The sequence below is a fragment of the Thermobia domestica genome, chromosome 7, assembly GCF_964235325.1.
Source record: "Thermobia domestica chromosome 7, izTheDome1.hap1.1, whole genome shotgun sequence".
Lineage (NCBI taxonomy): Eukaryota > Metazoa > Arthropoda > Insecta > Zygentoma > Lepismatidae > Thermobia > Thermobia domestica.
The window spans coordinates 281,120,884-281,265,062 of record NC_137460.1 but is presented as its reverse complement, the minus strand read 5'-3'; the positions used below and the strand labels follow the sequence as shown (position 1 = coordinate 281,265,062).

At 34.4% G+C, this 144,179-nt stretch overlaps 1 protein-coding gene across 3 annotated transcripts; it reads left to right on the top strand.

Annotated features, from left to right (window-relative positions):
* Positions 1-41,594: 41,594 nt before the first annotated feature.
* On the top strand, positions 41,595-136,217 carry LOC145690968 (uncharacterized). 3 transcript variants are annotated; one of them, XR_014132309.1, is made up of 2 exons: positions 41,595-42,281; positions 132,537-136,217. XR_014132309.1 is itself a non-coding variant. In XM_081766437.1 (2 exons), exons 1-2 carry the CDS (start codon positions 41,917-41,919, stop codon positions 92,737-92,739), a joined length of 429 nt encoding a protein of 142 aa, XP_081622563.1. In that variant the 5' UTR covers positions 41,688-41,916; the 3' UTR covers positions 92,740-93,209. The 3 variants fall into 3 exon arrangements, 2 of the variants coding, with proteins under 2 accessions (XP_081622563.1, XP_081622564.1); XM_081766437.1 differs by lacking the exon at positions 132,537-136,217 and adding an exon at positions 92,676-93,209 and having other exon boundaries at positions 41,688-42,281; XM_081766438.1 differs by lacking the exon at positions 132,537-136,217 and adding an exon at positions 54,283-54,353 and having other exon boundaries at positions 41,688-42,281.
* Positions 136,218-144,179: the final 7,962 nt, after the last annotated feature.

Sequence of the window (144,179 nt, the reverse complement as noted above, 5' to 3'; positions counted from 1 at the left end):
TTAACGGCCGTTTGCTCATTCTTTAAACTTATTGTTTGAAGAGTAGAACAACAGGTGGCACTAGTATTGTACAAAGCTGCAAAGAACAAGTATATGGTATTATTTTCCACATGGCAGGAGAACGATGAGATTTGTGAAAGTACAGATGATGCATGCAAACCATCAATTACCTTCTACAACAAAAACAAATGTGGTGTAGATGTCAGTGACGTCATGTAAAAATAGTATAGCGTATCGAGTGTATCAAATAGCTGGCCACTAACAATGTTCTTCTTTGAATGGAATGTTGGTGGAATAAATTCGTTTGTTATTTGGAAAGCCAACAACATGGGAGATAATGAGTTCAAGAAGCCTGCAAGAAAAGACTTCTTGAAATCACTTGGTCGACAGCTTATACGCAAAGAAGAATAGCTGCAAACTATCCAATCGCAAGGTCAATAAAGGACCGGCTAGTTGAGATATTTCAACTTCAGCCAATTAGACAAGAACCTCAAGCAGCACCTGATCAGCGAGTCACAATAGACTTTGCTGTATCTGCCCTCGTAGAAAGAACAGGAAAACTACTGTTTTATGCATCAACGGCAACACTCCGAAATGCAAGGAACATAAGACCATCAAGCACAGACTGCACCGAGTGTGACCAAGGACTAGCTGCAAACGATAAGGAAGGAGAAGGTGACATGTAAATATACGTTCCAAATTTCACAGGACTAGTTTCATAACATCACTGTTCTAGTACATTAATGAGGTGTTTGTACATTTTTTTTATTTGTAATAATAAAACGTGTGTCAATATGACGGAGAAAATTTCCTATAGCCCAAATAGCTAATGCGGCAATTTGCTCACAGCGCGTGTTCTGGCGTTACTTTGTAAATCCAAGAATGCAGCAATATGCTAACGTGGCGTGTTCTCGTGTAGTAATAGAAAATTCAAAAACTGTGGAAACATAACAAAAATTTTCTCAAAATCTTTAGGTTAATCTTTTTTAGGTACTGAAAGTGTCTATAAAAAGCTAAGAAGCCAAAATTTCATAGAATAAATTTTTCACTCTCAATAAAAATGTAAAAATATTGAAATTAACTATCAAAACTTGCGTGAGCAAATTGCCGTCATGGCGTGTCCTCATGTTACAATTTGAGGGCGTGTACTGACGTGCTAATCAAATTGAACCCGGAGCACAAGAAAACGTCCATGCAGTGATTGAAAATACTGTGTATACTGTATATTTCTTTAGAGACCTCAATACAAGCACTTGTTTAAAAGCATGAAAATAAATTCTACTGTTCCGCAAAATTTGATCCGCCATATTGGATCCACTATTTTGAAGATTTCAGTTTTGATAAGAAGTACGTGATCAGTGAGGTCAAAAACAACAGCATGCCCATTTTTGTACACTCTGAAAGTGATTTTGAATTTTGGGCACGTTTTTAGCATTTCCTAGCACTGTGCGTTTTCGCAACACAAGGACAGCTCTTTAAAAACAGTATTGTACTGCGAAAATTAGTACGTCTGGTCACCCTATGCTAGTCAGACCAATTTCGTAACAGAGAATTTGGTGCAATAATTGAAATTCAAACAGTATAGACAATATACTCCAATTCGAGGTATAAATCAAGCAATATCTAATAGAAAGTCCTCTGTGACATTCATATGTTAACACATTTTCATTGAATATAAATTGTTCAGTTTTCCTTCATATTAGCGGTAGTAAAGTTGGGGTGAATGCCGTAGTAAAGTGGAGGTGAACATAGGTTTATAGAATTTTAACAACGGCAAAAAAAAAAAAAAAAAAAAAACGCAATTACAAACACATGGCGACCATGACAGGACAAAATAATCAATCTTCGGATGTAATTGTGCCCGAAGATACTACTAATTTACTTGGTAAACCCGACAGTATTTAGAACATATATTGTAGTGTTTGCGTATAGAATCCAGAGTTTGAGTCACGTAGTATATGTAGCAGACTAGTTAAATTTAATTTCCTTGGAAATTGTTCAAACTTGTGAAAAAGGAAAGAGAAAATAATAAGCAGGCTTTAAATAACATAAAGTAAATTTAATTACTATAGAAATATTACTAGTATAAGTTTTTCGTAAGACATTAAAATATAACATTTTTATCTTTGTTCGCAAAACTTTTCTCCCGTCAACTTCCAATATTACGCAGAGATGAATACACACCAATCAGCTGATCACAGCCGAACACACACCAATATAGACATAACCTTCTGTTTGCACCTTTATTTATACTTATGCTAAGAATATTGTGAGGAAATAATTATAGGATACGTGTTAAGATATGTTAAAATAATTTAATAAGTTTTGAGAAGTGTCAAAAAAGAGAAGGTTTTGTGCAATTGAAATAATGACACATTAGTTTCAGAAAGTTGTTTGTTTACACTTTGTTGTTGAAGTTAGGCGTTCGTATTTTTCACTTTTATATTGTGAATTACTTGTTTGTAACTTAAAGAAATATAGAGAGTAGAATTACATTAGAACAAATTCAAGCATTGTTAGAGAAACAGTCTGCTAAATTAGAGCAGAAACTAGAAAATAACAGTGAACCTTTAGAACATAAAATTGAAAGCAATAGAGAATGAGTAGATGAATTAATAGGTGATGCAAACAGTCAATAACAGAATCAGCAAATGAATGTAAACAGTGCATATTCAAATTAGCGAAAGAGTGGACGTAGAATTGAGTTGAATTAGAAAGTAGACTTGATGAGTACGAAAGTATTGTAGTACGATTACTGATTACTGAATTCAATGATACGATTACTGAAATACGTTTGGAATTAGCTAGATTAACCAAACGCGTTGTATCACTTAGCGAAGAATATAGTAAAAGTGTTGGGCAATTACAGGCATCCATACAAGCGGTAGAGATAGAGTGTAGGCAGACCACCGAGGCCCAACAGCGTGATATTGATACTTTGAAAGAGGAATTGCAAAAGGTAAAAGGCCAATTAGAGAAAATAGAAGGACACCAGGTACTCACAGACAGAAAATGCGAGATTGTTAGTTTTTGTATGAATAGACAGGAAAGTACCGTACGCGAATTAAACGGATATGTAAAGGAACTCAAGGAAAAGACAGGTGAGATAGGTGAAGAAGTACAAGGGCAACGGCAAATTCTAAAACTTAACAGTGAACGGTCAGATGGAACCGAACAAACCTTAGAAAGTTTCAGTGAACACCATAAAGCTACTGTTGAAATGATAATGGAGCATTTTGAGAAATTGCCCGCTGTTATCGTAAAATCCGAACATGATCAAGATATTACTCAGGAAATGCTATAGATTAGAGAGAGTAAATCGTGAATTATTAGTACGACAGGAACATATTGATAAATTGCGACAATTGGATATTGATACACGTACGTCAACACGTAATGAGAATCAGTTCGATCATGAGTACCACGGCTCACAATATCAAAGTGAAGGTTTCGAATCCGACGGCCTCTAGTGTGTTTATGAATATGTAATATTTGGCATAATTTGAATGAAATTAGTCGTAACATCCTCATATATATATATATATATATATATATATATATATATATATATATATATATATATATATATATATATATATATACAGTGTGCGAATTAGATAATCTATATTGGGGGGGATAAAATTAGACCAACAGGACAAAGTCTGAAGGTTCAAATTTCAAAATCAGACAATAAATGCCTTACCCCCATATATATATATGTGTGTGTGTGTGACATCTGTAATAAATAAGAGATTTATTAATTTAATAAATCTACCGACAATAACTATGCACACATATATTGTCTGACATACACACACCCCACTAAACCGTTCAGGATGTGTTTAAATGGTGTACTCCCTCCTGTGCCCGTAGCTCTCTAAGGTTTATTTAGTTAATAATTCGGCCCGAGCGATAACCATGATCACAAGCATATGTTAATTTTTCCACTCATATTGAAAGCTTCCCCTTTGCGTTATTACATACAGGTTGCGAAAAAAATCTACTTCAGTCTTTCGAAAACCACTAAAATTATCAGTTAAACCGGACATTTTTTTTAAAAAAAAAGAACATCTAGATATTAACTTATCAAATAAGAAATGTATTGTTAGTGGTCCTGATTTCTGACATCAAGGTCAAATCGAAGGCCAAATATTTAAAATCTTTGAATTCAAATTTGTGCTTCTACTTCCTAAAGCTGTGCTCATCACGACTTTTTTCTCCAAATATCGATTCCGTGATGGGGCACAGGATGTCAACACTTAAAATTATGTTACTGTTAGGTTGCAGATGAGTTGATTCACTATGGGCTACGTTATTCAAATAAAGTAAAACATTACATTGAAGTTTTTCAGATAACATTATTAGTGTGGACAGCAAACTGTACAATGAAAAGATGAAAAATGAAGTGTTAACTCGCTCCAGTTGAAATGCTTATACAGGCACGGACAATGACACGAAGAACCAGTAGTATTAACAAATGCTGAAACAAATCTTCAATTATGCGCTTATTCACCTAAAAATCACCTTCACTAACATGTCTGCTCACTAGGAGCGTATCCCCAGGGGTACGTTAACATATACTTACGAGAGAATACCTATATCGCAGATTTTGAGTACAGTTTCAACAGTTCATTTCCGTAAACTGTAAAAGGCAGTGATTACTATGCTAATTATCACAAATTAAATGCAACTCTTGAGTTGCATACACACAACCTACTAGGGAATGAAGACCATGTGCTAACAAAGCGTACACTGGAAATTGAAATAACATGTTATAACAAAAATTAAAATAAGATGGTGGAAGAAGGTATTTGTTTACTTCTTCTTGGCGAACCGCTAAAAACATTTATAAATTGATATGTAGCTTTCTTATACGCAATTAGTACATTCAAATTCACAAACGATGACGAACTGAAAGGTACGAAGGTACAGTTGCAAGTAACAACCGTAGTCATAATAATATAGTTCAACTAAACAACGTTGAAAATAGTGGGTAATTAGGTGGTAAGTAGAAATTACCAAAACTGAATAGTTTACATCGATCATTTCGAAATACAGCTAGAAGATTAAACTTACAAGAAATGACAAAATCAGTGAAATTTGGAGTTATACTGAGCATAGTTTGGGGGGGGGGAAGCGAGCATCCCCGGTGGGGATACTTCAGCTGACTTCTTTGGGAGGGATCAAAATGTGATTGAGGTGGAGAATCCCCCTTATCCCCCCCGGTAATTTGCACCCTGTATATATATATATATACCTTCTGCGTGTGAGTGCCCCCTCTAAATATACAGAGAAATGGGCGCCCTTGCGTAGTACTATATACCTAGGTACTTCCTAGAATTACAGAAGGTTATTCGCTTTATACCCACCCATTTTCGGTTCGGTGCTGCCACCTGGCGTATCATACTGGAATTATGGTCTCCTTACAAGGGCAGTATTTGTCTGACCTCGTATACTAGCAGATAAAGTTAAAGATGCTTTAATCATGGAATCTGGAAAGTCCTCAAAACTGTCCCTTCTCTTCTTTGAGACATTTGTTAGATATTTATGACCCCGTTACCTGAAAATAAACGATGCTACTTCCCTCTATTGTCCCTTTATTTTATCTTCCATTTATTGCTTTTTTTAAATGCAGAATTTTGTTCAGTTTATGAAAGGTTACGGAAGTACGGCAACATTGAAGAGAATGACATCGCACGTGCTGCTTAAAATCAGCCCTGGGTTGTGTGGTGACAAATGTGTAGTGTTTGGGGCAAGAGATCTCTAAGTTTGTCTCCAATAGTTACAGTAGGTGCGTGAGTGATGGTACCCACACAGCAATGAAATATTTTCAAAACGTTTCTAAAACGTACCATCATTTTCCTTCAGAAAATGTATCCTACTTCCCTTAAGGAAATATATTCCATATGTTGTTGAAAACATTTTCCAAATAATACTGAAAATATTTTCGCAATATACTTAAAAACGTTGTAGAAATATTTTATACGCCGTTAGAAAAGTTTTTCAAAGAATGTTTTCTGTACCATTTCCACACATTACTGAAAATGTATTTGAAACGTTTTATACAATGTTAACGGAATGGTTTTTAAAATGTTTCGCATGGAATATTTTAAAATCATTTGCCAATAACACTGAAAATCATTTGTCTAAAATAAAGAATTTTTTTCTAAATATTTTTACAATGTATTGGGTACTTAGTTGAAATGTTTTCTGAAGATTTCTAATCTATTTTTAACAAAAATTAATGTTCTGTAAAATAATAATTTTAAAATATTTTCCACTCATACCAAAAAATATTTTCTATACATGACAAAAAATATTTAGTGAATATTTTCTGTACATCACAGAAAATATTTAGAGAACATTTTCTGTGCATGACAGAAAATATTTAGAGAACATTTTCTGTGCATGACAGAAAATATTTAGAGAATATTTTCTGTACATGACAAAATATTTAGAAAACATTTTCTGTACATGACAAAATATTTAGAGAGTATTTTCTGTACAAGACAGAAAATATTTAGAGAATATTAGGTAGACATATAAAAAACATTTTCAAATTAGTTTCCTTGGTGTTTTGTAACAGTAGAAAATGTTTAGAAAATATTAAACTAGTTTCAGATATGAATTTGTGCTAAGAAAGAAAATATTTACGATTCATTTTTCAAATAGCAATTGATATGTTTTTGATTTGTTATTGTATGTAGTTTCAGAACGTACTTAAAATACTTTCTAACGAATTCTGGTTTTCACATAGAATATTTTAAATTCTTTCTGAATATTTTTTCGTCATTACCACGATAACACCTACAGTTTGAAATACATTTCTTTCTTCAGAACTGAAGGAAATGCATACTGAACAGTTTTCCAACTCTTGTGTGTTAAAATATCTGGATTTCATTTTTACGAATTGATGGGGTGGTAGAAGTCTGTGTATGAAGAAACCGGTTTAGAACACCCGGAAACTTCTATCATCACATAAATTTGTGGAAATAAATTCTAGTGTTCTAACTTATAGGTTGAACAAAGAAATGTATTTCAAACTGTAGATGTTATGGTGGTAATGAAGGAAAAATATTCAGAAAGAATTTAAAATATTTCTCTGCGAAAAGCAGAATATGTTAAAAAATATTTTAAATACGTTCTGAAACTACATACAATAACAAATCGAAAACATATCAATTTTTGAAAAATAAATCGTAAATATTTTCTTTGTTAGCACAAATTCGTCTGAAACAAGTTTAATATTTTCTTAACATTTGCTACTGCTACAAAACACCAAGAAAAGTAATTTGAAAATGTTTTTGTTATGTCTACTTTATATTCTCTGAATATTTTCTATCATGTACAGAAAATATTTTCTAAATATTTTGTCATGTATCCGGGATCCCTTAATATTACAAGGCGATACCACAGGGGGCACTGTGCAGTATAAATGGAGAAAAATAAATTATCTCGGACACACTACATTATATCAATGCCAATATTCATTGAAAAATGATATGGAGGAACAATAACAATCGGAACAAATCACATGCATTTTGTGAAAAGTATTCTTAATGGAACTCCTAAAAAAATACTATAGTACAGTTTCTTACAAAAGTATTAAAAATATACGAAACTTACAAACACGTGTATATAGTGAGTTTTTCTTATAAAGAATCACTGTAAAAGGTGATCATATCATCATGAAACCATTTTATTGCACCATCACTCTTAACACAAGGACGACAGTAGGGGTGGGATGGGGATTCTGCGCCACCTCATCATTTCCAATAACAATCTAGCACACCATCAATAATAATAGCACACTCCTAATAACAATAGCGCATCCCCTACCTCCAAATAACTTCTAAACTACCCCTAATAATTTCTACCGCACTCCCTATTTCCCAAATAACTTCTATCACCATATCAAATAACTTCTATCTTACTCATAATAACTTCTAATGCATTCTATCACTAAATCTATTTACAAAAAATCACTAAATCTGGTTACAAAAAAGTCACTAAATCTAGTTACAAAAAATCACTAAATTTGGTTATAACCGGTTTTGACTTCAGAAATCATTAAATTTGGTTACAAAAAATCACTAAATCTAGTTATAAAAATCACTAAATTTAGTAAAATAAAATTACAAAACACTTTTATGATTTTACCATAAAAGTTAACTAAATTCTACATAATTACATAATACTTACAAATTAGTATATTGATTGTTACAAGTTCGGATACTGATAATGGAATCTTCTGCTAACCTCGTTCTCTATAGGAAACAATGACTTCTTAAACTCTGTCCACTGATCATAATTCAAACTGAATAGACAGCCGTTAATATCAAAAACTACTTGAACTTCGGTCTGCACATTTTTCACAATTACATTGAAATTATTAGTAAGTATAAATTTCTTTTGAGGATCCATTCTATTCACTCCATTTTTTACTTCTGACGACATATTTTTGATCATTTTTATTATTCTTAGGATTCACATACAGAACTCAACAGTTGGATAATTATCTTTTAAACCAGTATATTTGATTTTTATTCCATCTTTACCGATCTCATCAATCATTTTATCTGTTAAGTGTTTTGTAAATCTAGGTGGAAGAAATACCTTAAACTCCTCACACTCAACCAAAATGCTCTTTCCAAACTTAGTTTTAATCTTTTCCATTTTCACAATCTTATATTCTGTATTTAATTCTAATTCTCTTAATCCAATAACCTGTTTTTGTTCAAGACTTCCAAGTTTATTTAAAAGTTCAATATGACTCGCCATCGTATTTATTATATTAAATTTTTTAAAAATCAGTTTCTAATAGCCTCGAATTTCGTTAAGCATGTCATTGATTCTGTTAACAATATCTCTTATATTTTCATCTGTTAATTCACCATTCATGAGCTTAATTACATTAAGCTCATCTTTAAACAGCCGAATTCGATTCACCATATTTTTATAATATTCTTTCTTTGAAGCTATATTAAACCGTGTTGGTAGACCAGTGATAACAGCAGAAGCCGAAGCAAATGCAGTTGTAATAATTGAATACACTGTAACAGGAATAAATACATTGATGAACCCTGTAGAAGCTGATAATAGAATTGATAACGTAATAAGAGTAATATAAACACATTTTATTCTCTTGAACTTCCTTTTGTTTTTCATTAATAACTTCTCAAGATTTAATATAGTATCTTCAATTAACACAATTAAATTCTCACGTGGAGTGTTATCTGGAATAGTCATTTTATTAAATAAGTTTTTATGATAATATCATAAAAACACTTACAAACCAAACTAATCTAATAAACATATAATTGGTTTATATCTTCTCAATTATTTTTTCTTTCTCAACATCATACTCTAAATTTTTCTTACCAATCATAACAACATAGCAAATTGTTTTATCTGGTACATCGCTTTCAAAATTAACAGTCAGTTTCAAATTAGTTCTATCACTTACAGTTACTGATTTATGCTTGCTTGTGTTAATTACGAACATCGGCCTATTTTCTAAAAATTCCTTAGGATAATAAAACATCTCAGTATTTCCAATTGTAGCTCGCTTATATACCGTATACATTTCATAAACTTTCAAATACTTATGTTTTGCAAAATCTAAGTTTAAAGATTCTAATGGGAAAGATTCATTTCTAGAATTACGAAAATGGATATTCTGAACTTTACAATGATCAAAATAGCTTGAATCTCTTTCTTGATTATCATTTCTATCAGTTTGGAAAAAGGCAATTACAAAATTAGGCATATGAAATTCACTTGAGTTAAATTGTGTGGTTAAATCGAATTCTAAATATTTACCACTAACTGATTTCTGTAAACATTGATACGTGTTGAATGAAATAGGAATCTTACCTTCTTTTAACATATTAGATCTTAACAAGGTGGCATAGTTAGGTTCATAATTAACAATAGGCATTCTTAACTCCATATTTGTAATCTTAAGTTTACCTGGTTGTGGTTGATCATTCTCAAATGTTCCATCCTGCTTTTTTGTTTTCCAAATAGCAAATGCATTATCATCAGAACCACTTCTTTTAAATGTATATTTCAAACCTCCTTTCCACATAATATCTTTAAAATCTGAACAAAATCCTGGCAAAAGTCTGAGCAAAAACACTATTTCTTCATCTGTTCTTGCCCACGTAATTCCTTCCCATCCACATTCATCATAGTGATTTGCCTCTGGTTTTGAAATCGTACATGTGTTTACAGCTGTTGAAGTTAAACCAGGATAATCAATAATATCCAATATCTGTCCATGCTTACTAATTTGAATTTGAGAAAACAAATGTGGGAAGAAATTATTAATAAGTCTAATATTTTGACCAGTAGTATATTCCCCATCACCATCTCTACCTCTAATTTCAAAAGTTACATAAATATCAGCATAATAAGGATGTATAAAGCCATCACCCACGTCAATATAAAATTCAATAGACCTGTTTGGCTTATTTAAATTCTCGATTGTTTTTTGATTAGGTTTAAAGGATTGTAATTCATATGATTCTATCTTATCCATATTTATTATAGAAATATTTATAATCGTTTTATGAATTAAGCTCATAAATTAAACCCATAAAACTTAAATATAACTTCTCCAAATATCCTTATTCTTATTCACCTGACTAATAATTTCTGAAAAACTATACCCATCTGTAAACATTTTTAACACTGTAATGCATAAATGTCCACAAATTACCTCGTTAAAATGTTGTATACGGCTGCTATTGTACTCTATATTATGACCAAGATATTTTATGAGTGTTTTTGGTGGATTACCTCCAAATGAATCAAACACATACTTTCTATTTCCTTTGTTCCAATAACAAATCCAATGCGTTCCTATATTTTTAGACGTATCAAAATTAACAATACCACACTTATTCTTCCTTGGTTGTTTAGGTAATTCATCACTCATAAATACACCTCTAAAGTTTCTTAAGTTTTTTAAGAATTTGTATTAGATCTAAATTACTTAAAGGTTTAATTTCTTCTTTTTCTTTACTGTTTTGGAGTTTACGTTTTTTGAAAGCTTACCACCTTGTTTTTCTTCCATTGCTAAGTTATGTCGCTTTTGTTCTTCTAATTCCATTTTATTCTTTTTTGCATCATCTACAGTCTTAGCAATAGCAGCCGCACCTCCAGCAACAGAACCTAGAGCACCTGTTAAAGCTAATATCGTTGGAATAGTAAATATAAAACCACCATAATGAACTTTATTATCATTTGCCATCATTTCTTTGTTTATTTTCTTAAGTTGTGGTATAGAAAGAGATAGAGACATACATTGTCCTTTACTTAGTTTTGCCTCCTTTTGTTTGAGTTGTTTGTTAGTTAAAATGTGATCTATATTTAATTGTTTAAGTTCCTGATTAGGAATCGTAAATGTAAAACCTTTTAACTGCATATTTATTATATAAATTAAAAGCTTTTTATGAAAAAATTCCTAAAAAAGTACATATAAACCTAAATCTAAAAAATACTCATAAACCTAAATCTAAAAAATACTTATAAACCAAATCTTACTTTCATTACTTATAAACCTAAACCAAATCTTACTTTTGTATTCATCATTAAAGCAGTTCCAAGAGCAGGTAGTTTTTCAGTTATTAAATTAGCATCTTTAGCAAAAACTCTTTCCCAAGCTTTATTTTCTAATTCCTTATCTGCAATGTGTCTTGATTCTGTATCTTTATTATCCCTATAGTATATATCATGTTCTTTACAAGGCTCATCTAATTTGTTAATACCTTCATCACCTCTTTCTAATCTTTCTTGAAGATTTGTACCCGGACCACAATATTGAAATCCTGGAATATGCAACTCAAATGGAAGTTTATTAATCAAATCATTTACTAATCCTTTTCCATACTTTTCACTATTCCAAAATTTTGGTGGCAGCGTATTCAATATCTTTATCAAATAACCTATACCTTTTGGATCATTAGGTATAAATTGTGCAAGTTTAGAATTAATCATATCCATAATACCTACTTTCTCATTATAAAAGTTATCATTTCCAGATTTTTCTTCCCCATCAATAACAATCAAGCGATCAATCAGTTTTCTCACATCATCCATCCATACGTATTCTTTTGATAATTCGTTATATACCTTTATTCCTTCTCCAGATTTTGGTGTCTTTTTTGAAGGTGTTGTTGGTTTTATATATTCATCCCAAATAGGTTTGATAATCTCTTTATATTTTTTACCATTACTAGATTTTTGTTTTCTTGTACTTGGATCATTATTATGAAATGCAACACTAGAATCAATTACTATTTGTTTATATTTTTCTAGATCATCATCATTATAATTTGTTGGATTATGTTTTGTCAATAATTCCCATAAACCTTCTGTTCCTGTATAATGTCGATTATTAATAACTAAATCATCACCATGAATTTTAACTTCCGCATTTCCTATCATATGTTTAATTTTCCCATCTTCATCATATGGTTGTATTCCAAAACTTTTATCATCTCTAGTTGCATAATATCTTGAGGCAATATTACCAAAATGAGTTGTTGCTAAAGATTCTATTCCTTCTACTTTATATTTAATTTGTTTTTTCATGTGTTTTTTTCTTCTGTTATAGGCGTATCACTTTCATTTATAGAACTATCATACATAGGTGGTGTTTCTAATAAGCTTGAATCCACTCTAGCACTTTTATGTACAACTGGAACTAACTCTTGAATTATATTTTTATTTTCTTCTTCTACTTTTGATATATCTTGCCCTAAATCTTTAATTGCATCAATAACATGCTGATCTTGTTCTTTAAATTTCTCATACTTACTTCGATTACTTTGTTTAATTTCCTTAAATCTTTTAATAAGTTCTTCTTTTAACTTAATATACTTCTTAGCTTTATTAACATCCATTTATTATATAAAGAAAAAAAAATAAAAACATAACATAACATAACATAACATAACATAACATATACGTTCACCTGCATTCATATACGTTTAGTTTACACTTTTAGAAATTCTTTAATTTTATTTCTATATTTACCATTATTCACCTTCCTAGTCATATCTATTGTTAAGAAACCATGTTCTTCACTCCAACACTTGCTACATAATAATTGTAATTTTTCAAACGACATATCAGATGCAACAAATTCATCATATATATGTTTTAAATTTACATTGTCCTGTCTAAATATACAAAGAAAGTTTAAGTTGTCCCTAATTAATTGTTTTGGCACTTTAGAATATGTTTGTCCAAGATAGAAACAGTTCAAACCCTTATGACGACCTCGAGTAAAATATTCTCTAACGTGGTTTTGTTCTTCTAAAATGAAATCATCAAATACTACCACAGAATAGTCCTCACATTCATCTAATGGAATAATCTCTTCATTGTTTCCTTTTATTATTGCTATTGTGTCTTTAATATTATGTTCTATATCTCGAAAAAGTTGTATTAAGTGTTGGTATTTAGGTTGATTTAAACTTTTAGAATATATATACACATTTGCATATTTTAACCATTTAGGTGCTAACAAAAAATTATCAATCATTAACGTCGTTTTACCACAACCACTAGGCCCAACTATTAAACATCTTATATCATCAGGTAACAACTCTCCATTTTTCTTACTCTTCGCCGTTTCTTCTGTTAATCTTACTTTAATATCCCAATTATCCATATTAGTTATTTATTATATAATAAATGAAGGTATTTAATTTAAATGGTTATTCATCTGTATTAAACATGTCATTGCATTACCCATTTGAAAACGATTTAGAAGTAGCTGTTGCAGGATTTTACACAACATACTTAACTCCAAACATTACAGAAAAAATAATAAATTAACGTTTTGCACTTAAGAACCTGAAGTTACAAGACAAGCCTTAGGTCAACCTGGTCAATATAGTTTAAAAGAATTAGAAGAATATATTAAATCAAACCTTCCATTCTACACTGATGAATTCAAAGATACTTTTGAAATTACGGAAGACAGGAAGAGAAATAGAGTTAAAATATTTAGTGAGGTTTGTGATATAACCTTAGATACCATTAATACTGTATTAGGTTTTAGTGATAAAAACTTGGCTAATAACAGAACATATTGGAGATAAACCACCAAGGTTTCATCCGTTTGATACTATAAATATTCACTGTGATTTAGCAGAAGGTATGATTTTAAAACACAATGATACAACACACAACGAAACAGACTTAATTGCAACATTTAGAACAAATGCAGAGTTTAGAGAACAAATTATATATGAACCTAATGAAAAGATATTTTTCCCAATACATCACAATAAATTTAATAATTTCAAAGTTTCAATTAAAGATGAGAATGGTGATTTGATTGATTTTGGTGGAGCTCGTATAACTGTTCTCCTTGCTGTTAAATAACTCAAATTATTATATAATAAATATGGATATTTTTGGTAATACTAAAAGGAGGACTACAAACCTCAATCATGTAAATGAAGTTTTTACATCAAATATAACATGGGTTGATTTCAAAAACAAAAGACTTGTTAATGTAGATGATGCAATTGACCAACTTTACAACAGCTAGATTTAATAAATAGTAATGTTAATAGTAAATTGGAAGGTGATAAAAACAAATTTGAAGATGTATTAAAAACATTACAAGACACATATATAAAGAAAGATGATTTTCAAAAGATTAGGATGGATACTACTAAATTGATTATGCAGAAAGAAACTATACCACTAATATGTCGATTGAGAGTTAAAAATGTTAAGGAACCAATCTTTAGAATATTTAATCTCTCTAATGGTTACAAACTTCTATATAATGGGAAAATAATGCACATGGAATTAAATTTGGATAAATACTTTCTAGAGATATATTTAGGTGATACTTTGATTGAAAATTTACCTGTAAACATTAAAAAGGATGATATAATTATGTTTCAAGCAAATAAGAATTCAGCTATGGAAGAAGGGCAACCATTGCAAGTTATTATGTATATAGAAAGAGAACTTTCATAAAACCATTTGCTATATTCAATCTATATAATAACATTCTAATTCAATCTATATAACAACATTCTAAATTGAATTATACAGATGAATTATAAATTGTTATATAGATTGAATTATTGTTCGAATTATAGATTAAGTTATAGAATGTTATATTGATTAAATTATATAGATGAACAGTGTTTGAATTGTAGAAGTTATTATATAGATTGATTATAGATTGAAGTTCATGATCAATTATAGTATTAATCAACAACAGCATTAATTATAGTATTAATCATCAAATACCGACACCTGTTAATTATAGTATTAATCATCAAATATCAACACCCGTTAATTATAGTATTAATCATCAAATATCGACAACAGCATCAAACAAACATATGCTTAAATTATAGTTTGAATTAGGCTAATCTTTAGAATTATATTGTTAGTTGAATTATAGTCTGAATTAGGTTGATCTTTAGAATGATGTTAGTTGATATAGTGTTTCAATTATAGATTGAGGTTAATAATTTTCCATATAATAAATAATGATGATGTATTGTGTTAAGTGTAAGAAATCAAGAGATACAAAAATAGATAACATTAGAGTAGAACAAACAAAGAATGGAAGATATGTTAAGAAAGATAAATGTGTTGTATGTGGTACTAATAAATCCCAATTCATTAAAAACCCCGATTGACTATATGAAGGTGAAGGTATTAGAGAAGACATTATAGAAGAAATTCATAAACCATCTAGAAAAAATTATCCTAGGTTAAGTGTTATTGTTAAAGGTATAGATTTATGGCAAGCAGATCATGTGGAAATGGATAGTGGTGTGTTAAAAGGTGTTTCAAAATTAAATAAAGGTTATAAGTATTTGCTAACGATTATAGATGTGTTTTCAAAATATGCATTTGCTGTTCCTGTTAAAGATAAGAGTGGTAAGAATGTTACAGAAGCATTTGAATCAGTGTTAAAAGTAAGAAAACCTAATAATTTACAAACTGATCAAGGTAAAGAGTTTTACAATAAAGAATTTGAAGATTTGATGGGAAAAAACAATATCAATCATTACTCAACATATAGTGGTAAAAAAGCTTCTGTTGTTGAAAGATTTAACAAAACACTTAAACAAAATATGTGGAAGTAATTTAGTGTTCAAGGTAATTATAAGTGGTTAAAAATATTGCAAGGTTTAGTTGAGGAATATAATAACAAAGTACATAGAACAATTGGTGTGAAACCTGTAGAAGTGAATAAGAAAAATGAGCATGTGATATTGAATAAAGTGTATAAGAAAGAATATAAACGTGTTAAACCTAAATACAAATTAGGTGATCATGTTCGTATAAGTAAAATTAAAGGATTGTTTGACAAAGGATATACACCTAATTGGTCAACAGAAGTGTTTGTTATTAATGAGGTTATACCATCTAATCCACCAACATATAAAATTAAAGATTTAAACAATGAAGAAGTTAAAGGAAGATTTTATGAACCAGAATTATTGAAAACTAAATATAAGGATGAGTATTTGGTTGAAAAAATATTAAGAAAGAAAGGTAATAAAGTGTTTGTTAAATGGTTAGGGTTTGATAATTCACATAATAGTTGGATAGATAAAGAAAATGTTGTAGTGTAAATTTAATGTGTTTAATTTTTATGAATATTTTCATACAAGGTAAAGTGTTTGTTAAATAATTAGGGTTTATTAAATGGTTAGGGTTTAATAATTTACATAATAATTAAATAATTAGGGTTTATTAAATGGTTAGGGTTTAATAATTTACATAATAATTAAATAATTAGGGTTTATTAAATGGTTAGGGTTTAATAATTTGCATAATTTAATATTATAAATGTTGCAGTGTAATTTAATGTGCTTAACTTTTATAAATATTTTCATAAAAGGTAATAAAGTGTTTATTAAATGGTTAGGGTTTAATAATTTGCATAATAATAAATAATTTGCATTAATAATTAAATAAATAATTTGCATAATAATTAAATAAATAATTTGCATTAATAATTAAATAAATAATTTGCATAATAATTAAATAAATAATTTGCATAATAATTAAATAATTAGAGTTTATTAAATGGTTAGGGTTTAATAATTTGCATAATAATTAAATAAATAAAAATAATATAATATTATAAATGTTGTAATGTAATTTAATTTGTTTAAACATGAAAAATATTATGAAAATGAATTAAAAAATCTGGTGAATATAAAAAACGATACAGTGTTTCTTCATATAAGGTGTTATTATATGGAAAAACACTGTATCATTTTTTTATGTCGACATTAACAGCTGTATTAGAAAAATAAGTTGCTAATGTTGGTATAAAAATATTACGAAAATGAATTAAAAAATTTAGTGAATATAAAATTACGATACAGTGTTTTTCCATATAAAATGAGTATGAATAATGTTAATTTTACTGGTGAGGAGATGAAGGAGATGTCAATTACAAAACTAAAACAAATATGTAAAGTCAAGAAAATCCGCGGCTATAGTTATTTAAATAAGAGTGAATTAATCAAAAAAATCGAACAATACCAAAATTAACCAGATGAATTGAAAGTTATATACACAATGAAAGTTGATGAACTAAAAAAACATTGTAAAAGGAAGGGGATAAAAGGTTATTCTAAATTAAGAAAGGCTGAACTTATTGACCGTATTATAAAATATGAAGATGAACAAAACAGATCACAAATTAGAAACATATTTCCATTTAAAGATGTTTTTGAAGAATCCAAACCACAACGAATACCAATTAAAGTAGAAACAAAGGAAACAGCAATACAGAAACGATTACAAACTATCACAATTGAAAACATAGGAGGATATAAAGACCCAGTGAAGTTTTTAAATATAAGTGGGAAAGTAGTTATTAACAAAATCAAGGAAGAATTAAAGCACTATCCATTAAAAGTCAACCTTCTATTCATTTGTGATTATATTAAAGATAAAGAAGTACAAGAACGCAATTTTAAAACTATGAATGAAAGAATATTACAATCAACTGACTTAGATGAATATATGACCAATGCTAAACAAAAACTATGTAGAGAGATGGAGGAATTTCAAGGAAGAGGTTCAAGATGGTCATTACATCAAATTAAATATTTAGAAATCAGATTAAATAAATATGTACCATTACGAGCTTCTTCCTATATTGACCTTCCTAAACCAATTAAAGATAAAAAAGCAGTGATTAATGTTCAAAATAAAGATAATAAATGTTTCTTATATCCTATTGCATGTTATTTAAAACCTATAGATCACCAATCACATCCTCAACGGCCTTCAAACTATACAGAAATTGTGGATGAATTACAAGAGAAATATTGTAAGGGTATTGAATTTCCTGTACAATTAAAAGATATAGTAAAGTTTGAAAAAATAAGTAACATATCCATTAACGTGTATACCTATGATGATGAATATAATATATACCCACTTCAAATCACAAAAAATAAGCAGGATAAACACATCAATTTACTATATGTAAAAGATGAAAATAATGATCACTTTTGTTGGATAAAGGATTTATCAAGATTAATAAGAAGTCAAGTAACAAAGCATAAGGAAAAATTATACTTTTGTGATAGGTGTTTAACAAGACATTTTAGAAATGAGATACAATTACAAGAACATGAACTATATTGTAAGGAGCATGAATCTGTTAGAATAGAACTTCCAAAACCATATGACAATCAAATACAGTTCCAAATTACAATAGATCATTTAGAGTACCATTTGCGATATATGCCGATTTTGAATGTTTATGTAAAATGGAAGTAGACCATAATTGTTCTAAAACTGTGAAGTATCAAAAGCATTTACCAATGAGTTTCTGTTATTATATTAAATACTCAAATGGTGTGTATAAACGTCCTGTTAGTTATATTGGTTTAGATGCTGCAAAGGTGTTTGTGGAGAAGTTAAAACAAGAAGCAATAGAAATAAAGGAAATATATAACAAAAAAGTTAAAATGAATGGTCTAACTAAAGATGAAGAAAATAGATATAATAATTCCAATAGTTGTCATATATGTGAGAGAAACTTGAATGATTTACCACCAGCAATTGAAAAACAAATAAATATGTTAAATAAGAAAATACAATTCGCTAAAAATAATGATGGCATGATTGAAAAGTTAGAAGAATGGAAACATGAATTAGGAAAATGTTTAAAGGATATAAATAAAAATAAGGCAAAAGTAAGAGATCATGATCATTTAACTGGGAAATTTAGAGGTGCAGCTCACAGTTATTGTAACTTAAGCTATCGAAATCCTAATTTTATTCCAGTATTTATTCACAACTTAAGTGGTTATGATACTCACCTGTTTGTTAAAGAACTTGCTTATGATAAGAATGAAATAAAACTAATTGCAAATAATGAGGAAAAATATATAACATACTCAAAATATGTGAAGGTTGATAAAAAGAATGGAATTAATTTACGATTTCTAGATTCATTTAGGTTTATGCCAAGGAGTTTAGCAGAACTAGCAAATAACCTTACAAAAGAACAATATAGAGAAACGTCAAAGTATTTCCCTAATGATTTATTAGATTTAGTAATTAAAAAAGGTGTGTACCCATATGATTATATTGACTCAATTGAAAGATTAGAAGAAACAAAACTGCCTTCAAAAGAAATGTTCTTTAATAAACTTACTAACACCCACATCAGTGATGAAGATTAAGAGCATGCGGAAAATGTTTGGAAGTTATTCAATATTAAAAATCTAGGTGAATATACAGAACTTTATAACAAGACAGATGTATTAATATTAGCTGATATATTTGAAAGTTTTAGAGATGTGTGTTTAAAAGCATATGGTTTAGATCCTGCTTGGTATTTCACTGCTCCTGGTTTATCGTGGGATTCAATGTTAAAGATGACTAAGATCAAACTAGAAATGTTAACTGACTATGACAAAATATTAATGATAGAAAAAGGTATAAGAGGTGGAATTTCACAATGTAGTAAAAGATATGTAGAAGCAAATAATAAGTATATGAAAAATTATAACAAAGACGAACCTTCAAAGTATTTAGCTTATCTAGATGCAAATAATTTATATGGATGGGCTATGAGTCAGTACATGCCTTACAAAGACTTTAAATGGGTTCAACCTTACATAAACATAATGAATGTTCCAGATGATTCAGAAACTGGCTACATATTAGAAGTTGATTTAGAATATCCAGAATACTTACATGATAAACATACAGATCTACCATTAGCTCCAGAAAATATGTGTCCACCAGGATCGAAACATTCAAAATTATTAACAACGCTTTACAATAAAGAAAGATATGTTATTCACTACAGAAACTTAAAACTATATATGTCACTTGGGATGATATTAAAGAAAATTCACAGAGTATTGGAGTTCAAGCAATCAAACTGGTTAAAGGAATATATTGATCTAAATACAAATATGAGAACAAAAGCTAAGAATGATTTCGAGAAAGATTTTTACAAGTTAATGAACAATAGCGTATTTGGTAAAACAATGGAAAACATTAGAAAGAGGCCATCTATTACCTTAGAATGTGATCCAATGAGGGTGGAAAAGTTAATAGCGAAACCGAACTTTGATTATAGAACAATATTTACTGAAGATTTGTGTGCGATACATATGAAAAAAGAAAAATTGACCTTCAACAAACCTATATATGTTGGTATGAGTGTGCTAGATTTGTCAAAACTATTAATGTATGACTTCCATTACAACATTATGAAACCTAAATATGATATTGATATAGGGTTATGTTATATGGATACTGATAGTTTTATATATGAAATTAATACAGATGATTTCTACAAAGACTTAAAAGAAATGGTTGATCTATTTGACACAAGTGAATATGGAAAGGATAATCAATATGGAATACCATTAGTAAACAAAAAAGTATTAGGAAAGATGAAGGATGAAAACAATGGTAAAATAATGACAGAATTTATTGGGTTAAGATCAAAGATGTATGCCTTTAAAGTTGAAAATAAAGAGAAGAAAAAAGCAAAAGGAATAACAAAATGTGTAGTATCAAAAGAGTTACAATTTGATGATTATAAGCAAACCCTATTCAATGATGTGAAAACATACAAAAATATAAATCTAATTCGAAGTTGTAAGCATGATGTATATACTATAGCTGTAAATAAGTTAGCATTAGATTCGAATGATGATAAAAGATATATACTAGAGGGTGGTATAAGTACATTAGCTTGGGGGCATTATAAGATATAGTTAAAATGTATTTATGTGTAGTTTAGTTTTAGGTCATATTTAATTAACTTTTATATATAGTTTAGTTTAGTTTTAGGTCATATTTAATTAACTTTTATGTATAGTTTAGTTTAGTTTTAGGTCATATTTAATTAACTTTTATGTATAGTTTAGTTTTAGGTAAAATTTAATTAACTTTTATGTATAGTTTAGTTTTAGGTAAAATTTAATTAACTTTTATGTATAGTTTAGTTTTAGGTAAAATTTAATTAACTTTTATGTATAGTTTAGTTTAGTTTTAGGTCATATTTAATTAACTTTTATGTATAGTTTAGTTTTAGGTAAAATTTAATTAACTTTTATGTATAGTTTAGTTTTAGGTAAAATTTAATTAACTTTTATGTATAGTTTAGTTTTAGGTAAAATTTAATTAACTTTTATGTATAGTTTAGTTTAGTTTTAGGTCATATTTAATTAACTTTTATGTGTGGTGTAGTTGATAGGTGTTAGTGAGTAATTATGTATAGTTTAGTTTTAGGTAAAATTTATATTTTTAAGTCATAAAAGTTGTTTTTGTAATTTTATCCTTAGACATAGGCAACCAGTAACGTGTTAGAAAAAAATTATAAGAAAATAGAAACCATTTACCGTTTGAATTATCAAAATCGGATAATATTTGATGAAGTTACAGCAAGTTCAAAATTTCGGGAATTTTTTACGGGTTTATTTTTGAGTTTTCGGGAAAATGTTATTCTTTAAAAAAGTCTTAAAATTTTATTCTAATTATGGTACTATTTTTATTTTTTCGATTTGTTGAAATGTTGTGGAGATATTGAAAAAGAGAAAAGTATCCTTTGGGTTGTGCAACCATTTATGCATTTTAAAAAAATTGGTTATGTTATTAGTATTCATTTACCGTTTGAATTTTTGAAATCGGTTAATTAGGAGCCGAGGAATTAATTAATAACGTTATTTGGGGGTAAAACTATCAGTGTTGCCAACTCATTTTTAACAATTATCATATTTATTAGTAGTGGGGTGAATTCATCCCTATATGTTTTAAAGCGATATCTTGAAAAATTAAAATCCTGGAACGTTCCGAAAAAAATATATTGGATTGGATACACTGCATGGTAAAACATTAGTTTCGTTGGCGGGTTTATTTAAACAGTTTCTCGTTCATGCTAGGTAAGTAACACGGAAAGTTTTTTAATTTGCATAGTTGAAGTTGTCCGTTCAAAAATTTTCTTGAGGAATAACCTTGAATCAAGAAATCGAAGACAGACACTCCGGCAAAGGTTTCATCTGGGTTAATGCTGGCGGAGTTGCTTATAAAAAGAAAGAAAATATGTTGTTACCTCTCTCAAGCAAACTGAATTGTAAATGTGTGTGTGTGGACAAACCTTCTGTGCTGTGTTGGGTTGTATAAATACAGGCGGCAAAATGCTAAATTCGTTATTTTTTATCCGATTTTGATAATTCAAACGGCATTTAAAAGAGTATGTATCAGAGTTTAAAACGCAATTGTTCATTCTTGTTAAATGTTGTTAGATTTAGTGATTTTTTGTTTTTGTAACTAGATTTAATGATTTTTTGTAACCAAATTTAGTGATTTTTTGAAGTCAAAACCGGTTATAATCAGATTTTGTAACTAGATTTAGTGATTTTTGAAGTCAAAACCGGTTATAACTAGATTTTGTAACTAGATTTAGTGACTTTTTTGTAACCAGATTTAGTGATTTTTTGTAACTAGATTTAGTGATAGAATGCATTAGAAGTTATTATGAGTAAGATAGAAGTTATTTGGTATGGTGATAGAAGTTATTTGGGAAATAGGGAGTGCGGTAGAAATTATTAGGGGTAGTTTAGAAGTTATTTGGAGGTAGGGGGATGCGCTATTGTTATTAGGAGTGCGCTATTATTATTGATGGTGTGCTAGATTGTTATTGGAAATGATGAGGTGGCGCAGAATCCCCATCCCACCCCTACTGACGACGTGGACCACTCAGATGTTCACAGTCGAGGTGTCTTAATTGTGCTCTTCGTTGTACGTTTTACACAACACTAAAACAGCTATTGTAGTGCGTAGAATAAATGACAGAGCACAAGAAAGACATCCCAGGTATCAACATGTAAGTGGTTCATGTCGTTCTTGTGTTAAAAGTCATGATGAAATAACTCGAGTATAAAGAAATCAGCTATACTAAGTTAAAGTACATAATTACAAAAGGAAAGAAACTGCAAGAATGGACTAAGATTTGAACCTGTAATTTCAACTTACCGTGTCGATGCATTAATCACTAGGCTACTCACTGTTTCCGAATAGTCATTCATTCTACCACTCCTGAAGTCAGTGCTCAAGCAACCAGACCGCATTGACTATACAGCAACTTGTGAAGTACTTGGGCAACCAGTGTCTATACTACAGAACCCCACTGGTGGTAAGATTTATACATGATAAATGGGGAAAATAACTTATTTTATATCATGTAAATATTTAATGCGATATACAATCGATTATTTCCTTGAGTTATCGTATATAATAGAGAAATTATCCTTAAAATGATCTAAATTCCACCATCCTACATTAATTATGATTACATTACAAACCGAAAGCCAAATAAAGGAATGAACCTTTAAAAGAGAATACATAAAATAAAATCCTGTAGATTTATTGAGAATAATTACAGTAATAATTACTTAATTTTACATTAAGTATACATTTGTAGTACACAATATATTTAATGTGAATGCATAAACAAAAAGTCTATATTAATTTAAGTCTACTAATTGCATACCGTACATTATAATAGTTTGAAAAGTATATACACCTCATCAGTGTATCAATTTTAACAAGTGTTATATAACATTTAAAAAAAGCACTTACTTTGTAAGAAAAGCTCGAACAGAGTTGCACCTTACAAACTCTTCCCCACACCCTAGTATTGTAGCTCAGAAGATGACTGTACCAATTACCCAAAACCAAGCAGCAGAATCATGCGTTTACTTACGTCTCCCCTCCCCTCAACACATACAAAATAAGTTAAACTATTTCTTGAAAAGTCCTCTGTCACCTTCATCTAAGAATATATTTAACGATACGAAGTAGGTATATTATACATTACTTTAGAATCTGAAGTGTGATTTAACTGCCATAAATTAAAACACAGCATAATATGCACGCAAATTAGCTTAAATGAGTACCATACACATCACACGAAGCGAGCTACGCCAATAAAAAAAATCAGTCAAATAAGAATTAATTAGATCTTCAGTCTAGATTTTTAAATTGATGTTAGGTTGACGCTATGAATTTTGGGCTTCCTACACTAAATGTCTCTATGCCAAACTCTCTCTATATAAAACGTTTTTCGCCGAATCTGCAAATTAAGCAAGCCGCGCGCTAATGATGGGAGGCTGATGATAGTTCATCACACAGGAAGACACTTTGAAATGCTAGGTGAGTCACAACACTTTCTTCCTTTTTCTGGGATTCATCCTTACTTACGGTCAAATTTGGTACCGTCTATGTAGTACCTGTGTGCGGCGTATCTTGAAATCATCTCGGTTGATAGCCTCCAAACACAGTGGACTCCTAAAATAAAGCAATTGTTGTAAAATTACTATTTGTAGCATGTGTGGCAAAATTTAAAAACGAAAGATATCTTACAAGGAAGGGTCACGCAATGGCTCCGCTGAGATTCGAACGAGACAATTATGTTTGCATTTGATATGTTATAACTAGATGAATCCCAAAGTTATACGTGCCACCGGGCGGAATATCGTGAGTTGCAACATATTTTGTAATGTAAGAACTACAAAAAATTACCTGGCAGAATAGTTTGAACCGAGTCATTTGTTCGGAAACGGTTGGGTAAGTGGAAAACTCGGATAATACGTATTCCATCATTTCCAAGTACACACTTTTTTCGGATAAAAAAGTTTGCCCCAGGGTCCCAGACGGGGTCCAACTCAAAATTTTCAAATGGCAAGGGGTGTTAAGTAGCACATCGTTTGAAAGCTGTTGTAAAATGAAAGAAAATGCAGCAAGTCTCGACTCTCCACGACAACCCTGTGCAAAATGGCGGAGGGTCAAAGTGTAAACAAAAACTTAATTGAAAAGTCCATGGTCACCCCTATAAATCTTAAACGGTAAGAGAAATGTGAAAACAGGAAAGGAAGTGTGGCACTATTTTCAAAGTAGAACAATTTAAGTGAAAACGTCTTGTCCCAGGTGGTGTCCAACTAAAAAGTTTCAAACGGTAAGAGAGGCAGAACATCGTTTGAAAGCTCTTGTTAAGTGAAAGAAGATGGAGGACATCTCGACTTTCTACGACAACCCTGTCCAAAATTGCGGCGGGTCAAAATGTAAATAAAAGCTTAATTGAAAATCTATGGCCACGTTGAATCCAAGATGGTTGCTTAAAACCTATATCGAAAGGATAAGCATACCAAACTGCTGAAGCTAGGGAAGCTAAATTTGGCATTAATGTTGATTAGTACAGTAGGTGACGAAAATATGAGAAATGTTTAAAAACGCGACATCTTGAGTTCAAAATGCCGCACTATGTATCGAACGCATGTCCAGCTCACACTAGTGTTGGAGAAGCGAAATGTGGTATTTGCGTTTATGGTTAACAGTAGGTATCCACAAAATATTAAAGAGTATAATCTGTAATCCAATATGGCTGTCAGCGTAAAAAATGAGTTCGTATATAAATATGTTATTTCTTGGAATACTGTGACCAAACCAAAGAAGTTTGACGCAGCTCGATGTACTAAAATGACTTACACATGATTTAGTACTACTCGCCAATCTTGTTTTTTTTTTGTTTTTTTTTTTTTTGTATATTTGGTATTGCTTGAAGTATTGCGATCAAACCAACGTATGCCATGCAAATATAACCATCACGAATACGTTGCAATAGAGCCCCAACCTACTGGTCCAGCAAGTCCTTTATGCATGAACTATGTATGACAAAATTAGAAAAAATACTCGAAGATATTCAACTTTTGTTTAGCAGTATGAGTAGGAAGTCAGAGTTGTGTGTTCATCGCATATTCGTTATATTCAAGTAAATGATGTCGAGAGAACCGTGACGAACGTGCATTAAGAACAAAACGTATGTGTTGTTACCGAATTAAAGAATAGTTGCAGTGAATCAAAATTCAATTCTTCCTTACTCTTCCTATTGTTTCTAAATACATAATAGAGAAAAATACGTACTGTTATGAATGACATAGATTTTAAGCGGCCATCTTGGATTCAAGGTGGCCATAGTTGTTTAATTAAGCTTTTGTTTACATTTTGACCCACCATAATTTTGGACAGTGTTGTCGTAAAAAGTCGAGACTTGCTCCATCTGCTTTTATTTAACAAGATCTTGCAAACGATGAGATACTTTACCCCTCTTGCCATTTGAAACTTTTTAGTTGGACCCCACCTGGGACCCTGGAACAAGAGGTTTTAACTTAAATTGTTGTACTTTGAAAATAATGCCACACTCCCTTTCCTATTTTCACATTTGTCTCACCGTTTAAGATTTATCGGGGTGACCATAGACTTTTCAATTACGTTTTTGTTTACACTTTGATCCTCCGCCATTTTACACAGGGTCGTCGTAGAGAGTCGAGACTTGCTGCATTTTCTTTCACTTTACAACAGCTTTCAAACGATGCGCTACTTAACACTCCTTCCATTTGAAAATTTTGAGTTGGACCCCGTCTGGGACCCTGGGGCAAACTTTTTTATCCGAAAAAAGTGTGTACTTGGAAATGATGGGATACGTATTGTACGAGTTTTCCACTTACAAAACCGTTTCCGAACAAATGACTCGGTTCAAACTATTCTGTCAGATAATTTTTTGTAGTTTTTACATTACAAAATATGTTGTAACTCACGATATTCCGCCCGGTGGCACGTATAACTTTGGGATTCATCTAGTTACAACATATCAAATGCAAACATAATTGTCTCGTTCGGATCTCAGCGGAGCCACTGCGTGACTCTTCCTTCTCAAAATCAAGGTTAAGTCAAACGAAGCGTTTTATGCGTTTTTTTTTTTAAATATATATATATATATATATATCATACCTCAGGCTATCCAAAACACTAAAACATTGTTTCCTATACTTTTGAAAGTTATATACTAAATATCTTAATAACTGTCACTCAAATTTGGTACGCTGAATAAAGTTATAGTGTAGATATAGAATTGAAACTATGATCCAAACTTAAAATAATGACATTACGGAACACAATAAACCTAACTTAGGATGAAAATGGAAACTGTAGATGCATGAGTATTACTGAACGAAGGAAGAAAAGTAACTCAGCTGGGTTACGAGTTTGACAGAGTTCATACACAGAAATCATTCGGTGGTTTATATTTCCAGCTTCGACTTAAGAGATAAAGAAGATAAACTCACTTTAAAAAGTTAAAAAGAAAAAAAACTTTTAAAAGATTTAATTTATTCTGAATTTTTGTTCAGTATTTGTAAATAAATAATGTAGAAAACCGACACAGAGCTTGCCCGCTGGACTCTGGCGCCCTAATCCCAACTCCGCTATTTGCATGCCTGCCATAAAATAATAGAGATATAAACTTTTTTTAAAGAGTGCAGATTTAACGATACTTACAGTATGGCGCTAAATTTGTCGTACAAAAGCAGAGGACTGTTTCCTAAGAGTAAAACAAACAAAAAAGTTCCAATAAACTTAGGGCGAAAAGCCCACCGTTCACGTGTTATAGGCTGCCGAAAACATGAAAAAAATAAATTCTAAAGGTCCACAGTTCCAAAACTATGGGACCTACCAAAGTCGGGTCAAGACTTCACTTAGGAACTAGTATGTGCTCTATCTAAAAATAAATGTTTTAGAATCCTAAGGAATCACCCCTCTGCTTTCGTACACCGAATTTAGCACCATACTGTATAAATTAATAAGGTAGAACTATATGTGGTCCTTCTCACTATGCTCACTTATATATATCTTAAAGTAGTGATAAATAACACCAGCCCTCTGCTCCTATGCCACCCTGTGATACCGGAGCAGGACGTTTGGACGCAAAGCCGTATATCTAAATAGGTTAATCTACTTAAACGGGTTATAATGCATTTCATAAATAGAAACCGGATGATTAAGTACTAAAAGCCTTAAAAATAGGTACTAATATCACTAAAACTAAAACTGAAAAAAGTTGCACAACCTAAAACTAAGAAGTTCGGAAAGGTTAAATTTGATGCAAATTTTCTTTAAAATGTCATCTTCAAAACTCTAAATTTTCGTTACGTTATAGTCCTATGGCAAACAGTCACTAAAAGTCTCAGTTGCAACAAATGCTTAATTTAGTTCTATTTTTGTATAATGCAGAAAAAATGGGTCTAATTATTTTGTTTTTAGAATGATATATCCTAATTTCAGGAAAATCGGAGACAATGACCTGCAGAACTTTTTTTTTTCAGCATGAATCTATATTGGGCTAAAATAAAATTTGCTGTAGGCATCCTACAACACCCCAAAGTAAACTTCTGTGAAGTTATCTTTACAATATCTCTAACGTAAAGGATATTCATAACTTCATAGCAATTCATAACACTGCATTACTGCTTATTAGTACGTATTTGCAACACAGATAATTGGAAAGGAAACAACAGTGAAACAAGAAGTAAACAGTGAAATCTAATATACCTATTGAATAATTTACTTTGTATTATGTTACAATTACCATGACGGAATTATGGGCCAAATCCAGCATTATTTTGCAATGTCAACAGTTTCAAAATTCTGCACGGCGAATTCTTCATCAGCTTGAATATATTTTCTTCTTTCAGTTTAGTTGATTTTAAGTTTAACGTCCCGTAAACAGCGAGGCTATACAAAACGTGAACCTACGGATTAACGTGGAATCCGAACCACGACGTGAGCTCTCGTCGGGAATTTTCTCCTTTTCTTGGGCGGATCGTCTTCTCGAAGCATTGCCTCGTGTCCTGCTTCTCTTTTTTCCTTCGAAATGCATCAATAAAGCGCCAAATCAACCAATGTCTTTCCTTTACGTTCGATATATTATAAAGAACAAAAGTTTGTTTATTTTGGGGTGTCATTGGCTGCCTACAGTAAATTTTATTTGACCCATTCTTCCTATTTAAATGTATAGTTAGTGCCTAATTCTATGAAAGTTTATTAATATCATAGTCTCAACTTTCTATTAATACAATAGTCTCAGCTATATGATTTAATGGGCATATCGACCCATAATAATAAAACATTCAATAAATACTCACTTTCTGAACTACAAAATACATAGCATAAAGAACACCATTTTCATTCCAAAACCAGCTCGTATTCATTTTTTCTGATCTCTTGGAACAGGTCAATACTTAATAAACATTTCTTATGTTTTGTACCACGTGTTTAATAATCTATTATAGAAAAAGAAAATGCAAAAAATTAAAATATGTACAGAATTTTACAAATTTTAACTCACATCTTTATAGTAACTAAAAATTAAAGAGAAACTTAAGTTGTTTATAACTTAAATTAGATGTCCTTATTAGATATCTGGTGCCTTCCATTTCAATTCAGGCAAAAAAATAAATAAAAAATAAAATTGTACCATCACCATCTCAGATATTGTTCAAACTTTTATTTATAGGAACTAGACATGTTTTAACTTTGGGACTTTTTTTTTTTTTTGGTCGGAAAAAAAATCCCGCCAAGTAATGGGCCATCAAGGATGGGGAGTACAATTCATGAATTGTATAAAACATGGAAAATGGTCAAATTCGGAGCTTCACAATTCAGCTATGGAGACATGTAGAGTTATAATTCTTGTTTTGGTATGTACATAGGGATATGAATAAACTATATTTTATTACAGTTTGGTTTGCGCATGTGTATCTTTTTGTACATAAATTAACAAATGAACGTAAGTTTATGTGAAAAGTCGAAGTTTGTGCTTTTTTTGAGCACTTCCGGTGGTAAGGGCCGTGGTAAGGGTCTCTGCGACGTATTGAGGAGAGGGGGGATAAGAATATGGCAACATGGCAAAACGAAAAACAGATTCACAGTATTAAACCTGCAGAAGAAAAATGAAAATGAAATGAAATCTTTGTTTTACGTCCCACAATTATGCCGGTTAGGCTAAAGGAGACGGTGATGATGACTAATGAATGAAATGGTGGAATGAAGAAAGTGGGAGGAAACGGGAGAACCCCTAGAAAACCCACGCACACGGTGTTTGTCCACCAGAAAGTTCACTTGGCGGTGGCTGGGATCGAACCCAGGACCCCAAGCACCAGAGGTGAACGCTCTACCACTGAGCCACCGCGGCCCCTAAACCTGCAGAAGAATTCGTGAGTATAGTGCAAGTACCAACTCCGGGTATTACTCTCGTCTTGTCGCCAAGAACCGAATTCGGCAATTAAACAAAAAAGTGGGAAAGTGTGCGGTATTTACCGAAGTCATCTTTCGCTTTTATTGCAGTAACGGGTCATCATGGACTAACTTCACGCTTTTCCCAAAATCGAGCTTCTGCAATTCAAAGTGTAGATTTAAGAAATCTGCAAAAATGAACTTTTGTTACATACAAATATGACCACCAGTGATGGATAGCAGAAATATTATCAATAAATCATAAATTACATGAAATTGAAGTGTTCTTTGTGTTTCCAGGAGGCGCGGTGGCTCAGTGGTAGAGCGTTCACCTCCGGTGCTTGGGGTCCTTGATTCGATCCCAGCTCGCGCCGTGTGGACTTCGTGGTGGACAAATACCGTGCTCGTGGGCTTTCTAGGGGTTCTCCAGTTTCCTCCCACTTTCTTCATTCCACCATTTCACTCATTTCTCATAATCACCGTCTCCTTTAGCCTAATCGGCATAAACGTGGGACGTAAAACTCCAATATTTCATTTCATTTTTTTTCTTTGTTTCCACATGGTTCTTCAACAGGGTACATGTTTCCAGAAGAGAATAAGAGAAGTGAATATATGTGTTTTGTGACTATCGACAACGTGCTACGAGTTGTGTGACTATCAACAACACCTATTGGAGCATCTGAAATGGTTGCATGCTATTAGCGAAGAAGACACTAAGCAAGCAAATAATTACTGCAGTGTGGAAAAAATCAGTGAAACTTTGTTTCCGAAAACCATTTTAAGTAAGTTTAAAATTTGTTTCTTAATCGTAATTTTCATCTGAGGTTACACCGGTTTAAGAAAACGGAGGAGGAGCAGGGGAGGCTCATCATATTATTTCAGAGAGCCTTTTTGATCAAAATAATAAAAAGGAGCCAGGAAAAACATGTATCCTTTATTTAACGAATGTGAACCACAAACATCATCAAATTGTTGCACATTCATTGTTTTCAGTGTTGCCAACGGTGATATTAAAGTTAATGAAACTTCGCTAACTTCAAGAGGCTGTAGTTCATTCATGAAGCATTGGTCGAGAATGCTATTTGGTGTGTTTATTATTCATGTAAAGTCGAACAATTTGACAACATTTCAGGATTTTAAATTTTGGTAATTTCGAAAAAGGTGATTTTTGAAAATTTGACGGTTTCTCGAATTTTTTGCGACAAAACGGTTGCACACAGAAGCAATACATTTTTTTTTTTCGAGAAGCGGGTAACTAGGTCTTACCAACCGTAAAATAGAATTTTGAAATTCGAACCGCAAGTGCTCGAAAAAAATCGCAAACTTCGACTTTTCAGATAAACTGACGTTCATTTGTTAACTTATGTACCAACAGATATACATGCGCAAACCAAACTATAATAAAATATATTTTATTTACATCCCTATGTACAGTCATGTCCAAAATGATTGTCGCATATCTATAACCGTCTCCTTGTAAGAATATAATTTGAGAATGATTTTGCAGGGTACTATTGATACTGATACTACATGTATAATCGGGAAATGTATAGTCGTAGTAAATTTCAGAGGAAAAGCATTACAAACACGAAAATTAGAATGAGTAAAACAAAATGTTGCTAAATGGACAAGAAAGTTTCATTGTTCTTATTTACTGCTCCTTTGACATGAAATTTGCCACATACATGTCTTTCCCGATTATACACATACTAACATTATAAGAAATACCGGAAGAATTCGTTATCAAATTATATTCCTAAAACAACATATTTATAGACATGCGACAATAATTTTGGTCACGAGTGTACATACCACAACAAGAATTATAACTGTTTCCATAGCTGAATGGTGAGGCTACGAAGTTTACGATTTTCCATGTCCTCTAAAATTCGTAAATTGTACTTCCCGTTTTGATGGCCCATTACTTGGCGGGAAAATCTTTTCCGACAACACAAAAAATACGGGTCATTGAAAAAACATGTCTAGTTGCTATAAAAAAAGTTTCAAAAATATCTGAGATGGTGATGGTACTTTTTTTTTTTTGGCTGATTTGAATTGGAAGGCATCAAACAATTATGTTATTTATATGTTGATTCAGTTGGCAATAGCAATCTACATGTAACTAGGCCTATATATCGGAACCTTACATCTAATATAATATTTATCATAGGTAGAAATACGTAATACGTAATGCATAGTACTCCGTAACGAAGGTATTATGAACTCAAGCCATTATGTAAAGTGATTATGCAGAACCACAGGAGTGAAGTAAAGCTATATTAGATGTAAGGCATAGTTGTATGGGATATAAATTTTTTGCACTACCCTCGGTTACGTGCATATCCACCGTCGCTGACATGCCCGCTCCATACGGAATGACAGTGTGAATATAAGTAATCACTGTCAGTGCACACTGCACAGCATATTGAAATGAATCTTGAGTAACAGTGAAAGCATTGTATGTGTTAGTGGGGTTAAGTTCCAAAGTTGGTCGTCCGTATCTAGTAAAATTTTGAAAATTTACCGGCAAGAAATAAATTTGCTTGTTCGTGTGCTTCATAATGTATAAGTAAAGCGAAAGTTGTGTTTATTTTCTTATATAAACGGTTTTAAGCATAGAACTATTTGGCAAGCGGAGGGAACTACTTGGCGCAAGGTTACTTCATGGTAGGATTATGGGAATGTAATGAGCACTTGTTTTTGAAAACATTGCTGGTGCTAATCAGGAAAAGCCATTAAAAGTAAGTAAAAGTCATGGCTTAAAAAACCTAAAAATAAATTGTAGAGAATGTGGTAAGCAAATAACTATAAAGAAACGTGGAGAAAGTTATATTGTTTACTGCAACGGTAAGTGACAGCAATTGAACAAGGCAGCAATTTTCTAGAACACAGGCCCCTCTTCCCATTTAGCTGTAATAAAAACAGAAAACAACATGCCCTGCGGGGCACTAACCCGTCTCCACTCGCTAACGGTCACTCGGCATTATTATGTGAATTAAATGTAAAACTTTGGTAAAGAAAGGAACCAATTATTACACTTTTAGCCAAAACCTAGGTGGACGACCAACTTCGGAATAACTGCCTGTTAGTGTGCTATTCCACTATCATCGTTTATGCGCATAACCCACGTCGGCTTGTGTATAGCCCGCTCCCCCCAGTTCTTTGTTACCGGAAGGTCCAGAAGGACGTAAAAAACACAAAATTTACAGGAGAAATGAATGATGCAAGTACTTAGACGTAACATAACGTAACCAAATCTAACCTAACCTAACATAAACTAACCTAAGCTAACCTGAACTAACCTAAACTTACCTAACATTATAGAAATAAGCGAAATTCTATCAATTTTTGGAAAATTATGCGGGACCGCTACACTAATTTAACATAAACTAACCGAACCTAACCTAAACTAAACTAACCTAAGCTAGCCTAAACTAACATAACCTACTCTAAACTAACCGAATGTGAACAGAAATTACCAAAATTGTAACATTTCTTTTAGAGAAAAGAGCTGGACCCCTTCTGCTAAACATAGGCCCTATTCCTACTACTACTACTACTTACATCGAGAACAGAACCCAACCAACCCGTACGGGGCTTCTAACCCGTTCCTACTGCTAGTACTACTACTACTATTGCTACTAACTACCACTACTGATACTACTGCTGCTGTTGCTGCTACTACTACTACTACCGCTACTACTACTATTACTACTAAAGCTTCCTTACCACAAGATTTACATCTTTATAACATACGATTCCGATTCATTATGAACTAATATGAATCGTTAGAATCACTATGATTCGTTAAAAATCACTGGGGGGAGCGGGCTATACTCAATCCCCCACGTCGCTGACGCGCCTGCTCCCAACGGACGCACCCTCGTCACTCGGGTTTTCGTGCTGCACTCCTGGCCTGTCTCAGTTAGATAGCACTTGTGCTTTTCAGTGGCCACCTAGCAAAAACTGGTTTGTGTTTTATGTATGAGTTAATTTACAACGCTCGCTCCAGCAGGTATACTCACTCAGAAAGGAGAAATTACACATTAATAATTTTATGAAAATGGATCAAAACTTACCTAACCTTAAGCTCTGCCGTGTCGTGACAAAACGCTGTAACTTTGGCGGAGAAGTTTTGCGAAAATGAGCCGTAAAGTTTTCAACCGAAAATGTGATCTGTATCGTGTAGAACCAGTGTAACTAGGCAATAATGATCAACCAATCAATTTTCACCAAATTTAATCACACATCATACATTTACGTAACATTACATCTACATGTAACCACGTGTTTCCAAAGTCAAGATACACAGGTTCTACACGATACAGATCACATTTTCTGATGAAAACTTTACGGCTCTTTTTCGCAAAACTGCTCCGCCAAAGTTAGAGCGTTTTGTCACGGCACGGCAGAGCTAACCCCTACCCTACCCTACTTATTTATATCTTACTGTACTTTACCTTACCCTACTCTACTATATTTTTTCAAAGGGCCCTACTTATCGATGCGCAGTTGGAGCGTGTCTTGTAGTGCTTTCGTGGTAACCGCTACTATTTTCACTTTAAAATAAATTAACTAAATAAAATTAGAGATTACAGAATCAATCTACTTTCTAAGAAACTTTTCTCCATGAGTAAAAGAAACCGTTTTTGCTATTTCAAACATATTTGTCAATAATTACGTATATTCCTAAAATCATCACTTGAGGAAAAAAAAGGAAATATAAATTGAATAAAAAGTTGGGGTTCATGTATTAATTAAATCTTCATATTTTAAACACAAAACAAAGAAAAATATACATAATTTCCACGCCAAGTTCCTTGCGTCGTCTGCTTTCACGCAAAACAAAATTTATTTCTCTCGTAGCGCTTAATTCCTCTCCAGCGTTGCCAGACTGACAGCTCGGAATTATTCCAAAACCTGATCGAAATTATGCTAGATTCGGTCAAATTATGCTAGACCCTCATAATTACTAATTCAGGAGTTTAAAAAAAAAACGAAGCTGAGATACGATAACGTAACTTAAAATATGCAGAGCGCAAGAATGCGTGGATAGAACTCAATACTTCACGCACCAAAGCTTTAACTCAACTAAACTAGTGCAGTCGTTGCCAGACTCAATGGCGTATATATCGTATAAATGAATGCAAAGTGTTTGTTTACATATTTTGGAAGAAAATTACTTCGCAGCATAAGCGGAGTTGGGAATTGTCTTCCTGGGGGCGGGGGGCAGATTTTTGGTCGGTCTCGGACCTTTAATTTCAGGAATAAAGATGGTAATGAAGTCAGAAATAAAGATGGTGAAGTTGCCAAAAAATTGAGGGGAGAATGGCTCCCATAGCTCCGCCCATGCCTCGCAGTTAAAGGATGAGAAAACCCTGGGTGGAGCCACAAAAAAAAAAAAGCCGTTTCTGATTTACTCCGGAAAATAAGACTGCCTGTATGGTTTACCGACTATATGAATCAATGGAAGAGGATGCATTTCTGCCGTTCTTTTTCTTCCCATGACCAACTTCTTTCTCATCTCCAGGTTTTACGGCTTTTTGATAAACTTGCTGAAATTATGCTAGATTTGGGCGGGATGCTAAAAGTAAGATGCTAGATGCTAAAGAATTACAAATTATGCTAGATCTAGCATCATTATGCTAGATCTGGCAACGCTACCTTTACAGACAACTCTCCTTCGCACGTATTCGGACGAACAATCCCAAGGTTGGGATCATTCGCATCTTTTCATCGGTTTTCGCAATTTGCTGGTCGGAACTATTCGAGGCCTCTCTAATTTATTTACACGTGCTGGGAAATTCGCATTCGCAATCGCATTCGAAGTAGCGTACATAGAGGCGCGGAGTGGCGTATTAATAGAGGCGCGGCTTAAAAGACGTCCACATGTCGTATCTCCGTTATATTTGTTACCATTATTTAACGTAACAAATGACGCCATATTTCTTCGCTTGACGTCTTTTGGAATTTAAGGACCAACATTTGACGTTGTAATGACATAAGTGTGCTACTTGAGCCGGGTTCGATTCCCAGCGGGAGCTCATTTAGTTCGGATTCCACGTTAATCAGTAGGTCCACGCCTCGCTGCTAAAAGGGACGATAAACTCAATATCAACTCAACAATATATATATATATATATATATATATATATATATATATATATATATATGTGTGTGTGTGTGTGTGTGTTTGTGAATTTGTTCGCGTTTGTATGGTTAGCACATACGCCTTGAGCACGGGAGACCATGGTTCGATTTCCGCTGGGAGCTCATGTAGTTGTTATACCACTTTAAACTGTAGACCCATGTCTCAAATGCGCACACATATAAAGGCTTTTCAGGCTATGCCTTTGGTACACTTATGTTCGTACTTGGGAGCCGTCGGAAATTTCGGAATACAGAGTCCCGTAGACCGAAAAGTAAGAAGCATGGGTACAGTAAAAAACTGCCATGGAAAAAGCTTTTTAGGCTATGTTAATCCTTCTATATAATGTACCTAGCTTGGCCGAGTTAGAATGGAGGAAATGCAATCACCTTCAATACTCTCTGATAGAAAATATTCTCCAGGTATTATTATCCTCCTCTCCTGCAGAATGAAAGCCCTGACGAAAACGCAATATCATTTACGTATCACCACAACCATATATTGTGTAATATAACAAACAGTGGCAGTTAGAATCCAGTGTTTTTTTTTTTCAGAAATCCTTCCGAGGGTTAGATTTCATCTCCCCCTCCCCCCAAGGACTAAAATAAATAAACATAGGGATTACTTGTTATTTTTGTACAAGGGATGCAATTAAAGTCCCAGTTCAGCACATTCACACTTAGACTTTGATCCTGGAAGAAAACCTGTTAGTATTGTCTCTTGGTTTCTCATGTGGTCTCACATACATAAAGTACAAGAGTGTAGAACTTCATATGACATCGTTAACGGAATTTTTCCTGAAATCAGGAATTGTTATACGGATAAAATTAAAGGATGGAACATGTTTAGAGGACTTACACGTGACATCCAACTATAGTTCTCAACAAATGTGTTACAGATGAAAATGTCTGTATTGACTCTATTTTGTGGTACTTACGTTTTATTTATTTACTTTCCTCAAATTCATTGGGAAGCAAGTAAAGACTGTACCTGTAAGCGTGATAAAACGTAAATGTACCGTATAATTAAGGATTTTTTTTTTTATTTCTTAAAATAAAAACTACAATTTTAGTCCATCTCATATCTGCTAAGGAGGTAGCGGACCAAACATAGAAACTGTTTATTAAAGGTCGTTAACAGCAGGGGTTTCATTCAGTCAGAGGGAAAAAAAAAGAATAATTGGAAGTTTCTATATTCGTTTCTATATTCAATATAAAAAGTTAAACAAGTTTCTTATGTTTGGTTGGCAGTAGAAAGTTGATAAGCCTAACGTGGTTGAAGCTATAAAGGTTTTTCTGAAACCTATCAAATTCATGAGTCTGAAAAAAGATAGCCTAAATCAGCATCCTCGTATATTACTAGCAGTGAGTTACCTAAAAATTACCAAATAAACTGAAGAAAATTAAATATGAACAGATAATGACGTACCATGACTTTATTTCAGAAAATATAAATAATTTGACTGATAAAACACATAAAAATGTTGAAGAAATATAAACATTTTTATTTTCATTGTATGTATGCGCTTCTTGCGTAAACGTTCAATATAATTATGAAAACTGTTCAATAAACAAACAAACAAAAAGCACCAATCACAATCATCGGTAAACGTCACATATGTAATCGTCTTTGTCAGCTCCAATACATTCAACATGTGCCCAGTCTGAACACATAAGACGCATAACTCACATTTCATCATTGTCTGAACAGAACATGCATGAAACATCATTTTCTGGTGAAGCAGTGTATTCAATGAGAATTTCAAGTGTTGAAAAGAGAGCTGAATTCTGAGATACTGAGCGTTTTTTCATCACATTTCCTTCGATCTCACAGCAGTTATGGCATCAGTCATATTTTCTTTTGGCCAATTGTGATTATAGTGCGTGGTTTTCTTTCCGTTTTCCTAATTAAGGCGGCTTCTTTTCGGCGCTGCAACAATGAAAAACTCCCTCAGAACTCGAGCAACTCTATTTCATTTTATATAGGACTATAGCCTACAAAGATTAGAAGCTATAGGGTCTACTAATGACATATATGCCATTAAAGAGGGTGCCGGTTTAGGACACCAAAAGGGGTGCCGGATTAGGATTTCAACACATGGCGGAAACAAACGTAATAGTCTCGCAATTAAAGTTTATAATGCATTACTAAACACGTATTTACTAACTTTGTAGTTCTTTAATTAGCTACTATAATGAAAATTTTGCCTACTCATACTCATTTATCGTGAAACTTCAGATTTCTCTGACACTACCAAAACTTGCAAGTCACTCAAATCACAATGCCTACTGATTCTCAGCCCTCAAACTGTGTAGGATTACTTTCTAATATCAGCGCCTTTTCTTAATCGGAGTAAGTAATGTGCCCAGCAAAACACTTGGCTGTTTACGCTTCAGAGAGACGCTAGAGACTGGGGCGCCGGATCAGGGATAGGGGGCTGATATTGGTAACTTTCCTCTCTCTCTGTCTGTCTCTCTCTCTCTCTCTCTCTCTCTCTGTATGTACGTATGCATGTATAATCTCCAACATATTTAAATTAGAAAAATGTTTCAGAAACATTTCCGGTAAAATTCATTTTAGGTATAACAAGGAATATGTACTTTTATTGTAACTGAATCATATATTATGAGAATAATGTAAAAGTATTTCTTTGATATATAATAAAATACTATTAGCTAAAAGCACAAACTATATTTCATAAACATGATAGTAAACAGTTTCTATTCATTTTTAATATCTGTTTTAACTTTTTTAATTAAACATTAGATAAAACATTCTGAAAATAATTCTAAAATACTGTATGAAAATATTTTATTTAACCCTAGGAAGTCCAAGGGAGGGGGCTTCTTGAACCCACTCGCTTGTATTTCTTGAAAAAACCCCGTCGTAAGTCTTGATTAAAATATTGAGAATTTTATTTGTTGTCTATTATTACTTCTTTGATAAATCCACATCATCAATGTGCGTTATTATTTAGTAACTGTAAATTAAAAATTATTTTTAAGTAGTGGGCTCATCGAACCCCCTCCTTGGACTTCCATGTGACATATTTTCTACAAGTATATTTCCTGAACTTAGATTTTTTCGTTTGTATTTAACAAGGATTGTGTTCTTATGTTGGGAAACAACATATCAGCCACGAGTAAGTTCTGAATGCTTATTCTATATTCATTTGTTGTTAGATGGCATTATGTGAATTATAGTATGTTATACTGGGGGTTCGAGGAGCCTCCTCTTGGACCTACTTGAGACAAAAAACATTCTTGGACTTCCTAGGGTTAAGTTACAGGAGAAGGTAACAAAAACATTTCCATACAAAATTAATAGGCGTTTTAAAAATATTTCTGGAAAATATTTCTCATATTACGAACGAATTTATTTTTAAAATATTCGAAACATTTTTAAAATTATATTTCATACGTTTTCTCGTAACAATAAAAAAGATTGCAAGTAACACGTTGGACAACATTTGTAAAATCTATGGAATATATTTCCTATTTTTTTATATCATGTATGTAAAACATTTTCAGTATTACTTTGAAAACATTTTCTCTCTCAACATTGAAAACATATTACATTACATTCAACACAATAGTAGAATTTGTGAAAATTTTCCTTAGATTATTTTCCTTGTAACGTTCTAAAAATATACTTATTGTACTTCATAAAATGTTTTCCAATCATTTTTAAAAAATATTTCCGGTAAATATTTGGGATATTTCTCAGATATAACAAGGAATATATTTTCTCCAGTAACGGAAGGGTATATTCTGAAAACATTGTAAAAATATTTCTATAATATATCAGAAAATGTTGTTCACTAAAAACACAAAATATTTTCTAAAACATAACAGAAAACATTTTCTATTCATTTTTAATATGTTTTCTTTTCCCTGTTTTAAAGTTTTATATTCAAAATTCGAAAAAATATTTTGGAAATAAGACTAAAATATTGTATGAAAATATTCCGTTTAAGTTATAACAGAATGTTACCAAAATACTTTTGTTAAAATCAAGTAAACCTTTTTAAATCATTTCTGAAAAATATTTCTTATATTACGAACGAATTTATTTTTTAAACATTCTAAACGTTTTAAAAATATATGTTCAATATGTTTTCTTGTAAAAATAGAAAATATTTCAAATAACCTATTAGAAAACATTTTTCAAATATATGGAATATATTTCCTTTCATTGTTTCCCATATCATATATTAAAAACATTTTTATTATCATTTCGAAAATATTTTCCTTCTCAACAGTGAAAACATATTAGATTACATCCAATAAAATATTTCTAATACATTTTGTGAATATTTTCCTAGATATACTTTCCGGCTAACATTCTCAAAATGTACTTTCGGTAATTTCTAAAATGTTTTCTAAACATTTTTGGGGAAATATTTTCCGGAAATATTCGGAATACATTAGGGAAACCAGCATGGAAATCTCCAGAGAAGGAAAATTTTTTGGAAACCAAGGAAAATATTTTCTTTTGGTTGAGAAAATATTCCTTGCTGTGTGGGTAGTGACTGTTATCAAATGGCACCGAAAATCAACGTCTTATTCCACGAGACGCTTACACATACACACAAAAGCCACGACCAGTTATTGTTCTCAAGTGGAAAAATTGTGTTAAAATATTAAATATTTCGCACTAACTATCTTAAGTCGCGGAAGAAGTCACAATCAAAAGTAGCACTTGAAGCAATAATAGGACGTATATTAAATAAAATTAGTATACGAAACGAGAGTTCGACAGTCAATCAAACCGCAATGGCATACAGAAATACAGGAATTGATATTCCCGTTAAAACGATAAAGATAGATGGATTCCTTCTGAAACACGAGAATCCCGGTATGTGAGAGTGAGCTACACTAGCGACAAAAGATCTCACTTGAACGAAATCTGAACTAAAACAGTATACATCCGGCTTCCATTTCACTTTCCTCCGCTTGCTACGAACAAACAATTGCCGAGAGAACGATCGTGGCTAAGGAAATAAGAAACTGCACAAGAAGATGATTTTAAATATAAAGTTGCTTTTGTGAACGTTCTTGTATATCATTTCATTAACACTGGCAACATAAAATATACGGGAAGTATAATAACAGTGTTAAATTCTTATTATATTTCAATTCACAATGGCTGGTGAGGCGTCTGTTAAGTTGGAATTGATGTGCAAAGAAGAAATTCCTTATGACTTACCTCAGGAAGATCCACTCGAAGGGAAAGGGTGGACATACGAACTGATGACTGACAAGAAAGAGTTAATATTATCCACAACGGAAGGAGAGGAAACAATGGACAAGGATACAGCTATGTGTTCTTTGGATGTGAATCTAAACGTTGATAGGATGAAATCAGAATTAACAGTAGAAGAAGATCCTGAATTTGAAAGGAATATAGAAACGCCTAGAAAAATAGTGGTTCAGGAGACTTGCGCGTCGTACTCTAATGACTCCCAACAATTAACAACAAGAAGTTTAAATTCATTTCCCCCAGAAAGGTAATGTCCAATTTTTCATATGCTAATTGGCTGAGATTGATAATACGGTTACATGCGTTCGGAAAGTTTGTTGGTTAAAAGCAATACTTCACGAAAAAAAAATTAGGTATGGGACATATCTCGAACGTAAGTTAGTAACCTACAATTTGGAAATTGCATGGCACAGATAGACAAGCGGTATACCAAATAAAAATAAGATCGATACGACTCATACAAATCTTATGTAGTTCAAATCTTGATATACTAATTATCTCTTTATTATTGATTACACACTTCTCACTAATGATTGCATATATTTAAAGTATGGGTGCTCGACAATATTGTTTTATTTATATAAAGACTTATGTAAAATAAGAAATCGTGAGAATGGTATTTATCCTAATATTTTCCAAATTTAAACGTGGAATGTTTTATATTGGAACAAAAACTATGGACGTTTGTGTTTTTACTTAGAATTTAGCTTAAATGTGTCTAGCCTCATTTTTCCGGAGGGCTTCTAAAGACATTAGTAAAATACAAGATAAAGAATATTTTAACCATCAATGGATGTTCAATAGGTAATAGTATACAACGGGTCCTCATTATCTCCTGTGGCGTAGTTTACTTCCAACTGTTGCACTACGTATAAAAATGATTTTATTACATTTAGAAGTAGTAACAGAACATGCAAGAAACCCAGATCATTTTGTATTCCCACTCCAACATGAAGTGTGAATACACCGTGATCTGCGTTTTTTATGTGTTCCGTTACCACTTCTACATCAAATAAAACCATTTTTATTCGTAGAGCAACAATAAGAAGCATCCACGTGCACGTGACATGCGATATGTGTTTCAAATGCCCCACATATACTCATACACTATGTACCATCATCATCATCATAGGTATTCTGCCTTTATTGGCAGGTCACTTGCCGCAGCTGAGAAGCTTCCATGCTCCACGGTCCTCCGCTAGCCTTTTCGTCTTCGCGTATGATCTTTCTGATTTAATATCATCCATTAATTGTAGAATACTATGTACAAGGTCACATTATTATTCCTCGCATACCATGTGAAAAAAAATCTATAAGTACACGGGGCATTTCAAGAATGCAATTAAAAAGTAAGAGAGGGATTAGAAAGCGAAAACGCGCACAGAATAAGGACTATATTATGTGTTAATCAAGAAATAGAAGCACTGTAAAAGTTAATGCCTAGAATGACCTACTAAGTAGTATAAAAGTACTTACCGCAGAAGTTATGACTTCTTTATAAAATGTTTAATACGCAGTCGACACAAAAAAACACTCCTTACTTAGAATACTTTCAAGCACCAAAAAAAAAAAAAAAAAAAAAGTCACGCACGTGGTTCGGCATCTACGCAGCAGCCATTTTCTCCTTCTTCCTGCTAATACCATTGTGCTCCCACGTACCTCCAGAAAACAACGTACAAGCTACGTCAATGTATGCAGAACCAAAACAAAAATTGCACCTCCACGTAGGCGGAACCTCTGGCTAGAACTACAGGACGTTATAGGGCCCGCAAGAAAATTCTCGAAAATGCAATTTACCAAAAGTGAAAGTAAACAACAGAAAAACAAACTTCGAGTTGTGTTCAGCTCACAAAAACCTCTACACAATGACCCCAAACCTCTACGGAATAAACCCTCAAACCCGTTCACAAAAACCGGTGACCAATCAGAGCAATCTAGACCTGCTACTACTACATACAACTCTCAAACGGTTGAAGAGAATTCGCCGTGGATCAAAATAAACACGGAGTACGATCACAAAGGTGAAATACATATGTTGCTTTCTATATTCGTATCACCACGAAAGTGAACAACACTCGATTTGTTACCCCATTTTTAAGTTCCTAGATGTTCAATGAATAATCTGTAAAAGACTGCACTTCGTGCGTCCTCGGGAAGTGACGAGGCGTGACATATACTATATCCATTCATTAATTGTAGAGGTCCGTACATCAAACCATTTCATAGCTGCACTCATTTCTTTCAAGGAAGTCGACTTTTTACATTCCCAGGAATCATTTCTAGAGTATGGTCCTAAATTTCTCAATATATAATCACTTTACGGGCTTAGTGAACGTACATGATATGTGAATTATTGTACAAACAAAGCTAACCAGCATGTGCTAGATGGCCGGTAAAAATAAGATTGCTATGCAGATTAGGGCATTACGCAGAATGTTGGTAAACGAGGATAGCGCAAAATTCTGTATTTAGGATAAACTTACATGTCTTACGTGTTGAATGTGTTATTGTACGTTCCTAAGTATTTTATAGGTATCATCCTGAAATGCTTTCTTTGCTTGTATATTTGTGTTGCAAATTAACATAATATATTAGGGACGTAATTCCTTAATTATATGAATTCCTTCCTTCCCAAACGTTTTTCTAGTTTTGTGTCATGATTTGCCACCTTGAATTTTGATATTTCATTTCGCTTACAGTGGTAACTAGCTACCGTAACACGGGGTTACTTTGCACATCGGGCATTACTTCCCACAAAGTATGAAAAGAGATTCAGTCATTTGTTAGTAAAACCATGAACTGTAAACAGATTGGTGGTAGTTCATATCTTTCTCACTGGGTGTCTCTGTACAGTCATATCGTACTCTGTTACTGCGGCGTTATATATTCTGTCTGCTTGTAAGTATGGAATGCGGTGAGCGATAAATTGAATTTTTGTTTCATGGCGACGATCGTGGCAACTATTCTACAACCAACTTTACAGAATAAATAACAGTTCTTTTCATTTTTAGTAGTTAAGTTTAAGAAATTTGGATTTGTGCTTTTTACATGTTAGAAATTTATAAGATCCATAACGAGGAACTACATAATTTATACGGTTTACCCAACATTGTTAGGGTCGTCAAGTCTAGGAGGCTTAGGTGGGCAGGTCATGTAGCTAGAATGGAAGAAAGTAGAAACGCTTTCAAAGTCTTGACTGGTAGACCCATAGGAAAACGACCATTAGGAAGACCTAGGCGCAGATGGGAGGATAATATTAAGATGGATCTCGCAGAGATAGGAATGCAAAGTAGGAACTGGATGCAATTAGCTAAGGATAGAAGTCAGTGGAGAGCTTTTGTGAACGCGGCACTGAACCTCCGGGTTCCATAGGCCATAGTGTGTGTGTGTGTGAGAAATTTATAAGAACATTCCTAGGTAATGACTACAAAGACAGTTTCAATTCGTTCTATTTCAAGAGCTTTCAAATTTGATTTTTTTTTTTTTTTTTTTGCGCTGCTCTGAGCCTATCGTACAAGTATGTACTTGACAACCAGCTATTCCTAGTAGAAGAGGCAAGTAGCTGGCTAATTTTTTTTTTTTTTTTTTTTTGTAAAGAAGAAGGAAGTATTAATGTCCGTACTGACAAACAATGAAATAAAATGTATTTTTAGCATTAAACTTGTTTGAAACTTCCTGATCAGAACAGCTTCTACTCTGCGGATGGTATAATTTGAGATCGTTTCATTTCTTTTAGACAAGTGAAATGAATTGAGATCTTATTTGAGAATATAAAGGAACGTAAGAATATCTCAGGTACAAAGCATGAAAAATTTCCCAACCATTCTATTTTTAACATCTTTCAAACTTGAACAGCTATTGACAGTTATTTTGCTTCTAACTGCAGTGAATGTAATTTGAGATAACGTCTTTCTTATTAGGTGAGTTAAATAAATTTTGTTACTCTGGTTTTAGATTTTAGATAGAGTGAGAATGGCCATAGATACAAGTCCCGCAGGATTTTGTGTTTTTTATTTAAGAACAGTTTTGGAATAGAAGATTAAGAATAGATTTATCAATACAAAATAACTATGAAAAATATCTCTTTTGACAAAATAGAATCTTAATATGTTTTAAAAATGTGCCCGACGTCGGTTTCTTCTTTTTGGGTTCCCTTTAAAGGGGGGTGGTCATTATGACTACAATTCGATTTCTAAGTAACGTTAATATCAATTTTTGTTATGGTTTATCAGATAATATTCTCGTTATAGTTTTGAAAAGGGTATTTTATAAACGACTTTTCGTTCTTCTATATAGAACTCCTGTAGAACTTCTATATAGATCATCATTATTATTTATATTCATTTCAGAGCGATGTTAAATGAAATTTCATTGTGGGTTAATGAGATGTGCTCATAAAATGCCAGCGAAGCGTTATTTATTTATTTAGAAATTAGCCTTTTTAGAGTCCAGATTAAGAATATCATAAATACGATATTATTAAGTACATCCCGCTTTTCGGACAAATTTTCTTAGTATGATAGAAAACTACATCGTATAAGCTGCATTTCATTCTTGAATGTAGGTTTACATTAGTAAAGCACGATGATGGTTGAGTCCAAGTTTTTATGAGACGAAGATTTAAACTGCTTTAAGAAAAAATATTTTCCACTTTATTATATTTCTTACACGGGGGAATATATTCTATAATCCAATTGAAAGTGCAGGAACGTGAGAGTACAACGAACCAAGACAGACGAAAAGGTTATGGAGCTAATGGTTTATAGTTTACTTGATTATCAGTTTTCTGATATATTTTGTGTTTCCACGAATTTTTCCTTTCTTTAATTTGCCCTTTTCTCAATTTTTAAAATTTTTTCACACCATTTTAGAGTGAATTCCACCAAGATGTGAGTTTTCTATCATTTTGTCAGTACTTGTGTGTATTGATAGCTTTTCCCATAGTTCATACTGCCCTTTTGGACAGGTCTATATTTTTGCTCTTGTAAACGCAAAGTTGTAAACGCTGAGCTATTCCATATAAAATCAGGAAGTTCACGAGTGAAGCCTTAAAAATTAAAGTTAGATTTTATGTTTCAAATTAAATTTAAGTTTGTTCGATTTGCACTTGCTGATCGCTCAAAGCTCATGGGATAGAGGCGTGGGTGTCGTTTTTAAGCTTGTGCATCACCCTTTACAAGAATTTCCATTAAGAAACCTGGATATCTTTAATTTGTACTATTGTTTTCTTTTAAGATTTTAGCGAGCATTCTCCGTTTTTTGTTGACTACTTACAGTCTTATCACGGACACTTGCGTAATGCCTTTTTCATCCTTGTAATTGTCTATTTCCTTTGTTTTTTTTTTTTTTTCGGATTAGTTATGACTCAGTAGGTTACGAAAATGCATTTTAAATATTGCATCGTCTCTGAAGTTTAAAGTCAATCTTTTTCTCCTTCGTTTTCTTTGGTTTTTTAACCCTTAAGAGGAAATATGTGTATGTCAGACGCCTATGGTTTTTCTTTGTATTACATTGGCAACACTGGGGCCGCGGTGGCTCAGTGGTAGAGCGTGCACCTCTGGTGCTTGGGGTCCCGTGTTCGATCCCAGCCCCGCCAAATGAACTTTGTGGTAAACAAACACCGCGTGCGTGGGTTTTCTCGGGGTTCTCCCGTTTCCTCCCACTTTCTTCATTCACCATTTTATTTATTATTCATCATCACCGTCTTCTTTAGCCTCATCGGCATAACCGTGGGACGTAAAACAAAGATATTTCATGTTTACATTGGCAACACTGATTCACTAAATGTATCGGTTTTCTTAGTACCTTCCCATTATTTAGTTGTATGTGTGTCACAGTAGTACATTGTTGGTGTTAATGTCTGAGTGAACATTTGTCCATGATTTTAGAAAACCTACGGTGTCTGAGAGCTACACATTTCCATTATCGTTTATATTTTTGCGTGATTATTGGACAGTTTTTCTGAAGAGAGTTTTTCTTTCAAAAATTTTTGTGGTTTACTTCATTTACCGTGAAATAGAAGCTATAGAGCTCTTGAAACATACTGTTTTGTTTGTATGAGGTTTTATGTATTTGCAAAATATAGACCTAGTACCTCGAGAAAGAAATTTAAGAATGAAACTGTAAGTACAGCAGATCCTTATTTCACGGGAAAAATTCCAAAAATGTTGAAAGTACAGAAGGACTTTATATTATTGTCTTCAGTAGATTCTGACTGAGACGCCTAATTTTTTCCTGAAAGTCAAGAATTACCTACTGACAGTGAGGGCGATACCAATTCTGATACAGTGCCAGGTGTAAGCTCAAGTAGTAACAGAAGTGTCAATGTGAGCAGCCCTAGTCAAGTTTCATGTGATAACGAAGGCCTTAGATACAGAGGTAAAAACAGGTTTATTTGGAATTGAAATGAACCACTAAGAAACCGAAGGATTCTTCATCAGAACATAGTCAGAGGGATGCCTGGTATAGTCACCATGTAAGAAATCTGGGGAAAAAAATCCTGTCTACCGTATGTGATGATGATATAATTCAGAAGATTTCAATATGAAGTTGGAAGAAAATCGAAACAAATTTGAAGTAAATTAGAGCAAAGTCAAACTACAGATCTATTGACTTATCTGAAAATAAAGCCCTTATTTCTTTCCTAATATTGTGTTCTATTTGTAAATCAGGATACGAAGATATGTATTCACCATTTTCAAGACACTTTTAGACGATCTCTATTTAAAGCTACCATGTTCGTTAAACATTTCCAAGCTCTTTTGGACAAATAGCACATTTGAACAAGGTAGCTGCATGTGGACAAATAGCATATTTTGCAGGGTAGTAATATGTAGAATTATACTAACTTAAAATTTGTCAGTTTTTAAATTTATGTACTATTTTTATTTAGATATTGAAATATTTTCCGAATTTATATTCCAATAAAACCGAATTAATATATGTAATTCTTGTTTATCATATTTTGCTCGAAGTACAAAATATAAAGTTTCATTATTCTACATTACACATACGTTTTTTAAAAAAGATATTGCTTTATACATGCCCGTGTCCCACAGACACGCACTTCCTGTAAGCGAACAAATATAACGTTCCCTGTTAAGGTTTAAGATATTTTTTGAATTTAAAAATTACTCTAATAGCATATATTTTACAAAAATGGAAATTTTAAAAGAGCTGGGAGTGAATCAAAAAACTACTCTCTCTTCTTTGTCTTCAGTTAAATATAATGTTACTATTTGGGTGAATCCTTCGCGATTAATTCTCATCAGTATTGTCTTAAAATCGATAGGATAAAGCGCGAGTAAAATGGAATTGAAACAAGAAGAAACTACTGGCAATCAACAGGGATATCATCTAAAAAGTTTGTCCTTGGCTTTCTTTTCATTCTTCCAAATATCTCTTTTCCATTTTGTCTATTGCCAAACAACATCTGGAATTACAAACATGTATTATAACGAACATTAACAAAACGGAAGTGATGTTCACTTGTTCCAGATTATTTCAAGGGAAGATAATTTTGTTTATAACAAGATTCCGTCTTCGTTTATAAAGATTTATAATTTGTGCTGAAGTAATGTATGATTTTTTCTTGCTTTCTTAGTTTTTTTCTTCTCCCGATATTCTTCACTATATATTGAGCTAAGTTCTGGAATTAATTTTTTATCTTACCATTTGATGTTATCCCATGTATCTGCATTAGCTTTTTCTAATATCAATAATGTTCTCGTTTCTACGAGGGTCACTATGAGAAGCTCTGAGGAGCGTAGACTTAAAATCATTAGTAAGGCGCACTGACTGTAACATAGGGACGTTATTTCATATGCGTATTTTTTATTAAACAGGCTTATCAACAGTTGTATATGCAATATTATTACAAACTATCCTCGCAGACCGTTTAAATACTCAAAATTTTAAATAAGTAAAATGCAGCGAAATGATAACTATTTTATCATAAGTTACTAGGTTTGGAAACACCTGCTCGACACACAGGTACCGTAGTGAGTCATTAAAATTGGCAGAAGGCCATTTTATAACTTTTTCGTTTGTATAGAAAAGTTTAATCAAATATTTCTGATTCAGGCCTACACATCCGGGATAACAATGCTACCAGCTTGAAATGTGCAAAATATAGCTAGAGGACCAAATCTTTAAACATGTACAAATTTTGCCCTGAAATCCAATCTAAACGTTGAATATAATACAACTCAAAGATATGGTAGTCACACAGATTGATTATTTGATCTCTGTGGGTTCAAACTTCAGTAAAACGATCATATGGGATTTCACTATATTTGACCCAAAAGCCGTTGCTTGTAGGAAGCGCAAACCGTTGGCCGCTAGGTTAGTCCGACGCTGATTTCTTCCGAAGTTTGGTCTACCATGCAGTAACATGTTTAATCACATTAGGTATTTAATCTAATAGTATAAGCATTACAGGAACCATGACCTGTAAACATTTTCGTCTTTCTTTGTTTAATTCCCTTTTCCCTTTCCTAATGTTAATAGTCGATATAATTTTTTCAATTTGTGCTCTCTTGGTTAATTTTTACTATGATATGCATTTTCTTTTGATGATTGCGTTTAGCTACATAATAGGAATTGTTCCAAATATTTCTTAAATGTTCACGTATTTCTCTTTAATCAATTTTTTATTACTTATCCTAGTCAGCTAGCCACTAACATTTATGGAGACTGGCGTTCTAAGAAATAGTAGCTCCTTCCTCTAGTTGAATTCTTTCAGTTTATGTCTGATAGCTGGACACCGAACATGGGAACACGCATGCCTCGAAATATGACATGCCAGTATATTTCTCCAATTGAAGCAAGAAAGAATGAATATTTCGCCATCACTTAGAGACGCACTAGATGGATTTGATAAAGTACATTCACGTTGGATTCTAAGAGATGAAAATTAATGCAAACAAAATGAATATAATAATATGCATCATGCTGAGAAAGCATGAACAGGACAACGAAATTTTAACTCTTAACATTAGAAAGTCTGCATTTCCCATCTTTTTGGTTTTTGTTTTTCTCTTTCCTTTAAGGAATAAACCGCTTTTAGTTGCAATAGCGAACATAATTTACAATGCTTAACTCCCTGAAAAAAAAACTGTAGTTCCAGGCTGCCATTCGAACGAAGATTAATTTGAATGAGTCTCACACGCTGTCTAATTGGGTGCACAATCTAAGGCGTATGCTCAAATCAGTCATAAACTCCACACTGCCATATAGTTGCCCCCGGTTCCATTTCAAATTTTAAGTTTATTTACGGTTTATAGATGTTTATGGGTTAACATCTAGCCTCAGAAAAAAAAACATTGTATTTGTAGATCAAAGTCAGACAAATTTAATCCACTATCTTCAGAAGTTACTGTTACGTCTGCATATATACGTATAGGATCAATCGAGGATTTCCATTGAGAAAAGCCAAAATATCTAAGCTAGAAGCACTTTGAATGTGGTATTGGCGCACAATGTTGCGTATATAATGGACCGAAAGAAAAAGAAATGAACGAGGACTAAGGGTTGCTAATGAAGGACAACAGATCATGAAAATAATAGGAAAAAGCAGAAACAGCATGCTTTGCCATCTTATTCGGCACTCCGATATGATCACCATGCTGATAACGGGAAATGCAATAGAAATACCAGGAAGAAGAATACCAAGGATACAATATATAGGCAGTTACGAAGAAGAGACGTTATCAAGTTTTTAAACTCATCTCCCAAGATAGAGAAGAGTTTCAAAATTTCCATGTTGCCCACCTATTATGGTTGGGGTGAACAAGATGGAATCGACGATTTAAAGAGTGATTTCCCTAATTTACTATATTCACACTAGTTCTCTAAGGATAATTAGAACGCTGATTTCGTAAATCTACGAAGCCAGTTGTACCTCTTGAAGGAGGTGTACTCACCAGTAATCCATGCGGGAATGACATTTTTAGCTTTGTTATGTAATGTTCGGGCAGCGTAAATAAAACTTCGAAAATAATATTCGCAACCTCCCGCATGAGGGAGTTAAGCATTGTAAATTATGTTCGCTATTGCAACTAAAAGCGTTACATTCCTTAAACGAAAGAGAAAAACCCAAAACAGAAAGATGGAGCAGGAGGGAAATGCAGACTGTCTATGCTTAAGAGTAAAAATGTCGTTGTTCTGCCCATGCTTTCTCTGTCTCAGCATGATGCATATTATTATATTCATTTTGTTTGCATTAATTTTCCTCTCTTAGAATTCAACGTGAATGCAATTTACCCAATCTATCTAGTGCGTCTCTAAGTGATGGCGAAATATTCATTCTTTCTTGCTCCAATTGGAGAAATATACTGGCATGTCATATTTCGAGGCATGCGTGTTGCCATGTACGATGTCCAGCTATCAGACATAAACTGAAAGGATTCAACTGGAGGAAGGAGCTACTATTTCTTAGAACGCCAGTCTCCTTAAATGTTAGTGGCTAGCTAACTAGTACAAGTAATAAAAAATTGGATTAAAGAGAAATAAGTGAGCGTTTAAGAAATATTTGGAACAATTTCTATTATGTAGCAAAACGCAATCATTAAAAAAAAATTCATATCATGGTAAAAAATAATTATAAAAGGACAGATTGGAATAATATATACCGACCATTAAAATTAGGAAAGGGAAAAGAGATTTAAACAAAGAAACGATGGAAATGTTTACAGGTCATGGTCCCTATAATTTTTATACTAGAAGATTAAATACCGAATATGATTAAAAATGTTACTGCATGGTAGACCAAACGCCGGAAGAAATCAGCGTCGGACTAACCTAGCGGCCAACGGTTTGCGCTTCCTACAAGCAACGGCTTTTGGGTCTAATATATGAAATGCCATATGATCGTTTTTTTCTGAAGTTTGAACCCACAGAGTTCAAATAATCAATCTGTGTGACTACTCTATCCTTGAATTGTATTATATTCAACTTTTCAATTTGGATTTCAGGGTAAAATTTGTACATGTTTAAATATTTGATCCTCTATCTATATTTTGTACATTTCAAGTTGGTAGCATTGTTATCCCGGATGTGTAGGCCTGAATCAGAAATATTCGATTTAATTTTTTTTTACAAACGTAAAAGTTATAAAATGGCCTTCTGGCAATTTTGATAACTCACTGCGCTACCTGTGATTCGAGCACGTGTTTTTCCAAACCTAGTAACTTATGGAATACCTATCATTTAGCTGCGTTTACTTATGGAGAAAGAAGTTAAGATTAATACTGTGTAGAACTTGTACCTATACTGTATGAATAATGTATAGAAGCTGTACCGTATAAGAGATGTAAAGAGTATTTACCAACCTTATCTTTTAAGATTTGTGTGTTTGTAGGATTGCTGAAGGCAATGGTTTCATGGTAAATTCAAGGTGAAAACATAATAGTGTCTGGAGAAAAGTAAGATCATTATGTCGTTTTATTACGTTTCTGGTTTTAAGTTTGTGCTGGCATGTGATGGTATTATTGCCACCTCGCATACAGTTTTGATATTTCGTGACTTTTCACGTCACACTCAGTTAAAATAAAAATTAATGGTTTAACAAATTGTTCATTACCATAAACAAGTAATAAAAATATCATTTAAATTACTTTGACGATTCTCATAGTGCTTGGATTCAAAATTCAAAATATGTATGTTGCATCCGTTAGTGCGCTCTAGTTCTGAAACAGTTGTTGACCACGAGGAATATACGTGGCATTTCTCACCAGGTGTTGACAATAAGGTAACACTGGTTAACAAAAAGAATGTCATTGTAATCCACAAGGAGCGTAGCAGATTGGGTCTCGCGGTAGCGGGAGGTTGTAGGTGTAGTAGGGAGTTGGAGAGGGGTAGGTGCCGAAGAAACCAGGAGGAGGCATGCGTTTTGCTGTGACCAAGTCATACCAAACCATAGAATGTAATCGTTCTATTGTAACGTTATAATTAAATTTAACGTATTTTTCGTCACATTAGTCCAGTTCGAATACTAAGATAAGTCACCACTATCAGGCACCCTTAATTTATAGGTATATTTGCAATAAGTAGTGGTTGCATAACTTTCAAATTAGACACATCACATTCACCACAACTACTTTTTATTCTGTAATCTCCGTTAATAAATACCAGTTGCCATAGCAAACCGAAACAAAAATTCTATTTTATTACTGTAAGCACAAATACAGATTATCTACCTAAAATCAACATATATTCTATATGTTTTTTCTTCTTCTTCTTAACAACAGATTGTGCATTTGTAAGTAGTACCCTTGCTCAAGATAGCTACAAGAAAAATGGAAGTAATTCACAATAATATAATATCGTTGCATGATCTGAATTGGCATGTCATGAAATCAAAGAATACAGAAGAGAAAAGTTTCAGACCGTGTGTTTTCACTGATGTCCTTAACAAAATCATTCAAAGTGTAACTAACCGGATTTCGAAACACGAAAACCTTTACCACGACTTTGTGTGTTTCGATCCAAGGCGGATTTCTGATTTAAAAGACGTACTACCCTCAAATGCAATGAAGAAAATCTGTGGCATAGATAAAGGGAAAACTATCGAAGAACAAATTTTATGCAGATATTTAGTCCAAGACATCGCAAGGAGATGTTGTGAGTGAATATGATATTGAATATATAAGTAGTGAGTATGAAGAGAAAGCATGTTGAAGCGATATTGAACCAGGGATGTAGGAAATCAAAGGAAACTTGCAAGTCCTGCCTTACTTGTGCGTTCAAAATTATATATGAATATCAAATGTATGCTTTATGTTATACACGCCTCTTTAAAATTATACAAGTTCCTCCTTCTCTCCCTCTTACACATGTAGAAAGGAAGTTGTAAATATGCTTTTCTTGAAACTCAATGTTATAAAATAAGGATTAAGAGCGAACCTCGGGAAAGACAACCTTCAGTCGCTTATGTTAATGCAGTATGAAAGGGATATACTAAACAAAGTGAATAAATTCTTTCAACAAAATGCAGAATTGAAAAGATTTCTGATATAAGGTAAGGATGTCCTTTCTTCTTGTCATGTAAACAGATCAAAGTAATAAAAGTTAAATGCTATATATATATATATATATGATGCACTGCCACTACATATATATATATATATATATATATATATATATATATATATATATAGTGACAGTGCATCAGTAGTAATTAAGCTGTCTGAAACCAAAGTGAACTATCATAACTCCATTTTCGAGCTGTCAACAAGTATGTGTAAAACTGGAAACCCAGGATGTCAAATACCAAAAAAAAGGTACATTGCCACATTTTTACATCACCTTTTCATGTGAGTTTATCCACCACTCTTTCCAAAAGTGATAATTTATCATAAATTATGAAAAACTACAAAGTTTAACCTGGTTGCTGATAGTTTGAAAATGCATTTAGTTCACTGTTTTCACTGTGTTCACTGTTTCAGACAGCTCAATTGAGGTCCCCATAATAAAAGGGATCCATGTTATACATGACGTTTACAATAAGTTTTATTTATAATCGGAAAACCACTCTGCGGATCCCAATATGCAAACTTTAAAATCCTCATCGCACTCCACTCGAGGGTATACCAATGAGTGAATTGTGTCGTGGTTATCCTCCCAGCTTATATACAGATGGTGATAAGAAAAATGGAAACACCTGTTGTTGGCATCACGTCAGATGTATGGGTTGGCAGTGATGTGGCACCTGCAGCGCCGGACCGCTGGTGGTGGTGTGTTAGGTCGGTCTCCATACTACTTCAGGCGCAGTGGAACAGCAGTGTCCAGTGGCTGCCGGAGCTCCTCTGTGGCTAAGCGGTTAGCTTTCGCGCCTTTGGCGTGGGAGACCCGGGTTCGATTCCCGGCGGGAGCTCATGTGGTTCGGATTCCACGTTAATCAGTAGGTCCACGTCTCATATAGCCTCGCTGCTGAACGGGACGTTAAACTCAAACACAACAACAAAAACAATCCAGTGGCTGCCTGAGACGGAGGTAGTGTAAATTGAGAGACCTATCAGATTTTGAAAGAAGACAAATTGTTGGTGCGCGGTTATGTGGAGTGAGTGTGACGGCAGTGGCTATTGTGTTAGGTGTGTCGCGTGGGACAGTGTCGAAGGTGATGACGGCCTACACAACACAGGGGAAAACAACATCGGGGAAGCGGGATAAAATCATGAGTGACAGGTCACGCCGGGTATTAAAGCGCATTGTCACCCAGAACCGTCGTGCCACTGCGGAGCAAGTGGCGGAAGAACTAAATCAGCAGCCCCCCCAACCTGATTCGACAATCACAGTCCGCCGCGAAATACATGACATGAACTTAAGGGGTCGTGTTACACGTGCCAAACCGCACATCAGGGACTAACGCTTTCACATGCCGCAATAGGTGCCGCGACCATGCAGCTCTGACCGTTGAGGACTGGAAACGTGTGATATGGTCGGTTGAGTCATCCTTCACCCTATTCCCAACCACGGGCCGTGTTTATGTGTGGAAAACACCCAAAGAAGCTTATGATCTGCAGTGTCTCCGCCCAACTCTGAAATATCTCGGCGGCTCGGTGATGCTGTGGGCCGCAATATCGTGGTTTTCATTTGGTCCTATGGTCAAACTTAGTGGACGAATCACTGCCAACGATTATGTCGCAATTTTGGAGATCACTTGCATCCTATGGTCCGGATGTTGTTCCCGGACAATGACGCCATCTTCCAGGATGATAATGCACCCACTCACACAGCTGGAGTTGTTGCAGAGTGGTTTGAGGAACATCGGGATGAAGTTCAACACCTCCCCTGGCCCGCAAAATCACCAGATCTCAACATAATTGAACATCTGTGGTCCGTGTTGGAAACACGACTCCGGCGACGATTTCCACCTCCATCCTCTTTCACAGAACTGGCCGATGCCCTGCTCGAGGAATGGTGTAAAATTCCACTTGCTAGCATTCACGACCTCTATGCCTCCATCCCACGTCGCATCAAGGCTGTTCTGAAGGCGAAAGGTGGCCCGACACAATATTAATCTGGTAAGTTGCAATTTCGTTCAGGTGTTTCCATTTTTCTGATCACCATCTGTATTTCACTGTGGAGTGTCAATTTTGTAGACAAATTTATCTACTTCAAAAGTCACTTCCCTTGCCCTCCAAGGTCTTCATCTTATGTTTGATGTAGATGTATTATTGAGTGTAACGGAATAAGATTATGTGGTTTTGAAACTTACAACTTTGAGCGTTTAAACGGTCTGCGAAGATAGTTTGTAATAATACTCCACATACAACTGTTGATCAGCAAGTTAAATAAGAAATACGCACATGTTATAACGTCCCTATTTTACATTCAGTGCGCCTTATTAATGATTTTAAGTCTACGCCCCTCACAGCTTCTCATTATGACCCTGGTAGAAATAAGAACACTATTGATATTAGAAAAATTCATAGGCCAGGCTAATCCAGAGGCATGGGATAACATCAAGTGGCAAATAGAAAATTAATTTGAGAACTTAGCTCAATATATAGTAAAGAATATCGCGAGAAGAAAGAACAACGAAAACAAGAGAAAAATCATACATTACTTTAGCACAAATTATAAATCTTTATAAACGAAGCCGAAAACTTGTTATAAACAAAATTAACTTCTCTGGAAATAACCTGAAACAGGTGAACATCACTTCCGTTTTCTTAATGTTCGTTATAATGCATGTTTGTAATTCCAGATATTGTTTAGCAATAGACCAAATAGAAAAGAGAAACAAACATAACAAAATGATATTCGGAAGAATGAAAAGAAAGCCAAGAACAAACTTTTAGATGATATCCCTGTTGATTGCCAACAGTTTCTTCTTGTTTCAATTCCATTTTACTCGCGCTTTATCCTATCGATTTTATGACAATACTGATGAGAATTAATCGCGAAGGATTCGCCCAAATAGTAACATCTTATTTAACTGAATACAAAGAAGAGAAAGTAGCTTTTTGATTCACTCCCTGCTCTTTTAGGATTTCCATTTTTATAAGGTATATGCTATTAGAGTAATTTTAAATTCAGAAAATATCTTAAAAAACAGAACGAAACGAAGGAGAAAGGGATAGAGTTTAAACTTCAGAGACGATGCAATTTTTAAAATGCATAATCGTAACCTACTGAGTTATAACTAACCAGAAAAGAGAGGCAACGAAAATAGAGAATTACAAGGAAGAAAAAGGCATGAGACAAGTGTCCTAGATAAGACTGTAAGTAGTCTACAAAAAACGGAGAATGCAGGCTATAATCTTAAAAGAAAACAATAGAACAAATTAAAGAAATCTAGGTTTGATAATGGAAATTGTTGTGAAGGGTGATTCATAAGCCTAGAGACGACACCCAAGCCTGTATTCTATGAGCTTTGAGTCATCAGCCAGTTCTACTCGAACAAACGTAAATTTCACTTGAAATGAAGATCTCACTTTAATTTTTAAGGCTTCACTCGTGAACTTCCTGATTTTGTATGGAATAAGTCCGCGTTTACAGCTTCAAATGCAAAAAAAAAAAAAAAGGACCTGTCCAAAAAGGTAGTATGAACTATGGGAAAAGCTATCAATACACACAAGTACTGACAAAATGATAGAAAACTCATACTTTGTTGGAATTCAATCGAAAATAGTGTCTTAAAAATTGAGAAAAGTGCAAATTAAAGAAAGGGAAAAATACGTGGAAACACAAAATATACCAGAAAACTGATACACAAGTAAACTATAAACCATTAGCTCCATAACCTTTTCGTCTGTCTTGGTTCGTTGTACTCTCACGTTCCTGCACTTTCGATCGGATCATAGAATATATTCCCCCGTGTAAGAAATATAATAAAAGTGGAATATAATTTTTCTTAAAGCAGTTTAAATCTTTGTCTCATAAAAACTAGGATTCAACCATCATCGTGCTCTACTATTGTAAACCTACATTCAAGAATGAAGTGCAGCTTAGACGGTGCAGTTTTCTATCCTACTAAGAAATTTTGTTCGAAAATCGGAATGTACTTAATAAATTCTTATTTATGATAATATTCTTAATGTGGACTTTACAAGGCTAATTTATAAATAAATAAATAACGCTTCGCTGGCATTTTATGAGTACATCTCTTTAACCCACCAAGAAATTTGACTTTACATCGCTCTGAAATAAACTTAATTAATAATGATGATCTCAGCCTACAGGAGTTCTATATAGAAGAACGAAAAGTCGCTTTTAAAATACCCTTTTTAAAAGTACAACGAGAACACTATCTGGTAAAATGCTGCTGCCCCATAACAGAAATTGAAACTAACGTTACTCAGAAATCGATTTGTAGTTATAATAACAACCCCCTTTAAAGGGAACCCAAAAGTAAGAAACCGACGTTGGGCACATTTTTTAAATATATTAAGATTCTATTTTATCAAAAGAGATACTTTACATAGTTATTTTGTATTGATAAATCTATTCTTAATCTTCTATCCTAAAGCTGTTCTTAAATAAAAAATACAAAATCCTGCGGGACTTGTATCTATGGCCATTCTCACTTATGTCTAAAATCTAAAAGCAGGGTAACAAAATTTATTTCACTCACCTAATAAGAAAGACGTGATCTCAAATTACATTCTCTCCAGCTAGAAGCAAAGTAACTGGCAATAGCTCTTAAAGTTCAAAACATGTTTCAAATAGAATGGTTGGGAAATTTTTCATGGTTTGTACCCGGGATATTCTTACATTCTTTTATATTCTCAAATAAGATCTCAATTCATTTCACTCGCCTAAAAGAAATGAAACGGTCTCAAATTATACCATCCGCAGAGTAGGAGCCGTTCTGATCACCAAGTTTGAAACAAGTTTAATACTACGACCAAAATTTCTTTCATTGTTTGTCAGCACGGACATTAATACTTCCTTCTTCATTAAAAAAAAAATACTCACGAGTTACTTGTCTCTTCTACCAGGAATAGCAGGATGTCAAATATGCATACTTCTACGATAGGCTCAGAGCAGGTTAAACAAATGTTCGAATTCGAAAGGGCTTGAAATAGAACGAATTGAAACTTTCTTTGTAGTTTCAAGCTAGGGATATTCTTACAAATTTCTAAATTGTATAAAGCACAAACTCCTTATTTGTTAAACTTAACTACTAAAAATGAAAAGAAATAAGTTATTTATTCCGTAATGTTGGTTGTAGAATAGTTGCAAGGAAAAGGTACAAATCCGATACAAGTTAGGAAGATATTTCCAATCCTTCTTCTTGATATATTATCAAACTTGTGGTTGGTAATAACTGTTTTTCCGCTTCTCAACACAAAGGATATAATTTGAATTTGTCTTATCCGTAATAAGTGAGGGAAACACATTTGTTACTATATGATACAATATAAAATATACAACTATGTCCGGAGATAACAGAAACTAAAATTATCCGTTTCTTCTATTCTTTACGTACTCTAAATTTTGGCCTCTCATTTACGCTTTCTGAGGAACTGACTTGGAAGTGTTTCACTTCAGATCACGTTATCGCTATCCGATGAGTGAAATAATTAGTTATTTTCTACAATCTATTAAAGGATAAGAATATATGGTAAGGTAATATGGTCAACCACTTGCACCTTCGTTACTTTCTGATTATTGCTAATGCTCCTATGTTTATGCTCTCAACATAGAGCTTATCATAACCTGCTCTAATGCTATTCACAAAAATCGAAATATATAGCCTACAAGGTTTGGAATCCTTCTTTTACAGAATTTTTGCAAACAATGCCTCTCGTGTGTTATTAGCATCGTGGAACATTCTTCATTATTGCTTTTTCGCTAAAAGTAAAAAGGGCATGCGAAGATAAATACTACACTCTGAGTACCGAAAAATTGAAGAAATATGTTATGCATCACATTCTAAAATACAGAGAGCTGAACTGTGTGAAATAAATATTTAATATGTTGAGCGTGTTCATTTAAGTGGCATTTTATTACGTTACGTTCATTCAAATGGGTAACATAAAGGGGAATGCGGCGTAGGATCGACACTGCGTACGATCGAAAAATTCAGCTCAAAACCTGTTTCGATCCTACGCAGTTTCGATTGTACGCACTTTCGACGCTACGCAGTCTCGATCCTACGCAGTTGCCCTGAAATAATTTAAGTTTTAATCATGCGCTAATAAAATATATATTTTTTCTCTCTCTTTAATTTGTTTAACCTGTGCAGCTATAAATTAGGGTTATATTCATGGACTCCACACGACCTAAACTGCGTAGGATCGAAACTGCGTAGCGTCGAAACTGCGTAGGATCGAAACTGCGTAGCGTCGAAACTGCGTAGGATCGAAACTGCGTAGGATCGAAACTGCGTAGCGTCGAAACTGCGTAGAATCGAAACTGCGTAGAATCCAAACTGCAGGTAGGATGGACAAGTTACAGGCGCCCCCCCTAACCCTCGCAAAACCGTCACTGCTGGTAATTAGTAATAATAACGATTTATAAACAATAAGAAATGAAGTCAGCCAACTCACAGTACACGCACTATTTTTACTTCATAGATGGAATGAAGAAAAGTTTTGTCAGAATGGTCGAATGCTGAGTTGGATTCCGGACTTCTCGATAGAGGCGCAAAAGCTCCAGTCAATCATGTTTGTTGTGCAGTTGTATTTATCTTAACTTAAATATATTCCGTAGTCCTTTTATTTGTGTGTGTTGGTGGGGTGGGGAGAGTTCCATAATGATATGAAGGGTGTGAGCCAAGAACATGGTAACTAACAAATTTTCAATTGCTGAGTTACGCAGCATCACATAGGCAGCAACGCATACCGCTTCGTTTAATCCCTCATGTATAGACTTACGTGAAAAATCAGCTTTCCGACTTTCAAAATGGATTGTGCAGCAGAAAATTTCTAATTTCTTAAAACAGTAAAATTATGGGTTACCATGTTCTTATCTCACACCCTTCATGTTCAATCCCTCTTGTTAAAAATACAGAAAACTTGAGGACTGAATAAACAGTAATGGTGCTTTCGTGTTTATATAAAACTGTAGAATTTCAAGAATATACAAAACCAAAAGCTCTAGGTGTGCAGCCTTTAAGTGTATCATATAAATCTAAGTATTTTTCTTATGTTTTATTTTAATTTTATTTTGTTCCAAAAAGAGGGTATGGAATATTTTGAAGTAAAAATACTACATAGAATTTTGCTACTTATTTGAGTATTTTTTTTTAAAGAAGTATTTACTTTTAGGATTGGCTGGTTTACACCAGCTGTTTTTCTTCTTCTTTTTTTAAAATAAACAACTGGTTTAAACCGAAAAAAAATAAAAGGTACGAAAAATGCGAATCGTGCGAACTTCATGGTGACGTTTCCATACATCAAACCATCTGCATTAGTTTTATTTCCTTTTCACCTTTTAACCAAGGTGTCCCATGTTCAATTCTCGGTCGAACCACAACCCTTCTCTCATGCGTAAACAAATTAGCGGTTCGGATGTCACTTTAAGCGAAAGTCTTCTCCTTGATAACCTCGGTATTACGTAAGGATGTTAAGACTGAACATACGAAACGAAAGTAAATTGTATATTTCTGCATGCCTGAATGCCTGTTGTTTTATAAAGAAGCCAAGGTTGCTTAAATATACTGATATAAATTGACAAAATTTATCGATTGCCTACGTAGCTTCCAACATTAGCTCCGATTGTACTTTCAATGATATGTACGCACTAAATTTGTAATTTAATACCTCAGTTTTAGCGTACTGATTATGATATGTTGACCTTTAAATTTTACATGCAAAGCAATAACAGGACTTTTTCCGTTATTGTTTTACATTTAGAGTAATGACGGGATTTTCCCGATGGCTAGGGCGGGAGTTTCTCAATTTAAGAAATTTACTGACCGGACTTCTTTAAGCTTACGTGACCTCTTCCAGCATAACCCCGTTGTTGCATAATAACACCAAGGCGAAACAAACTTATTTCTGTCAATATGTAATATAAATACATAAAACAAAATATGTAAACCCAAAAAAACCTGGTTTAAACCAAAATAGCCTAGTTTAAACTCCCCCCAAAAAAAGGGTTTTTGGCATTTTCAAAAACAACCATGGCTCTTGCCAACCCTGCTTACTTTTGTATGTAGGAGGTTAAAAAAAATCTTATTATATACATTGGGTAATCCTTTGGTGGAAGTCGTAATGTAAATATGTTGAGAAGTTAAACTGTTTGAAATATCTTTTCGAAATTCATGGTTTATTTTCGAGGTTTTATATTATTATCGGCATCAACCACTAATTAAATGACTTTTTGTATTGTAGAGAAGCGAAACAAAATCTGGTTTATCAATTTAAAGCAGAATTTTCAAAAAAGCCCAAAATTTCCCAAGCAAAAAAGCGAAGCAGAAAAAACCGAGTTTTTTTTCAAAAAAGCCGGTTTTTTCCGAGCCCTTGCATCTCTATTATTTCGTAAAGGCTGTCAAAAAGTTAGAGAAACAAAACTCAGATAAAGATTCATATGCTGTTCTGTGTGTACTTGTCTGCGTAATATGAATGAAAATTTATATGATTTTATGTACAGCTTAACGACCTAATCACCAGTTATTCATATGTATGTCAACAACGTTACAATGTTGTACTTCGCTTTGGGAGTTTCTCATTTGTACAGTGAACCTCAATTCGATTTATTATTGGAACACGTACCCGTGGGAGTAGGAGCATTTCAATGTATTCCGTTACATTTCACAAAAATATTTTTAACCGTAAAAGATTCCAGAGAATAAAATTACGAAAGTTTACAATTATTACTGGAAATCAATGCTGTCATCCATTTTGAACATTTTAAAAGAACATAGTTTCTAATGTATTGAAATTTCATTTCTTATGAATAGTTTGAAACGTTGTAAATAGTTGTAAAGAACCTGAAGAAAATTCGTCAAAATCCTCCTACAATGGGGAAGTCGTGTTAGACATGGAGTTAGTGGATGCAGATGGTGGCATTGGAAAAGTCCGGGTCTCCTGAGCACAGTGGTGATATCAGAAACCGGGCCCCAGCCATGAGGCTCCAGAAAAATGGGGTGCCGAAGTTTTGGGCGCGGGTTCTTTCTATACGCCTATTAAACATGGAATTGTATGTGGGTGGTGAAGTTGGAAATGTTCGGGTCGTCTGAGCACAGTGTTAACGTCAGAAATTGGGCCCTTGTCTCAAAGGTCCAAAAATGGTGTCCGGAAATTTTGAGCTTGGCTTCATTATATTTTTCTTTTAAGCATGGAGTTATTGGATACATATTGTGGTGTTGGAAAGCTCCGGGACCTGAGACTCCAGAAATGAGATCCCAAAAGTTTGGGTTCAGGTCTCTTTTATTTGCCTATTTAACATGGTGTTAGTGTTAGCGTTTGAAAGGTCGAGGTCGATTAACGAAAGCGGTAATGTCAGAAATTGGGCCCTGGCCTCGAAGCTCCAGAAAATGTGGTTCCGAAATGTTGGGCTCGAGTCCACTCTATTTCTCGTTTAAGCATGGAGTTGTTGCATACAGATGGTGACATTGGAAAGATCCGATTCCCCTCAGCACAGTGGTGGTCAGGAATCGGGTCCCCACCATGGGGTCCCAGAAATGGAGTCCCAATGTTTTGGGCATGAGCCCCTTCTATACGCCTATTAAACATGAATTGTTGTACGAAGGTGAAAAACTTGTATCCTCCTTAAAAAAAACTTATCTTCCTTATAATTATTAGATAATAATGTCAGCTCCTAAACACATATAAAAGATACCGAAGTTATATTTCAGCAAAAAAAATTACCATAAAACATCTATTTGCATGTATAATGACTGAAATGTATCATACTTTGCTTCCCTCCCAAATAAATTCATTTCACCATTCCATTTATTCTCATCATCTGCGTCTCCTTTAGTCTACTCAGGATGACAGTCGAACATAAAACTTACAGATTGCATTTTCATTTTCACATTTGGAGACCCTGTATCTGTGTTCCTTGAGTGCTCCAAATGCTAAATAATAATGGGTTGGAAGGCCCATGAAGTTTAGTACCTGGTACACCCATTATCTCAACTTGCCCAAAAAGTTAAGGGCTCACGTTAAGTTAACGCCCCAAAACTTTGGTTTTCACACCTTATTAACTATATTGGCCCAAAAGATGAAATTTGTTAGCCCGTCGATCTTTATCTCGACTAGCCCAGAAAGTTGGGAGGCTCTGGTGAAGTTAGCTCCCAAATTTTCGGCGCCTATATCACATTAACTATGGGAGAACGAAAGCTGAAATTTGGTAGCCCATCCAGCCCGTAGACAGTACTATGTAGGCCATTCATCCTATGGACCAGCCCAGAAACTTGAAGGGGAGGGCTCACGTTAAATTAGAGCCCGAAATCTTTGGCGCGCATATCTCATTAACCCTTTCGGGACAAAATCGATTTTGGGGTTTTCGTAGACTTTCAGTTAATGATTTATTGCCCAAACACTGTTAGCCCGATTGATATCGTTTACATCTTGTATTTTAGAAGAGGGACATGGCTATTTTTTGGTGTAAGTTAGATTGCAGTGTTGCTAACGGGAGGGATTATTGAAAAAATTTAGGAGTGAAAATTAAAAAAAAATCCCTAGCCGAATTTCATGATTATTTCTAGCTGGCAACACCGAAGCCGCATGGGTTCAAGTCACCTAAAAATAATTTTATGGTATGTTGACAAGGTACAGTAAAAACCTGAAGTCGCTGGCTGCCATACAAAGAGAGAAAGAAAAAAACTCTCTCATAATACACATGAAATTTTGGCACTTCTTACGCGTCAGAAGCAAAAATCAGCATACATGATGGTTCACCGGCTTCCCTAATTATCCAATCGTGCTCCTCTATGGTGCGTTTTGTAGGCCAAGAATGATTTCAGACAGTTGTACGTTGGTTTGAATATAGCCCAGGACACTGAAATAATAGGGGGGGAAAGGATAAATTTCCCAAATTTTTCACAAACAATTACAATTAACATTAAATTACAATTAAAAAAAGTTTTAATCATTTGTTTTAAATAATTTGTTTTAAACAAAACAACCCTGGAAGTTAGTAAATTTGGGACGAAGCCCAAACTATCAAAAACTTGAACTAATTACATTAACCTTCGATTGTGCCACCTGCAAAGTCTATAAAAGAAGTAACAATTCACAGCAACTAGGTAACTAAGAAAATGTTAAGCTAAGTCAATTGAACTTAACGGCAATCTTCTGAACAAGGAATTTGCCAACTTGATCAGAAGTAGTAGCTTTTGGGGGGAGGCTTTTCCTTTCTCCCTGCTGAGACATGACTTAGCTTTTTTGGTCCTCCTGAATAAGTCATAGTCCCCCAAGAAAAACTTCCTGGGTACACCCCTGTATGATTATTTAATTATATTTGTCACTATTTTATTTGTCAGTTTCGTTTCTATGCAGTTTCGATCGTACGCAGTTTCGACCGTACGCAGTTTCGATCGTACGCAGTTTCGATCCTGTGCAGTTTCGACGCTACGCAGTTTCGACCGTACGCAGTTTCGATCCTACGCAGTTTCGACGCTTCGCAGTTTCGGTCGTATACAGTTTTGTTCCTACTCCGGTTTTTCCCTATATAACTCCCAAAAAATACTATTACTTAATATTCTGTGATTATAAAATAATTGTTTTTTTATTGTTCGATCATATGACCTTATCTGTTTTCGATCCTACGCCGGTTTTAGTTTCGATCGTACGCAGTTTCGATCGTACGCAGTGTCGATGCTACGCAGTGTCGATCCTACGCATGTAACCCAACATAAAGACGGGAACAGGATTAAAACTGTACGTCAAATATTATAATCTGAGTGGTCTCTGTTGTTAGAGAAAGGACAGTTGGCACACTAGCCTTTTTACTTTTAAAAAAGTGTCGCGTGCAGCAGTGTTTTCGGAAATAAATATTCAAGAGAGAGAAGACGAACAATCTGCATACTGTACCTCAGTACAAAAAATTTGACATCAACCTAATCTGGGATTAGCTACAGGAATGGCTGAATCGATTCATATTAAATGTTACATGTCTGCAATTAGCCAGACATGTAACTCATTTAGAAAACTTTTTATTTTTTCTTACGTTACTGTCACTAGAATGAAGATCCTACGAGTAAAAGAACAGATTTAAATTTTACGCTAAAAACGGTGAGTGGATTATGCTTAGGAGGTTTCTTTAGGCCATATCAGTGAACAAGTGATCTACGACTTACGAGATGAAAAGGGCAAATTCCGCAGATTCCGCCTTAATATGCATTTATGAATAACAGACAATGTTTTGTATATAGTACTAGTTTATATCTGTGGTTATTTTATATTGAACCACTTCGCAAAGTGTAATCTGAGCTGTGAATGAAACAAGGATTGGTTGTTAATGGTCGTAATATCAAAATTCTTAGTGTTTCGTGTTTTAAGTGCATGTTTCTTATTTTCGTATCAAACTGAGACATTTATATTTTTGTACTTTGAAATAGTTGCTTTTAACTCATATCAATATGGAGGCTAGTGTTTTAGAACAATTTCAAGCAATGTTGACAGAGGAATTAGAGAAACAATTAGAAACCATTGCTCAGAAAATGGAATTGAATATTGGACGTCTAGGACAAAAAATAGATGAATCTGTAACAGAAGCGATTTGTAAGCGTAGGAAATAGCGAATTGAATGCCGAAGCAGACAGTTTACGTAATAATATCAAAGTAAGCCAATAACTCATTAACTGAGGTACGCTCTAAATTAGTTAACGCGGCCAATCATATTGATTCAGTAACTGCCGAGTTTAAAAATAGTGTAGTGGAATGAAAGAAACGTCTCACTGAGAATTGTGAATATATGCGAACGGCATAAGTTGTGTGTTGGCAAGCCACTAAAATACAACAGTGCAAGGAAGTGCAAGGCGAAAAAGAAACCGCAAATATTCTTGAATTCGAGCCGGCCCACGTTGCGGAAGATATGTGCGAAATAAACCAGAAAGTTGATTTCAGTCAGGAAAAGGAAATATGCAGTGTAGAGATAGCGAAAAAGGAAGAATCGTTATGTGTAACTGTAGACAATTATGTTTCTAATGTAATTGTTTAGCCGGCAAGTCATGCCTATGTTTCACACATGATGAATGGTAGAGCTGAGGTTGAGCGTACCTATCCTGTCGAAGAAGCCAGGGAAGGCTTGAGAGTTCAATTGTTGGTTTTGTGTGGTAACGAATTTACAGTGTTGTCGTTTTTGTGTCGGAGCTAAATGGTTTTGCGCGACTTAACAAATTCAAATTTGTCTTCGTAGCCGTGTATGTGGAACGTGAGTTGCATTTTAGTGCTGCAAATCCATTCCGACTTCATCATCGGAAATGCAGTATTAAATAAGTTAAGAATAATAGAAAAGTGCTTTGGTAAGCGTAATTCGGAAGGAACTCAACTCGGTGCAAGACCGGATCTGTGCTTACTAACACAAATCTGTAAAATACCAAATTGCTGGAAAAAGCTTGAAAATTGTTCCTCCACATACGAACCTTGGTTAATAAAGTTTAAAATTAACATTGTCCTATTTCTTTTAAGGTCCAAAAAGTGAGCCTCACGTCGGTGATATCCTATTGTTCCCTAAGAAGCGAGCGAACAAATTGATTCAATTGTGAAGAGAATTGCGGCCGCCAGAGGGTTAATGGTCTTTGTTAAGTATCACTGAAGAAATCACTATATTGTGGAACATCCTATATATAGGTTCAATTCACTGGACGTTCACCATGGAAATCGGTATATTGGTATTATCTGTCAGGAAAGTAAATGTACACCTATTATTCGAGTCTTGCATTCCTGGGCTCCATCCGTGGAGAGTATGAAAATTAAATCAATCAAATGTTTACTGCTTGGCAAAAAGAAAAGTCTAACCTGAATAAGACATTGCAGAAGGGCACAAGCTGTGAATACGAATAGTGCATACTGTAAATAAAGGATGACACAGAAAGAAAAAGCCAGAAACAGCTGTTAAACGAAAAAAAAAGACTAAAAATTGTCGAAGTGGGAACAAAAAACCCAAATACAACAAATACGTCGACAACCAAACGTTCACCACGGGATGATCTTGGTATAGTGATTAAGGTGCTGGCTCACAAATGCAAAGTATGCGAGTTTGAATCCCCGGAGAGGATGCTTTTAAAAATGTTTGTTAATAATACATACAGCTCATGAGAGATGGTGGAAGAGGTCGTATTTAGTCTTTCGTAGCAATTATTATTGATAATTTTTAGTATTGATAATACTTTTAGTCTTTGCGTATTGCTTTTATTTTCTTCTTCATTTTGAAAGGAAAGAATATCCGAACAAATGCCACCAGAATTCCTTTTATTTTGAATGTAAACGCCATTTGCAATTAGTAAAGAATAAAAATTGAACGTTCTGACGTACCTGCAAAAAGTAAAAAAAAAAAACATGGAAGTGGAGGGGTTCGAATCCATACTCATGGTTATTAAAAATACATTTTTTACTTCCCTTACACCTCTCGACATCCCTTACATCCCTTACACTTTTTTACATCCCTTACACCTTACGTTTCTACGTTAGTAAGTAAGAGGCTTGTGTTTAGGTTGGGCTGGTCAATATGTTGCCAAAGAGGACCGGTTTAGCTCTGACGTAGCACAGGTGCGAGAAGGGAGAAAGAAGCAAATACCTTTTTCTCTCTCCCTCTGTGTGTCTATTTATCTATCTATCTGTGTATATAAAACGCTATTTGTGAAGGCCATAACCACCCTAATTTTCAGCGGATTGAGAAGAAACTTGGCACAAGCATTAATTGTTGAAATATCTTGATGAGTTCGTTAACCAGAATAATCAGATGAAAATGTTCTAAATGGCGGCCCTTCAAACACTTAAAAAGTTCCAAGGGAACCAAATTTCGCCCATACATAGGTATTCAGAAAGTTTGAGTAACTTTTCCTCTTTTACTGAAATATTTGTGTGCAGGGACTTATCCTCTTTTACTGAAATATTGGACCCGATTAATCGCCTAAAGGAGGTTCTCGCTCTTTCGCTATGGTCTGGCTTTTTTTTTTTTTTTTGCAGGAGGGGGTTATTTTCCTATCGGAACAAGATGATTATTAGTGATGATATGAAATTACACACTGAAAGCGAAGTAACTTGTGAAATGTGTTATTTGAAAGAATAATATAATAAATGTGCTTTCCTCTAACACAGAGAACTGTAAATCATGTATTTCGAGTTCGGGAGCGTGAATGGTGAAGAGTGTTATTTGCTTTGCTTTTTAGTAACACATTGCAATGCAAATAAAGGTAGGCAACATTAGTAGTAAGTAAAACAACAACAACAACAACATAAATATAAGTAATAATAATAAGTGTTGTTTGTGGCAAGGCGATATCTTCTTCAATTCTTCTTCAAACGTAATGATTGTACCGCCATATCTGCCTTACAAACAAAATGTTAGCAATTTATATCGAGAGAACGGGAAATTGTTGTGATGGGAGCAACGCTGGACAGTATGCACTCATAGTACTCAGAAAAATAAGCGATTTCAATGCAAAATGAACGAAGAGTCATTGTCATGGGGAGTCATGGGGCCACGGCAGAGCCCACTTTAGGCAAAATGTCGATAACTTATATCGAGAGAACAGGAGGTGATAGTAGCATGGGACCAACGTTGGACACCGTGGACCCATAAGGCGCATCGAAAAAAATAAGGGGGGTGGGACGCCAGCCAGCCTTACTTATTTCCACATAATAATATAAAATTATATTGTCGAAATACACACACGAGTTAGCTAGTAATATTTCATATTATTATTATTATTATTATTATTATTATTATTATTATTATTATTATTATTATTATCAAATGCGTCTTTTCATTACTTGTGCATGGTTGAAATGAAACCAAAGAGAAGATCCATCATTCGTAGAAAGAATAAGAATAGCCAGTTACTTTAACTGTGAAGGACGGCGAAAAATACGAAAAGAGTGGCTAACTGTAGCGAAAAGATATAATACTCTTTTAAATAGATAAAAAATCAAGCCGAGATAGATTCGAACTCGCATGAACGGCGCGAAAGCCCAGTGCTTTGTCCAATATTTTTTCTGACTCACCGAACGGGTTTCAGTAACTTACTGTTAATTTTACTTGCTTCTCTCGTTTAACTTGCTTTTTCTAATAACTTATAGCGACATGGACACGAACACAGAAACATCGAGAACATTTAAAAATCATAGATGCTCTCCCACCGGGAATCGAACCCGGGACACGATACACCAAAGGCGCACGTTCTAGCCACTAAACCAGCGGCGAGGACACCGCCCGCCCCCTGTGTCATTACAGATTACGACCACAGTATTGCCAGCTATCCCTTCTGTGTGTTGTATACTATGATAACATGTTCCTTCTTTGCTGGAAAAGTTAAACCTATATTCTATGTAATACATGAGGTATTTAGACCTACATGCTCTTCATATAATGTAATAAAAGGGTCATGCTGGGAATAAGAAAAAGAACATTCCTTGGACAAAACGGAAACTATTGGCATCAGAAATATTTATCTACGAGGCATGTGCAGTACCATAATTCAGAATAGTTACTGTTTAGTTCAGTAAACGAAGAAAGGAGTATAAAAAAGCAAATATGTCGCGTCAACGAGATCGACCAGAGTTGACAGGCGGAAGCAGATGGGTAGTAATACAACAACTTGGTTAAATTGATAATTGGTTCTGTATCCTGTTAGTAGATCGTATCACAACTTTACGGGAGAGCAGAGAAAGACTTACTAACTCTATCATATAGTAAGCTTTACTAACACGATCATATGGACACAAATGGATGTAACTGTGAGTACTACAACTTGGATTTAACGAAAGCCGTTTAGATATTCAGTGATTTGCAGGGTTGTATAAGACACAAAAAGATAAACACAATACAATTCTTCATACCTCGGCTTCCAGTAGCCAGATACATGCAATTTCTGGTTAGATACTGAACATGCTGTCGGATTTTAATACATGACGTATTGCAGGATACAAAATGCTTTGCATTACTTGTTTGTTTGTAGACAGCTACTAGCTAAGTGTTCTGAAAGGTTGTGTATAAACTAGAGATAGCCAATTCCGGAATTTTTACTTTCCGGACTCCCGAAAGTAAAACCGGACAAATTCCGGAATTCGGAAAATTCCGATTTTGGAATAATTCCGGAATTCGGAAAATCTGGAATTTAGAAATTTCTGATTTCGTTAGTATTCCGGAATTCGGAAAATCTGGAATTTAGAAATTTCTGATTTCGTAACATTCCGGAATTCGGAAAAATCCGGATTTTTTCGAAATCCGGAGTTTTTCTCAATTCCGGAATTTACTAAATTCCGGATTCTTCCCGAGTTCCGGAATTCTTCTGAATTCCGGAGTGTAACTGAATTCCATAATTTTCCGAAGTCCAGAAAGTGAAAGTTCCGCTTCCGAAAAATGATTTTATTTTGGTTAATATGAGTCGTGGTGGAAATAAGTCTTTGACCAGGTAATGGCGACTGCTTTGAAAGAATTGGAGAGTATGATAATTCAATCTGTCATATTTGTAGTTTCGTGTGGGGAAGAAACAAACTTGTGAACCAGTAACAATAATAGTAACAATAATAAACTAATAATAATTATTATTATCTCGTAGAAGATTAAAAGCTAGGAGCTAATTATCGCTCAGGTGATACAAGCAAAAACGTGACATTTGGAAAGAATATTTCGGTTTGGTTTAATGTTGCCCACGGGAAGAGGAATTTTTCATCTCCTTTCTAAAACAAACAAAATAACATGAGAATTAACATTTTACATTTGAGACGGGACAAGGTTAACTCAAAATTTTCGTCTCGCTTTGGAGATGAGAATAGATACGAGACGAAAAGTATCGTAAACATTTCCCGTCTTGTCTCGATTCTCGAAGTAATGTATATCCATTCTTTAAGTAACAATTGCTTTGTAGACTGAATCCCCTAGGCTATTTCGTTACATTGTATTTCAGAGTAGTAAAAGCTAATTGACTGTCGATCTGGGTCGTCGAGAAGTCTTCACGAGGCAAGGACATCGGTCACGTTCTGGGTTTGAGTTCCGAAGGGGCAAGTATTCGGGCTCGAGCCAAAAATTGTTAAAAGTTTTAGGCTTCAGCCAAACATGTTCAAAACAGCTGGGACCGGGTTTAGGCTTCTCAACGGCTTGAGCGGCTCGGCTTACAGCTCATTCACTATCGAACAGAACCGAGAAGTGAGCCGAGCCAACAGCTCACCCAACCGAGCCGATTTGAGCCATCGGCTTAGTTGAGCTGAGTCGAACCGTGCCGATGGACTAGTTTGAACTTAGCTGGCTCTAACCGGTTCACATGAACCGAGTAGGTGACCCACCCCAACCGGGAAAGCTCAAGCCATCGGCTCAATTGAGCCGAGTCGATGGCTCGTTCCAATTGAGCCGGCTCAGGTCATCGGCTCAATTGGGCAGAGCCGATGGCTCTTCCAAACCGAGCCGACTCAAGGTGTTCGCTCAGTTGATACGAGCCGAGCCGGTTGATATCGCTACCCGGGTTGGTCTTCTGCTTGGACTCAAGAATTCGACCGTGCAGGTCTCCGCCTTGATTTTAAGAACTACAGTATATACTTATATTGGTGATTACGACGTTTGAAGCTGTCTCGTATCAATAATAAAAAAAACTCTTGTCTTCTCGTTGTCGAAACGAGACGAGATACACAAAATTACCCCACGAGATGCACTAAAATTACGAAACGAGATGCACTCCTACCGTGAGCAACACTAACACTAAAAGTGTTCCATATTACTGCTTACATTTCTCAGCGTTCCATTGAAGTTTCATGTAGAAAGTATTCTAATATATGTTTTAAGGAAAATAACTGTAATAAATATAACTGAATATCATGCAACAGTAAAACATATAATAAATTAATTTTTAGGATATGCAGAGGTAAATATAAAAGCTTTGCTACAAAAATACCTACACAGAGCATAATTCAATGAGCTCTGAAATACAATGTAACAAACAACCTATGAGATTCAGTCTACAGAGCAATTGTTACTTAAAGAATTGTCATGCACTATTTCGAGAATCGAGACAAGACGGGAAATGTTTACGACAGTTTTCGTCTCGTATCGATTCTCATCTCCAAAGCGAGACGAAAACTTTGAGTTAGCCTTGTCCCGTCTCGAATGTAAAATGTTAATTCTCATGTTATTTTGTCTGTTTTAGAAACGAGATGAGAAACTCCTCTTCTCGTGGGCAACATTAAACCAAACCGCAATATTCTTTCCAAATGTCACGTTTCTGCTTGTATGACCTGAGCGATAATTAGCTCCTTGCTTTTAATCTTCTACGAGATAACAACAATTATTATTAGTTTATTATTGTTACTATTATTATTCCTGAAGATTTGATAGTTCCGAGTATTCAAATATCTAAATATAATAAAACGTATGTCATCGCCGATCAATCGCTATCAAAAATCCTAAAGTAAAAAAAAAGAAAGAAAAAATGCGACGTGCATTCGCAATCGATCGCTACGCGGTAAACGATTCGTCTTTAATCTGGTTGTTAGGTTTCTTTCTCTCCGCTTGCAAACTTGTATGTTATATTTCTTCGATTCAAAATGTCTTTCGTATTTCTTTTATGATGTCGGCAAATTTTACATTAATAACTTGAGTTGTTTTTAAACCGTTGGTTCACAAGTTTGTTTCTTCCCCACACGAAACTACAAAAATGACAGACTGAATTCTCATACTCTCCATTTCTTTCAAAGCAGTCACCATTACCTGGTCAAAGACTTATTTCCGCCACGATTCACTCGGAAAGAATCCGGAATTTAGTAAATTCGGGAATTGAGAAAAACTCCGGATTTCGAAAAAATCCGGATTTTTCCGAATTCCGGAATGTTAACGAAATCAGAAATTTCTAAATTCCAGATTTTCCGAATTCCGGAATTATTCCAAAATCGAAATTTTTCGAATTCCGGAATTTGTTCGGTTTTACTTTCGGGAGTCCGGAAAGTAAAAATTCCGGAATTGGCTATTCCTAGTTTATACACAATCTTTCAGAACACTGAGCTAGTAGCTGTCTACAAACAAACAAGTAATGCAAAGCATTTTGTATCTTTTAATCCAATGTTCTCGGGATTGCTGCCAGAGTAGGTGTTGCTGTGCTGAGCTTTCGTTACCATACAGCGGCAACATCTTCAGAGCTATGTGTTGAAGTGTGCTGGTCGTACAGATTATATAGTGGTCTTTAAGAATCGCTGTGTTCCTATTGGTTGTTTTTGTTGGCCAATGGCGTGCTCTGATTTTGCTGGTGGAAACTGCTCTCTGATTGGCTAATGGTTCTTTTCGTACTGAGAAGCTGGAACCAGATGTCAGGTAGATGATAACCTTCGTCTCTGTTGATGGATGGCTTGTATGTACGGATGAATAAAGATTCATGTATTTTCCTGTCCCAGAACTGTTTACTTTTCTTTAGTACTTCAATTTGGTCCCACATGGCCGTATGATTGTATTGTATGCAGTGTTCGGCTATTGCAGATTTTTCGGGTTGTTTAAGTCTGGTGTGTCGCTGGTGTTCTTTCATTCTGTCTTCAATGTTTCTTCCTGTTTCACCTATGTAAGTGGCGTTACATTCACAGATGATCCTATAGATGCCTGGTGTCTTTAGTCCCAATGAGTCTTTTGCACTTGGTAGTAAACTCCTGATCTTCGGTGGAGGGCAGTGTACAGTCTTGATGTTGAATTTCTTCAATAGTCTTGCTAGTTGGTTGGAGGTTTTCCCCATATATGGAATAAGTGCAATATTTTCCTTGACTGCCGTGTTGTCCTCTTTTGTGGTGCAATCTCTGCTCCTGTATTTTCTCATGGCTGTGTTGATCTGTTTCGACGAATATCCGTTGGATTTGAATACTGTTTCCAGGTGAGACAGTTCTGTGCTTATATTATCTGGATCTGCTATTTGGTATGCTCTGTGTATTAGAGTATTTAACACCCCCATCTGTGCAGGATGATGAAAACTGGTCGCATCGAGGTAGAGATCAGTGTGTGTGGGTTTCCTGTAGATTGAATGGCCTAGACTTCCATCTGGCTTCTTGTATAGAGTACGTCCAGGAACGGGAGTCTTGCTTCTGTTTCTGTTTCCATTGTGAACTGGATGTTGCGGTGTATAGAATTCAGATGCTGCAGAAATTCGTCGAGTTTCTGTCTGCCATGGGGCCATATGACGAATGTGTCGTCTACATATCTGTAGAATACTGTAGGTTTGTATATTGCTGTTTCAAAATACTCCATATAGAAGTTCGCTATTACTGGAGAGAGAGGAGAGCCCATTGCCACACCATCACTTTGTTCAAAGAAATTGTCTTGGTAACTGAAGTAGGTAGACGTTAGGGTGTGTCTGAAGAGATGTACTATATTCTTGCTGAAGTGCGATTCCAGGAGTTTAATAGAATCTTCCAGTGGTACCCTCGTAAAGAGAGAAACCACATCAAAGCTGACGAGTATGTCATCTGCGTTTGTCTTGATGCTGTGTAGCAGTTGTACGAAATGACTGGAGTTTCTGATATGGTGTGTACACTCTCCTGTTAGTGGCTGTAGCAGTCCTGTTAATTTCTTGGCCAGGTTGTACGTGGGGCCTCCTATGGTGTTAACTATGGGTCGTAATGGAAAACCCTGAACCATCTCATCCGAGCAGAGAAAAAGCAGTGGTGAATCTCTCCAGCAAAAGACTAAGTGAAGCAGCTACAAGTCTTCTATGCAAAGGCCTGAAATTCGCTCCAACACCTAAACACATTCCCATCACGGAAACTGTAAGTGGTATTGAACAAGCAATAAAACACTTAGACCAAGAAGCAGCAGACTACATACGCACACAAGCCGTTACGGTCCTTATGAGGGCCAAGCAGCAGAAGCCGAAATACAACCAATCCAGAAAAGAAAGGAAAGCCCTCAATGACCTACGAGCTGATGACAGCATCATAATATTACCAGCAGACAAGGGGAATGCGACCGTCATTCTCAACAGGGAAGACTACCACTCCAAATTGACAAGCCTACTGGAAGATCCAGCATATAGAAAAATTGACAGAGATCCAACCAAGGCCATAGAAAAGAAAACTTCCAGATTAATACAAAGTTCCAGTCTGAATGAAGAAGAAAAGAAGAGGCTTAAACCTTCCGGTTCAATACCACCAAGGATTTATGGCCTTCCGAAGATACACAAGAAAGAAGTTCCATTACGAACCATAGTTAACACCATAGGAGGCCCCACGTACAACCTGGCCAAGAAATTAACAGGACTGCTACAGCCACTAACAGGAGAGTGTACACACCATATCAGAAACTCCAGTCATTTCGTACAACTGCTACACAGCATCAAGACAAACGCAGATGACATACTCGTCAGCTTTGATGTGGTTTCTCTCTTTACGAGGGTACCACTGGAAGATTCTATTAAACTCCTGGAATCGCACTTCAGCAAGAATATAGTACATCTCTTCAGACACACCCTAACGTCTACCTACTTCAGTTACCAAGACATTTTCTTTGAACAAAGTGATGGTGTGGCAATGGGCTCTCCTCTCTCTCCAGTAATAGCGAACTTCTATATGGAGTATTTTGAGCACAAAGCGCTAGAAACAGCAATATACAAACCTACAGTATTCTACAGATATGTAGACGACACATTCGTCATATGGCCCCATGGCAGACAGAAACTCGACGAATTTCTGCAGCATCTGAATTCTATACACCGCAACATCCAGTTCACAATGGAAACAGAAACAGAAGCAAGACTCCCGTTCCTGGACGTACTCTATACAAGAAGCCAGATGGAAGTCTAGGCCATTCAATCTACAGGAAACCCACACACACTGATCTCTACCTCGATGCGACCAGTTTTCATCATCCTGCACAGAAGATGGGGGTGTTAAATACTCTAATACACAGAGCATACCAAATAGCAGATCCAGATAATATAAGCACAGAACTGTCTCACCTGGAAAGAGTATTCAAATCCAACGGATATTCGTCGAAACAGATCAACACAGCCATGAGAAAATACAGGAGCAGAGATTGCACCACAAAAGAGGACAACACGGCAGTCAAGGAAAATATTGCACTTATTCCATATATGGGGAAAACCTCCAACCAACTAGCAAGACTATTGAAGAAATTCAACATCAAGACTGTACACTACCCTCCACCGAAGATCAGGAGTTTACTACCAAGTGCAAAAGACTCATTGGGACTAAAGACACCAGGCATCTATAGGATCATCTGTGAATGTAACGCCACTTACATAGGTGAAACAGGAAGAAACATTGAAGACAGAATGAAAGAACACCAGCGACACACCAGACTTAAACAACCCGAAAAATCTGCAATAGCCGAACACTGCATACAATACAATCATACGGCCATGTGGGACCAAATTGAAGTACTAAAGAAAAGTAAACAGTTCTGGGACAGGAAAATACATGAATCTTTATTCATCCGTACATACAAGCCATCCATCAACAGAGACGAAGGTTATCATCTACCTGACATCTGGTTCCAGCTTCTCAGTACGAAAAGAACCATTAGCCAATCAGAGAGCAGTTTCCACCAGCAAAATCAGAGCACGCCATTGGCCAACAGAAACAACCAATAGGAACACAGCGATTCTTAAAGACCACTATATAATCTGTACGACCAGCACACTTCAACACATAGCTCTGAAGATGTTGCCGCTGTATGGTAACGAAAGCTCAGCACAGCAACACCTACTCTGGCAGCAATCCCGAGAACATTGGATTAATAGTAGACGCCAGCAAAGCTTCAAGATCATTTTGTATCTTGCAATTCGTCATGTATTAAAATCCGACAGCAGTTTCAGTATCTAACCAGAAATTGCATGTATCTAGCTACTGGAAGCTGGGGTATGAAGAATTGTATTGTGTCTTATCTTTTTGTGTCTTATACAACCCTGCAAACCACTGAATATCTAAACGGCATTCGTTAAATCCAAGTTGTAGTACTCACAGTTACATCCATTTGTGTCCATATGATCGTGTTAGTAAAGCTTACTATATGATAGAGTTAGTAAGTCTTTCTCTGCTCTCTCGTAAAGTTGTGATACTATCTACTAACAGGATACAGAACCAGTTATCAATTTAACCAAGTTGTTGTATTACTACCCATCTGCTTCCGCCTCTGTCAACTCTGGTCGATCTCGTTGACGCGACATATTTGCTTTTTTATATTCCTTTCTTCGTTTACTGAACTAAACATTAACTATTCTGAAATATGGTACTGCACATGCCTCGTAGATAAATATTTCTGATGCCAATAGTTTCCGTTTTGTCCAAGGAATGTTCTTTTTCTTATTCCCAGCATGACCGTTTTATTACATTATATGAAGAGCATGTAGGTCTAAATACCTCATGTATTACATAGAATGTAGGTTTAACTGTTCCACCAAAGAAGAAACATGTGATCATAGTATCCAACCCACAGAAGTGATACCTGGCAATACAGTGGTCGTAATCCCTAACGATACAGCGAGTAAGCGGTGTCCTCCCCGCTGGTCTAGTGGCCAGCACGTGCGCTTCTGGTATATGGTGTCCCGGGTTCGATTCCCGGCGGGAGAGCATCTATGATTTTTAACTGTTCTCGATGTTTCTGTGTTCGTGTCCCTGTTGTTATAAGTTATTAGAAAAAGTAAGTTAAACGAGTGAAGCAAGTAAAATTAGCAATAAGTAAGTTACTGAAACACGTTCGGTGAGTCAGTTTAAAAAAAATGTGGACAAAGCACTGGCTTTTCGCGCCGTCAATGCGAGTTCGAATCTATCTGGGCTTAGAGAGAAAGTATTCTTTCTTTTCGCTACAGGTCTTCACCCTATTCGTATTTTTCTGCCGTTCACAGTTAAAGTAACTGGCTATTCTTATCCTTTCTACGAATGATGGATCTTCACTTTGGCTTCATGTCAAACACGCACACGTAATGAAAAGACGCTATCGATAATAATAATAATGATAATATGAAATATTTGTAGCTAACTCGTGTGTGTATTTCGACAATATAATTTTATATTATTATGTGGAAATAAGTAAGGCTGGCTTGCGCCCGCCCCCCTAATTTTTTCGATGCGCCTTATGGGTCCACTGTGTCCAACGTTGGTCCCATCCTACTATCACCTCCTGTTCTCTCGATATAAGTTATCGACATTTTGCCTAAAGAGGGCTCTCCCGTGGCTCCGTGACTACTCATGACAATGACTCTTCGTTCATTTTGCATTGAAATCGCTTATTTTTCTGAGTACTATGAGTGCATACTGTCCAATGTTACTCCCATCACTCAATAGTTTCCCGTTCTCTCGATATAAATTGCTAATATTTTGTTTGTAAGGGAGGTATGGCGTTACAATCATTACGTTTGAAGAACAATTGAGGAAAATATTGCCTTGCCACAAACAACACCTATTATTATTATTATTATTATTATTATTATTATTATTATTATTATTATTATTATTATTATTATTTTACTTACCACTAATGTTGCCTACCTTTATTTGCAATTCATTTTCAATGTGTTACTAAAAAGCAAATCATATAACACTTTTCGCCATTCACGCTCTTGAACTCCAAATACATGATTTACAGCTCTCTGTGTTAGAGGAAAGCATATTTATTATATTATTCTTTCAAATAACACGTTTCACACGTTACCTCACTTTCAATGTGTAATTTCATATCATCACTAACAATCATCTTGTTCCGATACGAAAATAACCCGCTCCTGTAAAAAAAAAAAACAAAAGAAAGGGACAAAAAAACCTGACCGTAGCGAAAGGGCGAGAACCTCCTTTAGTCGATTAATCCGGTCCAATATTTCAATAAGTCCCTGCACACAAATATTTCAGTAAAAGAGGGGAAGTTATTCAAACTTTCTGAATACCTATTTATGGGCGAAATTTGGTTCCCTTGGAAGTTTTTAAAAGTTTGAAGGGCCGCCATTTAGAACATTTTCATCTGATTATTCTGGTTAACGAACTCATCAAGATATTTCAACAATTACTGTTTGTGCCAAGTTTCGTCTCAATCCGCTGAAAATTAGGGTAGTTATGGCATTCAGAAATAGCGTTTTATTTATATACAGATAGATAGATTAATAGACACACAAACGGAGAGAGAAAAAGTGTTTTGCTCCCTTCTTGCACCTGTGGTGCGTCAGAGCTAAACCGGGCGCCTTTGCAAAACGTATTGACCAGCCTAACCTAGAAACAAACCTCTTACTTGCTAACGTAGAAACGTGGTCGGGAGGTGTAAGGCATGTAGAAATTGTATTTTTAATAACCATGAGTATGGCCCACTTCCAAGCTTTTCTTTTTACCTTTTGCACCTACATCGGAACGTTCAATTTTTATTCTTCACTAATTGCAAATGGCGTTTACATTCAAAATATGAGGAATGTTGGTGGCATTTGTTCGGATATTCTTCTCTTTCGAAATGAAGACAGGAATAAAAGCAATACGCAAAGACAAAAATATTATCAGTACTAAACATTACCAATAATAATTGCTACGAAAAACTAAATACTACCTCTTTTACCATCTGTCAGGAGCTGTATGTATTATTAACAAAATTTTTTAAAGACGTCCTTGACGGGGATTCGAACCGGTGTCCTTTGCATTTGTAAGCCAGCACCCAGTTTAGTTGTCGGCGTATTTGTTGTATTTGTGTTTTATGTTCCAACTTCGAAAATTTTTACTCTTTTTTCTAAGTTTAACAGCTGTTTCTGTCTTCCTCTTTTGTTGTCGTCCTTTATTTACACTATGCACTATTCGTATTAATAGCTTGTGCCCCTCTGCAATGTCTTATTCAGATTAAACTTTTCTTTTTCCCCCTCAGTAAAGATTTGATTGATTTAATTTTCATACTCTCCACGGATGGAGAGCAGGAATGCCCGACTCGAAAAATAGGTGTACGTTTACTTTCCTGACAGATAATATATCACTGTACATAATGGATCACTTTTCACTTGTTAACTATAAGATTATTCAACCTATATGACGATAAGCCACCTATTGTTAAAGCCAACTGTTATATTTATAATCCCTCATTTAAGCCACCATTATACTACCATTAATAAAAATGTATATATTATTCATTTAAATTTGCAGTTTATAAGTCATTTTCTTTCGTTCACTTATTTATTTATTTATCTATATATTTTTCAACTGTGGGTTTCTCCCATGAGTGGATGTTTCAATTGATTTTCCTATCTTTTTCACTGAACATATAACGTATTTGAAATCATAGTAAACACCTGAAACTAAATGAATATACAGGTAGACATTAACACAAAAATACTTAATTACTAAACCATAATAGAAAATGTGTATATTTCGGAAGTGTTGCCTAACAACGGTGTAAACGCTAAAGCCGAAATTCCTAAAATGTGTATTTAGTGTACTGTAATGTGTGTATATGCACTTTTTTTTTTTTTACAACAAACTTACTCAATACTCAAACCTTTTTATTCAAAAATATTTTGTAATATTCAACTACTAAATATAAACACATAATGTAGCATTAAAATTATAATATAAATTAATATATATATTCATACACAAAAACATTAATAAAGCAAGACAATTTTCAAAACAAGCATTTCGCAAAATAGTTATAACATTACTTGTATACTGATTATTTAAAATACTGTATTACAACTTACTAAATATCAAAAATTCTAAAGGAATGCTAAAACATTTGAAGTCTCAAGTTTCAATAATCATATTGCTCATACGGCAAAACGAAAGACTCATTAAAATGTTTCAAATAAATTTAGAATAACAGGTCAACTCACAAAACAATCCCACTTGTCTTGCTGTTATTTAAACACATATATATATGAAAACTTAAAATTTTTTAATTATCAGTAGTACTCGCAAACAAACTTCTATTTTTACCAAATCATCAACTATATTAGGTACATAGGCATCAACACTAATGCACGGATCTTTACAACATTAGCGAAAACGCGAATTTTAGCTGATAGAATCATTACTTAATCTTATTTTCAACAAACATCTTATTGGCTACGGCAAAGTAAAACTCTACTAGCACATTTATGGGCATTGGTCAGGAACGAATATTACAAGAGGGATATTCTATCCACCTCCAAAATATTAAAGATGCACAACAAACGGATCCTACTCATCTATCATTCACAAGCTAGGCATTCGGGGAGAAAGAAGGAGTAACTAGATAGCAGAAGGAGGAACGGAGTGAGCCGCCCTCTAATGGCCTTTGGCATCACGTTAAAATACGCATACATTATAATAGTAAATTCATGTAAGGATGCCACTTTAAATCAGCCTTTTGGCATCTTGAAAATAGCCCTAAATCATTTATAATGCGCAATTGCCATTTAGTTGAACTCAAACGTGCACAGCTCTAAAATATTTTATATGCAATCATTTTGTTCGCTTGACGAACTTATCAATTTTCACATGCCTAGTTGGCTCATGCATTACTCCCTCAACATACCATGAACAATGGGACCTACCCATCTCTAGATTCCTCAACGAATCAAAAAAAAAAAAAAATTATGTCGTTTTTTTTAATATCAGAATTCTCAAATTCAATTTAAAATCCGTGACATAGTATTACTGTTGTGTGAATCATTCGAACCGTAATCAGTGAAAGATTTAGGAGGTTTGTAATTTTCCGGCTGAAGGCCACCCAAAATTGCAAAATTGCATGAAAATACTTAATTAGACTCAAACACTGACTTTAATCGGTTCTTATTTTTTCAATCACTTCTTGGAACTGTTTCTGCGTGAGTCACTTGCTGGAAGTGTTCGTGCTTCTTGAGTGACGTCCTTTTTGAAAGATTGGTGGTAGTTCATATTTTTCTCACCATATGTCTCTGTACAGACATGTGGTAGTTTGTTACTGTGACGTCACATGCTCTTTTTGTTTGTATGTGTGGAATGCGGTAAGCGGGAAATTGAATTTTCGTATCATAGTGAAAATCGAGTTAGCAAGTGCGATTGAGAAACCGTAACATGAATTTAATACAAAGTATTTGAACTTGTCGTTGTTAAATAAGTTTGAATTAGATTCGGATATTAACTCATATCGCTTTGCAGCATTGTGTGGTTTCATTGAGTTAGAGAAAACCTAATAGGGTTGTGGTCGAAGGCTGAAGATATTTCCGACGTATGGTAACAGTGGGTGTTTAATGGTTAGTCTTGTTTGTAACAATAACAACTGTGCTCGCTTTAGTAAATCGACGTCTGTGCGGAAAGGAACATTTTTCAGTAATGTGAACTTGAGTATTGCGCATGTGTTCTTGCTATCTTATTTTTTCATCAATTATGAGTTCATTATTCATGAGTGTTCTGGTATGTCGAAACGGTGAGTGCTTTCCATTTTTAATTGATATTAATTTTATTCTTGATTTGCTTTACATTTGAGTATTTGGCAAAGTATTTGTTCTGCTGCTGGTGGTTCCATTATCTTGGTGAGATGTAATTTATTTTTCCTCCTCATGCTGCACTAATTTATAATTAGTGATGATTTTTTTTTCTAATTTTTCCCTCTTACGTTAGCTTTATAGTACTGGTTTGAATAAATATTGTTTTTTGGGATTTTTTTACGATACTTGAGTGGGGTGGGTTGAGGGAGCGGTAGTCCCCATTTAGATATCAATATTGATAGTCACCGCTTCACCTGGATTGATTAGGTATAGTGTTAGTAACATTTTTGCCCTTGTACTTAAAGCAACATTCTTAACATTGTACATTAGCTTGACTCGGAAAGTGACTGTAACCGATTCATCTGATCCGGTTCCGGGAGCAGTTTTGATTCCTAAACTGCTCTAGTAACCGGATCAGATGAATCGCTTGCAGTCACTGTTTGACCGAAAGTAAACATTTGCCTAAAAATCTATTGTTAGTGATTCGAACATGTATAAGCTACAAACCTACTCACAAAAATCTAGTGATTTGTAAAAAAAAAAAAAAAAAAAAAAAAAAAAAGAAAAAAAAAAGATTTTTGAATAAAGGCCTTGTCAAAATACTTTTCTGGATACGCCGCTGTTCATAATTTATTTTCTAACAAGAAATTCATTCCGGCATCTACCTAAATAGGAAATTTACCTAACGTTAAAACACAGGAGGCTCCATTGGTAATAATTTCCTATCTAAGCGTTATTTTGGACCGGTGCAAAATATCCGCGAGTATAGGCTGAAACCCCTTCTCCCAGTTTAACGTTTTTTATGACTAATACGTTAGACATTTCAATTTCAACTACTGCATCAAAGTCCCACTATACATCGTAGTCTACGAAACTAATTTAACCTTGACGGAAATTGTTATAGATGATATCTTTCATATTTTATCAGCCTTTACAGTGACTGCTTTCAATACGTCTACAAGATAAACTTTCCCGGTAAGTAGAACTGAATTTAACCGCCAACATTATAGCCAAAATACAGTTACATGTTCTATCTTACGGTGGAAGTTGAAACTTCCGGTTTACTGCTCATGGTTTTCCTGACAGAAAACTGTGAAACTCTTTTCGAATTTTGTGCAAAGTAACGCCCGATGTGCCAAGTAACCCCGTCTTATGGTACATCAAAGTAGTTTTATGCAAGACATCATAGTTTTCAATAAAGAGTAGGTTATATATCATTATTTCGTTTAGCTTAACTGGGGAAAAGGAATTGCTATGATGATGTTATTAATTTATTCTTTCTCTCTCTCTGTCATCACGTTAGGAATATGAAGCTCGATTCGTATACTAATTTATAACAGCAAGTTAATATACACTTATAACTAACATTATGGAGAAGAGCACTATAGATGTGAAAGACCCCAAATATTATGAAGAGTAGAGATGTGAAAATGATCAAATAGGGCCGCTATCAGTATCGAATCCATAGCCTTCTGGCGCAGTAAATGTTGCTCCTTGGTATTTATTTTGCTTAATTTTTATAATAATAGTTATTATTATAATTACGATAAGGAATTGCAAATGTACCGGTAATAGACATTGAAATCGCAAAAATGTGTTTTTTTTTATTTATTCTCATCAGTTTCTTATTTCAAAATTCTTTTTATGTGCGTTTCTTTCCTGAAGCTAGTGCTTTTTCGCTTGGCACCTGGTAAAATACAAGTTTGTACTGTATTCTAATAAGAATTTTTACCTAATACTGCGCAAAAAATTCGTATTGTGTATCATTTGTTTAACATAGCATACAAAAGATATAACAGAAAAATATATATTAATAAACATGACCTGTTGAGTAATCGAGGACAATACATAATGATTCCAATTATGTGTAAAAATATTTATAACAATCTTTGAAAGATTCACCACTCGAAATCGAAAATGGCATCAATAATCACTACAGTTTGGAAATACGTCTCAAATAAATAAAAAGCTAAGAAATTGTTTGTGATTCATATCTAGACCCATTCGTTCCGTAAGATCCTCGAAAATTTTAAGTCGTTTCACTTGTCTTTTAAACGATGTGATTTCAAATTATAACTCCTATGATGAAAAGCTGAACGCACGCCATTAATAGATCAAAATTCAAAACATGTTAGAAATAAAACGATTGAGCATATTTTTATAGCTCTTACCTACGATATTTTTATCCTTTCCTAGATTGTAGAAAATAATTAATTATTCACTCATCGGATAGCGATAACGTGATCTGAAGTGAAACGCTTCCACGTCAGTTCCTCAGAGTGCTCTAATCAATGCAAGAAATTTAGCTGTTAGAATAGACGTATCACGCAGCTACAGTTTCACTTGCAATCGATCAGGAAGGAGAAAATATCTGTTGAGCTGCTTTACAAAATTTCATCTGAACTGTGAACAATTCTACAGAAAGACCAGATTGAGAAATGGATGATCATTTCTTTTATCTCAAAAAATAGAAAGAAAGAATAGTTGTTTCGAAAATCTACTTTGATCTACTAATCCTCCTAAACCTTTTTTTTTCAACTATTAACTTCCGGAAAAAAATAACCTGCACGATGGTGCATGTTCGGCTGGTATTGTATACATTGCTGATTCTATCTACCTCAATTGTGTAGGTCAGGGCTGAAAGGGTTAGAAATGGTTATTAGCAATCAGCAAAAAGACGTTACATATTCAATAGCTTACTTAGCGTGAGATGAAGGAAGGAAAGTTTACATGTTATATATATATAGTTAACACTTACAATAGAAAGACATCACATTTTTTACATAAATAATGAAACCAATATGTCTATTTTAGGCGGGTCACGTCGCTTGCGTCAGTAATATGCATGTGAAATGTAAAACTTTCGTTAAAGGTTGGTGTATCAAAAACGATAAGATAATATTATACAATACAATACTCTAAGAATGGGCTATAATAATACAAGTTGGCATGGTTTAGTATAGTATGATATCCAGTTGAGAAGTTAAATGTATGAGATGCTGGACTTCGGTTATGGTTAATCACTGAGTGAATTAGTTTCGTATATTCTTGAATGTATACGAAACTTAAAAGTGAAGTATATATTTTATTTTTAAGCTTTTAATATTTGCTACTAAAATTACACAGGGAAAATTACTATGAAAACTTCAAATGAAGGTCACGTTTGTTGCAATCAATTGACTCTTTCGGCCTTCATTAACAATTTCGCGAACGTATGCTCAGTACGTTGTACTTTCTTGTAACCAGCGAAACATACATCTGATCACGAGGGTGCTACCTCTGCAAAAGAATGTACAGAAAACCAATGCTAAATCTCAACTTTTAAATTTCACCCATAGTACAGTAAATACAACCAGTACCAAGCTTATGCTTATTGTCCCTGGTTCAGGATATGCTTATGCTTATTGTCCCAGGTTCGATATTTTTCCCTAGAAGTATGTAGATATACTTCCCCATAAAGTAGATTGCTCCATATAAGTAAAGAAGCACGTTCGGAAGGAATAAATGCGTAGTTTGAAAGAGAAATGACGAAAATACTTTGTTTCCTAGTAAACAATTTTTAAGTCGTATACTACAAGCCTTTTTGCTGTTTTTGACGTTGCTCTTGTTAAAACATCTAAAGACGTCTATAAGTTGATTTGAGGTTTACAGCTTAATTTCACAATATCCTCTTGAAAACGTATTTTTTTTTTAATTCTTTTTATGATAGCAAAATTGTGATCACTTGAGTGCATCAGGCAACGTGTGATGAAGTTCTGTACATTGCATATTAATTTTCTATCATATGGTAAATTTATGTATTATGAAACCTGCGGAAATTGCCCGTTTTCTTCTTGTAAGTCACTTGCTCACTGGTATAGCGTAAGGACATTTCCCAAGGATAATCCACTCACCATTTTTAGCGTAAAATTTAAATCTGTTCTTTTACTCGTAGGATCTTCATTCTAGTTACAGTAACGTAAGAAAAGATAAAAAAAAATTTCTAAATGAGTTACATGTGAGGCTAACTGCAGACATGTAAAATTTAATTTCAAACGGTTCAGCTATTTCTGTAGCTAATAGCAGATTAGGTTGATGTCAAATTTTTTGTACTTAGGTGTAGTATGCAGATTGATCGTCTTCTGTCTCTTGAATATTTATTTCCGAAAACTGCTGCACGTGAAACTTTTTTAAAAGTAAAAAAGCTAGTGTGCCAGCTGTCCTTTCTCTAACAAGAGAAACCACTCAAATTATAATATTTGACGTACAGTTTTAATCCTGTTCCCGTCTATATGATACCCATTTGAATGAACGTAACTTAATAAAATGCCACTTAAATGAACACGCTCAACATATTAAATATTTATTTCAAACAGTTCAGCTCCCTGTATTTTATAATGTGATGTATAACATATTTCTTCAATTTTTCGGTATTCAGAGTCTAGCATTTATCTTCGCATTCCCTTTTTACTTTTAGCATAAAAAAGCAATAATGACTAGAGTGTTTCACGATGCTAGTAACACTCGAGGACATTGTTTGCAAAAGTCCTGTAACAGCAGAATTTCAAACCTATTATATATTTCGATTTTTGCTAATGGCATTACAGCAGATTGTGATAAATTCTATGTTGAGAGCACAAACATAAAAGCACTAGTAATAATGTAAGAGTAATGAAGGTGCTATTGGGTGTCCATATTACCTTAACGTTGAATTCTGGAATTATTATATCATGTATTTCAAATAAGTACATAATGATAACAATAATTTACAAACTCTATGCTTCTCAAATGTATGAGTTGTAACTACGTCGCTACATATCAATATAAACAAAATTTTACTATGTCAGGGTATCAGACTATATAAAAACGCAAATTTAATTAGTATACTTAATGAAATCACGTATCTTGTGCAAAATTTTAAAAGCTGTTATATCGTCCCTTTGTTTCTTTGTAGTCATAGAGACAGTTTCTTGTAGCTGAAATTGCTAAAACCTCTTCCGATTTTTAAATTTTCTGGCACAAAAAGTAATAATGCTAGTGACAACGGATCTCTATTTTCACTTATAATAAATGTTTATTCCATATAGCACAAAATAAGTATTTTGGTATGTACCTGAGTTAACTCTGATATCGTATGTATCGTGTCGGACATAAGTCTTTGACCAGGTAATGGCGACTGCTTTGAAACAAATGCAGAGTGTGAGAATTAAATCTGCCATATCTGTAGTTTCGTGTGCAGAAGATACATAATTCTGGGTCATTATCGCAGTGGGTCATGGCGAGTGGTGAGTTGTAGTGGGTCGCGTGCTGTTGACCCAGTATCGACTGACAAACAGACTGAATGACCAACTCCAACTGTGGCACTTTCCGGAATATCCGTACAGATTTTGGAAAAGTTCCAAAGGATATGTAATGGTTACATTTTAGGTTAAAGTATGGCTAGTCTGCTGTTTCATTTTTGAATGGAATTACGATTCGCCATGACTTTTTCTACATATTGTTCTTGTGACAAAATCTTAATGAGCAATAGAAAATACAACTGTTTTTCGATTCGGATTGGTTTGCGTTAACAGCTTGAAAATGAAGTCACTTAATGTCCAACGCTTATGCCTGTTAGGCTAAGGAAAACTATGATTAAAGCAAGTGATGATGGACGAATTGGTGGAATGAGGAATTGCGATTGTCCCGAGAAAACCTACGACCACTATTTTGTCCGTCCCAACCTTGTTTGCCTTGGAAACGAACCAGGCACCCCACTCATCTGATTGATTAGTAAGCGGGGTCTCACTTTCGATTCCCGATGGGAAATCCTTTGAAATATACAATGCCCTTGGTGTATCCCTGCCCTTCCAGGTTATTGAAATTATCTGGAGAACGAGAATAACCGAATAGAATAGAGACAAATTTCAGAGATGCTTTTAGTCTTTTTAAAATTTAATATTGAATTCTCAGGACTGCACTATTTTATCATGACCAAAATCAGTGATTCACGGTTAATAAAACATTGGATTCGTAAACGTTTGCATTTCCTACATAGACGAGTGATACTTCACTCTTACTTAAAAGAGCATTATTAGGGTAGCGGCTTGAGTATTCGTTTCGTGTACTAGGGATCTGCGGTTCGATTCTCCGTGGATATTCGGAAAAGAAATGATAATTAAAAATGATCATATTTCTGATTTGTAATAAAATGTAGAATTGTCGATTTCTCTCGTTCTTACAAATTACAGTTGAAACGACTTCCTTCACAGGGAAAAAGTAATTACATGACGTCACAGTCTACAATCTCGATTTCTACTGTCTGAAAACTTCGCTTGTTTCGCAAACAATTCATGAATAGAAACGGGTCATTTTTCAGGCCTAGTTTGAGTCATAAATTTTCCTGGAACGTCATTGTGTAATTGTTACTAAGTGTTCTTGCACTCTTACTAGAAATAATATTATTTTCGTTCGGCATTTACAAGAAGTTCCGTATATTCGTTCAAGAAAAGTTGATAAATAATAATTATTCCTTTTCATATATTTTGATAATATATCAATATTGCGCATACATAATCCAATGTCTTTAGTAGTGTAATAACCTAACTCCGGGGCCAAAACTCTGGCCAACCCATTTTGGAAATATCTTTTACCAGCACAGATTGAGTAGGGTGAGATTGAGCAGGTTGCTTTGAGCATAGGCTTTTAGGTCATTTAAAATCATAAAAAACTTACATCTAAAACTGCATTACACTATACATAATTACATTTTCACTGTATCGCATAATGTCCTCCTGATTGTTTGTAACTTCTAGACCATTTTTTGAGTGTCCATAACTTTCAGCACACCCGTTATCGCAGTGCTTTGACCAGAACATAAGGTTAGCGTGAAGTATTTAATAATTAGAATGCTAAAGTGCTTTGAGGTTAGAGCTACATACTGTACATTGCGTCTATAACTCATAATTGAATTTATCTTATTATATTGCTCCCTTTGATTAGCTGAACAGTTTTAGTTTCGTTCAAATTGGTTCACAGATGGCACAGATGGTTGTATAATGAGAAGTTGAAGTTTAGAATGTAGCACATAGATAATTGTATATATTCTCTCATTTGACTTGCTGCTACATTTATACATATATATACTCTTGCATCTACTCTTCCTAAAACAAAGAGAAAAGATATGTTACTTGCTTGCATCATCATACACTCGCCCACACTCGCATTCTCTGAAGTCAACCGGAGTAGATGCAATACGTTTTCTTTTTTAGCAGCTCTTGGACTTCTGCCAAAATATATCATGCTTCTCTTGCTGCTCAGCTTGAGAAAAATTTCCGGCACTTTTCTCTGGCGGAGTGTCTGTCTGCTTATATTTGAATCGCAGTCGTCAGTCAAGAAAATTTGCAAAAATAACCGCTACCAGGTTATAGAAGTATTTTTTGTGGACGTTCTGTATATTTCGTAAATATAGTGATTATTATTTTCGATCTATACTTTATTCTGGGACGCTATAAGTTCTTTCTTCGGTGGGAATTGCTTTCTTCTCACGCAACTGGATAAAGAAGTCTTTCATCGCTTTTTCATATATATATTCAAAACATTGCTTTTGGTGAGACCATTTCAGTGCTTCTCTCTGACTTATTATATGCACAGTATATATTCTATAGTTATTGGGAACTGAATTAAGTGCTTTCTTTAATCGCTTCTGAAACATTGCTATAGATTAGAGCAGACTAGACCAGAACAGGTATTCAAGTGACCAGAGTGACGCCGGTTGTGTTGCTTTGCAGTTCCTTATGTGTACTTTCTCACGCCCGAGTTATCGCAGTGTCTCGTGCATTGTGGGCAGTTGACTAAAATTAACATAAATCATTTTCCGTATTCTGTTTGCATGTGCATACAGGTGCTTTAACTGAGTGGTTTTTGGAATGAATAGCCAACACTTTTTAGTCGATCACTGCAGCTCGTACCTTGAGCTTTAGCGCTCACGGAGTTTGACTCCGGTATTTTATGCAGCCACCACGCACGTTTCGTTGGGAATCAAGTATGATTTTGTGTTAAGGGGTATAAGCTATTAGCCGACGAAGGACGTTTTCTTAGGCTAGCCCTTAACTAATTAAGTGCCAGGTTCACAAACCTTGTGCGTTTAAAAAGTTATACACGCGCGCTCCAACAGCAGCATTCTACTTCTTTTTCTTTAATTGCTGATGACTCGTCTTTGCGTTTCAGGATTGTTTGGCGCAGCAACTGGATTCCTCGTGGGATTATCCAAGCAACTTTCCCCCAGTGCTAATCCCCCAAGTGCGTCAATGGTTTGAGAGAAGCATTCGCAGTGAAATTTGAATTATAATCGTATATATATATAAAAGGGCTACAGTGCATTAGAAAGACAAAGTGTAATTTTAGTGATGCAAATTATTATACATATTCTGTGTTCAGTGTTGTGTTCATCCCTCTTCGCTATTTTTTATATATCATAGCATTTTAATAAATAAATATAGTGCTATTTAATCCAGTGTGTTTTCGTTGTTTTTGTGAGTGATGTTTGTGTGCGTTATGGTCTGGATGACCGTCTGATCGTCCGTGAGGTTGACGAGACGAGACACCCGAACCTCTCGGTATCTAATGCTCATCTCATCATTGAGACCGACGAGCGATTTGGAAACAATTTGTAACCCTTCTTGGAGAGGTCCTTCATCGTCCTATCCAGTTAAGTTCAGATCTTAGGAGAATACTTATTGATAGGACCATGAACCACGAACAGCGACTCGAACACGGACTGGTTACAGAAATGCCAGGTTCATCTGCATTAGAGAGAAACTGATTATAGAAACTTTCGCCAGATGGCAAAGTCAGTCATTTATAGTAGATAGAAAGTGTGTAGGATTACTGCTAGAATATGTTCATCTAGCCGGCAAATTCAAAATGTAGTAGTAATAAGATTATTCATACCTCAGCTGCTATTGAATATTTTGACAATCTGATTACATGTTTGGATAGGACCACGGCATTGTCAAGGCTCTATATTTGTATTTTACATTTAAAGTTGGAACCGGGTGTTTCTGACTGCCGTATACGGTTGTCCGATCATCACCCTTGTTCTTCTCGCGCACAGTCATTCGTAGAACTGAAAACTCGGAATGCCTGGTACTTCAGCTTGTCAAGGTCAAAAAGTGGGAGAAAAAAGCATGTGTAGAATGTAAAGAGCATGCAACAGTGACTGACACTTGTAAGAAACACATTCATTTTTAGTTCGTACACATTGCGCCTGTAGCGCTACTGTGGCACAACGTATATTCTAACTGTATAACTCTTGTACACCGCTTGTAGGTCTATTGGCGTATGTGACGACCGAGACTATGTTGTCAGCTCTGCGATAAGGCACTAATGTGCTGCTTTTGATTTCCTTTTCTCTCCTTTGTCAGTTTTGAGTCGCCAAACATGTTGCTTTTAGTTTTTGCACGCGGTGAACGCGTTCCTGCGGAGCGAAGTATTTAAGAAGTTGATTACATATTCTTGTTTACGATAGAAATATGATAAGTGCATTGAATTATAATACGGTTTAAATTGGTTAGCTGTTGAAAAAATACGAAAACAAAGCTGTACTTGTAAATGTATATTAGTCAAGGACGTAGCTACTGACAGTCTTGATTACAGATTTTCTCCTGGAAGACTTTCATTACACTAGAGGTGAAAAGCAGACTTCCATTTAGACAGTCCCCTTCCCACCTTTTCAGACTCAATCGGAAATTTTTTAAATAGTTTCTACAGAAATGTGCAGGCGAAATTTTCTTTTGTACATAATTAGGGGCGCCGCCAAAACGAAAAGAAAGTGGGGGAGGGCTGTCTAAATGGTAGCCCCCTACCATGTCCAATTGAATCACAAATTGTCGCAATCGTTTGTGCATCGTTTGTACAGAAATGTGCGAGCGAAATTTTCGTTTGTACACAATTGGGGTCACCTCCAGAACGAAAACAAAGTGGGACTGTCTAAGTAGTAGCCCCCCACCATGTCCAATTCAATCACAAATTGTCGCAATCGTTTGTACATTGTTTGTACAGAAATGTGCACGGGAAATTTTCGTTTGTACACAATTAGGATCGCCGCCAGAAGGAAAACAAAGTTGAGGGCTGTCTATATAATAGCCTCCCACTATATCCAATTCAATCAGAAATTCTCGTAATCGTTTGTACAGAAATTGGCAGGCGAAATTTTCTTTTGTACACAATCATGGGAAACGTTAGAACGAAAAAAAGGGGTCTCTCTAAATGGTAGCCCCGCACCATGTCCAATTCAACCACAAACTGTCGCAATCGTTTGTACGTCTTTGTACATAAACGTGCAGCTGAAATTTTCGTTTGCATATAAATGGGGCGCCACCAAAACGATAACAAACTATGGGCTGTCTAATTGATACCCCTCCTACCATGTCGAATTCAACCACAAACTGTCGCATTTGTTTATACGTCTTTGTACAAAAATTTACAGGAGAAATTTTCGTTTGAACACAATTAGGGGCGCGCCAAAACGATAACAAAGTATAAGCTGCCTAATTGGTAGCACCTCCCCAGGTCCGATTCAAAAGAAAATTATCTCAATGGTTTGTACATCGTTTGTACAGTAATGTGCAGGCGTTTTGTTTCTACGCTATCAGGGGCGTCGAGAGAAGGAAAACAATGGGGAACTGTCTGAATGCTAGCCCCACCATGTTCGATTGAACCACAAATTATCGGGATTGTTTATACATCGTTTGTGTATAAATGTGCAGGTAAAATTTTCGTTTGTACTAAATAATATACGGATGAGAGTATTTTTAATATTTGGTCTAGAATTGAAGAAAAGGGATGGGGATTGTAATTATTGTAAATATGTATATATATCTCGGGATTGCTCAAAGTTCGAGATATGAAAGTTGTTATTTCGACTTGTCATTTCAAATGTTAAACCAGTGTATCATGTTTTAACGTTCTTCGATACTTAACGTAGAAAGTAAGAAAGGGGGTTTGGGCTACAGCGATGTATTACCGTTTTTTCTTTTTAGCGATCAACGTTAACCGGTTTGAATAATGATTGCTGAGTTTTAAACTGGTACCTATTACACTAGTCGACAAAAAATATTTTTCTCTGGCACGGAAGAAAACATCTGATTCTAATAGAACTTTTCGCGTAGAATTCGAATCTGTTATCGGTTTTTCTCCATCACCCTCAGTTTTCCCGTGACAGGGTGATTTTCAGAAAATTTCCCCTTATTTTTTTTTATTATTTTTTTTTTACCATTTTCATACCTGTAGCTCGGGTACCTTAGATATATAAACGCACAAATTATATTCTATGTTAGCTTGATTTATACTTAGTAAGCCCTCTAAGTTTCATAAGAATAGCATTATTCTTTTTAGAGAAATAAACATATTTATGTACAAAATATGCTATGTGTACTGTTCATTTTACCATATTCATTAGTGCAGATAAAATCCATATAACTTCCACGAAAATTACCATATAAGCACGGTTTATCTCTCATTGGATTTGAAAAAGAAAATATTTTCAATGATGTATACACTGTGTCACCATTTTATATCTACTTAATAAATAATATAAAAGAAGTGAGTGGTATCTTATTAATAAATGGACACTTACTTACCTCAACTAATATGTTTTAGTTGTCGACTGTCTTCTGTGTTTGGCTTCCGGAACATCTCTTTTGGGTGTCCAACAGTAATCAGATAGCATTTTTGTATGTCTTCTGCATGGAGGAAATGTCCTGATGAAAACGTTCTCCATACTCATCACTAACAGCACCACAGTTTTCAGGAAAGAAATACAGGTGAGAGTCTAGAAACTGAACTTTAAGGGACATGTTGAAACCCATTTCTTTGAATGATTGCAGGAAATCACTCACAATTTCACGGTAATTTGGGGTTTTCTTGTTTCCTAAAAAGTTCTCTGTTAAACATTTAAGTGAACACCAAGCTGCTTTCTCAACCAGAGTTCAGAGATCCTCAAATTTTTGGTCACGAATCAAACATCTTATTTGGGGGTCTACAAAAATCCCTAGCGTCACTAACCCGAGGAAACTTTTCGTAGAGGTCACAAAATCCAGCATTACATTTCTCCATTGCCTTAACAAAGATTTTGAAGAGCCCCAACTTTATGTGAAGAGGAGGTAGAATTATCTTATCAGGGCTCACCAGTGAGAAATAAACAGCCTTCTTCTGTCCAGGAGTTAATACATGCGTTGACCATTCCTTCTTGATGTAATGTTCCGCTTTGTTCCTGCAGTCCCATTCGCAGAGGAAACGACAATATTTTGTATAACCAAGCTGCAAATCCATTAACAAAGAAATGACTTGTAAATCACAGCAAACGGCCCACTTGTATTTCTCATACTGAATTCTTTCTAACACTATTTCGATCTTTCCATAGGTTTCCTTCATATTAGTTGCATAAGCCAAAGGCACTGAAGGAAATTTGTTGCCATTGTGCAAAAGGATAGCCTTAAAACTAGTTTTCGAAAAGTCAATAAACAATCTCCACTCTGTACTTATATGTGCGTGTCCAAGTGTATCCATCACAGCACAGACGTTATTATAATACACTAAATAATTTTCTTGAGAATAATAGTTTTGAAACTCTATATGAAGGTTTCGAAAAATACACACTTTAGTGTCACGATGGAGCAGATTCCAGCCTTTAAGTCTAGAAGCAAGACGTTCTGTCTGTATCTTGGAGAGTTTTAAATCCCGTACCAGGTCATTTAGTTCACCCTGAGTTATCAGATGGGGATCGAATGTAGATGTGATTCCAACATAAGTAGGATCATCTTCTTCATTTGGAACTTCAGTAGTTGCCTCAAGTACGTAATCCTCATTTACCGTAAGATAAGGAGAAGGTACTGGTACAGGCAATTCTGCACTGTATGAAACTGGCCTAATTGCTGATGGCAAATTAGGGTACTGTACTGTGTGGTTAGATTTACTGGTTATTTCTTTATCTTTGTCATACAAAATTAGCAGTCTGAAGAATGATCTTTTGTTTCCCTCCAGATCATCGGTACTGCGAAGTTCAAGTTTCGTTCACCATTTGCCCACCCAGTTAGACGTTTCACGCAAGTACAACAAATGTAGTGAGGAGCGAAATTCTTATCTTGGTCTCCTACACAGCAACCAAAATATAACTGATGACACTTCCGCACAAGTGGAGTAAAACATCTACGTTGCGATTTAAATGTCAGCTCCTCACATACATAACAGAAATTGTCCGGTTGATTTACACACTTCCTCAGCATCTTGTATTCTGTAAGGTATCACACACAAATACACACAGGAATCTACACTCCATCAAATTCCCACAAAACCCCTCTAGAAATTCCCTCATACAAAAATGGCGACATGGTGTACACATCATTGCAAATGTTTTAATGGAAGTCCAATAAGGTATAAACCGTGAAATATTGTAATTTTCGTGGAAATTATATGTGTTGAATACTGACCCGAGCTGGCCCGATTGACCTGACCCGACAACTCGACCCGACCCGACCCGTGACTCGAATACACTGACCCGAGTGACCTAACCGGACAACCGACCCGAGTGACCTGATCTTACAATCTAACCAGTTTGAGAGAACTAGAACCTTACAAAGCTGCTTCCAGAAAAAAGTGCTGGTCAATTCGTATGCATAAACATTGTTTTGGCTTTATTTGTAGTATAATTATCCTCCTCCTCCTCCTCCTCAATGTTCTACCATTAATGACAGGCCAGTTTCCTTGAACTAGGTAAGAAGATTCCAGTTTTGCGATTTCCCGCTAATATCTTCCTCGCAACCCAACATAATATAGCACCCTCCTTATTACAATCTATCAATTGCAACCTTCTTACACACTCTCGCTCTCCTGATATCACCGCCTTTACTACATCTCTCAGAATGCAATCCCTTAGCAAGATCGAAACTTGTGATCCGTCCATTTTTTCGCTTCCTTATATCGTCCAATATTGCTCTCGTCTCTTCCATTTTATTCAGCATTTCCTAATTCGTTTTGTTCTCTACCCTGCTAACCTTTTCTATTTTCCTCCACATCCAAATTTCCAAGGTTAAAATTTAGGCAATCAATTTCGAAAGTCAAAATAAAATTTGAAGTTTTGAAGAAAACATGCTTTTCTAGTAAGGAATGTATATAGAACTTCTTTCATTATTTTTTGCTGTGTAATAAACAAAAATTTCATCACGTTAGCATTCCGATTTTTCTATTTAAAAACAGCGTTGCTGTCTGATAGAATCATAAGGAACTAATTGCACTGAAATATCATTCTGTAGGGAATTTCTTTTAATTTTTTCTTGATTAATTTACCTAGAAGATATTTGCAATTTCTGGACAGACTGTTGACATGTGATGGGCAGTGGGTCCTGTACGAAGCTCCACGGCGCCGTCATCGTTGGTTAGCATCCCATGAACCGGTTCAAAAACAGCCCAAGGCAGCACTACACCAGAATAAGGTTCTCCTGTGCATTTTCTGAACTGCTCGCGGCATCGTCCATCGGTAACTGTTGCCAGCTGGTCAAAGCATCAATGCAACTGTGTACTGTCACTCTCTGGATCCAGTACTTGTGAAATGCAAAAGGGTCCTCCTGTTACAAGGCAACGCTAAGCCTCACGTGGTTAAGATGACCCAGGACACCATTCTACGCGTTGGAAGGGAAAAAACTGCAATAGATTTTAAAAAAATATAGATAATGTATAATAAAACGGAAATTTGTGTTTGTAAAGGCGCTGTTCAAAAATGTCGATGTTCAATGTTATATTCTGTATTGCAGATTCGAAAATACCGGTCAGAAAGAGCTAATAAGAAATTTGTACCGGTCACCGGCCTTAATCAAAATCACAGCAATATTCCCAGCCAGGCCGGTGAAATACCGGAACGTTAGCAACCCTACTCGTAAATTAGAATGCTGAATGCACTAAAATACTTCAGCATGCATTCTATAGTTTCTGCAAAATGAGTTTAATGAAGATGTTCAAAGAAAACAATATACTCTGTTATAATTTACCCTTTAACAGTCTACCTTGTCAATTTGTTATATCTTCCACTTATCGATTTCCTGTACGAGATGAAAATAACGGTTTCTGCGCAAGTTAGAAAAAAAAAAAATTGCATTTTTCTCATAAAGATTCAGCTCACGTAAGAAATAATGAATAAGTTTAATAATAAGATCCGAAGAGTGATAAACTAACTCAGCAATAACGATTTCAAGTATAAATATAAATATAAACACAAAAAAAGTTCCTTACATCATCGTTAGAATAAGATCAATTTACTGAATCACACGATAGTGTGAACATAACAATCGACACAATAGTGTGTACAAAGTCTACTTGGAAAAATACTCCATAGTATGTGACACAGTTTTTTTATGTTTCTACCATTTAGAGAGTCCCCAACATTGTTTTCGATCTAGCGGCGCCCCTAATTATGTACAAACGAACATTTCGCCTAAACATTTCTGTACAAACGATTGCGACAATTTGTGATTGAATTGGACATCGTGGGGACTACGATTTAAACAGCGCCCCACTTTGTTTTCGTTCTGGCGGCGCCCCTAATTATGTTCAAACTAAAATTTCGCCTGCACATATCTGTACAAACGATTGCGACTATTTGTGTTTGATTGAACATGGTTGGGGCAATGCGACTATTTGTGATTGAATTGGACATGGTGGGGGCTACCACTTAGAGAGCCCCCACTTTGTTTTCGTTCTGGCTGCGCCCCAATTAAGTACAAACGAAAATTTGGTCTACACATTTCTGTACAAACGATTGCAACAATTTGTGATTGGACATGGTGGGAGGCTAGCACCTAGACAGACCCCACTTTATTTTCGTTCTGGCTGCGCCCTTAAATACGTACAAATGAAAATTTCGCCTGCACAATTCTGTACAAATGACGTACAAACGATTGGGACTATTTGTGATTGAAAGGGACATGGTGGGGTCCAACACTTAGACAGACCCCACTTTCTTTTCGTTCTGGCGGTGCCCTTAATTGTGTACAAACGAACATTTTGCCTTCACATTTATGTACAAACGACGTACAAACGATTTCGACAATTTGAGATTGAATTGGACATGGTAGGGGGCTTCCATTTAGACAGCCCCTCCCACTTTCCTCGTTCTTGCGGGGCCGCTAATTGTGTACAAACGAAAATTTGGCCTGCAAGTTTCTGTACAATCGACGTGCAAACGATTGCGACTATTTGTGATTGAATTGGACATAATGGTGGCTACCACTTACACAGTCCTCACTTTGTTTTCGTTCTGGCGGCGCCCCTAATTGTGTACAAACGAAAATTTCCCCTGCACATTTCTGTACAAACGATGTACAAATGATTTCTACAATTTGTGCTTGATTTCGACATGGTAGTGCGCTACCTCTTGGTCAGCCCCCACTTTGTTTTCGTTCTGGCGGTGCTCTTAATTGTGTACAAACGAAAATTTTGCCTGCACATTTCTGTACAAACGACGTACAATCGATTGCGACAATTTGGAATTGAATTGTTCATGGTTGGGGCTATCATTTACACAGCCCGCCCACTTTCTTTCTGGCGGCGCTTCTAATTAATGCACAAACGAAAATTTGGCCAGCACATTTCTGTACAAACGATTGGAGCGATTTGTGATTGAACTGGGCATGGTGGAGGGGCTACCATTTCGACCGCCCCTTTTTGTTTTCGTGCTGACGCGCCCCAAAATGTGTACAAACAAAAATATCGCTTGTACATTTCCGTACAAACGTTGTACAAACGGTTGCGACGATTTGTGATTGAATTTTGTATGGTGGGGGACTATAATTTGGACATGCCCCCACTTTTTCGTTCTGGCGGCGCCCCTAATTTTGTATAAACGAAAATTTTGCCTGCACATTTCTGTACAAACGACGTACAAACGATTGGGACGATTTCTGGTTGAATTTGACATGGTTTGGGGGGCTACTATTTGTACAGCCCCGCACGTTGTTTTCGTTCTGGCGACGCCCCTAATTTTTACAAACGAAAATTTCGCCTGCACGTTTCTTTACAAACGATGTACAAACGATTGAGACCATTTCCGATTGAGTCTTGTTTGGGAGGGGGGGCTGTCTAAATGGACGTGGAGAGCTGTTCTGCAAAATACATGTAATTTATATTGAGCACCATAGAAGGCAATGTTCATTTCAGATTTTCAAAGGCGGGGAACTGAGGATACGATTGCTGAATATAGTACTGTGAAAATTATAGGAACTCAGATTGTGCACGCTTGGGAAATGCCGTAGAGGAAATTTCAAAGCTCAAGGCCCAAGAGCCGACTCTATAATCATCTCTGACTGCCATTTCAATAATGTGTTTTATGGTCTTATGTCCGTGTTCCCATCCTTTCCTTCCCTCTCCAACTGGATACTTGATACTTTTTCTATTCCCAATTTTTGTGCTTGTTTTCTGGCGAAACCTTGATTTTTGTACTCTCAACGGTTTCGAGTTAGTTAATTATTTACGGTTAGGATTCCCTTTGTGCATCGAGGTTATGTGAGACGTAGACTCAAAGATTATGATGAAATCCAAACACAGTAATCGTCCAAATTTTGCAAGCTCTATGCTTATCAACGTTAAAATCGGAAATAACCCATTTCTACCACCTCCAGTTGGCGAATCACCTCCATTAAGGAACTCCCTCAAGAGAAATCACTCTACTTATATATTGCAAAAAGCAGAATTAAAATATCCGCATTCGTCCAAAGTTATCGTGTGAAGTAACGGTCAGTCGTATGTACGTACTAATATCGATAAGTTCCACTACGCGATCCCAATTAATACTTCATATAGCTCCTCCACAACACACACTAGCATATGTACACACGAAAGTATACCTGGTAGTATTCACACGCTTACGCCGGAAACTAGAAACACTCACACAGAGACAGAGAGAGAGAGAGAAAATCTTGTGCCTTTATACTGAATGCACTATTACTCACAAAATCAATTAAAAAGGAAAAAGAAAAAAGTTGTAAATGAAATTTTTAAAGATTTGTACCACTGCTGCGCCTAACACATGAAATTGTTCCATAACGATTGATTCGTAATATGATGTATATGGGTTTCTTAATGGTAGTATAACAAAATGCCTTCAAATTGACCACAAAATAAAGAGTAAAATTTATTTCTCAAATTTTGTAAAATTGAAGTCGGTAAGCACTATGGTAACAGTCTACAATAACAATATATGCAAATAAATATTAATATACTTCACGTTTTCCAGTGGGTGCAAGAAAGGGTCGAATAGTTTTTGGTGTCATAATAATTAGCAGATGTAAATATATATATACATATACCAGGAGAGGGAAAATTGATGTCAAAGGAAAAATTTTGATGGGGAATTTTTTTGTCCAAATTTGGGCCCCCTGCCCCTCCCCCTGTGTGAACGTAGAGACTTCCAAAAAATCTGATGAATAGTACTTGGTAAACTAAATGTGTGTACCAAATTTCAAGTTTCTATCTTGAATAGTAAGGGCGGGAGAAATTTTATCAGGAATTCCCACCATGCCCAGAACGACCCCAAAACACCATGATCTCAGGAAAAAAAAAATCCTGAGACATCCCTAATTACCCTAGGGTCATGTTTCGCCCATCATTATCTTCAGAACAGAACTGCCTTTCAGACGGTATGACTCACGTGTCTCTATCATGTATGTAAAGGGGGGAAATCCCAAAGAAAGGGATTTTTTGGGTCTAAAAATCCCTTTTTCAACTTTTGCCCATCTGGACTCCTCTGTTTTTACGCAGAAATCGGAAAAAACTTCTGGTAAATACTACTCGGTGGACTGAATGTTTGTGCAAAATTTCAATCTTATACGTGAAAAAATAGGCCCGCCAGAAAAAATGCCCTACCACGCCCCACTTTTACCCTATACAGAAGTATATTTGGATAAAAATTCACTGAGATGGTTCTAATTACCCTAGAATAATAATTCGACCGTCGTTCTTTTCAGAATGAAACTGCCTTTCAGACTGTATGACTCACGTGTCCCCATCATGTATGTAAGGCGGGAATATGACGAAAAACGGGATTTTGGCGGTAAAAATCCCTTTTTTACCCTTTTGCCCCTCTGGTTCCCCCCCTGTTTTAGCACTGACATCGGAACAAAAAATCTGGTAAATACAGCTTGGTGGACTGAATGTTTGTGCAAAATTTCAATCTTCTACGTAGAAAAATAAGCCCGCCAAAAAAATATTGAACATAGGCTTAGAAAATGAGAAAAGAAATTTTTGACTTATGACGTCATCACCTCCTATGTCTGGACGCAGAACGGTCTGAAGCCATACGTAATGTCTTCTACAAGGCCTCTGGACTTGGAAAACAAAAAAAAACCCGGACGAAAAAAGCTCAAATAGAAGAGAAATAGCGCAATGTACCATGAAAAACGCGTATGGTACAAAACTGTACCATAGGATCCCCAAAGGGATAGAGATGAATTAAAGGCGTAGTTTTTTATTTGTAGCGGGTTGCCTACCTTTAAGGATAAAGTTTTAAGTTTTAATAACTACTAATTTGTCAGTTTTGAAAAATAAAAAAAAATACTAGCATAATCTACATTAAATTAAAGACTTCTTTTAAAGAATAACATTTTCCCGAAAACTCAAAGGTAAAGCCGTAAAAAATTGCCGAAATTTTGATTTTGTTATAACTTCGTCAAATATTCATCGATTTTAAAAATTTAATCGAAGATCAATAGAGAAATAAATTTACTATCTTTTGAAGGTATTGTAGGCTGCATAACTCTAAGGATATTATTACAAAAACTCAAATATACCTTATTTATGTATGGATCTTTAAAATTCAAATGACATTCAAAAGTACTGCTTTTTCTTATGCCACGAGAATCTCTAAACCTCAGTTTTTATGAGTTTATAACCACAAAAACATTTAAAACATACTTAAATTAGAAACAAGGATACTGGTAATGGAATCTTCTGCAAACTTCGTTCTCTATCGGAAACAACGATTTTCTTAAACTCAGTCCATTGGTCATAGTTCAAGCCGAATAAACAACGATTGATTTCAAACAACAGTGGCGTTTTGTTTTGCACATTTTTTTTACAATTACATTGAAATTATTAGCTAGAATGAATTTCTTTTGAGGCTCCTTACTAACTACTCATTTTTTGTACTTTATAGAAATTTTTTAATTATTTTTGTTACTTTTTAGATTCATTTTAGAAGAAGAGTTGGTGCATTTTAAAACCATTATAAAGATCTTTCATTCCATCATACCTCATAAACAGTTTCTTAGTTTTCTTCTCTTTTAAAACGTGATCAGTATCTCCATTATATCTCTGGAGTAATATGGTTTTGTATTTTTCATCTAAATGTGCTAATACTCTTTCACCAGTGTACTTTGTTGTTTTCAATTTCCATAAGGTTATTTCGTATGATTTTCCTTCCTCCTGATCTTGCAATTTAAAGTTTTAAAATGGTTATATTGTTTTTCTTGTTTAATTATGATGTCATTTTCTATTTATTTTACAAAAAAAACTTTTAAAAAATTGTTCATTTTTGTCATGACCTTATCTCGTTATATATATAGTTAGTTTTATTAACCAGGAGAATCTATAATATTCCATATCTGTCCATGCTTACTAACTTGTATTTGAGAAAACTGATGTAGGAAGAAGTTATTAATAATTCTAATATTTTGACCAGCAGTGTATTCTCCATTGGCATCTCTACCTCTAATTTCAATTGTTACATAAATATTAGCATAATAATGATGAACAAACCCATTCCAACATGTATATGAAACTCAATAGATCTGTTTCTTTATTTAAATTTTCGATTGTGTTTTGATTAGGCTTTAAGGATTGTAATTCATATGACTCCATTTTATCCATATTTATTATAAAGAAAAATATTTTTATCGTTTTATGAATTAAACCCAGAAAACAAACTTAAATATAACTTCTCCAAATATCCTTATTCCTATTCACCTGACTAATAATTTCTGGAAAACTATATCCATCTGTGAACATTTTTAATACTACAATACATAAATGCCCACAGATTTCTTCGTTAAAATGTATACGATTGCTACTGTACTCTATATTATAACCAAGATATTTTATAAGTGTTTTTGGTGGATTACCTCCGAATGAATCGGATACATACTTTCTATTTACTTCTTTGCAAAAACAAATCCAATGAGTTCCTATATTTTTAGAGATACCAAAATTAATAATGGCACACTTATTCTGTTTTTGGCTCTTTAGGTAATTCATCACTCATAAATACACCTCTAAAGTTTCTTAAGTTGTTTAACAAGGTCAGTTATATCCAAGTTACTTAAAGGTTTAATTTCTTCGTCTTTACTTTTTTGGGCTTCACGTTTTGTTGAAGCTTACCACCTTGGCTCTCTTCCATTGCCAAGTTATGTCTCTTTTGTTCTTCTAATTCCTCTCTGTTCTTTTTTGCACCATTTACCGTTGTCGCTATAGGAGCAGCTCCGGTAGCACCTATTATAGCTAAAATTGTTGGAAGAGTAAATATAAAACCACCATTATGAATATTGTCTTTAGTTTTCATTTCTTTGTTTATTATTTGTTATATAGTAAGAGATAATTGCATTTCTCTACCTTCTTATCTTCTTAGCTTTATCATTTAACTGTTTCTTTGTTCAAATGTGATCAATATTTAATTTCTTAAGTTCTTCGTTAGGTATTGTAAACGTAAAACTACTTAACTTCATACTTATATTTATTATAAAACTTCTATGGAAAATCCATAAAAATGAAACACAATACTTATAAACCTAAACCAAACCTTACTTTTGCATTCATAGCCAAAGCAATTCGAAAAGCTGGTAATCGTTTTGTTATCAAGTTTCCATCTTTAGCAAAGGCTCTTTCCCAAGCTTTATTTTCTAATTTTTTTGTCTGCAATATGTCTAGAAGCTTTATCTTTATTATCTCTGTAGTAAATATAATGTTCTCTAAAAGGTTCATCTAGAGGGTTAATACCTTTATCCCCTCTTTCTAACCTTTCTTGTAGCTTCGTAAAATGTTCACAAAATTCGTAGCCTGGTATATGTAACTCTGGTATTCCCTTCATGTTTAAAATCTTATCCATTAGTCCTTTACCATATTTCTCATTATTCCAAACTTTTGGTGGTAACGTCTACAATATCTTTATCAAATAACCTTAAACCCTTCGGATCATTAGGAATAAATCGTAAGAATTTAGAATAAATCATATCCATTATGCCTACTTTCTCATTATAAAGGTGATCATTTCGAGCTTTTTTCTTCTCCAACTATAACTATACACCTATTTATTATCATACTCTCATCATTCATCCATATATATTCTTTAGGTAATTCGTTGTATATTTTTGTTCCTTCTCCTTTTTTCTTTTTTGTTGGTGTTGGACCAAATTTTGTTTTATATATCTATCCCAAATAGGTTTAATAATTTCTTTATATTTTTCGCTTCTACTAGATCGTTGTTTTCTTGTACTTGGATCATTGTTATGAAATACTACATTAGAATCAATGACTATTTGTGTATATTTTTCAAGATCATCATCATTATAATTTTTTGATTACGTTTTGTTAGGTTTAGTAATTCCCATAAACCTATTCCTGTGCAATGTCGATTATTAATTACTAAATCATCACCATGAATTTTAACATCAGTATCCCCTATCATATGTATGATTGTTCCATTTTTATCATATGGTTGTATTCCAAAATCTATCATCTTTAGCCGCATAATATCTTGAGGAAATGTTACCAAAATGAGTAGTTGCTAAAGATTCTATTCCTTCTACTTTATACTTAATTTGGTTTTTCATGTGTTTTGTTTCTTTTTTTATAGGCGTATCACTTTCACTTATTGAACTTAACTGGAACCAACTCTTGAATTATACTTTTATTTTTTCTGCTTCTTTGATATATGATATTTTTTCTGCTTCTTATCCTAAATCTTTAATTGCGTCGATAACAGGCTGATCTAGTTCTTTATATTTATCATATTTACTTCGATTAGCCTGTTTAATTTCCTTAAATTTTTTAGTAAGATCTTCTTTTAACTTTATATATTTCTTTCCTTTATTAACATCCATTTATTATATAAAGAAAAATTAAAATATAACACACTGTAACGTAACATATAAGTTCATCTACGTTCAAGTACATTCGCTCGCGTTGTTTACATTTAAGGTTTACTCCGATCTATACTTTTAAATATTATTTAATTTTATTTCTATATTTGCCATTATTCGTTTCCCTAATCATATCTATTGTTAAGAAACCACGCCCTTCTTTCCAACACTTATTGCATAAAACTTGTAATTTTTCAAACGACATATCAGATCCAATAAATTCATCATATATGTGCTTTAAATTCACATTGTCCTGTCTAAGGACACAAAGAAAGTTTAAGTTACCTCTTATTAATTGTGTCGGTACTTTAGAATAAGTTTGTCCAAAATAGAAACAGTTTAAACCCTTATGACGACCTCGAGTAAAATATTCTCTAACGTAGTTTTGTTGTTCTAAAATGAAATCATCAAACACTACCACAGAATCATTCTCACATTCATCTAATGGAGTAATCTGTTCGTTGTATCCTCTTACTACTGCCATTGTGTCTTTAATATTACATTATATATCTCGGAAAAGTTGTATTAGCCGTTGGTATTTAGGTTGATGTAGGCTTTTAGAATAGATATAAACATTTGCATATTTAATCATTCAGGTGCTAACAAGAAATTATCAATCATTAGCGTTGTTTTTCCGCACCCACTAGGTCCAACTATTAAACATCTTATATCATCAGGTAACAACATACTGTTCCTTTTTTCTTTGTGACTCTTTCTGTTAACCTTACTTTAATATCCAAATTATCCATTTTATTATTTATTATATAATAAATGAAAATATTTAATTTAAATGGTTATCCATCTGTATTAAACATGTCTTTGCACTATCCATTTGAAAACAACTTAGAAATAGCTCTTGCAGGATTTTATACTACATACTTAACTCCAAACATTACAGAAAGAAATAATATATTAAAATTTTGTAGTAACATTCCTGAGTATCCTCAATTTTCAGAACAACTCCTAATTCAACCTGGTCAATAAAATATAAAAAATTAGAAAAATATATTAAATTTTCCATACTCAACCGATGCTTTTAAAAATATTAAATTTACCGAGGGACAGAGAAAAATAGAGTTAAAATATTTAACGAGCATTGTAACATAATCTTAGATACCATTAATTCCGTATTAGGTTTTAGTGAGGAAATCTTGGCCGAAAACACAGTACATGTTGGAGATAAGGTGCCAATGTTTCATCCATTCGATACTATAAATATTCGGCACAAGGTGTGATTCAGCAGAAGGTATGATTTTATAACTTAATGATACAACACAACGAAACAGGTTTAATGGCAACATTTAGAACAAATGCAGAATTTAGAGAACCAATTATGTATGAGCCTAGAGAAAGACATTTTCCCCAATACATCAAAACAAATTTAACATTTTTAAATCTTTAATTCGAGATGAGAATGGTGATTTGATTGATTTTGGTGGAGCTCGTATAACTGTTCTTGTCGCTGTTAAATAGATATAAATTTTTATATAATAAATAATGGATATCTATGGTAATGTTAAAAGTGGCGTAAGTGGTATTAATATTATTGAAGATAAATTAAATCTATTAGATAATTTAAACAACGTTGTTAACGTAAAACAACTTAAATTAGTAGAAGCCAATATTAATAGTCAATTAGAGGACGATAGAAAACGTTTTGGAGATTTATAACAAAAGTTACAAGACACATATATCACGAAAAATGCGGTTGATGCTAAGATTTGTGCTACACAAGAAGACTTTCAAATGTTGAAGAAAGACACCGTAAAATTAATAATGCAAAAAGAAACTATATCTCTATTATACCGATTGAGAGCTAAAACCGTCAAGGAGCCAATCTTTAATTCTTTAACCAATCTGTTTGTTCAAATTATATTACACGATGAAATTTCTTAAGCTTTAATCCAAGTGTTAAACATTGTTTTAGGTTTCGATAGTGAATTAGATATTTTTCTTTATCGTATAAAAATGTTAACAGTTTTGGTTGTTTTGTACCAGATCGATGCATGTTTTGAGAAGCTAATGGATAGTCTTTGTGATAGTCATGCAATTCTTTAGGATATTCAAGATCAACTTCTAATAGGTTACACGCATCAGAATCATCAGGTATATTTGTGAAATCTGTTTCTCTTATCTCGTCTTCACTTAACCATCAAAATCCCTTAAATGGCAAGTATTGGCTCACTGCCCATCCATACAAGTTGTTAGCATCCAAGCACATTATGTATAAATCTTCTTTATTCTCATCGTAACTTTCCATATACTTATTGTTTGCTTTTATATATCTTTTACTACATTGTGAAATTCCTCCTCTTATACTTTTTTCAATCATCAGCGCCATATCATTATCTGTTAATAATTCTAATTCTATATTTGTCATCTTTAACATTGCATCCCAAGCTAAAGCTGGTGCTGTTATATACCAAGCTGTATCAAGACCATAAGCTTAAGACATGTTTCTCTAAAGTTCTCAAGTACATCTGCTAATAACAACACATCAGTTTTTCTATATAGATGATGGTACTGTCCGAGATTATTAATTTTAAATGTTTTCCACACTTTCTTCGCATGCTTATAATTCTCATAACTTATATGTGTGTTGGTAAGCTTGTTTAAGAATCCTTCCTTTGGGCTTAATTGTCTCTGTCTAAACTTTTTCAGTCACTAACACAATCTTACGGGTAAACACCATTTCTTGTTACAAGGTTAAATTGTTCTTCATTAGGGTAGAAGTGTTGTGTGTGAGTCATTTGTTCTCTCCTTAGGTTTGATGATAATTTGTCTAAACACGCCATAAATCTAAACGAATATATGAATTTTAATTTGATAGTTCCAACCTTTTAACTGAATGAAATGTAGCGTCCTTGTTATTAGGTATTAAATCAAATGTTTCTTTATTACATCCAAGCTCTTTAATGAATAAATGTGAGTCCTATCCTGTTATGTATAATGATTGGTACAAACTTTTTGAATTATAACTTTAAATTACAATTATTACAGAAAGGATCTATAAACTCTTCTGTTACATGATCATGATGTTTAACTTTATAATTCTTTTTAGTGTATTTTTCTTTACAGTAATAACAAAATTCGGATCTATTAAACTCTTATTTCTGTTTCTTTGTTAAAGGTAATTCATTATTTTGCTTATAAATACTAGATATCATTTTAGCTTCTTTCTGTAATTTATTTATGTATCTTTATCTGCATTTTTACCTCTAAACAAATAGGTTCGGTTTTACTTCCATCGCTTTTTACAATGTAATACAAAATCTAGAAGTTTTATGTTGTTGATATTTTTTTGTATATGGTTTATTTTCTGGATAACATTCTTCACATCCCATAACATTATGCAATAAGCATTCATAATCGTAGCATGAAATAAGGATAGATTACAAAGGCCATTCTCATTTTATACTGATAATTCTTAAATTTAGCATATGTGTTTTCTTCAGGCATTATTATTTTTACTGCTTTATTCTATGAAAAATTTTGCTCATGTTTATCTAATGCATTTTGTTATTAAAAGTATAACAAACATCGATCACACAAATTTTCGAGCTCTCCATTTACTTATTCGAGTACTAATTAATTTACTTAGGTCTTTAATCCAACAATAATGTGTTTTAACATTTTCTTCAACAAGTTTTTATATATATAATAAATTCACATGTTTTTCTTTTTTGGTCTGTGTGTGATGTAATATATAGATTGAATAGTCTTTATCATACGCATAGACATTTATAGAAATATTAAGTAATTTTTCGACTTTTGGAATATCGCTTAGTTTTGCAGGAAAATGAATATTTTTTAGTATGGATTCTAAGTTTGACAATAGTTCATCATTTTTTGGTACTCGTTCAGAATGTGAATTTGTAGGATATAAGGCACTGTATAATGAGTATAAGAAGCATTTTTCGTCTTCATTTTTACATTAATTACGCCTTTTTGTTTTGAAACTGATTAGGTTATTCTATGTATGACGATTCTCTGTATGGTACATATTTAACGATTGCTAGTTCTAAAAAGTTAATGTTTATAAGAGCCCAGCCAGAACTTCAAGCTTAAAACTCATCCATTCTTGTTCTTAATGCTTGTTTCATATTAGTTAGTGGTTCGTTTACATTGGTTGATTGATATATGTAACACGAGTGGTTCGTGTTCTTGCTCGGGAAGGCCATCCTTATAACATGCCGGGTTCGATTCTCGGTTGTCCTCTTTCGGGAAGACACTCTCATGACCTTCTGAGTTCGAATCTCGTTCGGTACGCCTCAATAATAGTGATTTTAGCGGTTAGAATTCGTTTTTGGAACTGCATCAGATTGCGACTTGAGATCAGTCCGAACCAAAGTTGTATATGCGCGTACCCACCTTCAGTGACACGCCTGTTCCGCATACAATCAAGTGCAATGATATTAAGTACAGAATTCTTACCGTTCTGGTAGTGATCGATGCGAGAAACATGAATTGCAACTAAAAAACATGAAATATGCACAAAAGTGGTTTTACTCAAGCACAAAATGTTACACTTTTCATATACATACTTACTACTGCATTTTGTTAATATGATTATCGTTGACACCTTTAGAAGTTTGTATTTCAGATTTTTTCTTTTATCGTATGAACATAGTGAATTTAGCCCTTGTATTTATTAATAGAAGAATAAAAAAATAAAAAAAAGGAATTTTAAAAGATCAACTCAAAATATGATATGACGACGAAGCCGGCTCATTACGTGACAATAAAAATGATCACTTTACACACATTAAATCGCAGAGCACTACATCACTTAACACTGTGGTTCTGGTGAAATCATAAGAAGAAGAGGAGGGTTGGTGGACTATTTAGGAGGGCAATAACTTATTGGATTCTTCTTCCCAATTTCGAATAGGTTTCGAATTTCCATGACTAACTCCAATTTCCATCGTACGGCTGGATAGTCGACAATAAAATTACTTGTGGTACGCTGATCGACAATTAAGAAGTAAATTTATCCTTTCTTTTACTTACGTTACTTCATTGCTAATATGAGTAAAACTCAGCAATGGATTTTGGATTTGTTCTAAAAGGGTAACATTTACAAAGAAGTGTTACGGCGTGACGTCTTCAATCGTAGACAAATTAATTTGTCTTGAAGCGTTTTCACTGAAATTCACATTAAAATATGTATGTGACGAAATCATGTAAGCTCCACACTTCACTCGTCCATATTTGAGTACATTATCATAAGTGATGACTAAATATACGACTGATTTCTTTTCCGAGTCATTTACGTCGTTCCTTCCTAATGGCGTCTTCCTGCGCACCGTTCCCGCCTTCTTTCTCTAGCGTCGGTAAGCTTGCTCCAATCACACCAAAGGATTATTTAAAAAAAATATCCATAAGCAATATTGTTTACAAGAAATATATGTATCATAAGGCGTTAAATGATCTTGCCATTAACATATTATAATTAAAATATTGAAATTAATACAAACGTCTTAGGATTACTTTTGAAACTATGGCACTACATTTCGGAACATCACCATGTCACATCCTTTTTGTTCGGTCAACCGGAAATACAAGTCACTACTCACAGCACTGCCAACTCATAGAAAAGGATAAAACTAACGAAGTTTGCGTCGACGTATAATCCATGGAGCCTTATTCCACTTCAGCCAAGAGAAACCAGGAGAATTAAAATGGAAGGAGGGTGAGGGGGGCCACACGCTCACAAATGGCGTGCGTATGGGACGATGATCTTCATTGAAGATTACCAGAATCCTGGAACCTTGAAATTATCCTCTTCCCAAAAGTTTATTTCTCCGGTTATTATTCCTCATCTTTCTTGCACAATTAATATTTGATTCACGATGGTTCACTAATACTTCATACAAACGTGGAAGGGCTATTTTATTTTTAGGGCTATACACTTTAAATGGGCTTTTTTTTATAAAGATAAGATTACATTTATCTTCATAACACAATATTTTAAAACAAATAGAATAACATATTGCTTATTGATTATATTTTCATTTTATATTATATATATATATATCTTTCATATTCTACTTATTCATATGAAATAACTAATATATTTCTTATACCATTACATAAATCGTTAAATTTCAACTTTCACTCTTTATTTTTTTTTGTTTGTAAGTATCTGACTCGTGTGATTACATCTTATACTAAATATCCTTATTATACTAAACACGTGAAATTTTCAATACTTTAAACAGAATGAAATATAAAATGTAAAAATAACCTTTTTTTATACATATATACTTACTTATAACTAATTTTCAAAATAACTCATAATAATGTAATATTTTCACTCTTCAAATATTTAAAACACAAGATTTAAGCAATACTATTTCAGCTTACAAGTTAATTTTCAAATATACTGCAAAAATACAGTGACATGAATATACGAAACGAGTTCTCTCATTGGTAAATAATTTTTCAAAGCATACTACATATTATATACGTTTTTGTCGTGATTTAATAAAATTTATCGGCGCCTTAAAGATTCACAGCTAAATTTTTACAACGTAATAATTCAGTTATGACTCTCTGTGATCACTCGACAGGATCTGCCTGGCTAAATTTCGAAGGAACCTACCCACAATGAATTATTTGGTTTTACCACCCCGAGATGAGGCCGAATTATAGAATACAAGGTTAAAAATTTAAAATAATAAAGAATGGGATTTACCAAAATAGCGTACTCCGAGCATTAAAAACATGTTACATTACCCATTACACATAGGGGGGGGACCTCATCTCCATGACTTGGCATATATTTTTGCTAGTTTTTCCATTACTTCGGAAAATAAAATATCAACGGCCATCTGGAAGTCGCATAGCGGGTCACAGATGCCTGCATAAATCATGAAACAACTTTTCTTTCTCTCTTTTTTTTACATTCCTTGTACTTTCTCATTCAATAACACATAAGGATTTTGCAAGTTCCAACACATCAGATGAACACAGGTTTTTACAGTACAGAAAATTCAAATACTTGTCAACATCTAGCAATTTCTCTAAAATTTTATGTATTCGTTGGTTGTTACTTCTTGATTGAACACTTTGAGACAAACATACTGGTGTTGTAGTTAATGCATTGCAAAGAACAGTTTCAACACTACTTTCTAAATCTGAATTTTTAAATTCGCTTGAAATCATGTCATGGTACTTTTGAGAACTATGTTTTACTGCTAGGTCTAACCAGATTTTACGAGTTTGTTTCGTAGGTTTCCACACCTTAAGTCTATCCACTGAATGTGACCCAATTGATTTACCAGTTAAAGGATCTAACAATTTGAACACCTTTTCTGAATTGGATGGTTTGTTAACACAAAGATAGGGTCCTTTGAACACATTGAAAAATTTTGAAATTTTCTTGTCTGTTGCGGAACTTAAGTTTATCTGTTTCAAAAAAAACAGATCGTTCACCTGTATTTTGTGTTTACTCTCCTGCTGTGAGTTATACTTTTCATTTCGCTTTCGGATCACTTCTTTTCTTTTAAAATCAGCCATTACCAATTTATTGTCCCAACTCTCATTATCGTTTTCGTTCGTATCATTCGTAATAATGCCAAAATGTTCGAAAATTGGTTTTTCAGCCTGAATGTTCAAATATAAACTGGCTGGACTCGCGCCAAGACTGCTAGATATAGAATAGTTCAGCAACACTACAACTTGTGGTATAAACTTCTCCCAAGAACCATGATCATCTTTACAAAATAGTCTGAACAACCTGTTCGTCTTCCGATGGATTCTCTCCACCGCGTTCGACGCCGGATGGTAGGGCGTTGAATAAAATATCTTAACACCATATTCTTCCATTTTCTGTTTGAAATTTTTAGAAATAAAGCAACTACCATTGTCCGCCAATATAGCTGAAGGTATTCCTAAGTGCACAAAATACAATGTTTCCAAACATTTAACTACGCACTTCGTAGTAGCGTTCCGGATTGGATAAAAAACAAGGTAGCGAGTAAAAACGTCCAAAACTGAGAGTATAAATTTACACTTCGAGGGAGATGGCACAAGAGGTCCGATAATGTCAATTGAAATTAATCTCCTAGGGCCTTTCACCTGTATGGTTTCTAAAGGCCTAGCCGGGGGCCGAGTATCAACTTTAGTTCGTTTACACTCGAGACAATCGTTAATATAGTTCATCACGTCTCGCCGCATAGATTTCCAATAACAGATCTCGCTGATGAAGCTTACAGTTCTTTCGCACCCGAAATGTCCACGGTTGCTGTGCATTTCTTCAATTACCAGGTTTACTAAAGATGGTGGGATGCAAATTCTCCAACTATTGGGAAAGTGAAAGTTCTTATACAACAATATACCATTTCCTAGTTTGTAGAATTTTTCTACATTTCTGTTTTGCATCTTACTGTAGGGATCGTTCGGTTTCTCTAGAAATTTGATAATTTTACTGTACTCAGGATGTTCCTTTTGTTTTTCGGTTAACTCTCCTGGTGTGAGGTTTCTAAAGAACGATGGAAGTACTTCTAAGTTATTTATATCCAAAATTTCACTAGGAGGGGCTAAAACTATCCTGGACAATGCATCACTGGCAACATTCTCACTCCCTGAAATGTGCATTATTTCTAGATTAAATCCCTGTAGTTCAAGACTCCACCGAGCCAAACGAGAGTTCCAATGGCGAATTTTATTTAAAAACACTAACGAGTTATGGTCCGTGTAAACTTTCACGTGATGGCCATATAATAAATGTCCCCATTTACGTACGGCTGTAACGATTGCATACGCCTCTAATTCTGTGATTGTGAAATTTCGCTGTGCACTATTCAAAGTTTTACTGTAAAAACCAAGTATGTGTTTTTCACCGTTAACTTCTTGGAATAATATACTTCCCACTGCTACCAAGGAACTGTCTGTCACTAAACAAAAATCGTGATCTAACAGCGGATGATTTAACAGCACTTCTTCGGCTAATGATGCTTTTAACTGGGCAAAACTTTGCTCACATTCGTCAGTCCAAACCCATTTTTTATTCTTTTTCAGAAGTTCAAACAATGGATTGGCTAAATGAGCGAAATGATATACAAATTTTGAACACCACTCGAACAAACCTAACACTCGCTTAAGTTCCTTTACATTTTTCGGACGAGGCAATGTTCGAATTGTTTCTACATACGACGGATCCTTTTTCACGCCTTCAGGTGTGACTACGAAACCAAGAAATTGAAAACTCTTATTGCAAAATGAGGATTTCTTTAAATTTACAGTCATATTGGCTTCTTCTAATTTTGTAAATAATAGGTTTAAAATTTCTAACTGTTCATCAAAAGAAAATGTTGGTACAGAAATGTCATCGATGTACGTAACTAATTTATCAAACAATGCATGACCTAACACAACCAAAAGACAAGCCATTAATCCTACGCCTCCGTTTGCGTATCAAAAAGGAATAGATGTAAATCTATACATTTTCCCATTCCATGAGAATGCTGTGTAATCTCTACAATTTTCAGAAATTGGAACTTGTGTATAACTTCCTACTAATTCAATATTTGATACGTACTTAGCACCCTGAAACTTTAACAACAGATCATCAATTTTATTTACCTTTAATTGTTTTATTTTTACATGCTTATTCAAAACAGTTAAATCGACTACTACTCGCATTTTACTAGTATTTTTCTTTGGCACGCAAAAGATTGGGTGTGAATGGATTGACACACAAGATTCTATTACGCCACATTGTAACCACTCATCGATTTGCGAATCAATATGCTCTTTGAATTTATATGGTAATGTATATTGCCTTTTAACCAAAGGTTGGTCTGTATCTACCTCAATTTCATATTCAAATTTGGTACAACGTCCGGGAATATTTTTAAAAATTTTTCTATGTTTCAGCAACAATTTGAACAATTTATCTTTCTCAAAATCAGACAATTCAGCTTCCCTAACCTTTTCTCGTATTTCTGAAATTGACACATATTCACTTTCTATTTTACTATTAAATGTGTTAGAGACTGCAACTCTATCCAACGATTTACAATGCGATTTTTCGATCTCACAATCTATTTCTGACACTTGCTGTGAATAGTGATCAAACAAAAATTTATCTTCATTAGCAACCTCTAAATTTAACACTTTCATTTCCTTTTCATTACTACAAGAATTACGGATTTTATTATAAGCTTGATCAGAAAGAACAACATGATTAACCCATTCTTTTTCTAATTTTTGTTTTTCACTTACCAGATTATTTACTATGGGACACTCTACATTCACTTTTCCACTCTCAAATAGAATTTCTAATTCATCATCACTGTCGTTAGTAGCATTCATTTTAGTATCAATACCAACTTGAGATACAAAATTTACCTTTTTCTGTACATCACCTTTAGTCAGAATTTTTGTGACTTTCGTATTGTCAGCTTCACCACCTAGCATAGGTACGTTAACGATTTCTCCTTCCTTTTCAACCGTAATAGAATTATCACCAAAATCTATCTTTGCCTTGGATTGTGTGAGAAAATTTCTACCCAATAAGCATTCAGTATTCAAGTCAGAGACAACTAGCACACGTACGTCAAAACTAACCTTCCCTATTTCAATACACAATATTGTTTCACCTTGCACCTGTTTCTTTCTCTTACCTGAAAAATCCAGCAACAAAATATGTGGAGCTGGTCGCAAGTGAGGGTGGGAGATGATTGACGCTATACGTTTCCATGTCTCTAACGACAAAATGCTAACAGAAGCTCCAGAGTCACACAAGGCTACTACTGGTTGATTCAACATCTGTACTTTTATTTCAGCTGACCTACCTTGACTATTAAATTTCTGTTCTTCATCACTACTTTCAGATGAATCAGTGTCCCAACTTACAACATTCACTACGTTCTTTCCAATTACAACAAACTCGCATTGCGAATCATTTTTGAGGGCATTTTGACTTTCAGTACCAAAATTACCATTTACATTACCAACTCTACCAACCGCACTCGCGTTGGAGAGCACATTTAGTTTAAAGTTTGATCTTTGTTTTGAGGAAACACAACTCTTGGACTATAAAACGGAAATTGTGGTGCAGATTGAGTATATGTAGGCATTGGCTGTGTTCGGTTCATACCTTCATCATGGTTACTATTTACAAAGTTCACCCTTTCGCTTTGATTTGAATTCTCATACTCGTGATCATCTTCGTAATTACTACGATTACTACCTTGACCTTCATTGCGATCATTATCTCTTCTATAATTATTCTTACCTTTGTTCCAATGAAACTTTCTCTTGTTCGGAGTTCCCTTTCTTTTGGGTCCGTCAAACTTACCTCTACCTGATTTTTTGCGGTTTTCATTACTATAATTTCCCCTTATATTTAAATTCTCGTAATTCCCTTGCACTTCATCTACCTGATTGACACGTACAGTTCTACCATGAAAGTTGTTCCTGTCGTTAACGCTTCCGCTATCATAATACAATGCTTCAAGATTTTGTATGGCTGTTAAAAATGAACTGAAATCTAAATTTGGGAACAACGCTAATTGTCGTCGGTAAGAAATAGGGATCAACTGTTTAGTTTTATTCACAATGAAAGTATCTGGTATATTAGGTGATAAACCTCGTATCTTATTGAACCTTTTGTGAACAAAATCAGTAACAGTACCATTAGTTTTTGGGTTGAACGCTTGCGATTGTAGCACTGAAATTTTATTTGCGATGACTTGTTCAGAACCAAATTGAGCTTTGAATTCTTTAATGAAATCTTTAAATGAACGAAATGTACCTAATTTTGACTTGTACCACTCACGAGCGTTACCGGTAAAAATAAACCCTAGTACATCTAAGTATTGGGATTCAGGTACGTCTACAGCGTGCGCTGCAATCTTAAACTGCTCTAAAAACGAAGTTGGTGACTCATCATCCTCTAAACCAGAAAACTTGGGGAACATTTCAATGTCACCATGACGCAATATTCGTCGTTTAGCCCTTTTTACGTCACCCCTGTCTGATTTTCTCACTTTAATACGCTTCTTTAATTTTGTTGTCTCACTAGCTGTCGAAGAGCTACAATCTGTTTGGTTGGCACTACTAGTTTCTTCCTTACTGCTGTATTTTGACTTATGGCTACTCCTATCATCACCGGATATACTTAATCTACGCCAATTACGCTCACTCCCTTCTCTGCTAGCATGTTCAGTCAATGAGGTTAACTTCGTTTGGGTTTCATCTACCTTAATTTCTAAACCTAACAACCTGTCACCTATTAAAGCAATATTTTGACTCATATTGACCACGTCAATACCGGGAGGGATAGTGTTCTGTGACAAAGTGTCGACCCTACTATGCAATATTGCAACATTTCTTTCTAACTTATGAGTCGTATCATTTAATCCCACTATCATTTTTTCTTTGTTTTCTAAATTACCTTCAATTTTATTTACTGACTCCTCAATTGCTTCAATTTTCTCAAATGCACGGTCCGCCTTTTCTTCACATTTACCTAAATCGACCTTAATGTCCTCAAGTTCTTGATAATTCTGTACTGTTTTCCCCCTTATTTTCTCACATTTATCATTTACTACCTCACATTTCTCATCTATTTCTTTGGATATTTGTTCGTATCTACTTACGCATTCTTTTCTGATTATTTCCAATTGCACCTCAAGTTTATCGTCAATCTGCTTTTTTGTTATTTCAGAAACTTCCACTATTTTGTTTTCTAAAAACTCACGTACATTATTAGTTTGTTCAACGACTTTTTCTATTTTTCCTTCCAAAGATTCATTTATTTCAGCTATTTTATTTTCTAAAGATTCATTAACTTTTTCGACTTTATTTTCTAAAGATGCATTACTTTTTTCTATTTTATTTTCTAATAACTCCCGTACCATATTATTTTGTTCAATGAGTCAATGAATATATAGATTGAATAGTCTTTATCATACCCATAGACATTTATAGAAATATTAAGTAATTTTTCGACTTTTGGAATATCGCTTAGTTTTGCAGGAAAATGAATATTTTTTAGTATGGATTCTAAGTTTGACAATAGTTCATCATTTTTTGGTACTCGTTCAGAATGTGAATTTGTAGGATATAAGGCACTGTATAATGAGTATAAGAAGCATTTTTCGTCTTCATTTTTACATTAATTACGCCTTTTTGTTTTGAAACTGATTAGGTTATTCTTATGTATGATGATTCTCTGTATGGTACATATTTAACGATTGCTAGTTCTAAAAAGTTAATGTTTATAAGAGCCCAGCCAGAACTTCAAGCTTAAAACTCATCCATTCTTGTTCTTAATGCTTGTTTCATATTAGTTAGTGGTTCGTTTACATTGGTTGATTGATATATGTAACACGAGTGGTTCGTGTTCTTGCTCGGGAAGGCCATCCTTATAACATGCCGGGTTCGATTCTCGGTTGTCCTCTTTCGGGAAGACACTCTCATGACCTTCTGAGTTCGAATCTCGTTCGGTACGCCTCAATAATAGTGATTTTAGCGGTTAGAATTCGTATTTGGAACTGCATCAGATTGCGACTTGAGATCAGTCCGAACCAAAGTTGTATATGCGCGTACCCACCTTCAGTGACACGCCTGTTCCGCATACAATCAAGTGCAATGATATTAAGTACAGAATTCTTACCGTTCTGGTAGTGATCGATGCGAGAAACATGAATTGCAACTAAAAAACATGAAATATGCACAAAAGTGGTTTTACTCAAGCACAAAATGTTACACTTTTCATATACATACTTACTACTGCATTTTGTTAATATGATTATCGTTGACACCTTTAGAAGTTTGTATTTCAGATTTTTTCTTTTATCGTATGAACATAGTGAATTTAGCCCTTGTATTTATTAATAGAAGAATAAAAAAATAAAAAAAAGAATTTTAAATGATCAACTCAAAATATGATATGACGACGAAGCCGGCTCATTACGTGACAATAAAAATGATCACTTTACACACATTAAATCGCAGAGCACTACATCACTTAACACTGTGGTTCTGGTGAAATCATAAGAAGAAGAGGAGGGTTGGTGGACTATTTAGGAGGGCAATAACTTATTGGATTCTTCTTCCCAATTTCGAATAGGTTTCGAATTTCCATGACTAACTCCAATTTCCATCGTACGGCTGGATAGTCGACAATAAAATTACTTGTGGTACGCTGATCGACAATTAAGAAGTAAATTTATCCTTTCTTTTACTTACGTTACTTCATTGCTAATATGAGTAAAACTCAGCTTTGGATTTTGGATTTGTTCTAAAAGGGTAACATTTACAAAGAAGTGTTACGGCGTGACGTCTTCAATCGTAGACAAATTAATTTGTCTTGAAGCGTTTTCACTGAAATTCACATTAAAATATGTATGTGACGAAATCATGTAAGCTCCACACTTCACTCGTCCATATTTGAGTACATTATCATAAGTGATGACTAAATATACGACTGATTTCTTTTCGGAGTCATTTACGTCGTTCCTTCCTAATGGCGTCTTCCTGCACACCGTTCCCGCCTTCTTTCTCTAGCGTCGGTAAGCTTGCTCCAATCACACCAAAGGATTATTTAAAAAAAAAATATCCATAAGCAATATTGTTTACAAGAAATATATATATCATAAGGCGTTAAATGATCTTGCCATTAACATATTATAATTAAAATATTGAAATTAATACAAACGTCTTAGGATTACTTTTGAAACTATGGCACTATATTTCGGAACATCACCATGTCACATCCTTTTTGTTCGGTCAACCGGAAATACAAGTCACTACTCACAGCACTGCCAACTCATAGAAAAGGATAAAACTAACGAAGCTTGCGTCGACGTATAATCCATGGAGCCTTATTCCACTTCAGCCAAGAGAAACCAGGAGAATTAAAATGGAAGGAGGGTGAGGGGGGCCACACGCTCACATATATTACTCGGTTTTCAGTATTGAAATAAAACTCTTGAATTTCTTTTCTTTTCTTATATTTGGAACTTAATCATAGATTAATTTTCAATGAGCCATGTTTTTGTAAGCTGAGTTGTATTCTGTTTAATATAGCTTTAGATATTGTTTTAATATTATGTTCTAATGGATCTTCTGGTTTGTACTGTGTTGTGAATCTCCATGTTTCTAATTTTTATTTAAATGTAAGTAGTATTTTGACGATCTACATCGATTGGTATTGATTCAGCTTTGATTTTTGGTTCTTCAAATACTTCTCTTTAAATGGAAACAGTTTTAAAGCTCTCTTCCTACCTAATCTCTTAGGTTTTGGTTTTTCCAATATGTCTTCTTTAAATGGGAAAAAAATTGCTAAAGTTTAATTTGTTTTGTTCATCTTCATGTTCTTTAATACGGCCTATCAGTTGTTTTTCCTTGATCGGGAATAACTTTTGATCCCCTTTCCTTTACATAAGTTTTTTTTAATTCCACTACTGTGTGCTTAATTAAATTCATAATTACTCTCTTCTTTTTATTATACAAAAAAATTTAATCATTTTCGTTATCTAACACAAGAGCTAATATCATTGTGACGTAGGAAATCTCGATGTCTATTAGCATATTGTATTAGAACATGGCTTTTATGGGAATAACCCATGAAAGTTACTAATGATGTAATGAAAACTAATTCATTTTTATTATTCTTTTTTCAAATCTACCTCATCATGTTCATCACTATCATTTGTAGTCTCAAGTTCTTTGTCACTATCGTTTGTGGGCTAAAGTTTTTTGTCGCTATCCCAATTTGGTTCTGGTGTATATCTTTCTAACACTCCATTCTCTTTTTCTTTTAATAGCATTTCTTGTTCTTTTAATATTTGTTTTTCTAGTAGTACTGTTATGAGTTGAAGATCTTGATGAATAAGGTTAAGTTTATTCTGTATCAAGTCATATTGCTTATCCATATTTACTAAATACAGAAATGAACAAAAACGAATAACTATTTTCTTATTATTATAAAAGAGAAGGTTATGGAAAGGAAAACTATCCCCCAACTTAAGCAATAATGTAGAGAGAACGGAGTACGTGGTTATCCAAAGCTTAGAAAAGCAGAAATAATAGCCTTAATCAACGAGCACAGAAATAAGTCTTTAGCAACAACTGCTGCAAATTCACAACAACCAAGTAAACAAGATAAAACAATGATGAATAAAGATGAGCTTATAAAAGACATGATTCAAAGATTAAACCCTGAGCATATTGTAAACTACTTTCAGAATCCGCTTTGTAGAAATATAGTTATAAAGGCACTAAGTAGTCGAAAATTCAAAGAATGGAAACAAATTTTAGAAATAAAGAACTTACCCGATAACTTTCTACATATCTTCAAAAACAAGATACATTGGTGCTCAGTTACATCAACCCATAAACTGTCACTTTCTTTTATAGAACGTTATGAAGAACACATCAATTGGGTCAGATTATCAAACAGGAAAGACTTGTCAGATACGAAAACATTATTAATAAGTATAGTGATAAACTTTTCTGAGACGAATTGTGTGAACGAAGGTATGGTTCATGCTGTTATCATAATTTAAAACCAGATTTCGTACGAAACCATAAAGAACATACAAGACAACATATTCATTGGGAAGACTACACGTATGAATACGCTCAACAAATAACAAGATAAAACAATGATGAATAAAGATGAGCTTATAAAAGATATGATTCAATAAGATTATGTTAATGAATTTAAAGAAGAAGTTGATTGGCTCCTGTTTGGTGAAGAAAATAACTGGAGAAATATTCGCAAAAACAAGCTATTGAGGTTTGCACACAATTCCAAGAATACTTACTTTGGAGCATACTCTCTTGCAAAACAGATTTGCTTAAACTTACATTCCTAAAAACCTTTAAAGACAAACTCTGTTCGGATATAGTTTCTAAAAGTTGTCGCATGTCAAGAAAAGAACTAACAGTCTTCTTGAGAGAATTTGATTCTGTTATCGATTGGAACGATATTACACCACTGCTAGATGAAGCACATGTGAGAAACAACAAAATAAAATTTACTGGTCAAGTGTTAGTTTACACGATTAAAGCGAAAAATTCATTCTCGAGTTCGAAAGCAAAGGTTTAGAATAAAAATAGCATAATACGCACTTGTTGCGATAGGAAGTTCTCAGAAAACTTTCTAATGAAAATCACAGGTAAGATCGATATGTTTAAATTCTTAAGAGTAAATAAGCATGTCACGAGTCCCTCAGAAACAAACTAATGCTACTCTTAACAGGTTTACATTAGTAGAGAACTCAGAAGAATGCTCAATATAAAAAGGAACAAAAACTGAATTGTGTAAAATGACGTGCAAGCATGTGTTCTGTGTTGAATATTTGCTTACATAGTTAAGAATTAATAACACTTGTCCTTCTGTAGAATAGTTATGATACTTAACAACAACAACAACAACAATGAATATCCTGAAGAAAATGCTGATTTTGATAATCCGTTTTTTTTCTGTGGAAGATTGGAAATAATAACATCGAAGATTGATGTTTTTATGAAATGATAATCATAAAACTTATATCGAAAGTTTTTACATAGGATTAGATGTTAACCGATAATAGAAACAATCAATTTCTTTAATTTCTTTAACCAAATGTTCCTCTAATAGGGACGTCCAAAACTCATTACTCTTACCTTTACGAATATCTATTTCTTTTTGCACTAGGTTGAATAACTTAAGGATCTCTAAACTTTTCGTATATTATCTCATGATCGGGATATTTTTCTTCTGCCTCATTAAGAGGCTTATATAGACTTCTCTTTTGGCATCTGATAGCATAATAAAGGAAAGTGATCATTAAGTTTGTTTTTCTTGTATATGATTAAGCAATTATCTTTTGAATCGTCGTCTGTATATGGTGCTGCTATTTTTTAAGCCCTTGTTCTTAAGACTTAACTTTTCCATCTATATTTCTATATCTTGCATTCGTGTTTGGAGTAATTCGTTGTTAACTGTATATTGCCTAAAGTCTTGGATGAAATAGTTTTCGATATCATAACACTTATTGTAAGAATCTTTAGATAACAAAAAGGCAACAGCTAGAAACATTTCTTGTGTACATAAGTTCCAGATATGATTGAGGTTGTTTCGTTGTCTTCTCCTTTTATTAGGTATGTGGAAGAGCAATTCCTATATTTAGAGAAGTTGGTTAATTCTAGCTCATAGTATCTTATTAACTCTTGTGACTATTTTTTAACCAATTATCAAACCTCTTACCACCATCTTGACACAACTTAGTAGCATTGAAGTATCCTGTACTCTTATCCACAATCAATTTAAAATCCCAAAAAATAGCATACCAATAATTGTCTTTAATCTGTTCGTAACTAATAACGTTTAAACTATCCATAGTACTCGTATTTATTGTTTAGAAAATATTTTTTAACATTATTTCGTTACCAGCTAGTTGTACTGTATAAGGTGAGTTTTTGAAGTGGCCCGAATACGGTCCACTTAGTTTGTTATTGTAATATTCTAATATTTCATTTGAACCTTTATTTTCTAACGTTTTTTTAAATCTTCTACATCCCATTGCACACTATTTAGTAGCATTGAAGTAACCTGTGTTCTTATCTATAATCAGTTTAAAATCACCAAAGATACCATACCAATAGTTATCTTTAGTCTGTTCGTAACATATCTCATTCAAACTTTGATCCATACTAACGTATTATGGTTATTATTCCATAAAAATAATATTTAAATTTATATTACAACATTACTTTTATCTATCCAGCTAGGTGCATTAGATGTTATAACTTCGCTAATAAGTAATACTTCTGTTGACCAATTAGGTGTATATCCTTTTTCAAATAACCCTTTCGATTTCCTATTTGTTCATTCTTTTTATTAACTTCTATAGGCTTTAAACCAATGGTTTTATGCATAGAATTATTATACTTGCTAACTAGTATTGGTATTATTTGTATCCATTTATAATTTCCTTGTGTTGTAAATTTTTCCACATGTTTTGTTTAAGAGTTCTATTGAATCTCTCAACAACAGAAGCTTTGTTACCCCTATAGGTTGAGTAATGATTAATCTTATTTTCCTCCATTACCTTCTTAAATTCTTTATGGTAAAACTCTTTGCCTTGATCAGTTTGTAAGTTACTAGGTTTTCTCGTTCTTAGTATGGATTCAAATGCTTCTGTAACATTTTTACTGCTCTTATCTTTAACAGGAACAGTAAAATCATATTTCGAAAACACATCTATAATCGTTAGCAAATACTCATAGCCTTTGTTTAACTTGGAGATACCTTTTAACATGCCACTATGCATTTCCACAAGATCTGCTTGCCATAAATCATTTATACCTTTAACAATAACATTTAACCTAGGATAATTCTTTCCGGAAGGTTTGTGAATTTCTTCTATAATGTCTTCTCTAATACCTTTACCTTGTTCTAGTCAATCTTTCTTTTAAACGAATTACAATTTAGTAACACCACATACTGAACCAATACCTTTCTTACTATATCTTCCATTCTGTTTTTTTTTTCTATTCTAATAGTGTTTTTCTTCGTATCTGTTGATTTCTTACACTTAACACAATAATCCTGTTTATTATATAGAAATTTAAAATTCATCATTACCTAATACTACCCTCCTAACATTATCACTATCACTTGATTCGTTTTCGTATTCATCTTCATCCTCTCTTTCTATATACATAATACGCATTAATTTTTTTTGCCTTGTTTCAAATCAGAATCTGGATTGTCTAATTGTTAACTGATCATTTATATTAAAGTGTAATGGAAAACTTTCAACTAGAATGTCATTTAAAAATGTGTCTATAAGTTATGAATTGAAACTTGATTCTGTATGCATTAACCTACTTCTATAAAGAAATTTGTAGACAGCTGCTATATTATATTACAAAAATGACTAGTTTCTCAACATCATCTTTTGCCAATCGACATGGTAATTCTACAGTTTCTTTTCGCGTAAACTCTTCGTTTACTTATTCCAGCTGCTCTAATGTTACAACATCTTGTTTATTAATAGCATTAGATACATTCACCAATCTTTTATTCTTAAAATCAACCCAGGATGTATAATTTGACGTAAAGACTTCTTTTTTACTTTTAATGTTAGATGTAAGTTTTAGATGTAAGTATTTTATGATTTTAAATGTCTTAAAAGCCTATGCGCAAAGCACCCTGCCCAATATCACTCTACTTAATCTGTGCTGGTAAAAGATATTTCCAAAATGGGTTGGCCTAGAGTTTGGCCCAGGAGTTAGGTTATTACACTACTGTCCTTTACCCAAAGAAAGGGTGTTACTTTGAAAGGGTGTTGTGATAAAGACAAATCTTACTTAAGTTCTGTTCGATTTTCACATTATCCAGTAGCTGACACCTTTTTCCTATATTTTCTTTGCATAGTGTCTCATAACTCAATTCATCCTTATATAGGGTTAAAAGAATTTATTTTCATTTCCGTAACTTCAGTATGTTTATTTACATTGCTGTAGGGCGTAATATTGAGGTCTCAAATATTCAGTAATAATAATAATAATAATAATATTAATAATATAGGTAACAATTTCCGTATGAGGACACATTGTATTAAAACCTGTAAAATCGCCCGTAGCGTTAGCCAGAAGTTACAAAATAGTCGGGATTAGAGAGAAGTGTCAGGACCAACAGGACATACCTCTCCATACGTCCCTACAACTAGCTAAATGTTATAACGGAAAGTTTCCCTACAACTAGGTAAATGTTATAACGGAAAGTTTCCCAAGAAGTAGTTAAATGTTATAACGGAAAGTTGCGAGGCAAATTTCGTGTAGAAAGTATGGAGTCTGAACTCACAAGAGCCGTACGAAAATTTGTTTTTAAGTAATGGTTATGCCGGTTAAGCTACAGAACACGTCGATGATGAGAATGAAGGAAATATTGAAATAAAGAAAGTAAGAGGAAGCAGAACACGGAGAAAACCTATACACACGTTGTTTGTTCAGCACAATGCATACTAGGCGGGAGCTGGGTGGAACAGGTTGTATCATTAAATTTACAACACTTCAATAATAATAATAATAATAATAATAATAATAATAATAATAATAATGCTATTAAAAGTTTTATAGTTGCACTAAATTTTGGCAAAACTTACTTAAACGTAGGGGTTTCGAGGAAGGGGTTCCGTACCTTCATGAGACACCTTTACAGCTACTCTAATTTAAACGAAAGCTTTGTCCTAATATTTCGTGTAGAAAATATTCTACTTTACGTTTCCAGGAAAATAACTGTAATAGAAAGACTTGGATATTATTGAACACTAAAGCTTGTAATAAACTATCGTGTGGAGTTTGCAGATGTAATTATAAAAGCTTTGCTACAAAAATATATATACAGACCATAATTCAGTGAGTTCTGAAGTACAAAGTAACAAAATAATATATAAGATTCAGTCTACATAGCAGTTATTGCTTACAGAGTGGCATCCACTATTTCTAGAATCGAGATAAGACGATAAATGTTTACGATACTTTTCGTCTCGTCTCGATTCTCATCTCCAAAACGTGACGATAGAGTGAGTTAGCCTTGTCCCGTCTGGAATTTAAAATGTTAAGTCTTATCATGATTTTTTTTTTTTTTTTTTTTTTTAGAATCTAGATGAGAAATTCGTCTTTTCATGGGCAACGTTACAGAAAACCAATTTCTTTTGGCTAATATCAGGTTTCTGCTTGTAATGGTATGACCTGAGCGATAATAAATTTTTAATTTTCAAATATTTTTCCAGATAATATTTATTATCACTAGTATTATTCCTGAAAATGTGATAGTTCAAGTGTCGAAACAAACTAGTATTTATTTATTTATTTATTTATTTATTTATGACGTCTTTTACGTGGCGAAGTTAAGGCTCTGCCGACTTAACCACTTGCATACATTATATATATTTAAAAAAACACCAATATATAGAAAATATTAACAATTACAAAAAAAAGTATTGAACCACATAAAAAACAATATACTACTTAAGTAAAAGAAATGGTTAAGCACTTCAAAAACAAAAATTGAAAAATAATATACAATAGGGGAAACAAAAATAACATGGAGAAACCAAAAATTGCGTATTGCATCTAGCGGTACTAGAAGTATGAATAAGCTGTACAAATTAACATAGGTTACCTATTGGTTGTGTGTTCATATGTGGATTATTAAGAATCTGGTAAAACGAAGATGCCTCATGTGCTACCAGTGTCCTTATCTTTACTTAAGAGAAGGGAATATACCGATTTTTTATATTTGGCAACTGTGGAAACCTTGTGTATTAATTGAGGTAAACTGTTCCAGAGGCGTGTAGTACTTACTGTGAAGGATTTTGAGTATGAATCAGAATTTGACTGGGGATGAAGAGCAAGAAATTATATTGTGATCTTGTGCTTCTAGTATAAAAGTCTGATAAATTTTAAAATCTACGGGCTAGATACGATGGTTCTGAGTAGTAAGTATTTTGTACAATAGGGTAAGATTATGTAAATTTCTTCTTCCGACTAACGTCAGGCATGACAGTTTTTTATAAAAAGATGTGAGATGTTCCCTGTAATTTATATTGAAAATAAATCTAATGCAGGCATTTTGCACTCTTTGCAAGCACTTTGATTCATTTTCTGTTAGATCAGAATAGACTGAGTCGCAATAGTCAAGATGTGGGAACACCAGTACCTTGAAAAGTTTGATCTTCAAAGATATTGGTAAGAAATTTCTTAGTCGATTTAACGTATGTAGGGCACCAAATGCTCTCTTACAAACTCCATTTATTTGATCTGACCAGGAGAGATTTTGGTTGATTGTGACTCCCAAATTTTTTGCAGCTGTAGAAAATGGAATAACAGTATTGGACAATATTATATTTGGGAGCTGATAGATATTAATAGAAGAAAGAATTCTTGGGGAGCGAATTAAGATGCATTGCGATTTTGTTGCATTTAATTTTAACCCATGAGCCGTAGACCAGTCGCTGATTCTTTTTGACTCAGTATTTATTTTCTCAATCGCATTATTATCTTGTTGGGGACAACAAGCATATAACTGAAAATCATCAGCGTAAATATTGTATTTACAATAGGTAAGAATTTTTGGGAGATCATTAATGTAAAGGCCAAAGAGTAGGGGACCTAGTACGCTACCCTGCGGCACTCCACTGTTGATACAATGCCATGTTGATATGTGATCCTGATTGATCACTACTCTTTGTTTACGTTCGTGAAGGTAAGAATGAAACCATTTAACCACTGATTCAGAAAAATTAATGATAATTTCTGAAGTAATATGTCAAAATCAATCCTTTGAAATGCCTTACTATAGTCAAGTAGAGTAAGGAGCGTCAGTTTTCTGTTATCAATAGCCAATCTTATATCCTCTGTTATGTTTACTAGTACAGTGCATGTGCTATGATTACTTCGAAAACCAGATTGAAATGTATCCAATAAATTATTTGTTGTTAGGTATTCCCGAATTTGATCATTTACAATATATTCAGAAACTTTTGTAAGCTCGGGAAGGACACTGATAGGACGATAGTCTGCAATATTATCAGCGTTGTTCTTTTTTGGAAGTGGGGGGACCTTAGCGAGTTTCCATACTGTGGGAAAAGTACCTGTGGCAAGAGAGTAATTAAATATGTCAGTGATAGGATTAAGTACATCGGTAGGATTTTCCTGATCATGGTTATTGAAATATCATCTGTACCAGTGGCTTTAGATTTAATTTTTTGGATCGCTTTTAATATATGTGCAGGCTGTACGTGAGAAAACGAGAACAGAGAGTTAATTTCCGAAGCTACAAAATTATTCATTGTTTGCAGTTTCGTGGAGGCTGGTATCATACACCTTTGACAGAAACGGTGTTCAATTCATCTGGCGTATAATTAACTGCGTTCTTGGCTATGTTTCTCCCAACACCTAATACTTTAGCCATTTCCGAAGAACTGCTCTATTATTTTGGTATTCGAATATTTAATAGGCACAGCGCCGTTTTGCCTTCCTTACTTCTTGAATGCAACGGTTTCCTAATATCCTATTGTTTTCGAATTTTGTATTAGGATTTATTGTGCTATCACTGGAAGGATCACTATTTTTAACATGTCTCTATAAGCTTTATCTCTCCGCGCCATTAACGAACGTAATTCATCGGTTTAACATGGTGATGGGGCTCGCGAAACACGTTTCTTAACTACAGGGGCGTGTCTATCATAGAAATTTATTATTAAAGAATTATTATAGAAGTATTCAGATATTTGAATGTAATAAAGCGCGTGTTATCGCTGATCAATCGCCATCAACATTCCTAAAGTAAAAAAAAATGCTCTACGTGTATTCGATCGAATAACCTCCAGATTACTGGCCAAGCGCCTAGACCACTGAACTACAATCACTACGCTGTAAATGATTCGTCTTTAGTCTGGTTACGTTAAGTTTCTCTACCTCGCCTTGGAAAGTTGTATATTATTTTCATCCTTTGTTTCAAAATGTCTTTCGTATTCCTCTTATGATGATATAAGTGAATGATCTTTGGTAGAGTTTATATTAATAAGTTCTGTTGTTCTTAAACCTTTGGTACGCAAGTTTGTTTTTTCTCCACATGAAACTACAGATAAGACAGATTTAATTCTCGTACTGTGCATTTGTTTCAAAGCAGCCACGGTCAAAAACTTATGACAGCCACGGTATAAATGATGGCTCAATTTGTTATAGTGAAGCAAACTACAGCCTCTTATTTTGAGAATAGAAAGATATGGAAACTACTCAGTGGTACTCCATTTCATATTTGTACAACATTTCATGTAATAAAACAAATTAAGTGTAATTTTATCATGAAATATAGAGAATGATTACTTTTTTTGTTGCTACTTAATCATTATCTCCATTCACATTTCCTTATTTGTTGGATTTGTTACAGGCGCGATAACGTATTACTATTCCACGGAGAAGACGATACGTGTATTACTTTAAAGGAAACCATTTTTCATTCAGATGAGGAATCTCATACTTCGATGCAGTTTGGCAAGGGGTTTCATCCATCAGTTTTGTCAAGGCATATTTTAGCTCAGGAGAGTGAAAAGCGTCATACCTACCGAAAGAGTGAAAAACACTTTAGTCAAAGTTCAACTTTGTCAAGCAATAACTTAGTGCATACAGGTGAAAAATCCCACATCTGCGGAGTATGTGGAATGGAATTTAGTGTATGTTCATGTTTGGCTACGCACATGTTAAATCGTACAGGAGCAAGGTTACACACATGCCAAGAGTGTGGTAAGTCATTTACTCGACGTTCATATGTGGCTAGACACATGTTAATCCACACAGGAGAAAAAGGTCACCCATGCCAAGAGTGTGGTAAGTCATTTAATCAACGTTCAATTTTGGCTAGACACATGTTAACCCACACAGGAGAAAAACGTTACAAATGCCAAGAGTGTGGTAAGTCATTTAATCAACGTTCAAATATGGCTTCTCACATGTTAATCCACACAGGAGAAAAACCTTACACGTGCCAAGAGTGTGGTAAGGGATTTAGTTTTCGTTCATATTTGGCTAGACACGTGTTAATCCACATAGGTGAAAAACATCACACATGTCAAGAGTGTGGTAAGTCATTTAATCAACGTTCAAATTTGGCTACACACACGCTAACCCACACAGGTGAAAAACATCACACATGCCAAGAGTGTGGTAAGTCATTTTCTAAGCGTTCACATTTGGCTACACACATGTTAATCCACACAGGTGAAAAACATCACACATGTCAAGAGTGTGGTAAGTCATTTAATCAACGTTCAAATTTGGCTACACACACGCTAACCCACACAGGTGAAAAGCATCACACATGCCAAGAGTGTGGTAAGTCATTTACTCTGCGTTCACATTTGGCTACACACATGTTAAACCATACTGGTGAAAAACCTCACTCTTGCCAAGAGTGTGGTAGGGCATTTAAACGACTTTCAACTTTGACTACACACATGTTAATCCACACAGGAGAAAAACGTCATACACGCCAAGAGTGTGGTAAGTCATTTAATCAACGTTCATATTTGGCTAAACACGTGTTAATTCACATAGGTGAAAAACATCACACATGTCAAGAGTGTGGTAAGTCATTTAATCAACGTTCATATTTGGCTAGACACATGTTAATCCACACAGGAAAAAAACGTCATACATGCCAATAGTGTGGTAAGTCATTTAACCAACGTTCAAATTTGGCTAAACACCAGTTAATCCACACAGGCGAAAAACCTTACACGTGCCAAGAGTGTGGTTAGGGATTTAGTCTACGTTCAAATTTGGCTACACACATGTTAATCCACACAGGTGAAAAACATCACACATGGCAAAGTGTGGTACAGCATTTAAACGACGTTTAGAGTTGGCTACACACAAGTTATTCCACACAGGAGACCAAATCTCATACGTCTTAAGCCACACAGGACGAAAATCTCACACGAATAGATGTTGAAACTGATTTAGCCTACGCTCAATCCTTGCAAGGCATTTCAATACACAAGTGACAAACCAAAGAGATGCATAGAACGTAGAATGGCATTTACTCAAAGTTCACATATAGCAAGTTAAATGTTAATCCACACAGTACAAGAATCTTACACGCGCAAAGAGTGTAGAAATACATTTACTGGCAGTTCGCATTTGGCAAATCACATGGTAAAACACATAGTTCAATAACCACAGATATGAGAAGGAAGTTCAGTAGGATTTAGTTTAGAATCAGTTTGGCAAGACACGTAAGTAGACATGGTATATAGAAAAGAATTTGCCGCTCTCACAAGTTGTTTTGGCAGAAATATTATGTGCACGATAAATACACTGCTTAAAAGGACTACAACAGAATTAAACTTTAAAGGAGTCAGACCACATTATGCCCTTCAAATGTACGTGCGCTTTGGAATGGAATGTTAGTTGTGAAGGATAAATTAAGTCCGTATTTTGGGGGCAGATGTTACAGGAAATTGGTTCCGCATCTACTCTACAAATGGCTCTTCTGCTTTGCCGCCACAGCGATTGCTGTATAGTGTGAAGATGGCTGACGCCGACGAAGATTCAAGTGACAATTTCACAAAGAAACATTTATCTACAGATAAAAATTTTAAATATAGTCCATGAGAATTCTTGTATATAAGGGAGTTAAGGGCAACAAGTTTTAGTGACATCTATAGTAAGGGTGCACCTTCCTCATCAGCTACAAGTGTAGATCCAGCGGAAAAACATGTCAATTCCAGCACTAGGACTTTCTGGACCATCTGCAGTTTAGCTGCATCTTGCTAGCCGATATATAGTTGCGCAGTTCCATTTTCACCGCATAAATTTATATTTCCCTTCTCCACGACATTCTTTCATGCTCTTTGACAGAAAATTTTAGGCAAATTGAAGATAAGAAGCGATCATCAACTCAAGTCTTCGTCCCTTCCACATGGGTTAAACTGATCAGATAAACTTTACGTTAAAATCGTATTAAGGTTGTATGTGTCAAAAAATGACTCACTAATAACATTGAACACGATTGCATTCCAGTTGTTGTCCTCATTAATTCCAAAGCAAGATTAATAGCATTTTTATCCAAAGTGTTAATGACTTTACCGGAATTCGTGGTGTTTGTGCGAAAAGAGGGTCTGTACCTCAAGCGCGGGATGATGATATAAGGTGAATGTGCATGTGGGTTGTTAAAAATGAAGTTCGAAGCTATGTTTCGTATTCTTTACTTATTCTCTTGTATACTTAGAAGTTTTTGAGTATGCTGACTTACCAACTTTCCACTCGTTTTTTAAGAAAGTTGTTAAATCAGGTTTTAAATTTTATTCAAAAACGTTCTGTTTACCTTATAAAAATCTGGTACTATAAGACAACATCACACCTGCGAAAACGAACCAGCATACAAAATTTTACACCAGTATATTAATATATCGGTATTTCAGCACATTTCTATAAAATTTAAAGCGTGATCCTGTAAAATCAAGCAATAATAAGATAGCAACATCTGATTTGAGTGCGTCATATAGTTGGCGTTCAAGCTTGGCAAGACAAATTTTAATATACACAGGTGGAAAACTTCACATATACGAAGAGTTTGGAATACTACTTGTTCTATGTTCAAGTTTGGCAGGACATTTTAGTGCACAGGTGAAACTCTCACACTCATGACAACACACAGGCGAAAAGAAGATTTATATGGAGCTCACGTTTTACAATGCACATGTTAAAACGCACAGGAGCAAACATATTATTAAATACCAAGGAAAAAACTAAAGCGTTCTACGTGTGTAGAAAGCGCTTAATTAAAGTTTATATTTCCCAACAAATATATTAATACAGATGGGGAGGAACTGCTCATGTCAAGAGTATGAAGAACGGTATAATCGAAGTTCAGTTTTGGGGAAACATGCTATCTCATACAGGTAAAAGATGGCTGTGCATAATTGTGAAAAGCGTTTACATGAAGTCCATATTTTGTTAGTGGAAAGACATTGTAAGATATGTGAAACTAGTTACTAAAAAATCATTTTTGTACATAAAATGTATATTGAATTTACACACGTGATAAAATATACAAATGCGAAACATCTTAGTTGTCAAAAGTGCGATAAATTTCGTTCAATATTAGGTATCAATCTCACAAACTACCAATTCACGTTTCCGCTCGCGACAACGACAATTCGGCCGTGATTGATTATTCGCATTTTTCAGCATTGTGCATGATGCAAAAAGTATGTTTTGGAGCATTTAGGTTTAGTAATTTAAAACAAATCATTGTTGGCCAAAAGTATAAGTTTCATTAAACTACAACACTGCTAAATATGAGTGGAAACACTGAACAAAACACAAGATAACAGATTCGAACCAAACCAATATCCATGTCACTGAGCTTGTTGTTATAATGCTGATATTTGTTGCAGAGAGCAGTAATGATTGAGTGCTTTTTGCATATGTTTTTGCACAATATATAGAATAGAGGCGGGTTCAAAGATTATTGACTGCTTTCTGAACATGTTTTTTCAACAATCATTACATTCAAGGCGAGTTCTGTTGCTTTCCCTTGACCCGCAGATGAAGCAAATATCTCCTCGGATTGGTTACACTGCTTCATCATCGGTAGTTAGTTTTCTGTATTGTGCCAAGCACACCAGCATTTTTTTTTCCAAGTTGATATTTTACGAGGAGCTTTCGGGTTTTCGTTTATTGATTCTAATGTTAACACGTATAGATATGGGTTTGTATTATTTTTTATGTTAGGGCAGTTAAAAATGAAACAGCGGATGAAAAATAATGAAACTTTTATTTACAGTTTTATATAAATGCGAAACAAAAAAATCACGTTTTGGCTCCCTCTGACGGCAGATTGGCCGTCCACCCTCCACTACCAACTTTGGGATTGTACTGAACGGGAAGTAATGCATTTGATAATTTTCTCGCAGAGGATTGATATGTTTAGAGTAGCGAGATATTACTTTTGGATGACACATACTTTCTAATCCACATTTACAAATGGAAGAGAATCGGGCTTTTTTTCCAAGAACAGGGAAAACACGTTTCCCTGAAACATCTATTAAAAATGAGCGAAAGTGGAAAAGAAATAATATACGATTTCGAACACATTAACGTCCAGCTTATATTGTCCTGGCCAGAGGCTCTCAGGCCGGAGTGAAAATAAGAGTAACTCATCCTCTGGGGGAGTGATAGATAAATGAGATAAAGTGGACGAGTAAACGGATTGAACAGTGGGGTACGTCGATTATGCAGTTGAGAATATATTACAACTAGACCTAGATCTGATAAGACACCAAAATTGTGTAGTGTTGTTGATGCTGGGGTCTTTTTTTTTTAGATATAATCTAGGTGTTTGCTGCATCTCAATAGCTTTTTTATATTAAGTCGTATATCAGAAATTATTTTAAGATATGTATTCATTTGGAAATGCACACCGCAGTTCCCAAAGCTTTTTTTTATTTTAAAATGTGTAGCGACTCTGTTCGCCGTGCCTCATTGGAAATTTCATTGTTTTTACTTTTTTGAACAGCACAAAGTATTTATTGTTGCATTAAAAACATGAGGGAAAGAATCCAGTGCCTCGTCTATTGTTCAATCTAGTAAAAGTGTCCACTGTATCACCTGTTGCACTTTGCAAATTTCAACCAAAGGGGCCTTCCTTCAGTCAGGTACAAACTGTCTTTTTGAGTTGGATTGCTGGCTTCTGGGGTTGTGAGTAAGATAGGGAACGGGCAACTCGCGGTCTGGGAGAAGGAACACTATATGAGATGACGGATTCTATCGGAAAAATAGACATGACATAATTTAAGCTGCTATTTTTACGCGCGTTATGAAGATCGTACAATCCCAAGTCGAGTGCTTGAGTAGAATGTTCGACAAAGGAATATCATTTGTGTGATGTTATCCTATGTTTACTGTAGATCCATATGTAAGCCCAAGTTATAGCCACCAAAAAGAGCAATTATGTCATCTTGTGACAACATTTGGAAATGATTCGTGGCATGTTTCAATTAAACTTTGAGGACTGTTCGTATATGGTCTGCAGAAACACCGGACGAAGTTTGTTTTGGATAGACTTACTTGGGCTCAAATAATTTCACACTCACATACGAGGTCATTCTGTGCTCTGCTGCTCTATTTATTTTAATACTACAAACAATCCGCCCCTATGGTTTTGCGGTCGTTTATCTATGTAGAGAATTGGTTGAGAAAAGGCATTCCACTGTTCCTTACCAATACTTTCAGACATGTTTCAATTACCACTAAACAGCTATATTCCAGCAACTAACTAATATTCATACCACAGTCCGTAAAATTGATTATAATGCATTGTATATTTAGATAGTATAGTTTAAACGTGTTTTTTTTTTCACTGCACTTTTGACCAGCATTCTTCTGTACATCACCACGTTAAACGCAGAATATGGAGCACCTGACGGCACACTTCCCTAGCATGGGATCACGTTTTTCTAGTCACTCTCACTCTTTTCTTGCCATCTGGGTTGAACATTGCAAATTGTATTAATTGAGTGTTCTGTAGCAATAAGTGATAACGGTATATCACTGCATTTCCAGCTGGAGATACTGGCAAACGCAGACTCTAGCCGTAAACTTACTACTGGGTTCACAATGGAAATGAAAAAGCACAGAAATAGCACAAATATTTTTCCCGAAGAAGGAGCACGAACTTTAACTTTTCTACGGTTTGATGACATTTTTTTTTTAACTTTAAGCATAGACTATCCTAAGTACATACTTAGATTACGTATTGCAAAATTTAACACACAGATTTACGGGGCGGATAGCCGCATCATCCATAATTTATCAAAATCTTTTGTTCCTCTAACCAAATGTTTTCCAAAGAGCTTTCCTTGTTCGATTACCTAGTCCTACTCTGGAGCTATACCAACGCATAACTTTCCCCATATTACAGTACGAAAAACTAAATCTCACCTATATCAACAAACGCTTCCAAACTCAGCACCCTTTATTCATGCAATATATAGTACCTCACTTTAGACCCCACACCAAATCGCTATCAGCATACCCCTTGTCCCTAATGTTTACGCCCTGTTAGTATACTTTACCCTCGTGACATTCATTGTTCTTGACCCTACAGTGGTAACGTGAAAGAAAATTTCATGAATGGTATCACTTTGCCTCCTGGACCCGGGACCATTTTTGCCTGATAAGATAAGAACTAGGATTTGAATTTATATTATATTTACCATATTAAATACAAACACCAGATAGTGGATACGCTTTAAGCGAAACTGTACATTCACTTTATTGAAGCAATATCTTTCTTGTTATAATTAAGTTCGATACCTATGTGACTATTGAATTGCCTAAATACCAGCACTCAAAATAAAATATTTATTAAGTAGAAAGAAGTAAACAAGGATTTCTTCTAATAGGGGTGTATTACACATAAGGAAACTCATTATGTTCACTGTTGACTCATTATGTTCCATATCGAAAAGACGAGACTTCACGAGAAACTTATCAATTTCTTTATATTCATAAACTATTAGCATTTGGCAACCACACTCTTCAAAACGTTCATCTTTTGCACAACCATGAATATTACACGTTCAGCACGCAGCTCGCAACATTCTTCACTTCGATTTTCATGCCACTTACAATGGTTCGTACGTGCAATTCCATGTATCTCCACTCGAAACAAATATATAACTTCATAGTGATCATATATACCTAGGTATTTGAATATGACTTTTATTTCTATTTCTCAACATTCTCTTCTACTTACTTCATAAACTCATATTTGAACAATTATTATACGAGGAACAATTTCACACATTGCTTATCAGTAAAACGCATCTCACTTCCAAATTTTATTGCAAATTTACCGGCTATCAACTTATTCGACACGATAAGAAGCTTACGGCTTGACGCGCCACCAGCGCCGTGACAATAGTATTTTATCCTTACACATGGTATAGTATTGACTCTCCATCTAATATTCCAGAACATCTAATCATAACTATTTATTACAGATCTGTATGTGTCACAATGACAGTCATCTATGTTCGACCAGGTCGTCCTATTCCCCTCCCATTCCAATATATTTCTAATAATTTCCGACATTACCTGATCTCTTCCAATATTAACTTCCATAGCCGCTCAGACCGAGAGAAACAGCTTATAACAATTTTATCTCTGCCTCCACTACATGCTTCATTCACCCATTACTAAAACCAATCCGTTCCTGATCTAACACTACTACTGACATAGTGATCACATGATCTCTTGCCCACAGTATTTTCATGTACATTCTAGATCCTCTGGGTAGTTAACATGTGTCCATTACACTCACTCATAAAGTTTCCACTACTTCTTCCTCCGTCTGAGCACCTCCTCGGCTAATACTTCGCTACTAAACTTACTAAACTCATACACTGTCAGCGGCTTATCCTCCTTTTACTAAAAATGAATTACACCTTTGAATACCAAAACTGGGTCAATTTGGCCCAGATGATCTTTTATAAAGAAATACCACAATATCAAAAAGAGGTAGTTGGCTAATATTTTTGATATTCTTCCATTAGCAACCATTTTTACTTTTGGAAATCATTTCAGTAGAATTCATATTAAAAAAAGAAAATACAACCAAAAATGGTAGAAAGTGTAGCTAGGTCATTTTCACCCAGCCTTGGATACCTCGCGGCACGGCCCACAAAAATCATTTTATTATTATTATTATTATTATTATTATTATTATTATTATTATTATTATTTTGCTGATTGAAATGAAACCTGGAACAATCACTTCCCCGTTCTACCGAGCTTTGATTGGGGTAAGAGTAATAGTAAATATTATTTTATCAAACTCCTTTTTTCCCACTTCCACGCACCACTACATATTTCCTTCTCAACATTTGTTATATTTGGTTTAGTTCCCTAAAATATCTGGTTTTCTTTTTAGCAAGCCACGTGATTCTTCACACCTTAAAAGAATGTAATCTGTCACAAGCTTGTTTGCAAAGCGCATTGCACCAGCAAACCGCTCCGCAAGGACTGTCAGGTGTAATCAAAGTACAATGTGTGACAATTTATTCCTAACAAAGCGTATTTCTATGTATAAATTTCTAATGTTACAGTACTATAATTCAGGTATTGTTTGAAAGAATCAAGAGCCGCCACTGACAGTGTATACAGCGTAAGAAATTTACTGTAAGAAGCACGAATGGGTCAAAATAACCCACGCTTAGAACTTTACCTAATATTTGAGGTTTGGTTCTCTAAGGGTTAATTCACTCTCATCTCTACCACCAATCACTCAACTCGCAATTGAGCTTTTCATCCCTCAAACCGCATATATATCACCTCATCATCCTAAATTCCTCCGCGCTACTTTCGTCTAGTTAAACACTCACGTCAAATCTATACAGAATATGCTTGCACTGGCAACCACGAAGCTCTTCAGCATCATAGAACCCTTCACCGAACAGTGTATAAATTACGACAGTGGATTAAATCCTGAAACACAATTTCTGCCTTATCACACCCTTGGCAATATTATATGCGTTTCAACGCATTAGCTAATAAATTTACCCAAACCTCTTATACTCTCTTACATCACGATCAGGAATTTTACAGAGACCAGGAAAAAGCTAAAACCTTTGCTTCCTAATTATAGAAGATTTTTACACCTCTATCATTCACTTAGCATTTTAGGCCTAATTATCATCCTGTAGGCATTTCAACTTCAATTCACCACATATCCATCTTCAACCCAACATATATACTCACAAAGCACTCACTACCTTATTTCTACCACACAAATCACTAATTTCATCTATCATAAATGTTATAATGACCCTGAAATCAATAACAACTGTCGACATGTAAGACAAAGTCCACGAATGCTGCTCAATCTTAGAAATCATCCACATTTCTCGTGTTTTTTAAAAATCAACAATACCGTCCGATACAGCTCAACAGAATTTTCATCAAAATCCTAGGGAAAAAATATCGTCAAATGACTTCATGCTCATGTTTCTCATTACCATCTTTACCACACCATCAAGCAGGCTTCCGCCCACAAATTACCATCAACGATCAGCTTCTGGGTCTCCTCAACTGCAACTGCAAGTCTAATTTAGAAAAGGCGTTTAATGACATGTAGCGTTAGGGTTTGCCTTCAAACCTGCTACACTTTCGCCTTATCGCATATATCCGTTTTATTTACAATTTCTTGTTTGGCCACCGTACTTACGAATACCTTAATCAACTGTCATATCAAATCATATTTATGCACTCAGCCGTATCTAAGGCTCTTTACTATCACCCTTATTATATCTGTTTCATGTTGTTGACATGCCTCTTTCCCCACAATATATTGTTATTTCCATACGCTGATGATACAGCTTTTCTTGCAATTTGCCGTATTATACACTAAGTAAACAACGCCTTACAACCAATGATAAAGACGTTTGTTCTTTGGTGCAATAAATGGCGACTGAAATCCAATGCTGCTAAAACCCAAACTACAGTTTTTCTGGCCCCTAAGAAACGCTCCAGATTTCACAGTAATTCACTTCCATCACTGTTAACGACAACCGTCTTAGAATCTCCAAAACTGTTAATACTTAAGACTCACCATAGATAGACACCTCAGAAAAAAGACTTATGTCCAGGACATCAACAAAAAGGCATACATTCGACTCAATCTATTAAAACGACTTACTGGCACAACCTGGAGTATTTCTGCAAACCTACTCTTAAATACTTATGTAGTCTTCTTTCGACCTGTGATTAGTTACGGCCATACCGTTAGGTCTCGGCAGCTACCCCCTTTTTTATAAAAAACTTAAGGTTCTCGAACATCACACACTCAGAATTCCATACCACATCAAACTCCCGAGCTCTGCTCCTGAGCTTTATGATCGCGTGACTTTTCCATACATTTGGTTCCATGTAGAAAAGCTTTGCCTCAAATACTTCCGGAACGCTCCATCCTCATCGTCCACTCCTCTCCGATTCCATCAACGCTAATATCTATTTTTATATCGTTCACAGCATCAGTCATTCTACCTCTTCCTCCTCTTTACAATGTATCATTATTCCTTACCACCGAATCATCAAGATCTTCCCCTCATCAGAAAGTTTCTTCTCTATCACCCTCCGCACAATATCATACAATCATATTCTACGCAATAATTCCTTTGTCACTAACAGAGCTTCCCATCCCTTTGAATAATGCTTGAAGCAGTCCCCGAAGGAGAAGAATATCCTATATCCCTCATTTTACAATATATTATAGTTTGTCTCGTCCAAACGCACCTCGTCTCATAGATTTCACTCCACAACGCAATATGATGAAATGTATATCCAAATATTTTCATCATGATGTTCATAATTCATTGTACAATTTCCTTTCTCCACCATGATTATGATTACGATTGTAAAGATCGTAATGTCCTATTTACTCACGTTGTTTATGACAAAATTATTAAAAAATTTTGAAAATCCCTTAGACCATCTCTAACTCCTTTCTCGAAATACCCTTGACTTCTCTTTTCCCCCATGGAGGGAATAACCCTTGAGCGGGTGGTTATCTAAAACAAACATGCGCCATACCTTTACGTTATAATTTTAATTATTATGTTATTTTTAAAGGGTGTCTTATAGGTAATTTATGTCTTGAAGCAAAGTAAAGTTCTTTGTTTATACCTTTATCACAAGACTGAAGTCGCTGTAAGACCGAAAGTAAAATTTTGCCAAAATATGTACCCCGTTGGCACTTTCAGATAATGACATTTTTTATAAAATTCCGTATCAGGGAGCCAACACAAATATAGGGGAAAATTGTGAGGTTTAGGACAGTTGGAGATGTGGGACAGTGATATACCTCTCTGGTGATTTGTGTTAAGCCATAGCAGTTGCTAGTAGATGTGGCGGCTACATTAAAAGAGCATTGCTACCAGGTTCTGAACGTGCACAAGGTTTTAGAAGCAAAGACAGATTTCCTTTCACTGCTGATAACTATTATATCAGATGTATATTATAAACATATTTC

What these genes read in the sequence shown, in the direction of transcription:
- LOC145690968 (XM_081766437.1), top strand. Translation starts at nt 41,917, where the DNA reads ATGGCTGGTGAGGCGTCTGTTAAGTTGGAATTGATGTGCAAAGAAGAA. An exon ending in AATTCATTTCCCCCAGAAAG is followed by an intron (nt 42,282 to 92,675) that starts GTAATGTCCAAT and finishes TTTGCGTTTCAG; the next exon opens with GATTGTTTGGCGCAGCAACT.